The following is a 141,035-nucleotide window of genomic DNA, read 5'->3' on the forward strand; positions in this document are numbered from 1 at the left end:
CTTATACCAGGGCTAATTATGAGCAGAAGAATGAAATCAGGTATTTCCAAACTCTTCACAAAAAAAAAAAAAAAAAAAAAAAAAGAGATAAATAAGGCACTTAAATAGAAAGAGAAATAAGGCTTCAGTCTGGAGATCCTGGGAGGAAACGCAGAATCCTGACCATCTACCTGCCTCCACAGCTAAAAGGGTAAATCTAAAAGGAAACTCCAGTCTTGCTAAAATAGGGACAAAACACTTCCTAAAAGCATTAGAGCTCACACTCTTCTGCAAAATACACACACACACACACAAAAAATGCAAGTGCAGTTGCAGTATTTTTGAGATTGTTCATCATTCAGCAAAATTATATAATCATGAGGAGGAAAAACATTTGTCCGAGTTGAGTTGGGTTTTGATCTTCTCTAGAAATTCTGCCCTGGGCCATCATTTGAAAGGTGCTGGGATTTTGGGGGAGGTTTGTTTTTTTAGGTTCTTCCTGCCTTGCCATAAATTCCTTTTAACAAGTTTTCCCTCGTCATGAAGCAGGAATACCCTGAGAGCCAGGGTACCTTGTCTCACTGCTTCTGCTGCAAAGGAAGCTCCAATTAAATGAAGAGGGAAAACCCCAACGAGGGCATCAAAATGTGGAAATTATTAAGACTTACAGCTGTTAGATAAACAGTCAGTGTGTGCTGCTGATTTATTTTGCCTTTCCCAAATCAATTCCTGAATGATCATAAACATCTGCAGGCAGAGGAAGAGAAATACTGCATATTTTAGGGGTATATTTGGGGGGGGAAACACTACAAGGGAACACCCAGAGTAGGTTTTGAGCCGTATTTTTATTTTCTATGTACAGTGTGGAGCTGGAGGAGGATTGAACCCCAACCCTTCCCCTGCCTAAGTAACCTCTGTGTCCCTGTAAACACGGGATGTGCCAAGTCCACAGGATGGCACAGGGGAAGGCAAAGGTTTTCTGGCAGAGAAATCCAGATTCTCACTAGAAAATAAAAGGATTTGGGGACAACCAGCAATGTCACCTCCGAGGAAACACATTGCTGCCTTTTATTTTTAAAACTAAAAAAGAATACTTTGAACTGTCTGTAAGAAAAATCAGAGTGTGCTGGTGGTGGCACAGGGAGAAATATGTTATTTCCTTGTTCCTCAGCAGCTTAAAAATCTGTCAATTAGCAAATAACTACACAAATGGGATCCAACTTGACAGGCAGAGCTCCAGTACAGCGATGACACCGATGGGAAAAAGCAAGAACAATAATATTTACAGAAAAGTAGCGACGCCAGGTAAATATTTTCATAGGGTATAAATTGTGTACGTTTCAAGTGTTCTCTGTTACTCTCAACGTAATTATTTACATTGAGCAGGATGTAGGAAAAGGCAGCGTGCAAATAAATACAGCAATCGCTGAAAAAAGGGTAAAAACTGGAGGTTCAGACACTCAGAGGAACTTCCACTCGCCCTCGAGCAGGATTTTTGGATCCAGCAGTGTGGGCACTTCCCAGAGCTCTAAATCAGGGCTGGGGGTTGTTCTCCCAGCAAAGATCAGCCCCAGCTGCCAGCTGGGATGCAGGAATTGGGCAGAGGGCAGGGTTGAGATCACATCAGGCTTGTCTGAAATACTTCACCTGTTAAGTATTTAAATGCTAATATAACTTATTGGCACCTAAGGCAGTTTTAGGTGCTTCAGGTTTGGCTACTGCACTAAAAATGCCTCTGTACAGAGCTCAAACTCTAGTGTTCTTTTTTTCATATAACCACCTATTTTAGGTTCTGTTTGGAAGAATTCAGACTCAAAAGCAGCTTGATGAGCAGAGGGATTCCCCACTACAAGAGCTTTTCTGCCACATGGCTTTTTGGGGCAAGACAGGTGAGACTGGAAAAGTCTCACCCTGCTCTCGAGAGAAAAAGCTGCTGAGAAAAGGGGTCATTTCATCAGCTGCCTTCAGAGTCACTGAGCTCCTCCAAAAATTCAGTCCTAGGGAAGAAGGAAACTGGAATAGGTGGTGAAATATCACAGCAGAGTGCTTCCCTTGGTAACTGTTAGAGCAGCAAAACAGCATTGTCTGAGTAACTGCATCGTTGAAGCCACACTCAAACAGCAAAACAGGCTCATCTGCAGAAAATACTCCTTTCCTTTAGGTGCTTTTTGATGTTGTATCATTTTGCAAGAGCAGGAGAAAATTTGATGGAAAGGCAAGCCTTGGCAGTAAAATATTTTGATTCTCTATTTGCTGTTCAAGTAAAAAGGGGACAAAAAAGTAATTCAGCATTTATTTATTATTTTTTTACAATGCCAGGCACAGTTGGTGCTGCGTTTCTATAGGCAGTGTGTCACAAAAGCTTTGCTGCTGATGCTGTAAGGTTTTCTGAGTGCACTAATAAAAGTGTGTGCCCACACAGAGGCTCCCAAAAAACAGTGGAGCAAAGAGATTCTCTGGGAGTAGCAAAGCAAGTCAGAGTCAATCTCCTTCCACCTTATGCCTCATTAGAGGAGAGGTGGTTCTGGGCCTGAACTGGGGGTTTGTATCAGCTTTTGATTACCTGGTGTCCATTTTAAACACTTCCCCAATTACCTGGGCCACCTTCTCTCCCATCACAGCCCCACAATCAATACAGGGGCTATAAAGTCCTTTCCCAAAGTCCAGTGGAATATAAAAAGCAAGCCAGGTAATAACACCAGGCTGCCTGCAATCCTGGGCAAAGGAGACAGCTTTTTCTTCCCCTCTAACACAATGTCACCCCCTGCCCAAGCTGAGCTCTCTTTGCTTGCTTGGAATTCTGGCTCACTGATGATTATTATCTCTTCCAGCACTAAATAGGAAGACCCCAGCTTGATTCTGCAAGGATATTTATTACCCAGGGTGCCCTTTGATCCTGTTTAGTCTAATTGGGCCTGGCACACAGCTCCAGGTTGTTAATGTATCTCCCCCATAAACTGGATCTGCAGACAGATGGAAGTTCCATGATTGCCTCCTCTCACTGCCATTAGAGGAGCACTTGGCTCCTCACTTTTACTTGCAATTTAATTGCAAGGCATATGGAAACACTGAGAGCACTGAGGCCAAGGCCCTTGTACAGATTTCAGGGCTCATCCTTTCGCCTCCTCTCATTTTTAAAGACTCAGCTCCTAAAACAGCCTCTTCAACATCATTCCGGGAGATCCCTCGGCGGAGCTGCTGCCCTGGGGGAGCTGCTCTGAGCTTATGTGGAAACATCTGCATTCCCAGTCCTGCAGGGCAAGGAACAGAGGATTTCCTGGGGACAGCTGGTCCCCAGCCCAAGGAGATCACCAGCTCTGCCTTGCTAAGCCAAGCAGCTCAGACAGACCCGTGAGCTCGGGCAGTGATCTTTGCATAGCCGGGGGCACTCAGCCCTCATCAGCTCGTTGCCTGAGCATTTATCCCATAACAGCTCTCTGAAATGTCAGGGACCCACTAAAAATTGAGCTGCTTCGACTCCTGCCTGGTTTTAAATATCAAGATGCCATTAGCTGTGCCCGCTGCCCTCCGGGGAGCAAATGGAGGGAAGGACGGCAGCTCCCGGCTCGCTGTGCCTGGGGCTCATCTTCCCTCTCTCCCCAGCTGCTCATGGGGATAAAGACACTGCTCTCCAGGACCCTCCACTCCAAAAAGCAGGCAGGAACAGGCTTCAAGGTGCACTGGAGCAGGAGGGGCTGGAGGGAGGATGCTTTCTAGCCATTATATATCTCCAAATGCACTCCAGCCCCAAAACAAGCTGCACATTAACTGTGGCCGAGGCACAAACAGCTCCTGGCTGGTTTAGGTGCTCTTGATGCACTGGAAAGACCTCAAAGATGGTGTCACTAGCAGTGACCTCACAGAAAAGACCCAAAAGAGAATGAAATGGCCCCAATCTGAGGGCTCAGGGTGCAGCTCTGACAGGCAACAATTACAGGGAGCCCATTAAAATCAGCTCCACCCAGCTCACCCTTTCCTGCTCTCTCATGACCTGAGGTTTCCTTGTTTTATTTTGCTGTTCTTAAATGGAATCCACAATAAAACAAACTCCCAGAGTGGAAACCACCCAAAGGGAATGGGGGAAGGGGAGGTGGAAAGGTGACATTCATTTCCCCCCCAGCCCCAAAAGAGACACCTGACAACTTGTGTTGCTGAGTGTGTGACAGTCGTATTCAGGGGCATGATTGAATCCCTGTCAGTCAGATAGAAAAATCACATCAAAGCTACCATCAAACCTCCCTAAAAATACATAAAAAAATTAAAATTAACAGACAGTGAAAGCAAAAAACCACACAGAGCAGCCTAAAGCACCTTTGGCCTGACTGGGGGAGATCCTGCTGTGTGAGAGGGTAGAGATGGACCTTTTGGGTAGGCAGTGGGAACAGTTTCCTCTGGCTTGGAATCACTTCTGTGATCCCACAGACCTCGTGCACCTCCCACATGGCCCTGGAGAAAGCACAGTACATAATAAAAGCTTCACCTTTAGCAGGGCAAGAAAGGTGCCTGAATACCTGGGGACACTCGACACCAGAAGGTGCTTTAATCTCACTGTTTATTCGGGGCACTGAGAAGATTTTCACTTGCCACCATGTCCCCTTCTCTCAAAGGCTGAAAAATCAGCCAACTGGTGCTCTGTGTCCATGCTAGTGAACTGGGAAATTCCACCCTTTTGTGGTGAAATTCAAAAGGAAAACTGCCACTGCCTTTGGCACTAAACACTGATCCCAGCACACTGGAGCCTCAATAGCTGAGTCACCACTAATATTTCCCTACTGGGAGATTTTTGTCATCTCCTCTTGCCTTTTTTTTTTTCTTCCCCCATCCTTTTCTCTGCTTCAGAAAAAAAAAAATAAACCTCTCCCTAGTTTGTGCTCTCTCCTTGGCTTTTTTCCCCCCCTCCAATAGAATCCTACACTCCTCTGTTCCCTTTCTCAATTCCCATTCCCTGTTTCGCCGAGTCCAATTCAATTTAAACCAAATTACTTTATTGGTGCCACCGCAGGACAAGGATTGCCAGAGCCATTAGAAACCGTGTACAGCCCACATTATGTAAAAAATATTTAAGGCACAAATACTCCAGCAAATGGAATCAATACATTCCACAGAAAAGAATTACAAGGAAAGGAAGGAAAGGAGCAAAGTCAAACTCGAGTGCACTGCAAAGGCTGCTCAGAATTCAGAGCTGGTAACGTGGCAGTGCATAACCAACAGCACTCCAGGTGCAGCAGCCTTTCCCAAATCAATGATCCCTTCTCAAGGACTGTGGGCTGAGAGCTGGAGCTGTTTGCTCTGGGTCCCTTCTCCCTGTGCTGCTGCCAATAAACCCACGGGTCTCCATCACATCTTGGGTGTAGCAGGTGCTGGAGGGGGGGAAGGAGGAATTTACCTGGGAATTTTGGGCCCAAAAAGGCAATCAGTCTATGGCCATTTGCATCAGCTCTGACTCCAACTCGTTGCCTTGTGTGTGAGAGAGTTTTCTCTATTAGAAGAACAAGCAGGTTCTAATTGCACCGACTGTGCAATCCCACCCTTCCTGAACGAGCTGGGAGTTTTCCTCTCCTCAAACTCATTTTAACAACCCCCTTCTTTTTACCTTGTCACCACAGAGCCAGGCAGCAAAACCTCTGCCTGGTGCACTTCAGAGAGGCCCCCCTGAAGCAACCAGTTTGCTGTGTGAACTCTGGCACCACTCAGCAAAGGGCAAAGCTTAAAACACAGACCCCAGTGACCCAGGACAAGGTTTTAAAAGCTAAAGCACCATGACCCCTTTAAATAATAATAATTTTAAAAAAAAATTAGCAAAACATGCCTTAATAAATTTTACAAATTCACATTAAACAGCATTTAATATGGGGATAAATAAATGATGAACACCAGCAGGCACTTAGATAATAACATTGTTTTGATATTCTCAAGTAGCAAGTGATGGGATGAGAGGGGAAAAAAAATGCCTCAGGGGAGGTTTACACTGGATGTTTGGGAAAATTTTTTTGCCCAGAGGGTTGTCAAGCACTGGAAGAGGCTGAACAGGCTGCCCAGGGCAGAGGTCTGACAGATGTGGGGGTGTGGCACCTGGGGACATGGACTGCTGGTGGCCTTGGCACTGTTGGTTATGGTTGGACTCGGTATTAAAGATCTTTTCTAAGTGAAATGATGACTCTGTCCTCTGGAGTCAGTGCAAATGGGTTTTCAGGAGCTCTGGGAGGCCAGATTAGATCACACAGGGCACAGGGGCTTCTCTGGGATGGACTTTATGTGGTGAAGGTGGATTTTCAGCCTTTGGAGAAGCAGAGCAGGAGAAGCACTGGATGCTTATTTCCCAATTATCTTTCCTCTTAAGTAATGAAAGGAGTTCTTTGGTACAAAAAGGGAACAGATAGTGAAGGAAAAGCAATGAAGGAAAGCATTATTTGTCCCTCCTGCCCCAAGCCTGGATATTCCTGGCCTCTCAAGATGCTTTTATTGTCAGTAAGTTCCACTCAGATCCCACCACAACAGGGTGAGAGGGTAAAACACGCCCCAAAAAGCAAAGTTTTTCCATAAAGGTAAAGGAAAACCAATTCTGCCCTGCTCATCCGTGTGGGGAACACGCAGAGATGAAGAAGCCTCTGCTAATAATTTGCTTTCTAGAACAGAACACATCAGTGCTGCCTCCCTGGCACTGCTGCTCTGCCCTTCTGGGGCTGCCTGGGGATGGCAGAGCTTCTAAAAGCACCTTAAATTCCAAGATCATGCCAAGAACACGAGCACCTGGCAAAGCACTGAGTGCTCTTTAGGCTGTGATATTTCACCTGAGCAAGACACAACAGAGAAACACTGGTGGAGAAGTGAAAAAAAAATATTGATGATATTTGTCAAAACAAAGAACAACAAAATAACAGTGATTAATAGTAACTGTGTCAAATTCTGAGTGTGAAAGTGCACACCCAGTGTCTGGTTTAAGCAGGTAGCTAAGGATACAGCTGCTAACACGAGTGGATTAATCATCATTAATAGGGATAGTTATCTCCTCCTCTGGCTTATGTGTCCTTAATAGCACGTAAAATGCCTATAAAATAAATTTCCTATCCATTAGAACTGATTGCTTTCTTCCAAAACCTCCTGTTCCCCAGAGCTATCAGTGGGGGGGGGGACTCTGCCCATAGGATTTGAGTCCCTGTCCAGTTTGGCAAACCCTGCACTGCCTTTTACCAAGATTTGTAGTGCAGCTTCTGCCTGCACTTTTCTCTATTTGCTTTTTATTGCTTCCCCTCACCCCCAGTCTCAAGCCTCCAAATAAAAATTAATTTCGTAGCGTGCTGCAAACAAAGTGTGCCCTGGAAAGGCCTCAAATGGAATTATGGATGATGCTTTTAGTTTAAACAGCATCTTCATGGCTGCTTTTAGCAGCCTAATTTCTCAGCATCTGACTGGGAGCTGCTCTGAGAGGGAGGGAGGTCACAGGCTCAGCCAGGGTTGTCTTCATTAGGCTGAGCTTTCCCAAGAAATCCTCATCCCTCACCCTCAGAGCCAACAGTGACCTGCAGAGTCAGTCTGAGGGGAGGGCAGAGACCATCCCATCACTCCCTGAGCTGCTCCAGGGGCATCCATCAGGGAGCCAGCACTTGGATGCCACAGCCCCTCTCAGCAGCTGAGCCCAGCACAGCCCCAGCCCAGTGCACTAAAAGAAGCCAAATCCCCCATTTCCTGGAAGGAAGAGGCAGGTGAGTTCCCTGGTTGGACACACACAGTGCTGTGTCCTGCTCAGGGGGCTGGAAAAGCAGATTTTTGGCTGTAGAGACACTGAACTGGTCCCTGTAGGTGACTCTGCCCAGACTGACACAGAAATTCCAGCCCTGCCTGCTGCTTGCTTTGTCTCTGATGGGCTAAGGAGCCCTCAGCAGTTGTTCTCATGCCCATCTGACACAGAGCAAGATTAGGCTGATGAGAAAGGGATAACTGAAGTATCTGGGAGAGGAAAACAGGAGGGTTGGAGCCAGGAAAAGAGCCACCCTGGATTTGACTGTGCACACTTTAACAGAACATCAGTGAAAACAGTTCCTGGAGGGACTGGGCTTCCAGAGGTGGCTGGAACAATCCAGCTGTTATATTACTGCTAGTGTATAACAGCACTAAGATCCTTTCCCTTCCAGGATGTGCAGGCTGGGATTATTGAGGAGACCCCTGAAAGAGAAACAATCCACCCAGAATTCCTCTATTTCCCCTTTTTCCCTGCATCCCTGTCAGTGACTCGCTCTGTCTGAAACAACTTCCCGCTCTCTCAGGCTGATGTTTGCTGAGATCCACTGGCATTATCCTCTGGTTTGTGGCCCCAGGAGAGCAGGAGCTTTCATTCTCTCTCTCCCCTTCCTTCCCAGCAGCCCAGAGGGCAGGGAGCTCCCCCCTGCCCTGCAGCAGGAGGTACCCACAGTTTTTCAAGTGTGTGTCAAGAGCACTCAGATGAAAGGCCAAAGCAGCAAGTTCCCTCCTCTCCAGTGGAGAGCCAGCTGCACATCACACCATTAAACCAGGAGCTGGGAATTGTTTACTGTCTGGACAAGGAGAGCAACTGGGAGCAACAAATGCACTCTGGTGAGCCCTGTGATTAGCAGTGTGTTCATCCCTTCCTCCAGCAGCCAGACCAGAGGTGAAGGGAATAACTCCAGAGAGCGTGTTGTCACCCAGCCTGAACTCACAAACACAGAATAAACGAGCCAAGAGGTGTTTCCCCCCTTCTCACTTTGTCTGCACTAAGATTTGGAGGCACTGTGAGCCCCAGGAGCCAGGACAGGGATGGTTCTGGGACACAGGTTTTCCACAAACCCCACGCAGGATCTGTAACTTCTGCAGAGCCCCAAACCCCAAGACAAGTCTCACAGAAGGTGATTCCAAGCATCTTGTTGAAATCAGCAGGAAAAATCTTCCCTTCTGAAAGGAAAATGTAGGATAGTGTCTTCTGTCACCTGGGGGGGGTGTGAAACAACCTTTCCAGGGATTAATTTACTATGTAGTAACTAAAACAGGGGGGAAAACGCTGGTCTGGTGCATTCCTGAAGAGAAATCCCTTCTAAAAACACTCCCATCAAAGCACCCAGCACTCCTCAGTGGGGATGTGCTTCAAGGTAAAGCTCCAATCCCAGAAAACAAGGCAAAAAAACACCCTCTGATGTTACCAACTGCCTTCCATTCTACATAATCCTTCATTCAGCTGGTTCAGAACACCTGGTGCCCCACTAACTATTGAAGGTCACTTTGAAACCTAAACACTACCAATCTGCATTGTTTTTATCACCTCTTTTTCCCTCCCTGGCCCTTGAAGCTTCCAAATTGTTTAATTGGCACACCTACAGTAAGACCCATTTCCTTCAAGGCACTTGAGCACAAAATTCCTGTTGGAACCTGATAACTTTGGCCAATCTGGCCCCAAACCTTGCATTTCAGGGGAAGAAGATGGAGGAGAAGTTTCTCCCAAGGAAATTGCTGTAATAGCAAAGAACCCCAAACAGAGAAGCAGGTCTTTGGTAGCCAAACAAATAACCCAAGGCTGGGCTGCAAAATGAGGCAATTAGTGATAATGAGCCTGCATTTGTCCTTTTCACTGAAGCACACTGAAATGAGCAGCATCCTGGTGAAGGTATATTTAGCTTTTTTAGAGAAGCAGAGCAGGAAAAGCACTGGGTGGTTATTTCCCAATTATCTTTCCTCCTAAGTAATGAAAAGAGTTGTTTGGTGCAGAAAGTGAACAGATAGGGAAGGAAAAGCAGTGAAGGAAAGCCTTATTTACCCCTCCTGCCCCAAGCCTGGGTATTCCTGGTCTCTCAAGATGCTTTTATGGTCAGCAAGTTCCACTCAGATCCCACCACAACAGGGGGAGGGGGTAAAACATGCCCCAAAAAGCAAAGTTTTTCCATAGAAGTAAAGGAAAACCCATCCTGCCCTGCTCATCCATGTGGGGAACAGCCCCAGGAGGGTTTGCTCACCCACCCTGCTGAGCCAGGGACCAGCTCAAGGTCAACACAACGAGAAAAATGACAAATATTGAGCCTTCCTGCCAACTCAGTGAACTAAATGGCAACAGAGACGTTTTTACTTCTTGGATCCATAAGGTTTTGCTTCTCTTCTGGTACAAATATACACTTACCAGTGGATCTGGTAGCAATCTGGAGGGAATAAGACTTCTCAGGGATATTTTGCAACTTCCACTTAAGCTCAGTCTGTCTTTATATTCACTGTCATCTAAACTGTGAATATATTATATTTTCCCCCCCAACTTTCCAATTTTATCATCTACCATCAGTGTGTCATTTCTGCATAATATTGCCTAGATGGGAGCCTGGGATTTTTATTTATTTATTTCTTCTTCAGGAGCTTCACCTTAATGTGTTATAATACAAAACATAACAGCCATTACTGGCTTGGATAGGAAAGTTAATATTTCATTTTCTGTGTTTTATGTCCTGATGGCTTCCTACGAACATCAGAGGTAATTCTCACATATTTCACTGGGAAATGTAATGGCCTGGAAAGACATTCCCTATTTCTGCATTCAGTGAGACACAGATGGAATAAGGGACTTGCAAAAATGCAGTGGTGGCATGTCTATTTTGGACAGAATTTCAGGGATTTATGTAAAACACAATGATGTTTGTCAAGGAGACAACAGGCATTTTCTTTTCCCTTTTTGTTTGTTCCCAACACAAACGAGAGGAAAAGGAATGGGTGCATTTAGCCAGATACAATCTTTAAGTTAGTGGCGTGGAAAATTGCATTGATACTCCCTGAGTAAAATGATCAACTTTATTGAACAGCAGCAAAAGCTGAACATTTGCATGAGGCTTTTAAAAAGAAATCTTCATCTCCTCTCCCTGACAAGTAAAACAGGAAGTGGAGCAATTTTATCTGGACCTTCTCCAAGGCCTGAGAACTTAATTGGAGACCAATTTATTTTGGGGGCAGAGAAAAACATATTGATCAAGGGCTACAGAGAAATCAGAGATGTAAAAGTGGAGGCAAATTGAGCTGAACATCCTTTGAGGAAGGGAATTTGATAGTTTACAGGTCTGGAGGATGTAGTGTGGTCCTTTCAGCTCTAAACTGCCAAATTACATCTAACTCACATTGACTGGGAGACTGCAAGGAAGGTGTGAGCAATTCAAATTACTTTGATGAGCTCACTTTTTTTGTGTCAGTCTGCAGGTAATGTCTCTATAACCAGCAAAAATCAATGGGAAATGGAATTTCCAATTCATCAAGAAAAACTAAACAGAATCCAGAAAATGAGTCGAATAACACGGTCCCAGAAAGACAATATAAAAGCAGCTGAAGGATTTTTATTGCCAATATTTCTTCACTACAAGCAGAAAAAGATCTCATCCTCCCATCAGAAAATATCTGGCCTTTTTAGATAATCCACACAAGTTCCTTCTGACAGCACTGAAACCCACTGCTTGTACTTTTGCACATGAAGGACTTTTGTGCTTTTACAGCACGTTCCCTAGAAAGGTTCCTGCAGATTCCTGCCCTGCTCAGCCCTCTCCACTAATGCTGAACATCAGGATTTCAGGAGTTATTTATTCACAAATAACCCTGCCTTCCCCACCCTCTAAGCTTTTAACTGGTCTTGATTAGAATCTGAACACTGGCAGATCACCTTTACTATTGGTTTCCAGATTCCATAAGGAAATTCCTGAGTCATTCCAGAACATTTTTTCCTATGGCACAATCCTTCTCCCCACAGGGTTCTCACTCAGGTAATCCTGCCTTTGAGAAGATCACATGGCTTTGACAATGCCTGAGCCCAAAATTCCCTTTCCTTCCATGAATATCAGAGGCTCAAAGAATTATTTTTTTTCCTGTCTGTGCAAGTCCATCCACACTTCAAACCCTCTGCCTTTGGGCATGTGAAGTTTGTCAGAGTGATTTCCAGGAGCCAGGGGACCACACAGACCTCACACTGCTTGTTAGATCTCCTCTGTCTGGAACATTGTGGACAGAGATAAGTCCTCTTTATGTAGAGAAGAAAGTGAAAGTCTGTAGAAAGCCACAGGACTTTCATTAGGATTCCAAAGGAGAACTCCCAGGAAGGGCTGGCAGGCTGAGCCAAGCCCAGCTAAAGGAAGCTCAGCCAAGGGAAGGGTGACAAATAATCCAGTGGTCACAGCTTGCACCAGTCCATTAAATTGGCATTTCCCAGTTCTATTCCTCAGAGCCACAACACACTCCAGCTCCAAATCTGGTGCTTGGGTCCCTCTTCTGAGCCTGAAAGACTCTGGTCCTGTTCCCACCTCCCCTCTCACTCACACTCCAAGGTCCTCCCTTGCTCAGTGATTTCATTATTCAGAGTGGAGCTCTAGTTAATCTCCTGCACTCTTTTCTTCCCAGTTCAGATGTTGAGGTGATCCCAGGGGTGCAGGAGATGTTGATTCAAGCAGTGATCACCCTACAGCACTCAACCCCTCACACAGAGCAGTGCCCTCCACACCCCAGGGCATCCCAGCTGTTCTGCTCTGCCTGCACAGACAGAGCAAAGAAATCCTCAGGCTCAAAATCCTGCCTGGGGAACTGGGATCAATGGCAACTATTCCCCAAAAGCACACACAAGGACAAGCCAGGTGATCTCACCCTGTGTCACCTCCCCATGGCACGACCAGACAGGTACCTGAGCAGCCCCACCCCTGGGGCCCTCTGTGCAGATCAGGAACAGGCTCCTGCAGAGCACCAAATAAAGCAAAGGACTGTCACTTCCAGCACCTGAGGGGCTGAAAATCCAGCTTTTGACTCAGCAGGGAGGGAACATGGCAAGATCAAGTTTGGGCAGAACTCGCCCCAAAGATTTCAAGAGGTTCACAGGAAGGGAAGGGAGGGATGGACACACTGAGCCCCAGCTTAAAGGCAACCACCAGCTCTGCCCTAAAATGTCCAGTGACCAAATAAACCCAACAAGATTTGCAGCAGGGACAGCTTCTCCTGTGAGAGGCTGATCTGGGCAGCTGCACCTCCAACACACCTCTCCCCTTCCCTCCCCCAGCAGTGACCCCTCAGCTCCCTCCTCCCTGCAAGGCAGCTTTTTAAACACACAGAAGGCTGTGGCTAATGAAGCCACTGGTCTCACATTCATTAAGGGGGTGTTTGATCTGCCAGCCCCGGACTCTGCAGCCCTGGCACTTGCTGCCTGTGATGTCTGACATGAGAGGAAGGGATTTGGGCCCTGGAGCCAGAGAGGGTTGGGAGGTGCCGTGGAGGGAAGGACACTGCCTTGGAAAAAAATTCGAGGACAGCAATTTATGATCATAATTTAGCTTAAAGCAGCAGCAGGGAGAACTTCTCAGGCAGCTATTTTTGACACCAAGGATGTTTCTTGCCCTTCTGTGCTGCCTTTGTGCCTGTTCTGTCCTCCAAGGAGAATTTAAAGGTGAGCTGTAGAACAGGCAGAAAGGGAGGGGAAAAAGGAAAGAAGTTTGTGCTGGCCTAAAAAACTGCAATAAGCACCAGTGGTGAGCAGAGCTGAACACCTGAGCAGTGACCTGTATTCTCAGCTGGCTGAGGCACCAGGGAATGCTTTTGAGACAATATCTCAGCAGGCACTTGTTGAGCATCTGGGATTCTCCTGCACAGGGGGTGAGGCTGTGACAGCCCCAGCTGGAAGGACACAAATCCACTGTAATGCTGCCCTGCAAAACCTCTAATCCCAGCAGCCTTCCTGACCCCCCAGGGGCCAAAAATCCCAGCTAATCCACATCCCCAGATGTTTTGGACAGCGTGATGAGGTATTCCCAACATCACAAAGCAGGAAAAACCACAAATCCTCTTCATGTTCCCCCTAGTTTTCTTTTTACACCTGCCTAAAAGGAATCCCTCCGTCTGCCAGGTCCCTGCACGGCAAATCCCCTCTTCTGCCAGCCCCTTGCCTGAATTCTTGGCTTCAAACTGCTTTCAATGCACTATATTAAAAAATTGTCATCAAGGAAAAACCCTCAAACCCGAGGGCACAGCGAATTCATAACGTCAGTGACAACTTTTTATTTCTTCAGTCTCTCATCTCAGCCTGTGTTGCCCACAGGGCTGACATCGGGTCTCTGGCGTGTATATGTATTTTCATTTAATCACTGCTGAAAAACAGCGAGGCTTTTCACACCCTTTAATGAAAGCACTCGTTCTGTTGGCCAGGCACACGCTATCTCTTTATCTCCCCTTGTTTTCAAGGGCAGGGGAGTGCCCTGCCAAGGGCTGGAGCCAGAATTCCAGAGTATCCCTGAGCCAGGCAGTGCCTTCTCACCTGTGAAGGGCTACAGGTAATGCCTCCGTGCCCCAAGGGCATCACAAAAGATCAAAACCCCACAGGAAAAACGCTGCTGTTGAGGCAGAAATGCACCCATGCTCCCAAAACGTGGATGGACAGAGCAGCACCCCCTCGGTGGTGGCTGCAGGGACTCTGGCCCTGCCCACTGGCACCACAAAATGACACATTTTCAGGCAATTCTTTTCCAGGTCTGTTTGTGCCTCACCTCTCAGCACAGGACAAGAGCCCAGCACTCCCCAGAACGTCTCAGTAGCTTTCTGTAGCCTGATGCCTGTTGAATTTTGCATCAGAGTTTGACAGGAGGCATGAGCTGAATGTGCTGCAGAGTTCGAGCTCATTCCCAGCTCAGGTCTCCAGGAACACACAAGTGAGTGTTTCAATTCATCTCCTCATTCTGCCCCTCTCACCACTGTCTGGGGAGGGTCCCTGTGCTTGCAAACACTTCACACAGGAAAATCACCTTCAGTAAGAGCACACGGGTAAACACATGCCAGGGCATGTCTCCCACCACAAAGACATATATATATATATATATATAAAAATATATATACACATAGACAGTACACAGAGCCTCATTCATATCATGAACAACCAGGTTCAAAGCCTCCTGAACAAAAGGGAAAGCCCCAGGGCCTCATGGAAAGTTTGCACAGCCAGAACAACTCACTGCCTTGCTGCAGCATCCTCGAGATCCTCACCCCAGGAGACAATTCCCCTGCACAGAAGCTGGTGAAATCCAAATACCTGGCCCTGCAGGGAGCTTGCTGGGTACAAAAAAACCAAACCACCCTTAGAATACTGAAGTTCTGCTCTTTATCTTTCAGGAAGGAGTAGAAGAGAGGGATACACATCCAGGGCAGAGAAGGAAAAGTGAACCCCCTAATTATTGCAGGACCTACATTGCCTACCTGGAACTAAAACCTGGATGCACTGAGTGGATAAATATCCAGATGCTGCTGCTCTGAGGTGCTTTAAATAAACAAGGACTGTTGTACTTGATTTATATATGGAATGGAATGATGCACATGTCATAGAGAAAGTTCTGGGGCAAGGATGGGGTTTTTATCAACTCTGTAGGGAAAGGCATCAACTGAGGGGCCTTTTTACAGCCTCCTCTGCTCTGGTGGAGCTCTGGCATGTGGGAAGGGATGTAGCTTTCAGGAAACAGGATTTCACATCACACATTGATAGGAGCCAGCAATTCCTCTCTGGAAACACAAGAAAGAACCACTTAGGTAACCAGACAAGTGTATCTCACTACATTAGGTAGTTCTTCAAGGGTACAGTGAAGTTCCCTCAAGCAGGGAGGCTCCAAGCCACTGTTCAAAACCAATTCCTTCAGCTTCAACTGGCTGAAAACAAGCATGGAAGAAGAGCTTTGAAGCAGGAACAAAATGCAGGCATTGACATCACCCAGAGCCACTGCAGACCCGTGGGTCCAGCCTCCCTGGGTGCTCAGGGAAGAGAAACCCTCTCCAGGGGTGATTTACAAAACCTGTCAGGTGGAGAAAGGGCCAGAAATAAGGGATATAAAGCAAATAAGGGGTGTTGGGAACTGCCACTGGAGAGCTTAAAACTGGAAATGAATGCCCTTGAGCTGACAAGGAGGAGGCTAAATCCATAAATGCAGGCTCCCACCAGAGGATGTGCCAGCTGTGCAGCCCAGGGACTCAGGGACCAGCAGGACAGCAGTGACTGTGGCTGTGCTGGCCTGGTCAGAGCCATTCCCAGCCCTGCTGACTTCCCCAAGGAGCACAAGTCTGTCTTCCCAGCTGGCACCAGTGATTCCAAGCCAGGGAGGCTTTCCCTGCCATTCCCTCCTCTCCCATTCTGCCCAGGGCACACATCCCAGTGGCACCAGTGGATGGAGGAGCAGGAAGGTGTGGAACATGAAGATTGTCACACTGGCACAGGAGAAATAAACCCTAATTTTCCACTCCTTACACTCCAGGTCTGACTCTTTGACAGAACAGGCTGTGAAGCAAGGAATTTTTCTTCCTCCCTCCTCCATCCATTCCAAATGTCAAACAAATCGAGAGTGGCTCCAAGGGGCTCCAAAAGCAGGAGCTCCTGCAGCTCCAGAGCACTGCCTCGTGTTTCAGCAGGGACCTCAGAGCCCTGTTTGGTAAATAAACCAAGGGCAGCTGGAATAATACACCTGTCAAACAACACCGAGCTCCCAGTTCCCCTTGACAGCATCAGCTCACACGTGGTGCTGCTGCTGCTGCCTTTTACAGGGCTCTGCCAGGAGGAATCAACCCCTTAAACACATGTTGATGTAGAAACATCCTCTGCTGCTTCAGACTCCTCTGGCCACAGACCTGGGAGAGGCTTCACCTCCAAATCTTCATTTCTCACCTTGGTTTCAAGGCCAGACCTGGTTCTAGCCTCCAGCTGTGAGAGTTCCTACAGGCTGTGTTGCCCAGGACTTTGTTTTATGCCCTTCTCTTCAGTTGTGGCTTTGTCACATGTTCATCTGTCCAGCTAAAAATCTCCATGCCAGGTACCCCTGAGATTCTTTTGCTGCTTATAAAAAAAGGATTCTTTCAAGGAAAACACACAAACCTCACGTACATCAAGAAATAAAAAATATATTGGCTGAATCAATGGTCTTCGTGCTAATACACAGAGAATAATTAGAAAATGGGAATCCATCAAGGGAAAAATAATTAAAAAATGAAGGGCTCTGCAAGTAGAAGTGTATTGAAGTTTGCAGAGCTCTCGGGTGTTTTGACAGCTGTGTCACAGCAAAGCTCCTGTGGCTCCTCCAGTCACTTCACGTCAGGCACTGACACCTGAGGAAGCTGTGAAATGTTTGGTGCAGCCCCAGCTCCGAGTTGGGGGTGAGAGTGTTCTGCTTCCAGGAGATACTTTGGCTGCTTCCAGCAGCTCTTTGGTGGAGGGAATCAAAAAAGTTGCTCAACTTCTGACCATTTAACTTAATAAACTGAGGGGAGCTCAGTGTGTGTTGCAGTCAGTGCAGAGAGGAGGAATCATAAATAATGCAAACAGGCAGCTTGTGATGAGAGAAGAAGGTGCTTAAGGATGGCCCTGCTGTTCCCAGCTCCTGCACACGAGAGGGGCACAGGTCTGGCAAAGCAAATTGTGGGTGTTTAAAGATGTAAGGCACAGGCATAAGCAGCAATAACTCATGTTATTTAAAGCCCCTCTCGGAGCTCTGGCTGTTGCCTCAATGTTCTTCCCTGAGAGGTGTCATTTTGTGCAGCTCATGTTGATCTGCTTCAATCCAAGCCCTGAGATTTAATGGATTGCTCTGACAGGTGTAGAGGGATCTCCAGGTTTCCCCATTCAGAGGTGGAGAAACTGAAGTTCAGGGAAGTTCAGTGTGTGCTCAAGGTCAAAAAGTGTCTTTAAAGCAGAAATAGAGGAGATGGCACAACTCACAACATAGGGGACAAATCTTTGGTGCTATAAACTAGAATTAACAAGCAATCAGCCCCCTATTAAGGGCAAAACAAGATATTTCTGCCTATCAATTCAGCAAGGGAGAGAAAGAGTGAATTCAAGGTTTTAATTGCAGGTTTAACAGGCTGTGCTGCGTTGGACCCACTTTCCCTCTAATCCTGTTTTATCCTGTGGCCAAAGGCAGAGATGGGAACAGAGCACACACCCCCAAGTCTCCCCTGATCTTTGCTCTGAGCATTGATTTATCTGACTGTAATCGTGAGGGTAATTGCATTAAAATTATTAAGACTCAAACTAAGACTTGGACCATTGAGCATAAGCTCAGCCAAATTATTTTTACTTCTGCCCAGCTCTGTGCACCATCACCTCATTTGCTCAGGTAAATGATCAGAAGTTTAGCAGCTCTGCAGAAGGTTTTGACAACATTCCCTCTGTCTAAGGGCAGTTCTGAAGCCAACAAACAGCTCCTGGAAGCAGGACTCTTGTTACCCACCCCCCCCCAAACCATTTTACAAGTTAATTAGGTGCCAATGCCTGACACAAACGGCTGAAAAAGCCTGGAACAATCCTTCCAAGTGACACCCCGGGCTGAGCGGGAACACGAGCCAAAACACTGACCAAATGTTTCCACTTTGTGTCAGGAAACAAAAAAACAAGTGTTGACAAATAAAAAGCACGAGAGCCGGGCCGGGCGAGACGTTCCTCAATATTTCCATGTGTCTGGCTTTTCGCTTTCTAATGTTGACACGAGTGAAATAAAATAAAGAATCCCTGCTGTGCCTGGCTCTGGGAACACATCCCAGAGCCCAGGGAAGGTGCCAGCCCTGCCAGCAGGCACTCGCCTGTCACCAGCCCCCAGCAGGAACCAGGGCACACGAGGCTCTGCAGGGTCACACCCAGCTTTGGGCACCCCAAAAAGTCCTTTTCCTGGCAGCCAGGTGGGCTGGGACAGGGCAAAGGGGGTTCACCTGCCCTGCTCTGGCTGTGCCCTGGGGCAATCAGGTCCCTCTGCAGCGAGTCTGACTCTGCTGTGGCACAGCTCAGGAGCACAAGGGGCTGCTCTGCCCCTCCCCAGGGCAGCCAGACCCCTGGCCAGGGCAGCAGAGCTGCCTCCAGCACTGCCTCCCACCCTGCCTGAGCTGGGCTGGTTCCTCAAAGAATGATGGGGACACAAAAAGCAGGTCCTTTTCCCAAAACCACTCCACTCTGGGGCCACCTGATGCCCAGGAGTGGCCCCCCCAGGTCCCAGCAGCCCACCAGATCATCTCCAGCTGCTGTGGCACCACCCTGGCATGGGCTGTTTTCCCACCAGGTAACCCCGTGCTCCTTTCCCTGTTGTGTTATCCTGCAGGGTCACTGCACAAGGATCCCTGTTGTGCTCAGAGATCTCACTGGGAGTGCTCCAAACCCAGCAGAAAGGGCTCATTTGAGCACCTGACCCAGAATAACTCCTCAGAGTCACCCAAGAGAAGCTTCTCAGGAGCAACACATCCCATCCACATCCCAAAGTGGGCTCCTATAAAGCAGGAAAACCTCCCTCATCTGTTCTTTTCTCTTCCTTGATTAAGACAATAGAGGTTAAATCAGGTGCTGCCTCTCATCACAGTGGTGTAAGCAAAATTTATCTCAACCCAAAATGTTCATTTTGACATTCACTTTGGGAATCAGGTCCCCAGAAACAAGGATTTTTTTCCCCCCCCACCTTCCATTCCACACTGCAGACCTGGGGAGGGGGGAAAGGATTTAGATTACACTGTCTAGCAAAGTCTTCAAGCGAGATTGCTTTTGGCTGCAAGCACAGCAATATATTTGCAAAACCACTGCAGCACCCTGAGATGCCACCTGAGTCCAGCTCAGGGGATCAGCTGCACAACTCAGTTCCCCTCTTGCAGATACACAAGAAAACAATCATAACTGGGAGGACTGGAAGGAAAATGTTCTGGCTCTGAGTGAGTCTGGGTTGGGAGGGAATGAGGGAATGAGCAGCACCTCAGAGTTGGCCACATTTTGGGCTGAGAGAGCAGTTTGGGAAGCTTGGGGAGCTGCAGAAGATTTAAAGCACCAAGAATCAAAGTAATTGTGATCACAAAAACCAGCTCTGCGGTTTCTGGGATCTGCTTTGCCACTGGGAAGCTTTCCTTCCAAGGGCCATTCCATTATAAAGCTGCCTCCCTGTTTTATCAGGACAATGACATTCTGCAGCCTCTCCCTCCGTGCAGATGCCACAGGATCTCTCCCTGAGCACCCAAACGTGTGCAAACCCAACACCTGAACCCTCCTGTCCCCTGCTAAACGTGGCAGAAGTGAGCTAATGGTGCAGAAGTTATGGATCCAGACACTGATTATGTAAGGCTCATTTCTTTAAGAAACTAAGCTAAAAAACAGCAATAAAAAGCTGTGTCGTCTTCCACATGCTCTGAGGTTCAATCAACCCTGTGCCATAAACACCACAGAAATCTGCTTGGATCCCTTCCCCCCCCTCAAACCTTCCCCAGGTTCAGCACCAGAGCAGTCACTGCCTTTCCAGACTGTTCACATCATCTCCAAGAGGAAAACGTCTGGAGTAGTGACTGCTGGAGAAACTCTTCCACCCTGCCTCCCAAAGGGCATTATGACAGCAGGTTTTTATTCCAGAATAAAAACCACTCCAAAGTAATTAGCATCCTTCCAAAGTGGAGTAATTATTCGACAGTCAAGTCACTTATGTTCCAGAAGAGTGTGTCCAAGCAGGCAGCTATTCTGGAATGTTTCCGGCTGAACAGCTTATTCTGCAGTAGCTCTTTGTCAGCCCCAGTTGAATGACAATCATCTCATTTCCCCTCTTATGGGGAGGAAAATCAAATTAGAAGAACTAGTGGTTCTTTGGGAGGTGTTTGAACCGATTTCAACGAGCCACCAGTTTAAAGGAAATTTTTTTTTTCTTTTTTTTTTCCCCTTGCCAGTTTTATAACCACTGGCAGGAATTCAAGGAGAAAGGTCAAATTCTTTCCCTGCCCCTAAAGAAAAGGCAACAACCAGGCTCAGCCATGTTATTAGTTATCAGAGCATCCACAGGGAAGAGGATTTTTATGAACTCTCCAACCATGCCCAAAGCTTCAGGAGCTCACATTTTATTAGACACCAGAGACTCTGACATAAATCACAAGGCTGAAGGAAAAGCTGTGTTGCTCCTGCAGCTCCTGGAACTGCTTGTTCTACAATAAAAGGACGTGAAAGACAACTAATGTCTGCATATGTAACTATGGATGTGCCCTGGTGCCTGGAACAGCCACACCAGGGATGGTCACAGCCATACAAGAGGTGGGAGAGCATCTCCTTGCCCCAAAAAATCCCTCCAAACTAGTGAAAACAAAAGGGTTAACAGAGACCAGAATGGCCTGGGATGATTTACCCGTGGGCTGGCATGTACTTAAACGTCCTGATCTATCTTTGGAGCTCCTTAGCATATTTGCTCAGCTTATTTGCATACACAAATATAAACTGTACTCTCCAAAAATTGCTCAAGCAGAGTCGGGAGCAAATTAAACACTCAGGCTGAAGGGAGAGAGAGAGAGGAGGGGGGAAGGAGAGAGTGTAAGAAAATAGTAGCTCTGGCATGTTCTGGTCCCGGAGCCGACATGACTTACAGAGAAAAGACTTGCAAACATCAAGTACAGGGGGAAAACATGACAGCAAAGCCATGCCAGGCTAAGAGGGAGATGCATCAGTGGTTTATTCCTGCATATTTTCCCAGCTAATGTGGAAAGCTGCATCTGTCAGCAGTGACAGGGGTTGTATCTCGCCAGAGAGAAAGCTGGGGGAAGATCAAGGGATAAAGAAGAGACCCAGAGATTTTTGGGACTGATTTCCATGGTTTCAATCAAGCTTTGCCTGGCAGGGAGGCTGAATTCCACGTGCCAGCTTCAGAGGGCATGAGCAGGCCAGGCTGTGTGGGGAGATCCCACTGGGAAACGGGTTTTGTGTCAAAAGCCAGGTGGGAAAAGGTTGGGGACAGTGGCTGGTCCCTCCCTCAGCCAAAGCAAACTGCTCTGCAGTGCAGACAGGTGGGTTTGTGGCTCTGACACACATGGATGGACTGCCCTGACTTTTAGGGTTGCAAACACTCGTAATTTTTAGCCAGGGGGGCGTGGGAAGCAAATTGTTAAGCGGAATTCTGGTGGATAAAAGCTCAGCCCAGGCTCTGTATCAACACCCTGCACATCCAGCTCGCCCAGGAGATGGATGGGAGGCTCAGGAAAGACAAGCCTCAAAGAAAGGTCAAAAGAAATTGGCTTGGCTCAGCCCAGGTAAGGGTTTTGTGAACTGGAGATAGAGCAGATTTCTCTTATGTAAAAGGTTGTTCTGAGGAGAGAAGGGAGCAATTATCCTTCAGGCCATGGCAGGCAGGACAGGGGGAAATGGGGTGAATCTGCAGGAGAGGAAAGAGAAAAAGCTGGGTTTAAGTTTCCTGCTAGGATAAACTTATAATGCTGAGGATAAACAACAGACTGTTATTTATCATAACTCAGTGCACTGAGTCCTTGTTGGAGGTGGATTTTGGTGTGACATAGACAGTTGTAGAGAGGATAAAGGGATGGATTAGGTGACCTCCAAGTCCCACCAGCCCCGTTTTTCCATGACTATGCATCTCTTTTGCACACACAGGAGGTCTGAGAGTTTCAGGTGTTGCAAAGAATGAACCAAGAAGGAGAAACATCCCCCCCAAAACACCTGCCAACACCCCACACCAGCACTGCCCCACCACCTGCCCAGCCCAGCAGCTCTCCTTGGCACTGAGGTTACCAGAGTAAAGCAGGATTTTCTTTGAATGGCCTCTTACTCTCAGGGCAGAAATTAAGATTAATCAGGAGCAACATATCCCTCCAACCCCTGCAAGCCACCACTGGAGGCTTGAATTCATTTCTTGCCTCCTTTTTCCCCCCATGACAGGCAAGCTCTGAGCCCCCAGACAGTGCTGCCCTGCAGGAGGATCCTCCAGATGCATTTCACCACCTGAGGACTGGGGGGAATTGTGTCCCACAGGAGATGGAAGGGGAACAAACAGCAAGACAGGGAAGAAAAGAGGGGTTAGCTTGTTTTCTAGCAAAAAGTCTGTTCTGGGAGTGATGGGTTAATCTCTAGGCTGTGTCTCAAAGGGAAGGGGTAGAAGAGGCTCAGGAGGCTCTTTGTCAGTCCCTGTGCCCCTCTCAACCCCTGGCTGCCCGAGCTCCCAGCTGGAATCAGCTGGGAGAGATGAGGTGGAAGGAAGTGCAAAGGGACCCAGCCCAGCAAACAGCCCCAGGAACCAGCTCACACTGACACAGCCCTGGCATGTTCTCCCCTCCAGCCCCTGCAGGTCAGTCAGGTCTGGCTCAGAACAACCTTCAGGATGAAGCTGTGCAGAAATGTCTGAAGTTTTTGTGGCCAAGCCCTCCCAGACACTTGCTGTGAGATCAAACAGCTCCGAAACCAACTCTGGAACAGACACAGAGCCAACCTTTGCCTCTAATCAATGAGCTTTCCATTGACACAGTCCAGCCAACATACTCATGGAAGCACTGGCAATGAAAGCAGACACAACCCAGGACCTCAAATGGTGTATTTTGGCTTTTCTTTGCAATTTCCCCTCCAACAGGTTGCCCCAGGGCTGAAGTGACACCACCAGTCTCAGAGTCTCTGCAACCTCATCACCAGCAAAACCATCCTCATTTGATCCAGTGGGAACCACAAACCAAGCTTTTGTCCCAAATTTACAGCTTCTAACCATTCATGTCTGAGTGGGGATGGCTGTGACCTTCCAGGGCATTTGCAAACACATCCCAACCTGGGAAAACTTCAATTAGATTAAAAGTTGTGGTCAATGCTCAGCCTACTTGTCCCACCAGAGAAGTTTCTCCCCAACAGGGATTTTTCCAGAAGTTTTGAAGCCTGACTCTTTCCAAAGCTGCCTCTATTTTTGCCACACAAAGAAAAATTCTGGCAAAAAAAAAAAAACAAACCCACACAAAAGAAAAGAACTGATGTGCCTGGGGCAAGTTGGGCACATCCAGTGACAAAAATGGGAAGAGATGCCAGCATTTCACTGCTGCCTGCCTTTGATCTGCTGAATGGTTCTTGCAAGGCCAAGGAGCATCTCGGGCACATTTTTAAAGGGATTAGTGGGGAATCCTGGAGCTGAGGCTCCCAGTGAACAGCACAGGATGCACACAAAGGCTCCTCAAGCATTTACAGAGGAGCAGAGTGAGGAATCCTTTTTGTTCTGGGCATGTAACACTAGGAAACCTGTCAGCTTTCATTTCACTTGATAACTCGGGTAAATCTCTCTTTGTCTATTCCCCGCTTTCCTTTCTTTCTTTTATATATTTTTTTTTTCCCCCCTGAAAAACGAGCCCCAAGAATTGCCCTGTCAGACAGGAACACACACACATGGAATGAATTGTGAGCTGCTCGACCCTTCCTGGGTATTGATTCTGCTCCTCAGCCAGGAGGGGAGGCAGGAGCTGAGAAAAGGAGAGAGAAATCTGCCAAAGAAAAAATTGAACCCGGGATTTTCTCATTTTAAGCTTAAAGCCTGTCGCTTGCAGAGCTGCTGGAACAGCACAATACAAAGCTCTCCTCTCACTGAAAAGCAGCTCTCCCCCAAAATACCATTTTCTGTGAGGAACTCGCCTGCTTTCATTTATCACACTTTTTATCACGAGGAAAAATGTAAATAATTGAGACCACGAGCAAAGCCAGCATTCTAAAAAAAGAAAGCTCCAAACGTTTTTTTTTTGCTTTCTGGAAATTCTATCTCCCATCAAAAAAACCTTAAAAAAAGATGCTCATGAAATATTTTCACACACTGAAGGAGCGTTTTTATGAGGAAACATATTTCCTGGGAGAAAAAAAAAATAAAAAAAATTTGCATTTCTCAAACAGCTGCAGTAAATCCTTATCTCCCAGGGATGCTGAGAGAGGAATGCTAAGCTTTAAGCAGTTTTAGAAGCAGATCTTCAGCTGGCATAAATCACAGGGCCACCAAAACAACAACCTTTGAAGCCCAAATGCAGCTCCAGAAAGGCTCTCCTGGCTTACACCAGGTGACCTGTAACACCCTCCCCGTTATTGCAAGGGGACAAAACAAGTATTGCAAGGGACAAAAAACCCCCAAAAAACCAAATACCATTTTTAATCACTCCAGCAGAACACCTGGGTAAAGCCACATGGCTCACACATAAACCCCTGAGCATATTCCCCTCCATCACAGCCACTCCTGCCCCTTGCCAGTGATTTGGAGCAGGCAATAAAGCATTCCCAGAAATTCCCCTGCCATGGGATGGATGTTGTTTGCATTGTGAGAGCAGCACCCACCAAAGGACAGGTGTTAAAGAAAACACTTTCAAAAGAGAGCAGAAACACTGAATTTCCAACACATATATATATTCTGAAGTTATTTCCACACACAACCCATGAAGCCAGGAAAAAAAAAAAGCTCTTTAAATCTTTTTTAGCAGAGAAGTGAAACAATGAGCCTTCAATCCCTGCAAACACCAGCAGGGCAGGTAGCTCCAAATATTCTGCTTCCAATAGATGCTCAGCCTGCTGCTCTTCATCACTGCTGCCTGCACTGGTTCATGGGCTGCAGTTTTCCCTTTTTTCTGAGTAAGGACACATCTTACACCAATCTTGCTTCAAGCAGCACGACCCAGAGGTGCAAAGGGCTCCCTGGCAGCTCATTCACCCACCAAAGCCAGGGCTCCCTTTGCTGATTTTTCACAGAATGTGACTGTAAATGGCTCCAAATAAAGACAGAGTTCCTGCTTTTAGCAAAACCAGCCCAATTTCACCGGGTTCCCCCACCATTTCAGTGGGTTTTCACTCATTATTGGGGATGCTTATGGGATATGAGGTGCACTGGCAAGGTTAGAAGCCAGCAGGTGCAAAAAAAGCAGGACACTGGGATTCAGGGAAAACATTAGGAATGCTTGTTGTTACGTGGAGTGACTCAGATAATTCAGTGATCACAGGAAACACCATCCAACAATAAAATCACTGACTTATTCCCTGCCTCGCCCAGCCCTTCCCTGGGACAGCCTGGCTGTGCCTGCAGCCTCCAACACCCCCAAAAAAAGCTGCTGAGCCCCACTCTGGGACACTCTGAGTGCCCTGCAGCCATCTGACCTTCCTGCAAGGCAGAGAGGAGGAGCAGAGGGACAGGCTGCAAATGCCAAGCCAACAGATGGGCATTGCTGGATGAATTTTGAGCTGTTCCCTTTGCTGCCCTTTCCAGCAGAGCAGAGCCTCCTATGGCACAGCCTGGGCAAGCCCAGGGAGGGGTTTGGGGGTGGGTTACACAGGCTCAGAGCTTTCCCTAAATTTCTTTGTCCTTTCCTCAATGCACTGAAAGCACTAAAAAAAAAAACAACCTTAAAAAAACCAACAAAAAAACCAAACCACAACTCAAGAAACAACCTGAGAGACAAAAGTGCTGCGTCGACATTTCTGGGGCGAGCTGAGGAGGCAGAGATGGAAATGCATCCCTGTGCAGCTGCTGCCTCACTGACAGACATCACTGCTCCCTAAAACACACTCCTCTCCCTGAACAATCCACCTCATTTTCCTCTCCCTCCCCCAGTGCTCCAGGCAGAACAAAAACCAGAAGTAACAAAAAGTTTTCCTACCTTGTGCAGCTCCGAGGGCGTGGAAGGCAGAGAGGAGCAGATGGGAAAATCACCTTGCACCTACAGCTACACTGAGACCTGACTACAAAATAAAACTGCATAAACACACATAAAAAAACCCCCCAAAAACTAGCTAATAGCTCTAGCTAAGCAGACCATCCTAAAGCCAGGAGAGGGCTTGTGCTGCTCAATAAATACTTCTCCTGCAAAGGGGCCCCAGGTGATGGTGATGGTTGTGACATCATGGCTTTACCTGAAACACCTGGGTAAAAAACGGCCAAACCACGGGTTGGTTCCAATCATTCCCATCTAATTAATTCACTCTCTCCAGGCCATGCACAGCTCTGGAGAGCAGGGAGCTCTTTGGGTGATTTTTTAATGGGCAGAATAAACTTTATACTGAAGATGGGAGAAGATATTTTCCCCAAGGGAGAAAAAGTGTGAGGAGAAAAACTCACAGCTTAATTGTCCCAGTGAATGGAATCAGCTGTGTGCCCAAGTGAGGCTCAGCACTGCTCAGATTGCTTTCACCTGAACTCTCATGGAACAATCCTGCTGCCTGTGTTTCTGCCAGTTTGCTGTTTATCCTACAGAATTCCCAAACCCCTTTCCAGTTTCACTCCCTTTACGAGACAGGACAGAGCGAAATTCTGTTGGATTTGGGGCTGGGAGGAGAAGGGCTCATTTAATGATGCATTTTGTGTTGCAGAGTGGATCTCTTCCTCACTTGGAAAAGATCCCCCCCATTCCAGGCTGATTCTCAGCCATCCTCAGGGAATAACCACAATTATTATCCAAACTGCACCGTGATGCAAATGATGATCGTGCCCTTGAAGCTCCCCATCTGTTAATGCTCACTGAAATCCCTCAATCCCAACAAAAATACCTGGGAAAATATTGGCTTTGAGCAAAGATGGCTCTCCCACAGTGAGCTGTGCTGGCTCAATTCCTGAGCTACAGATGCAAAACTGGCCCCTAGACCTGAGCCTTGGATGAGCTGCAGTCCAAGCCCAGCTTTGGATCGAGCTTTGGACGGAGGGAAAGAGCTGCAAGGTCTAAATAACACTCAGTGTTGAGGGGGGTAGCAAGGGAAATGCTTTATGCTGATCACATGGAAAAGAACATCAAAGCCCGAACAATAAAGTGAATTTATTAAATTGGTCCGAAAAAGAAAGTTTATTTTAAAATCAATTCGTATTGAACCTCCATAACAAAGAAATCATAAACTCCTGGCAGAGTAATGAACTTGAACTGACCTCAGCAACTCATCCTGAGAGATTGAAGCCACCAGCTGACACAGAGAACCCCTCACCTGCTCAACCCATACCTGCTCCACTCAGAAAAGCAGAGGCTCTTAATTTAGCACAGAATCCTCCCCAGTCTAGAAGCAAAATTCCCTCTAAGTGTTAAAATTCAGACACCACTAAACCAGCCCATTCCCCATGAGGAATACACAGAACACAGTGACTGCTCTGAAGCAGTAAATGGCATAAATCTAACAGAGAAATTCTCTTGCCATGCTCTCAGTTTGTCCAGTCCATCAGCCAGCACCTGGAGAATTCTCCAGCCTGGAATTTGTGGTCTGGAATTAGAATCAAGAGATCTACCGTGGCTCCAAACTAAACCCAAAAAAATGGATCAGCACTTTCCTGCAGGTCTCCTCCCCACGCAGGTCATGCAGTGGTGAGCAGGGCATGGGTGCAAAGCCTTCAGGAGCAAAGGCTTCAGCCAGGTGCTTAAAAAAAAGGGAAAAGAGAAAAAAGAAAAGAAAGAAAAGGAAAAAAAAAAGAAAAATAAAAAAGGGGGAAAAGGAGAAAGTAGAGAAGATAGAAACGCAGTGAGTACAGAGAAGAAGGACACTTTTATCCACCTGCTTCTAAAATTACACTTCTTTCCATATGCTTCCTTTTGGAAATGAAGGAGACTTGGCTCCAGTGCCAGCTGCCCACATCCCAGATTCTTCCCAAGCCTGACCTTTCCACAGCCTTGTCCCAGTGAGCTTTCCCTTGCCCCCCAGAGGTGCAGGGCAGCACACTCGTGCCCTGAGTGAGGGGCTGGAGCGATCCCTGGAGAAGGGATCATGGATACTGAGAGGAGTCACCAAATCACAGCGAAACTCTGCAAAAAGATCCTGGAAACAAAAAAATCCACCCCCATTCCCAGCAGGAGCGCTCAGGGCATTGATAGAGCTGTCTTCTTCCTCCAGGTCTGCCAGGCTTGGCTGGCTCTGCTTCCCAAGGACTTGCTAAGGGTGGCGGGGAAAGTGGAATTTGATGAAGCAGCTTGGAATGAAGCACTTCCAGCTTCCATCCCAGACCCGCCAGCACCGATCCCCTCTCCCGGCCAAAACCCCGGGAAGTGCTTCTCCCAGGACCGGGGCCAGATGGTTGATGGCTGCACATCCCCAGGGCCTGCCTGGCTTGTGATGAACCAGTTTGAGGGGATGATTTATTCTGCTGAGCCTCAGAGGCTGGAACACCACCAGGGTGCTCGGGCAGAGGGGATTTTCTGAAGCACGGGAACATCAGACCTTGGGGATGTTTTTTGTGACAGTCAGAGGCAGAGGCCAATACCAGGGGTGATTAGTGGAGCACACCAGCCCCACATGCAAACACCTTGATTCCCTCAGGAGTCAGGCTTAACTGCTTAAAAAGACCCAACCAGCAGCACATTTTTCCCTGCTATCCCCTTCTTTATTTTTAGAGCTGTAATCAGGAGAACATTTTGTCTCCCAGCCGGATCAGCACGTCTGGAAATGAACAGGGGGCAGCTCTGCTCCTCTTTTCTTCTCTTTTTTTTTGGTTTTTTTTGCAATAAAAGCAGTGAAGAGAGTGGGAGGCAGGAGGCAAATGTGCAGCTCAGTGCTGAGATGGCCCAGCGAGGCCACGGCGCTGTTGTGAGCGTGGAAGAATGGAGAGGAGCACGAGGCAGAAGAAAAGCTTCATTTAGCAATGCATTTCATTTACATTTTTATAACAGAACTTCAAAGTTCTGATTGATCAGGAGGGCCTCGCTCAGCACAAAGAGCAGGATGATTAAAGCTGGCAGGAGCAGTGATTGTGAGGCAGCAGTGGAGCTGTTCTCCCTCCCCGATGGAGGTGTGTTTATCCTGCCAAGGTTTACACCTGCTCCTCAAATAAGAAAAGAGCTTTTTGGCTCTCTGTATTTGTGTTATAACCACGGGTACTGAGGTCTCCAAGACCAAGGGGAGAAGGTGCAGCTTCGTTTCCAGCTGTGTGTTTAACAAACGACCAAGAAATGGGTGAAGCTCAGAAGGAAAAGCTCCCATGGGTGTTAACAGGTGAACATTAACCCAAGATAAAAAGGAAAGGCCAAAGGACCAGCATTGCCCATTGGGGCTGATTTCTGCCTGCTGGAGACCTAATCCCTTATCTGAGCAGGACAAGGAAAACCCACAGAATTCCCAGCCCGGGAAAGGAGTGAAGCACTGGACACTGCTGTGGGCAGAGCACTTGATCCTGCTGTGCCTCGGAGCCCCCAGCTGTACAACAGGAGGAATAACACTCCTCGTGCACATCCTCCACCTGCCTAATCCTCAGGGCACCCCGGGCACCCCCACAGCGAGGCACGGCTGGAAATTTATGTAAAACCCCCAATATTTTACATACATATATATATATGAAGCAGCCACATTCTGAGTTTCATCCACCACCTTGGTACAGCCATCCAAATATCCATCCAGTGTTCAGAACACCCACCAGAGCCCACAGCCCCATGTCATCTGCAGTGCTCATCACCCAGAGGCACAGGCTGTGCCTCTGGCCTCTCCAGCACCCAGAGGAAGCCGTGTCACACCAAGGGCCACCTCCTCATCCTCATCAGGGACCTGGATCAAAGCTTGGATAACAGCCCTTCTTCAGACCCAGGAGTCAGATATTTCAGAGGGCTGATTTGGAAACCATCCAAATGATGTAATTAAGGGATCAAGATCAAGTTAAGCTGGACTTAAATAGCTCAGGAACAGTTTCAGATGCGTTAAAACACAAAGTGATGCTGCAGTGCAGCATCCTTGGGAGGTTCTGGCCCTGAGGTCCAGGTTCTGTCTGCTCTGGAGATTAAGACAGGGTTTAAATCCCCCAAGCCAGGCAGTTCTCTGTTGTTCTGTGTGCTCTCAAGGTCCCTACAAGTCGCTGTCATAGTGACTTCAGTGTCTACAAAGCTTTCACCTCCTTTTGCAGACCCTACAAATCCCCCAGCAGAAGTGTGGATCCCGTGTAGCAAATTAAAACCTGATAATAGTGAGCTTTGCTTTCCCTAATCCCTCTCACAGATCCTTTAGGAGGACCTCAGGCATGAAATTCTTGGCTTACACCCATCCTGGAAATTTTCAGCCTGCATCAAGGAGAGCAAGAGTTAAACCATGTAATAAAGAGAAAATGTTATGTGTGGGGAACTGCTTAGAATTAAAAATTGTCAATATTGCAATGAGCAATAATGACTGGCTTCACTGGTGTGACAGTGGAATAAAAAGCTGGGGTTAAGTCTCAGAATCTGAGGCATTCTGAATTCCTTGTCCCACCTGACAATCTTTGCTTGTTCCCAAAGCTTCTCCCTTAAACAGCAGTTGAAGAAATAGCATTTGGAGACCCAAATGACTTAGAAATTGCCCCGATTTTTTATCTTTCTGATTCCTGAACATAAGTCACCTCTTGACTGAGAGTGGATCAGATCTCAAATTATATGTGGGGTTTTTTTTCCTGATGGGGGAAACATTTGTGGTGAAAGGAGCACTGTGTGTTTTATTTACAGTGCTGTGCCTGGCTTTAAGATTGCCCAAACACAGTGATATATGCCTGCTTTGTTCTCCTCACAGCATTTTCCTGGCTCTTTAGTGGGAGGTTTATGACTTTTTTTTGGTGCAATATGAATGCAGCAGCCAATATATATATATATTTTAATAATAAATACAGTGTTTACAAGAATAAAACCTCAATTCCAGATAGAAATATGCACCTGCATATGTGTGTCAGTGCCAGAGGCTCTGAGCTCTTCCCACTGGTGATACCAGGAGTAAACTCTGACTTAAAACATTCCTCAGCTGGTCCAAACAGCTGCTCCTGGGAGCTGCACAGCCCCTTCCCTGGATGGGAGATGTTCTGCCAGACCTGTGTGAGGAGGAGGGAGGATCCTTCATCCCCAGGGCTCTGGGAAGTCAGGGCTCACATCCCTGGGAGGACCAGCTAATTTCTTTCCCGGTTTTGCTGGTGCCGGATAAAATTCCAGTTGCCAGACTGGAAAAAGGGGGGTTGAAGGTGTTGTAATGTCATCCTGCTCCTGAATTTTGGTGTTTAGCCCTCCTGGTGCTCAGGTGAACCAGAGAGTGCAGGTTTTAATACACTCATGGCTACTAAGCACAGTTATAACCCAGCTGTCAGGAGTGTGACCCACACACTGAAACCAAAACTGCAGATGGACTCTTTTGCTGCCACATCTCCTTAAAAATATATATATATATATTTGGAATAGCAAAATAAAATATATGATACTGTAGAAAATGACACCGGGGAGGCTACGGAGAAGCCGTAGCCAATGATCAGAACTAATGGATCACTATTTAATAATAACACTTAGCCCCTGAATAGGTTTGAAGCTTCAAAGAGCTGTGCAAACGGGAGCTAATTAATCCACACCAAATCCCAGCCAGGTATTACTGGATTCTCTCCCTCCTTACACGCTGCTCAGACAAGATTACAGCTCCTAATTGTCCCCACGGTCACAGAGATTGCTAAAAATGGGAAGAAGCACATCCAGGATGATGTGAAGCCCAGGAGGAGCAAAATGAGAGGTTTAAGACCCTTGGGAACATTATTTGACTAATGATTCCAGCCATTCTAAGGGCTACTACTATTATTGCCCTGATTTTCACAGGGGAAGAAAGGAGCATCAGATGATGAAGAGACCATGTAGGAATTCTGTAGAGGAGCAGGGGCAGGAAGCAGAGCTCAGGGGTCATTCCTGTGCTGGTGAGCAGCAGCGTGGCCCTGCTGAGCAGCAGAGACAGGGATGGGAAAGCAGCTGAAGTTGTTCACTGAGGTCTGGCTGGGGACAGGACGCTCCCTCCATGTGCTGGATTCCCCACCTTCCTCGACTGGAAACATCCAGCCACTCTGGGTCTGGAACAGCAGCTGTGCAGGTGACAGCAGAGCTAAATCCCTCCTCAAACACCCCGGCTCCTCCTCCCTCTGGAAAGGCCATTTGGCTAATGCCGTGTTTGCAGGTTAATCTGATCCAGAGCCACCCATTATTCCAGGTGGAGAGCTGTGAAACACCCCGGAGCAGCATCCCTGGGACCTGCTGAGACCTGTCTGGAGTCAAAAACCAGAAAGCAGGAGCACAACATCCCATCTCCAAGGGCTTGGCAGCACAGGGAGTGGCAACACCCCCCCAGCTCCTGGCATTGGGGGCTGCTCTCCCTGCAGGGCTCCAAGGCACACACCCTGGGCAGGGCAGGATCTGGGCAAGGGGCAGGAGGATACCCCAGCCTGGCCACTGGACCCCTGGGAAGGACCAGGGAGGAAGAAGCAACGTGTCTTCACCTGCTTGGTGGGCAGCATTTGGGGGCTCTGCTTTGTCCTTCAGCCACAGGGCAGTTTTTGTGTCCCTCCTGCCACTGGCACACTGGGGGCTGTCTCACCACTTTCTGCTGTTCTCACCTGTTCTGTGTTTTTGGTGGAAACTCCTGGAGGTGGGAGATGTCTCCTGAAGGGCTGTGTGTGGCTCCTTCTCCGTGCTCTGTTTGTGGTGGGCTCACATCCCTCCCTGTCTGCGGGTCCCCCCGTGGCTGTGGGGTCACCCCAAGGAGCAGGGACCAGCCAAGGGGGTTTGTTCCTGTATTCCAGCCCCAGCCAGGCTGCTGTGTCCTGCAGCTGGGACACCCAGAGCACACAAAACTGCAAATGCTTCTGTCACACAGAGGACTTTTCAACTCATCCCTTCCCTTCAAGGACCAGCCCGGATTATTCCCACCTTCAGTCAGGGAATACCAGCCTTGATAGATCTGAGCTTTTCTGAGCCATCATGGATTTCTCCAGATCTCTCACTGTGTAGTTCTGTAGATCAAAAAAACCCACTTGTCTCTCCCTTTTAGCCTGTGGTTTGTGGTTATTCAGTTGGGGGTCACAGTACAACTAACTAATCTTCAGGCTTACAGGGCATTTTGCCATCAGCAATTCAGCACAGGGGAGGGGAACAGAATTATTCCTTTCCTTTGTCACTGGTCCTCTCACTAATATCACAGCACTGAATGGGATCAATGAGAATGTGCTGCTACACTTCCTTAATGCTTTATTACAGGCACCAGGGTCCTGCTAAACAGCATAATAAAATATCAATAAATAGACTGTTTGCTGTAAAGGCTCCTTCTGCTTCTGCAGTTTCTCCACCTCAAGCATGATTTCTGCAGCTGGGGATGTTTCAGTGTAGCCAGAGGGTACTCTGGTGTGCAGGGCAAGATGGGAATGGAGAGATGGATGAATGAGTGGATGGACTGTAGCAGGCACAAGGACGTTTTCTAGGCTGGAAAGAAATGAGCACATCACCAGAGAAACACTGATGCCCACTAACATTGTTCTGCTTTCAGCTTCCTGCAAACAGCCAAACCCCAAAGTGTTCATGAAAAGCAAGATGGATTCCCCTCACTTAATACCAATGCCAGAGAAAAAGAAACATAGCAACGTTTTAGCTCCAGTTTTGGAACTAAGATTTTTGAGGACTGCGGGTATGAAGGGACATTTCATTGGGAAGGTGGTGGATACGTGTACAGAAGTAAGGAACAAAATATAGAAAGGCCCACATGAATCACTGTGATTAAGCCCGGGCAAAAATGGGGTTTGATGATTGATGAAAACCACCAGAATTTTCATTTTGGATAAAAAAAAGGCTTTGACCTTCCCCTGGAGCAGGAAATCCTTTATCCACCCCGCTCTCCCACCCGCTCTGGTTTTGATAGCATCTTTTCTTTAGAGCCTCTGCTGGGAATACCTGAGCAAAGCTGCTCTGCTGAGAGACAGCTGGGTGTGTGATGCAGCAGGGTATAACACAGACCTCCTTTTTCATTAATAACTAGTGGCCTGCCCAAGCCTTTGAGCGAGCCAGGGCTCTGTGCAGCCTGAATCTCAGCCAGCCCGTGCCTGAGAAATCTCTGCTGACCAAGGTCTGTCCTCCAGCTTCCCCCGGGGCTTTGGCAAAGCACCTGATAAAGATGTCTTCAGCGTGTCTGACATGGAGCTATTATGCTGTTTACAAGAGATCTGTCACAGACAAGTGCCTTCTGTACAGAAGCCATTTCCTCCCCGGGCAGAGCGGAGGACGCCCTAAATTAGCTCCCGAGGATGGAGTTATTCCAACCCCCCCAGACACAAACCAAGCCACGCTCCAATCTGCATGGAGCTGCATCCCATAGCGAGTTTGGCTTATGGGCTGTAAACTGTGCCTCCTTTCTGCTCCCCTTCCCTCTCTCTTTGGCTGATGGATCCTGCAGTTTGTCCAACAATTCAGCTGGAGAGAGGGCAAAATTTGGAGGGGAGGGACAGGGGATGGCGAGGCCGAGAAATACCTGCTGGGAATGCTTTGGAAGTCACCCAGAACCAGGGAATACATCATTCTGAAGAGGACTGTTAGCATGAAACAAGCAGACAGGAGCTCTGCCTTCCTGACTGAGTGGCTGCAGTGCCAGCCTGCAGGTCCATGGGAACTCTGGATGCCCAGGCTCCCGTTGAAGCCTTTCCCTGCTCCCTTCATTTCTGCCTGCTACAATGAAGGTATCCTCCAGGAACTGGGTCTTCCACGGCCTCTCTTCCCCCTGTGTGCCGTGGAGCAGAGTGAGGTGTGTACAGGAGGAGGGGGGGGCAGCACACGGTGGTGAAGGGTTCATTTCTCTAATCATAAATTCAGCCTCCCGTAAATTCAATTCCGTGATGCTGCGCCTGTGACGTCAGTAAATCACAGCCATAAAGAAGGGAAGGCAACAGCAGCACGGGAAGGGAATGCAAATGCCTCCGGGAAGCCGGGCCATCACTCACGGCGGGGGCAGGACAGGCAGCTCTGGAGGCTGCAGAGGTGCCCGTGCCAGCCCCTGCCCTCCCCCTGAATCCCACCAGCCTCCCCCAGCACCGCCTGCAGGAGCTGGGAATCACCTCCTGCCTCAGCTGGATGGCTCCAGTGAAGGGTACTTTGCATGTGCAGGGCTCATCAGCTCTGTCTCGTACATAAAAGCTGATATCCCTCTTGTTTTCCTCACCAAATTTTCCCTGGAGGAACAGCGTTTACAGCACGTTGGGCACCTGCTGTACAGGGCTGGAAAACAGGGGATTGTTCCTGTTCCAAACAGGTGAGTTCCTGCCCCCAGCAGCATCCTGACACTCCCACTGAAGGTGCCCCATATATTGTGACACACAAAATCCCCTCAGATCCCGCTAAGTGGGAAGGGACTGCAGATACTGTCGGGGTTGAGTGAGGCATTTGTGTCCCAACATCCTTGTGAGCTCCCCAAAGCCTTTGGAAGATGATGGCTTCTCTGCCTCTGTCTGCACTCTGAAAACATCCTGCTCTGTTCCCGTGGCTGAATTCGCCCTGCACAGCTCTGCCCAAACCACAAGCAGACCACAGCTGGCTCCCTCACCCAGGTGACCTTCTCCAGGGCCGGTTCCCCCTCGCCACGGGGATGGCATGTGTGGCTCTCGGCAGCACAACGTGACGCTGACCTGAGCTCCCCTCCCGGCCTGGCTGAGCTCTGCAGAGCCGGGGCCAACCCAGCAGAGCCTCGCCGACAGCCCCGGGGGAACGGGGACGAGCAGGGAGAGCCCTCTGAGCTGACAGCACTCCAGCCTCCTCCACTGCCCCCCCAGCACCCCCTCCTCGAGTCCCCGCTGCACCAGCACAGCCTGGTTGGGATGTGGCCCCCTCTGCTTCGCCCTGTTGCTCCTCTGCCCCCTCTGAGGGTGGCTTTGTGACCCCCTGAGCTGGCACAGCCCCGCCGAGGGTGAAGCTGATGCTGTGTGACATCGTCCTCCCAGCGCGTCACACTCGGCTCACACACCAGCTGAGCCTGCTCCCCGCTCCCTGTCCTGGAAGCTTCCAGCACCAGACACCTTTGTCTCCCTGCAAAAAGCTTTTCCAGTGGTGGAGGGTTTTTTTCATGCCGCTGAAACCAGCCTGTCACAGACACTGCTGCCTCCTTTCCCTCCCCAGAGCTGGGTGACTAACTCAGATGGGGTCACAGCCTGATTCCTGCTGGGATCCAACCAAACCAGGAGTGGCAATGTTAGAGGAGACTCAGGACTGCCAGGAGCAGGCAGTCCCCACTGCTTCCCCGTGCTGGAAGCTGGCTGAACCGCCCGTGGCTGTGCATGGCAGAAGCCATCAATAAGGTCTGCTAGCGAGGAAGCTGGGTAAAAGATGCTGCCCTCCCCTCCTGCTTCCGTAGAAAAACTCATTTCAGCCCTGCAGGCTTCTTTCAGCTGTCTCCAGCCCTCCTCTGTGGAGAGAAACACGGAGTCACAGCCAGGCAGGGGCCGTTTCTATTTGCAGCCATCCCGGTGCCTGCACTTCAGCCACTTGCTGATAAAATGCCCCTCACCACAGAAACAAAGAAGAGCTTCCTAAAAAAACCCCCAACAATCTACCCGCCCTCCACCTCCAAACCATGCTTCCAGTCTGATTGACAGCTTGGGAAAGTTCCTAATTATGTCCCCTGGACACTTTGGAGGCGACCCACCCCAGAGCGTGATTTGATGGCTCAGCGACTGGATGGCCTCGTTTGTACTGATTTATATTACAGAGCCAGTTCGAGCTCATCAGCCTGGCTTGACCTAGTTTTTCCTCTTGCATAGGTCAATAAAAACACAGCAAATAGAGCTAATCAGACACTGAGGATGCACAGTTAATCCGGGCTGGCCCAAACTTAACAGGAGCACTGCAAACTCTGCTGTCAGAGCAAGGAGACAATAAATCTTTCCTTAAACAGTCAAAGGGAATTGTAGAAAGAACATGCCGTTTCCAGGACAGATAATGCAGGAGGCTTTTTTTTTTCTCTCTCTCTCTCTCCCTCTCTGGTGGCTTCCCTTTTGGTTTGGCTGAATCTGGTGGATGATGCATGAATCTCCTTCCGCTGGAAGCAAGAGAGCATTGGTGCCTTCTCTGCACTGGGGTTATAACCAATCACCAAAAGGGCGTGAAGTCAGACAAAAAGCAAATGAAAAAAATGTGTGCAGCTGGCTCTGGGGTGTCCAAATAAATGCTGGGTAAATGCCAGGCTGCCTTAGTCACTGGATGCAGCGGGAGGAGGACGACCTCCTTTAAACCGTGGAGTGAGGGGAAGGAAGAGCGGCCACATCCGAGGGCTGGCTGTGCCATGGCCTCGTGCCAGGGCTGTGGGCAGGGCCCAGGCAGGGCTGGGCTGGGCTGGCACGCAGCAGGCACATGGAACACACGCTGCAGGATGTGCCTCCCAGGACACACACGTGTTGGTGTCTCCACACACAGCCCGGGACACCAGAACCACAGACACTGACTCCCATGGGACGTGTTCTGTGGAGAAACACGTCTGTGATGGGAGCAGAGCCTGGCAGGGACACACACACCCTGTCCCCCTGAGCCCCTCACCCCCAGGGACGTGATGTCTGGTCAGACATGGCCACTGTGACACGTATGACCCACACAGGGGGTGTGCAGGGACCCCTCTCTGTGCCCCTGTGGCCTTTGTGTCCCTCCCTGATCCCCCTGGGAAGTGCTCTCTGTGCAGATGTACAGTCACACTCCAGCATCCATCACAGCCCCTGTGCTGGCCCGTTCACAGCAGGAGTGCAACACCTATTCTGGGAACAGCAGGGCTGTGCTGTACAGATCACAGAGGTGCACCCAGGACAATTAACCTGCACCCAGCACACCCCTGTGCACCAACACACAGCCTAAACCTCCTTAATGCCTCTCACCAGCACCTTTTCCTCCCCAAAGCAGCCAGTTTCTACCACTGACCACAGACCATACAGGTCCAGCTGGGTGCTCCAGCCCTTTGCCCTCCTGGGGTTCCATGCCAGCCTCTGCTCTCATTCCTCTTTTCTCCTGGCTCTTCCCTCACGTGGGGGGACTTTCACGCCTCGAGTGAAGGAGCTCAGGTTTGAGCGACGACCCAGTGAGGGCACCTCAATCTCCCTGCTGATGAACCCAGCAGAGCTCAGGGTTGGCTTGGTCCAGGGCTGAGCTCAAGTGTGCATTTCCCTTGGAAAATTAATATTTGCTGTCTCCCATGGCAGACACAAGCCTTGCAAAGCAGGCAGGAGCCGGTGCCTTTTCCCAGGGAACGCTCCCTCGCAGGCAGCTGGGGGAGAGCCAACCTCCCTTGTGCAGCCACTGCTGCCATCTCCACTCAGGGACTGCGGCTCCAGCGCTGCAGGCACTTGGAAGCAGCCTCATGAGGGCAGGCAACGGGGCCAAGGTCACCCCAGCCCACGCTGGCACTCCAGGGAGAGCCGTCAGAGGCAATCCCAGGAGGATAAAAGCTGGCACCCACACGCCAGCAGTGATGAGGTCTCCACTTCTGGACAGAGCTGCGATGCTCTAACTGACCTCAAACCACCCTGGGAAAGAGCATCAGTTCCCTGCAGGCACTGAGCAGCTGAGTGCCCAGAAAGGAAACAGGGGGGAGAAACAGAGGGAATGCAGGGCTGGCGTGGGGTGGGCAGAGGCTGAAGTGGCCCATGAGGGGCTGTGGGGTCACAGAGGAGCACGGGGCAGAGCAGAGAGGGATGGAAGGGCTCCCAGGCCACTGTAAGGTGTGCAGTGCCCACCTGCACGTTCCCCTGAGTGCTGGCACGTGGGGACCAGTCTCCATTCACTGTGGGGAGAGGCTTTACCTGCCACCAGACCTGCACCACACACCTTCACCAGGGAAGGGGGGAGAAGCAGCAGGCTCCAGCTCTGCCCTGCTCTCTCAGGAGATGCTCCCGTGTTTGCAAAGAGGGTGAACCAGCAGCTGACAAAAGCTATTCCCAGGCAATTAGCCCCCAGAGGCCGGCGAGGGCTGTGCCTGCTGGGCTGTGCTGCATCCATGTTTCACTGTGCCGTTGCCAGGGCAGGGGGAAGGAGCAGGAGCTGAATGCACAGAAAGAAGCATGCCTGGGTGTGTGTAAGAGCTCCCACTGCTCTCTTTACAATGCAAGGGAATTTCCACACAGGATCCAAGGAAACTACAGCTCTGAGACCCGGCCCTTGGCTTTGGCTCTCATTGCAGCAACTGGGGAAGAGCTGGGTACTTCCAGAGGCTCCTTCTTCAGGGAGGCAGTTGTGCAATCCCAGCTGCGTGCAGGGACACAGCCTGGCTCTCCCTAAAGAGCTGTTTATTCCAAGGATTACAGCATTTCATGGTAGCTTGGTAAGGAAAGGTTTATCAGCAAGGTTATGCTCCCAAGCCAACGTCCTCGCGCTGACGCAAAAGCAAGTGGGAGATGTCCATCCAGGAGAGATACAGAGAGATATCTGGGTTTTATTTCTCCTGTTTTGTCACCTCACACCCCAGCACTGCTGCTGGAAAGCAGAGCAAGGCCGGGCACAGTGACTCCAAGGGCCAAGTGGCACCACCAGGCGATGCCAGCACCCACGAGAGACCTGCCTTCCCCTCCTGCCTCCAGGAAAAGCCCTGCTCGGTGTGGATGCTGCCAGGAACTGCAGCAAAGGATCAGCACTTGCCGAGCCGAGCCATCCTTCCCGCCTGCTGGCCCTCCCCACACCCCACTCCAGCAGCATTGTCCCCGCGTCTCCGGCGTCGGAGCATCAGCGTAATGTGATGTGACACCTTCCCCCACACTTTGTTATAAATATCGTGTTTCACTGTAACTGTGTCTGACACCCCCTTGGAGGCATTTTCTCATGCTCCCAGCCGGGGTGCGGGCACGTGCAGACCCCCCCATTCCGCCCTGGCTCTGCGGGCAGGGGCTGCCCACCCTACCCTCTCCTTGCCCAGCACCACCGGCAGCGGGGATCGGTGGCACCGGGACGGGATGGTGCAGGGTGAGCCGTCTGGAGCGATTCCCTCGCCCTCAGCCTGATCCTCCAAGAAATAAAGCTGCGGGATCGCACCTGTCTCTCCCTTCGCCCTTCCGTGGCACGGACGCCCCGGAGCAAGGGATGGGTGCTCAGAGCTCCTGCTGATGTTTGTTCGTGTGTTCCCACCGTACCCCCCCAGCTCCCCGGGGCACCCCCTTCCCAGCCACACGTGCCTGTAGTTATAGAAAATGCCACTAGATGTCTGTCAGGGTCCTGCACATCGGCTGCTGGGGACAGCCCTGGGTAACGGGGGGGACAGGGCTGGGGTGCAGGCTGTGCTGGGAGCTGTGCCCGGCTCAGTGCCAGGACTCCAGCCAGGATTTCTGATATTTTTTGGGCCTGTGGAAAAATCTCCATTTGAAACTTCATAGAACCACGGGATGGATTGGAAGGGACCTTAAAGATCATCCTGTTCCAACCTCCTGCCATGGGCAGGGACACCTTCCCCTGCACCAGGTTGCTCCAAGCCCCATCCAACCTGGCCCGGAACACTCCCAGGGATGGAGCAGCCACGACTTCACTGAGCATTTCATTCCTGCTAAAGGCACAGCCACCTCCGTGCACGCACACAAACCTATTTATTCCCTGGTTGGCACAGCAATCCCACCGGGATGGGGCAGTGGGGCAGTGCCTCTGCCCATGGAGCCACCCCCGGGGCTGGGAGCAGAGGCCAAGTCATGGATCAGCTGCTCCAAAGCCATCACTGAGGCTTCTTCCAGCCAAAGGGCAGCTGCAGCTCCACGGTTTCACCTCTTGGGTATCTCTTCGCAGCAGATGCAACGCAATTACCATCACTGCTGAAAGGCAATTACTGCTCGAGCTGCTTAAGAAATGCCAGCTATTTTTCAGAGGAAATTTGGGAAGGAAATCATCTCTTTTTCATGTTTTGGGGAATTTGAAGTTTCCACCAGCTTCTCTTTTCGCTCAAAAGAAAAGGATGGGAAACGTGCTTTCTTAAATACTGTTGATGTAAAAACATATTAAAGGATAAAAAGAGAAGAATGTATTTTTGTATGAATGTATTTTACTCATTTTACTATTTTTTTTTTGATCTACAACCAAACATTTTATTTTTTTTTTCCTATTACAGGAGTATTTATCTTGCCATGTAATATAATCTGAAAAAATACTAACCAGCTTTAGGTCCAGGTCTCTCCTGCAGAGGTCAGGATAGCACAGGAGCCTCTGCATTCAGAGATGTCCCTCCCCATGGCTGCACAGCCCAACTCCAGGCCAAAGGAACTGTGACAGTCATGGAGTGGGAAAGCAATTTCCTTCCCTTTCCTTCCCAGCTGACAGCCCAGTATGGGACTGAAGGTAAAACCCTGCTAAAATCTCCCAGAAAGGAGCTGGCTGGAGGGAAAAGGCAAAAGGCAGTTAAAAAGTAATGGAGAGGACAGAAGAGAGAGAGAGAGAGGAAGATCCTTGGCTCCCAAGATCTGGAGCTGCAAGGAGCACAAAGCACTTGGAAAGGCTCAGAAGTTGTGTGTGAAAAGCTCCCCTGGCTGATGTGTCGAGGAGCTTCCAATAGCCTTTCAAAAGCTTCCCTTCTCTCTGCTGCCTTTGTAATGGGTGGCTGTTTCTAATTATCTGTAAATGTTAAATGTTCTCTAATTCAATCAGAACAACTTGTTCACAGATGGCAAACCCTTCATCTGCTCCGCTTTCAGCAGAGTCTCTGCCTCAAGAGCCATTGATCTCTCCCTTCCTGGAGAGGCTGTGGCTGGAGGTGCAGAGAGGAAAGGAGCACTCGGGAACAATTCCAGGTCTTTCCCTTTTCCTTGACAGCTCTCCCACCATCCCCTGCTCCCCTGTAACCCAGTTCTCTCTCCTGGGCAGGCACTGCAGCCACGAGGCTGGCAGAGGCACGGCTTGGGGTCAGTCTCTCCTCTCCTCACTGCCGTGTTCCTCCTTGTCTTGCCTGCGCAGTCCTGTCCGGTGCCACCTCATCCCACCCTGCCATGGGTGCACAGTGTGGATCCCTGGATCCTGCTGCAGTTATGTCACAGGCTGGCATTTTACCCCCCCTGCATCCCAGCTCCTGTCACCACCCCGCCAGCTCATGTCACGCTCCTGCCCAGCTGATGCTGATCCCGTTGGACCCTGCGTTCTTATCTCATTGCCTGCTGGTGAATGGCACATGCCAACACTCTGTCCCTTCTCATTCCCTGCTCCCAGCACATCTGTCCCCCTCAGCCACGACGTTTTCCCCCTGCTGCTGTCCAGGCTTGGTGGTTAGGGCAGAAAACTGCTGCCCAATGCCCAGGAACAGCTGTGACAGGGATCCTAAATCAGGTGTCCCCCTTCCTGCCACTGAGGTTTGCAATGTACACTGCACAAAGCCGGGGGCACGAGGACAAAGGAGGGGGGCAGGCTGGTTTTCTCCTTAAACCAGAGGGAAACTCTCTGCTGCTGATTCCCAACGATTTATTGAAGCATCTCGTCTTCCGCCCAGACCTAGAAAAGGGTCTTGCCTTTGATCAACTGGTGACTCACCATCTGCAGCCGAGGTGATTTATGACAAATGCGAGCTATTTCTGCACATGGAAGGGGAGAAAAATAGGCCTCATCATCACCCAGGGGGTGGGAAGGATGGAAAACAAGACACCCACGGGATAAGGGTGGCTGGGCAGCTCCCCCGGCACCTCCCGGCTCCCCACGGCAAAGCCGCTGCTGCTGCTGCTGCCAGGGCTGTGTGGGGGAGACTCTGACGTCTCACACAGCTATGGCTCCACGCCAGGGGGGGAATAGAACTGCTCAGATTATCCTCTCCACGTTGCATGGTGGGTCTCCATCCGTCGGGATGAGAGAGAGGGGTGTGAGCGCAGCCCACGGGGAGGAGGGCGTTGACAGACACTGCTGAGCACAAATCCTGGCCGTGCTGCCAGGGCTCAGCCTGCTCTTTTCCATGCCCATCCTTCCCTCCCTCATGGCACAGCCACCGTCTGATCGCTTCCAGATCAGGAAACTCTTATTTCCTGGAGGAGTTTTTCTTTTGAAGGCAAAGCCTGGCACAAAAATGAAATACCTGAAGACCCCTGTCCCCTTTCTATGGCGTGCCTGAAAAGCTGAAGCATCACATCCACCAACCCCCCAGACTCCACTTGGTGACTAAAATGCCTTTAGCTAAAAGACCATCCCCTTTTAAGAGGAGGAAGGTGTCTGGTTGCTGGGGACATGAGCAGATTCACAGCTAACATCCAGCCACCCACGAGAGCCTCTGTGCAGAATCTGCTCCACGGCCTCCAACGACTGGCTAAGGAGAAGCAAAGTCATTAAAGTGTGTGCTACATTGGCTGGAAAAATCCTTGGGAAGAAGCTCCACACAGAGCCCCAGTGGGCAGAGTGCTCTGCTGCTCAGGAGCACTGATTAGGGAGAGTTTGTTAATGAAGCAGATTTTAGTGGCTAAAGGCAAGAGGGGAGAGCAGGCTGTTCATCAAATGGTGCAATGTGGGCTTGCTGCAGCTGATCTTCAGTGGCCATAAATCAGCTCAGTTCTCCCAGCTTTTATCAGCTGAGGATCTGACCCAGGGGATGTGGGAATCACTGAAGGCCACAGCAGCATCACGTCGTAAGAAAACTGCTCAGCTTTGGCCACTGCAGCTCTCAAAGCCTTTTTGCAGACATTCCAGAGCTGCTCCAGAGCCATAAAGGTTTTGCTCACTTCTCCAAACTTGCCTTTTTTTCCCTACAATCCCTGAAGGTTCAGCTGCTTCAGATGAGTGAGACCCCTCAAAGCAGAGGAGAGGGGGGTAACAGGACCCTGAATAAAAGCAGAGTCAGCCCTGCTGCTCTGATCTCGCTGGGCCATCCCCCTCTGTAAGGAAAATCAGCATTTTTTCTGCAGGATACCAGCAGAACATGACCAGTTTCCTCTGTCTGAGGCTCTGCTCCCAGCTCCATGCTGCATTTTTTGCCCTGTGTGAGAGAGATGAAAGGGTGGATCAGTGCCCTTAAAAGACCCAGCACAGTTTTCCCTTTGCACAGATGGTGTGTACAGGAGGATTGCACCCAAACAGGCTGGAAAATATGCTTCCTGTTCCCTATTTCCCTCTTCTAACTTGTCACTCCCCTCCCCACCTTCACACCTTTCCCTTTGAGCAGGAGTACTGGGTTTCCACAGCCATACAGGTAACTCCCATTTCCTGCAGCAGATTCCCAAATGTATGAGCTTCTTTCCCTCTGTGATGGGCAGGTGTTCCAAAGGCAGTGGAAAAGGAGTTCATGGGAGTTTTCCAGCCCATGGGAAGACCAGGACAAGCCCTGCCCCAAAATAACTCCCTTTGGATGCATGAGAAATGTTCCAGACTGCTTCAGGGCACCTCCCAGAGGATCCAGGCATTTAGAGCACGACTTTCCAATGGCTTTCTGGACGTGCCAGCCTTTATCCTCTGTGTTATCCACAGGGTGAGCACATCCAGGAGTCCAAACCTCCCTCCCCGTGCTCAGTCTGCTGTGGCAAGAGGAAATTAGGTTTGATGGGAGCAGGGGTGGGTGGGTTTGGAGAGACACTTCTCCTTCCCAGGGGGACATCCAAAGGGAAAGAAGCCCCCTGTGGAGGTGGAGGGTGTACAAGCCCAGCAGACAGGAGCAGAGGGACTGCAATCAGCTCTTCCACAGGCTTTCCACGTGTCCTTCAGGCACGAGTACCTCAGTTTGGCAAGCCCTTCCACATCCCTGCAGCCAGCAGCGAGAATGAGGCGTTTTCCCAGCCACCATCTGATCCTCCTCATCAATCACTGCTCAGCACTGCCCACCCATCCCTGCTCATCCCCAGGATGGAGCCCACTTAGCCAAGCCCCTTCCCATCCAGCCCTTCATCACCAGGGATCGATATCCCTTATTGACTAAGCAGGGCCCAGCCATTAACGAGTTCATTTTCCATCACTTAGATGCAGATGGATTCCCTGAGGAGCCCCAGGGTCACCAAAGTTTCATTAACAGAGGCTGTAGAAGTATTTAAATACATTTAAAAGAATCGCTTGACAAATGGAGTGAGCCCACAGTCCTACTCCTCTCAGGTTATCTTAAAAGAGAAAAGAGACCTTTGGTGCCCACGGAAGGACAAAAAGCCCTTAACAGCTTTTCCCTGCTATTATCCATCTCACATCACTTCCAAAGAGGTCCAGTTTCCCAGAATGCTCCAGATGGAGACCAGCCACTCATTTATCCCAACCCTGGCTGAGCCTGTTCCAGCCACAAAGGGTTTTTGGCCTCCAAACTGGCTGTGACATGTTTGGTGGCAAACTGGGGCACGAGATGATGAGGACTCAGCCCCAGATCTGGATAGAACAGGTATCATACACTGGTAGAATAGGTATCATGAACAGGCACTGGGAGATGTGCTGCAAAGTGAATTCTCATCCCAACTGTTTATATCAGGGCAAAAAAAAAATGTAACTGAGCTCAACCTGAATATTAAATGGGGGGAAAAAGGTGTCAGAAATACAGGCTGAACTCAGGGGTCTGTTTCTGCTGCTCAAAGTTTTCTGTCCACTTGCCACAGGTCTGTAGAAGACACATTGAATTTTTCTGCCACAAAAGCCCATGTAGGTGCTGGCTTAGCTGTTGCTCCATGAGAGAGTGGATTAGAACCCAGCAACATCACCAAATGTCCACCCAAAGAACATGGCCATGGAAAACACGCCCTGCAGACAGTTTCCACTGTGAGCTCATTTCTGCCCAGAGCAGAAAAACAAAAATGTAATGTGACATTTTTTTCTCCCCACTTGGCAAGAGATGACTCATGAAGTCACTTCACAACTCTTGGTGGGTGCCCAGGGTGGCAGGGGCTCACAGCACTTGGAGATAAGAGTCACACCACCAGGGAGGGCAACTAAACTTGGTTTCCCTAAGTCCAAAGCCTGCATGAATCCTTTCTCCTCCTGGGAAGGCTGCAAAGCACCAGAGATCTACCAATTTTTAACCAGTGTCTTTTTCTGTCACCAAAAAAACCCAAGTAAACAGGCAATAGGAATTAGTAGACAAAGCCTGGTTCTTTGGCTGGTTGAAAGTCTGGATAGACTTGCCATGGGGACAAGTGCTCATCCTCAGTGCCAGGCCAGCTGCTCTCCCAGGGAGATGGGCAAAGCTATCCCATGCCTTTGGAAAGGTCTCCTGATTTCCTGGGAGCTCAGCAGGAGGAAGGTGACCTCCTCCCCCCAGCACCTGCAGAAGAAAGCAGAAACTCTTGGCTGGAGGAGAACTCCCACAGTGAGACAGGAGGAGGGAACTGGTCCACGAGCAGAGGTTTGTCCTCTGGGAGAGAGCAGCAACATCGTTCCACCGGCCCCTCTGCAGTCATTCCAGGCTGACAGAAACATTTCCCTTGGAGCCCCTCCAAACTCACATTGCTAACTCCTCAGACTGCAGCAAAATCCCTCTGAATAGACATCAGCCAGGCCCAGTTGGCACTGACAAAACAGGCTGTGAGGGGGATTACTCTGGGCTCACACAGCATTGTTTGGAGTAAAACCCCTTCCCTTCCTGGGATGGTGGAGGAACGTGCACAGGAAACCTCCCCTGCCTGCCCAGCCTGGCAACAGCCTCCCCCTGCTCACCCACAGGACACTGAGTAATGCCCACAAGGTAAACCCAGCCTTTATTATTCCTGTCTCTATTTATCAAGGATTTATGCTGACAACCCCAAGAGTGACAAATCAGCATCCCTGGGATGTGTTGATTCCCATGGCCCCGTTGGATCCTGCCAAGGCTGATGCCCACCTGGCCTGGCAGAGAGGGGCAGAGGGTCCTGCTCGCAGGGAAACAGCTCGTTTGGGACAGCCAGGAATTAATGGCATGGCTGGAAATGAGGGATAGAGAGCATAATCTTTGCTGGATGTGCCTTAGAAACAAGTGGCACTGATTGAAAGGGGCACAGGGAGTGGGGCTACTCCGTGTTCACAGCAGTGATTGGGATCAACTCCAGGTTTGCACCAGAAATTCCCATGTCTGGGCTGGATTTGCTGCAGATTTGCTAAATTTAACACACCAGAGTTGCTCCAGAGGCACACCTTGACACGGGGAAGGGGGTCAGGCCCAACTCCATGGGTTCCATGAGAGGGGTTTTACCCTGCTAATGGCAATACACCCCTCCACCCCTATGAAGGCTGTGGGAGCACTGCTCCCCTGTCACAGCACCAAATTCACCCCCTCGTGCTGCTGACCTGACAGCCTGCAAATGAGACAGGCCCTCAAACCACTCGACTTCCCGCCCTGTGATCCTGAGATCAGGTCCCAAAACAGCTTATGCAAGAGCAGAAGCCTATTTGTCCGAGCACTGAAAGCAAAAGGCTTATTTCCACTTGTAAATTGGCAGCGTGTCCTGATCCCGACTCAAACCCGAAGCAGAGCGTGTCGGTGCATTTCCAGCACAGCAGAAATCCTCTCTGTGGCTTTTCCCTCATGGATGGCTGCACAGCAGCTCCTAACACCCTCAGTCAGAAGGCTTTTGGGTTGGGACTCCGTGTCCTGCCTTCCTGGCCACGCATGGGCACTGCCAAGGCCCCTGGGAAGGCAGGGCATGGTGCTGTTCCATAATAATGCTATTTTCTAACACAATAACTGCCCGCCCTGCACGGGCCGTGCCGGTGCTGGGGAGCACATGGCTCAGATCTTGGACCTGAGACACGAGTCTGAAGAGCAGGGAGAGAATTCCCCTTGCTGGACCTCATCAGCAATGCCCTTTGAAGTGTTTCTGCTGAGTTCATTTTCTATTTCTCCTCTGCTTTTTCTTTCTCCCCCCCTGGTGCCATGGGGTCTCTGTGGATGCTGTGCCTCGCCTCCTGTCCTCCACGGACAGGCACACACCATCCCAGCGTGTTTGTGTGCATGTGAGACAGACCTTTCAATTCCTTCTTCCATGTCAGCTCCATCTGGGAAGAAGACAGCTCCTTCTCTCAGGCGTTTCATCGGCTTTGATGCAGGAATGATTCTCTGCTGATGGGAACAGGCTGACACACACACAGACCCCACACCTTTTGTCCAGTCTGCCCCTGTGCCCACCTCTAGCCTGAGCAAGACATGGGTGCTGTTTGTAGCAGTCCTCCCCTTGCAAGAGCCCAAATTCCAGCCCAAATTTCCCCCCAGTGTGTGTTTGGCTGGATTAAAAGCCACTCAGTCCAGCCCTTGTAGGGCATCTCCAAGACGTGGGTCCTCCCAGTCCCCCAGCCTTGCCATTCCAGCCTCTTTCCACTGAAAGCCCTCGGCAGAACTCATCCTGCTTTCTGCAGGGCTGGGATTCCTAATCTCCCAGGGCTTCTTTTCTCCATGTATAATGAGGATTACGGTTTAATTCCAGCCTCACAAGGGGGTGCTGTGGGGATGGCGAGGGTTAAGGCACTGCGATAGCGCTGCAGCGAGGCTGTGACAAACCCTTCCACAGAGGGGGCCACAACACCCCCTCTGCTGTTCGCGGGCTGCTCGCAGCTCGCATCAGCTCCCATTAACTGGGAGGCAATTTTCTCACCGGTTCAGACTTAATTCCTTCTCCAGCTGCTGGCCCTATCCAGAGAACAGCAGGACAGGACTATCAGTGCTGAATTGCCTCGTAAAATAGGATGGTGCTTTGAGGTGTGAGGCAGTGTCTGCTGTCTGTACAGTGTGTATGTGTGTCTGTCTGTCTGTGCATGGAGGAGGCTGTATCAGGAGAGCTCAGAAGTGAAGCCAAGCAGACAATCAGCTCAGGAAGCCCTTTGCACCTCTGATCCCTCATTGTTGACTGCGCCGCAGACACATTATGTGTGTTTACAGATGAAAAAGCAAAAATAAAACTGATGCCGGCTTTAAAATTCTGTTCAGCACAGCCTTCTGCACTGATTCCAAATGTTTATAAACACAGGAGTTAATGTAATCAGCACTGCAGCAAATACACACCAGGTACACGGCGGAGACAGGAGTGTCAAACGCGCTCCCAGCTCGGAATGACAGGTCTCTGCTGTGGGCTCTGCATCAAACAAAGGCAGCTGAAAAACCCCACTGAGGAATGGTTTAAAGAGCAATTCCTTTCCCCCCCTTCTTCCCTCCTCCCAAGCCTCTCTGGTAATCATAACTATAAATAACTAGTATAAGATGTCCATTCCCACTGAGCCTTTCAAGTCGCAGGGAGCCACTGGGAAGGGGCCACTGCTCGGGAAGACACTGAGGGAATTCCTGGATCCCCTGAGGGGTATCCACAGGCCCAGCCCTGTTGTTCCCGTGCTCCTCCCAGAGCAGACAGGAGCTGTTTGGACGAGCCATTCTTCCCTGACTCCAGCCCAGCATCTGTTCCACCCAGAGGAAGGATGTGCATCAGGGAAGACCCCATCCAAAAGGATCTGTGTCATTGCAGAGCCCTTCCCAGCCCCGTCCCGTGTCCTCCTGCCAACAGACCAGGCTCAACCACGTCAGGCAGTGGGAAGGATTTGGGGAGGCGCTGGTGGAACGTCCTATAACAGCAGGTTGCTGAGGAGACGTTACCTCACATGGCAGCATCAGCAGAAAACCCTCGTGCTGGTGGAGCAGCCAAAATGCTGGGCGGACAAAACACTGCAAGCCCGGGGTGGGTTGTTGTTTTTTTTTTTAATTTTTTTCCAGCCAAATGTTGTTTCATGCTTTAATGGCAATTTTCAAGAACGATATTAGCGTGACAACTCATGGAAGCGGCGGCCAAGTTCCTGCACCACTTCCAGTGTCTGTGCCTAAAACAGATTTCACAGGGGTGCAGAGGAAGGGGCTTGGATCTCTGTTCTGATGGCTAGCTGCCACCTCAAATGAGTCCTGCCATCCCCAAAAATCAAGAGGGGGTAAATAGCACCATGTTAGAAACTATTTTCCTTGGAGAACATGGGATTCTTCAGACTATCTGAGGCACCAGGTGGGCTGCTTTATTCTCCCTTTGTTTCTAGTGAAATATGTTTACAGATTTATGAAAGGAATTTCTGAGCCTCAGAGTGGTTCATGTGTTCCTATACCAGCAGTGGAAAGGATGGGGAACCTTTAAAACCCCTGCCCTATTATTGCAGGCACCATGGGATATAAAATAGTTAGGGGTCCTCTTTGATGTCTCTGGCTGGGATGAGCTTTAGAAACCATCCCAGTGAGGGTTAGAACAAGGAAAGAAAAAATTGGCTAAACCAGCTGCTCTAGCAAAGCAGAAGGCAGTCCCTGCAGCCCTCAGAGGACATGCACACAGAGACCTCCCCAAATCCAAAAAATAAGTCTGATGCAATTAAATATGTTACATATTATGATCTTCCTCCCCTAGAAATAACAAAAAACTGCCAAAGCAAAGAATTCTGCTCCTGCCTTTCCTGCTCATGCAGAAGTCCCCTTGGGCTTCACGGAAATTTTGGACTCACAAAATGCTGCGGAACAGGGGCCCCATGGCACTGTGTAATAAATCTTAGAAGTTAACAGCCAGAACTGTGCCAAATGTGATGGGTTCTGCTTTGTGCAGGATCATGAAAATAATACATTCTGGCTCAATAAGTCAGGCCTGATGCACCAGGGCGAATGGTCCACTGCTGCTGCTGCTATAAATGGATTTACATTTTTGTCTCACATGTTTGAGGTCTGGGATTTGGGAGGTCAAGGCCCAAGGTTCCACCTCAAGGCCAAGGCCCAAATCTCCCCATATTCCTGAAGGGAAATCTGAATTTCACCTTGGATGTAGCACTGCAGTGTCACCTGGAATGCAGAAAGCTGAGGTGTGGCTGCCCCACACATCTCAGCAGGGGCCAGTTCAGGGACAGTGACTGTACAGTAAATGGGAGATGGGAGAGTGTAACACTGGGAATAATGCAAGATGGAACATTGATAACGTGGGGGACTCCGTGGTAACTTCGAGAGTCCTGCCCAGGGGAGCAATGTCTCATTGGAGGTATCTCTTTAATGGAGTTGGGAAAAGAAATAATGAGACTTTATGGATTAAAACTGAAATTAAACCGATAAACACTCCACAGACAGGAAAACCAACCATCCCAAGGATGCTGGGAACACTCCACAGCCTGCCTGTCCACAAGGACGGGGGGTTGCACTCCTAAGCTCAGGTCTGCAGCTTTATGGAAGAGGCAGGAGGCAGAAATCATCAGGACAAGCTCAGCAGCCTCAGCTCCACAAGCAGGATGTCCAGAGGAATCCCAGTGGCCTTGCAGCCTGTGAATCTATTAACTAAACCTCATTACTACGTAATAACTTTTGTTATTTCGGAACAAACCTTGTATCTGGCTAATCCGCTTTGTTACAGAGCTGTCCATCCTTCCCTCGAACAGGAATTAACTTCTAAAGGAATTAAAAGGAGGAGGAAGCTGCCGAAGGGGTCCTCAGGGGTATCTTTTTATAGCTGCTGGCTGCCCCCTCCTCTCCCTTTTCCACTCTGTGTGGCATCCTTCCCCACTGGTTCTGTCCTTTTCTGCCTGCCAGGCATTGATTTGTTCCCGTGTTGTTCTAATGGAGCTTGAAATCAACGTGACTTTGTTGTTGGTTGTTGTCATTGTTGTTCACATCTTTGTTTGGGGTTCAGCATCCTCGCAGAGGCCAGGGCAGCTCGGGAGCCGGCGTTAGCAGGCTAAATGCCTCCTTAGCGAGGGATCCACAAAGGCTGTGTCTGTGTCCACATAATAAAGGCTGTTACAAAGCGCAGCAAACCGCTGCCTTCCCTCCTCCAGCTCACCAGCCCTTGTGCTGGCTCTGAATCCCCTCGCTTATCAGCACACACAGAGGGTGTCCAGAACAAGCTCCTTCTTTCAGCAGGCCCCGTGAAAAACGCTGGAGCAGCTACACCCGAGGCATCGAGGAGGAAACGCCGTAGTATCTACACCCCAGGCATCGGGGAGGGCAAATTTAGATCCCCCCGCGATGGTCGTGTCTGTTCGTGGAGGGTGTTTCTGTGTGTTGGATCTGGTAGGTGGGCACCTGGCACTGACAGAGGCGCGGCCCGACGGGGACCCAGGAACAAGCCTCAAGTCCACAAAACCCGGGGTGCTGAGGCAGGAGCACCTCGGGAAACCCACAGAGAGGCGCCCCTGGGCCGCGAGATGCGCCCGGACACGGCGAACAAAGCCCAGCTGCCACCGCAGCCGCCAACATCTGCCAACAGCTGGAGGGGGCGGGAGCCGCGGGGGGCGGGGGGCGAGCCCGGCCACCCCTCCCTGCCCGGTTTTCCCGCATCCCCGCATCCCTGCAAAGGGTTAAGGCTGCGCCCTCCTTCCGCCGAGCGCTGACATCACGCGGGAGAGGCTCCGCCCGCGGGCCGTGCGTGTGTTCTCCGTGTGTGCGAGTGCGAGAGCGGCCCCGCCGAGCCCCGCCAGCCCAGCCCGGGCACCCGCGCCCCCCGCCCCGCGGCCGGCCCGGCCCCCGCGCCCCCCGCCCGGCCATGGAGCACCGCAGCGAGCCCCGCATCCCTCTGTGAGCCCCGCCGGGCCCCCCCGGCGCCCCGCGCAGGGCAAGGGCAGCGGGCGGGGGCTGCCGAAGAGCCCGGAGCCACGGGAACCGCCGCAGCCCGCGGAGGGCTCTGCCTCGCCGCTCTTTATTTGTTTTGCTTCCCTTTTTTTCTTTCTTCTTCCCTTTTTTTTTTTTTTTTTAATTTTTTTTTTAAATAGCATTTTTTTCCCCCTCCCCTCCCCTTCTCACTGTGCTGCCCCGCGGATGTGCGGAGCTCCCCCCCCGGAGCCCTCCCGCCCTCCCGCCGCCTCTTTGTCCTCCCGCACCCACCTACATTTTTTTACATTTTAATATTTTTATTTTTTTATTTTTTTTTTTGCAACCAGACCTGAGCATCACCGCGGGGCGGGGAGGGTTGGGGCGGGGGGGAGACCCCGCGGGGCTGCTGCCAAGACCGACCCCTTTGCCCATCGCTCCTAAGGAACTCTCATGGCTTCACGGCTGCAGACAAGTTGCCGTGCATCGTGGTGGACTATCGGAGTTTGCATCCTGGCGGCCGCGCTCCTACCAGGTGAGACGGTCCCCCCGGGGGGCGATGGGCTCCGCCGGGGCTCCGTGGGGACGGGGGACAGCCCCGGAGGGGGGCTGCGGGGTGCCCGTGGGGGAAAGGGGTGCGGGGAAGGGCGGCACCGGCGTTTTGGGGTGCGCGCCCGGGTCTGGAGCAGGTGTGGGAGCATCTGTGCGAGGGTGGGAGAGGGTCGGGGCCGGTGTGAGCCCCGGCTCGGCTCGGAACAACACGCCCGTTTGTTTGGGAAGCAGCTGCAGGCAGCGGGTTTGGAGCCCGGGGAGCTGAGGCCGTTTGTTTGCTTTTTTGGATGGAGCGGCGTCTAGCGAGGCGCGGCAGCCAGGCTTCCCGGGAAAGGCGGCCACGAGGCAGGGCACGGAGCGCAGATGTTTCGGGAGGAGCGATGGAGGGTTTCAGCTCTCCAGCATCCCCGAAACCCCCGCTCCCCTTCACACACACACACACACTTCCCACGGGCTCCTTTGGCGGAGGGGCTGGACCGCTCCCAGGTTTCAGAGCTTCCTTTCGCTGCTTTTGCGCTTGGCTGCCTGACGGCACCTTATTCATCACTTTGGTTCCGATCCATCCCTTTGGTTCCGATCCATCCCTTTGGTTCCGATCCATCCCTGGAAAGGAGGAGACGGGCAGGGCTGTGGATCGGCTGCTCCCCGGCTCGTTGGACCCAGCCGGGCGGTGGCAGAACAGCCCGTGTGTCCCCTCCCCGGGCTCGGTGCTGCCCTGGGCTCCAGCACAGCTCTGGGAAGCGGGAGAGTGACCCACTTTGGGAAGTGCCCTGCGGGGACTCATTTATTCTGCTCCAGTGCAGAGGGGGTTAATGCCATCCTGGAGGGCTTTCCGGAGTCGGAGCCATGGAAAAGGGATCGGCAGTCTGGGTTTACAGTTTGTGAATGAGCCCAGAGATGCAAATAGAGCCGGCGGTTGCCTTTTTGGGACTAGGCTGCTGGTGGCTGGGGCGGGAGTGCTGGCAGCGGGCACATGTGCCACCCCGGGTCGGCATCCAGCCTTCTGCAGGGGTGAGAGGCAGCCTGTGCCTGCAGCAGGAGTGGGATCTGCAGCTGGAGAGAAGTTGCAGGGAAGGCAGGGTGGAATTGCCTCCACTCCTCTGTTTGGGCTGGGGCTGTGTCTGAGAAGAGCAGCCAGGCTGGCTTGGGCTGTGACTCTGAGATGTGGCCGCAGATAGCAAGGTCTGAGCCGAAGGACGGTCCAGCAGGGGAAATGCCAGGGCCCAGAGTTTCCTGGTACTGGCAAAGATTGATGATAACACCCAGGGCACGGGAGATAACAGGGCACAGTGACTGGATGGTCCGGCTAAAATGGATGAGGACAGAGGTGAAATGGGAGGAGGGGGTGGTCCAGTAACCAGGGAGACTGTGAGAGAGAAAAGGTTAACAGGGTGATGAGAAAACGGGGCTGGGTATGGCTCTGTATTCCCAGGACAAAGGGATCTGCTGTGCATTGCAAAAAGAGGTGAGGGAAGGGACAGCCTCGGGCTCCCTGTGCTCCTTGTGCTGTCAGGCAGGTGCCTGGCTGGGCTCTGGCTCCTCACAAGATGTCTCAGAACTTTCCATGCCATTCTTCACCCGATCTTCCTTCTTTCTCATCCTTCCACCCGGCAGCCCCAGGCAGGAAACCCTCCCCACAACCCCTGGGAAAGGCACAGGAGGTGGGGTAATGCCGTGGTGACTGTGCCGGGCAAACCAAAAGGGATTTATGCTCCCCCTAGTCCCTCTAGGAATTGCTTTCACCAAGGAGACACACAGTGACCCTGACACAGCCTGGCATCTCACCTTGTCCTGCCAAGAGAGACTTTTTCCCCCCCACTCATCCCATTTTTGGCTGTTCCCAAGGCTTTGCTGCCAGCAGTGGAGCGGACTCGTCTCCTACCACTGCAGTAGCGTGGTAGTTTGTCTTGCACTGTCCCGCTGACAGCTCTGCCAGGATCAGCCAGTGGTGCATCTAGTGGTGCCTTGCCAAGCCAAGGGGACAGCCAGCTCCGCAGTGATCCAGGAGGATAATCCTTCCCAAACCCTGGCCCGGGATCACCAGTGCCCTGCAGCCTGTGTGGGCGACACTCTCGGCCGGACCAGTTTGGTGGTGGTGGTGGTGGGTGCACCACAGCTGCAGGAACATCTGAGCCCGTGTTACACATTTGTTCATTCATTTATTTTGTTGCTTTGGGTTCGTTTTGGGTGCGCCGGGGATGGATCCAGAGCTGCAGGGAAGGACCAGCACAGTGCTGTGCTCGGTGCTGCACACAGACACAGCAGACTGGCAGTCCTTGCTGGACCCCAGGTCTGGGTGCCTTTATCAGGCAGGTAATGCCTCAAATTCAAGTGCATTGTGCCAAATTCAGCTGAGGATATATATATATATATTTATATATTTATATTTATATTTTTATATTTATATATATATATATATATATATATATATATATATATATATATATATATATATATATATATATATATAAAACAAGCCATATGTAAGCTTTGAATGCAGACAAGCTTGCTTTTCAAGAAGCAAGGGAACTCAGGATCCGCTACTGTAAATGAATAGGAGCTGTGGAATTTTTGGCAAATGTGGGTTCTCAGCCTCCAAGAAGGATGAGAGGAAAGCAGAAGGCACTGCTTTCTTTCTGGGAAGCCTTTCATGTCCGTCTGATCAATGCCATTTCATTCTGTTCCCATCCACGTTCGCTGCCTCCCCCTTCACATAATGTTAGCTTTTTTTTTTTTTTCCCCTGATAAGGAAATAAAAGTTCCCTGCTGTAAAAGCTGTAAGGAGTCTCTTATAAAAATCTGCTTTACAAATTATCTTTACCGCGATCGGTTCAATCGCCCAGAACGGATTCAATTCGTGGCTCCTGCAGCCTTCGGTGCACATCTGCCCATCCAGTTGGAACCAGGTATCAACTCACGCTACATTAGGGCTTCCAGATCCTGATACCAACAGGGGCTCCTGCAAAGCCCTGGGGGAAGGGCAGGAGGGTTCCACTGCAGAGTTTCAGAACACTCGCAGTTAAATTTATGCTTTACAAGTTTTAACAGTCTGTCTGTTTAATCCCTGCCCTGAAACTCGTATGGCTCGAGGTGCAGCCACCCAGAGCAGAGGCTTCATCCTGTGCTCCGTCCTGCATCTGCACATCTGGGCCTCTGTTTCCAAGTGCTCCCCTCTGTCTGGGGACAAATTCCTGTCTGCTGTGGCTGGGCTGCCTCCTGGGCTCCCAGAGGGGCCTGTGAACACTTTGCAAAGTGCTTTGAGATGCTCTGCAGGGGAGAGCTGCAGAGGTGGCTGAAGCTTTGACACACTGTTTTTCCATCAAAAGCAGCATTGCCTGAGCTGTAGTGACCTGGAGGGCTGAGGTCAAGCTTGGCTGCAGCTGGAGGGAGGGTTCGTTTTTGGCGAGGTACAACAGCTCTCTGGAGTGCTGGGAATAGTCAAAGTGTGTCACTGCAGGATCTGGTCCATCTTGTACTTTATAGAGCTGCTTTAATATCCCACAGCAGCTTCCAAAACGCAAAAAAAAACCAAACCAAACCCAGTTGCCAGAGTCTTGTTCAGCCTTTGGTTTGAGTTCTTGGTTGTTATTTTTTGATTTCCCCCGCCTGTCTGCTCCCAAAACTCGGAAACGACAGCATGGGGCTATTTCAGGAAGGCAAAGCGTGTCTTTTGCTGGTGTTTTCTCGTTAAACCTGGCTCTCTGCAGCCCAACCGACCCGTCGAGTTTTCCCCCGCTGTGCTGAGCTCATGGGTGTGTGGGTGAGGCGACAGGCTGGGTGAGAGCCAGCTCAGCCCACGAGCAGGAGGGCGTCTGCCCCGTGGCCAGGGCCAGGGCTGGCCCTGCTTGCTGCTGTTTGCTCTCTGAACCAGCAGAGTTAATCAGGCACGAGCTGCCAGCCCAGTGCACATGGAGCCATCAGCAAAGAGTCCGCAGGGGCACCCCCACATCCAGCAGCACATCCAGAGGGTGCTGGGAAGGAGCCTGGCACTGCAGCTGGACCTGCCACAAAGCCCAGCTTAAAGGGAGGCACCGGAGGGATCCTTTGGGCACCGCTCACACCTCGGCTGAGTCACCAAGGGAACCAGAAGAGCCGGTTGTCCTGACCTGCTTCCCAAGCCTGCTCTTCCACGGGCACCTCTGGCCCTCTGCTAGTGCCCCCGAGGCTGGGGACAGCCCGGGGGGAGGGCAGTGAGTGGCCACCACCAGCCAGGGGAAGGCTCTTTGCCCTTCTGCAGTGCCCTGAGGGGTTACACAGGAGTGGTGGGGCAGCACCAGGGCAAAATGATTTTTTAATCACCAGATCCCAGAATGGTTTGGGTTGGAAGGGACCTTAAAGATCATCTCCTTCCAACCCCCCTGCCACGGGCAGGGACGCCTCCCACTAGACCAGCTTGCTCAAAGGCAAGGTTTTTTGGAAGAGCAGGAGCCAGGCTGCCTGTGGGTGCTGCAGGATGAGTTGGTCAGTCCTCATGTGGATGGCCACAGCCCTCAGGGCTGCTGAGAGAGGCTTTGCCTCTTGCAACATCTGGAGGTGTTGCTGGAGGTGGTGGTGGCTCTTGCTCAGTGCCTTTCTCAGCCCAGCCAGGCTTATCAGTGCAAAAAGCAGAAGAAACAAATGAGGGAGGGACAAAGGTACTCCAATCTCACAGCCCCCAGAGATCCTGCTTCCTCAAATACGTCAGATTAAATCAGGGCAGCCCTGATGAAGGGTGAGCTGGTGCCGCCAGCCACGGGAGCTGGGACCCAGTTTGCACTGGAGACACTCATTGTGTTAATTACCAGAGCTCAGCCATCCCAGCATGGAGAATTCCACAGCCAGGGCTCCCTAACCCACATTAGTGTGCCAGGTGAAAATTTGTTTAACTAAGGAGGGAAACCTCTTGTGATACATCCTCCTACTTTCCTCCTGGCTGCTGTTAAGCCACAGATATTCTCCTGGGTGTACAGTTTTGTTTGCTTCTCCTGGTGAAGGTTTAGTCCAGACTAGATGGATGCACATACTCACATACCCTCCCAGCCGGGTTTTCAAGGGGAACACCCTCTTCCCATAGCAGAATAAAATGCAGAAATATCACTCATAGGGGAGTCTGTGACTGAGAGCCTGTGGCAGCCAGGCAGTCACCTCCCTGTCCTTCCCCTGTGCCACCACACTGGGTTTAAAGTCCTGCATTTCCAACCCCATCTCTGTCACACGGAGAAACGGGAAGCGAAACTTGCAGGCTCAAGGGCTGCCCTTCCCAGCACTGTGTTATTTTATCTGCCCTGTGCTGTCACCTCTGTGTGTCCTGGGCTCCAAGGGCACCCCAGGGACACGTGGGGAGTTCAACACCTGCTGCCCATCCCGTGTTCCTCCCCGTCTGGGGGCTGGTGCAGCCAGTCACACACACTGGCTTCAGCAAAGCTGCGGCAGCTCTCGGCTCTGCTGCAGTCCCAAGGCAGATAAACAGCAGCTACTGGGCACGAGAGGAGGAGAGAGCTTCAGTCCCTTGCTATTCCCCAGCCTGGGAGGACAGGAGGTCCCAGACTGGGGAGGCACAGGGGAAATCTGGCTCAGTGGTCCCTGCTCCCTTCAGCGTCTCTGTGGGGTGCTGGGGGTGGGTGAGGAGGAACGGACCCAACTTGATGAACCATCTCTTCTCCATTACCCCATCATAAAGCAGTCCCTGCAGGAGGTTTATAATCCTCCTTTGACATTATTTGGAGTGATGCAAGAGAGAAGCCTTTCTAAGCACTGTCCATCCAACACTGCCTCTTTCCCTCACTCTGCTCCTGGCTCTGAGCCAGACCAGTTGGGGACTGGTGTAGGCACTGCTTTCCATCCCCACTCAGCCCACAGGTGGGCAGGGAGAAGAGCTTAAGAGAGGCAGGATCAGTGTGGCTCTCCTCCCTGGAAGTTAAAACCCAGGGATGGGGTTTTCTGTTCCCCATCCCAGCCGATTTTCCTTGCTAGCTGCGGGAAACAGCAAAGTGGCTCCATCTGCTCCCAACCATGCAGGGATGCTACAGCTGCAGAACAGGACCTGCAAATCACATCCCTGCCTCGGAGCAGCGGCAGGCACCAGATGGACCACCTGGCTAGGAGACAGCAGGTACTCCCAAGCCTGGTTAGTCAAGAGGACTCAGCCTCCATCTCTCTTCTCAGCACTTCTCTCTCTACCTGGGGAAACGCTGTCATCAGGCTGAGCCAGAGTCCATTTTTCTTTTCTCGTGGAGGATCCATTCCTCCCCTCCCCGTGCTAGAGCGAGGCATCCAGAGGCTTGTCCAGGAGTGACAGGGTGTCCATGCAGCTCCCAGCCAGTGGCCAACATCCAGCCTTTCTGCTCTGGTGATGGGAGAGAGCCCTTCCCAGCACAAAGGCCTGTCTGTGCAGGAGATGAGAGGGCTGGAATGAAGTGCTGTGTGGCCACCTGAGAGCAGAACCAGCTTTGTTCACTGTGCTGCAGTGGAGGGTCTGGAGCCACATCCCATGGACCCAGTGGGGATGCTGCATTTCAGCTGGTATCTGCCTTTTGCACTGAGGATCTGACACGTGGCAAAAGCAGGTTTCATTTCTTATCCCCTGGCAGGAGACCCTCTGGATTGAGGGAATACTGGTGGAGGAGCTTTTCACTGACCATTGGCACTGTCCCTAGGAAAGATAGCCCAAGGGGACAGTCTGGGGGCAGGGTTCTGGCTGTGGACTCAGGGTCTGATGCTGATGTGTAGAAGAGGCTGATGTGACTCAAGAGCTCAAGCAAAGGCCTGTAATTAGAGGTTGTTGTGCTGAGTGTCCTGACAAAGCCAGGGGTTACAAATGGTCTGTGATGGGCAGAAGTCATAGACCCAGGGGAGAGTTTAATCTGATGAGCAGGGTTTAATGGGAGGCACATACAGAGGGCTGGAGAGTTGAGGAGGAAGGTCAGGGTTTCTGTCTTTTCCTGATTTCTGTACAGACCAGCTTTAAACAGCGTGGTATGTTAGTCTGTGTGAGGAACTGTGGCACTCAGGGCAGGGAAGAGCAGCAAGTGAGCAATGAACCCTTGGGCTGTCCTTGAATAGCCCAAAGAAATGAGCCAGCTCAGCTCAGAATCCTGTGACAGAGGAGTTATCAGTTCTGCAGAGTCATAACCCACCCCTCACCCAAACCCACGGCCCTGAGGGAGGTTCCCCCTGCCTTGAAACATCTCCTCGTTCTCCCACTGAACTGGGGCTAGAAGTAACACCATACAAAGCTTGCAGTCAGGACACTGTTTTCACTGGAGAATTAAAGCTGCATCAAGCTATGGCTACTTTTTTCTTAGGAAGAGGTGTCAAATGGGCTTTACTATTTGACTTTTCTTGGGCAGGATAATCAGCAGACTCCTTGTAGGCAAAGCCCAGAGTCACATTCCTACCAGTGCTGATGGCCTTCCTAGCCTGGGGGTGCCAAAACTGGAGGAAATGTTAAGGACAGATAATCAAGGTCAGTTTAGGAGCTCTAAGAAGATCTTCTCTATTCTGGAGAGGTTGTATTTCCTTGCTGCTCTTGCCTGTCACCTCCCTTAGCCAAGGCCTGTGCCAGTGCTGTTTTAAGAGCTGCAGCAGAAGGCAACAGTGAGTGATTTTGGTGGTGCACAGCAGAGACAACTGCACAGGCTGTTCATCCCTGGGCCTGTTTGTGCTCTTCCCCTTGCCAGCTGCACCAGCACTGGCTGGGGACCGTGCTGGAGGGAGGGATGTCTCTGGATATGGGGGAGAACCAAGGCTGTGCCCATTTATGGCCGCGAAGGATCGGGGATGTGTTGCATAGCAGCATCCTTGCCATGCTGTGATTCCCATCAGCTGCCAGTTTCCATGGGATACAGGACCCCTCTTGGCTCTCCAGCAGTGCTGCTGGGTGCTCTCAGTCTGAGCACTGCGCCCCAGGGCCGGGCAGGATGGGAGGTTTTGCTCGGGAAGGGTGAGTTCACTCTGTGCCCCAAGGGGCTGAGGAAGGGGCAGTGTCAGCCCCCCTTCCTGCAGGGCAGAGGGCTGGGGCAGCCCCCCAGTGCCTGTGTGCTGAGCTGGGCTGGTGTGGGAGCAGGAGAGGCCAGGAGCAACGTGTGTGTGAGCTTTGTGAAGAGACTTTTACTAGTGATGGGGCTGAGCTTTGCCAAACTTATCCCATGCTCGGGTTCAGCAGGGAAGGTGGGGGAGGGCTTATTGGGATCGCCCGGCAGAGGGAGTGATTACAGCGTGCTCTGATCTTCAGAGGCAGCTTGTTTGGGGATTTGCTCGGTGCTGTGATGCCTGATGGGTGTGCTCGTGAATCCCTTTGATAGGAGCTGAATAGGATCCTTTTGGGAGGATGGCAGCAGTCCTGGCAAGGGGTGGGAGGGATGGGAGGGAGAGAGGCTTGCACAGAGCACAGCTTGTGAAAGGGGGAATGTTCTCTGTGCCTGGGAACCCAGCAGGGAATGAGGAGCAGGATTGAGTTTGGCAGGAGGAGGGATGCAGTGGTTGCAGGGGAGGGCAGTTCCCTGGCAGTTCATCTTTGGGGTCCTCCAGGAGAGCCAGGCTGAGAACTGCCACCTCAGTGCACCTCCCGTGGCAGAGCTGCCCTGCAGCCTCATCTAATTCGTGCTCAGTCAGCTGTTGGCAGCATTTCCTAGATGACCACCAAAAAAACCCACCCCACCCTGCACAGGGAAGGAATCATGAACCAACCAGAGGATGGCAAAGTATCAGAAAGGAAAACTGGCCCGGAGATCCTGCCCAAGGTGGTGGGTGGATCCCCTGCCCCAAAGGTGTCCTTGGCACATCAGGAACACACCGCTCCAGTGGCCAGAACACCTCGTGGGCTCTGCCCTGGCTCTGACTGCAGTGCCATGTCCTTCAGTTGACACCCTCCCTGCGTCCTGGTGCCCATCCCTGCTGTGCCTGGCTCCTGGCCTGGCAAACCAGCCTGCTGCTCCCGTGAGGGTGCTGCTGTGCTGAGCCACGTCGGCCCAACTCCCATGGGACGTTATCCCAGACACCAAGCGAGCAGGGACAGGGCAGGAGTCGATTTGCATTTGCTGCTGGTTCAGTCGGGAAGGAACCTTTATCCCCTGACTCCCCCAGTCCTTCTGGGAGTTTGATTTCTCAGCTCACAACAGAACGACGGTGGTAGGAATGAATTCTCTGGGGCTAATATTGCCAGCTATCACATCGTGGAAGGAAAATTCTTTCTTTCATGGCATGGCAGGAACAGACTTTCAGAAATGTACCCTGATTTTTAAATACCCTTTTCGCCTGTGGTGTAAATACTGAAATGTGTTTTTCCTCTCCCCTCTCTCTCGGAGTTTAAAAATATCGCTAGCCCGGGGAGGTGCATCTTTCAGCGAGATTTATAACGGCTGCTCTCAAGTGATGTGGAAAATGAGCCTCCCTCTGCCCCATCCAGCCTGGCACCTTCCAAGAATTTATTTCCTTTATTTGCGTGGAGCCTAGGAATACTTAGAGGCTGCGGCTCCACCCAAGCACTCTAATTATTTAAAGTTTTGTTTATGGCCAGTCTCTGGGGAGCTGAGTAGGTCCGGGCTGCTGATCCTTCCCTCCTCTGGGTAATTCAGCCCTGCATTACTGCCTTTTGATAATGATCAACAAATCACAGTTGCTGTATCTGTTGCCCACGATGGATCACCCTGGATGGAGCAGGACACGCGTGGCCTCCCGGGTGAGCACAAAGCTGTGGCTCATCGAGCCCTGCTCAGTGCCCCGTGCTGTGCCTGTGCCGAGCTGCCTCGTGGCTTGGCCAGTGATCCCACGCTCAGTTTTGGCTCTGGCAGCTGCTGGGAACCTGCTTCCATGGGGGTGGCCGAGCACTGCTGGGCAGGCAGGGGCTGGGATTGCCAAGAGATAGCGAGGAGGAGGAGGAGGAGGAGGAGGAGGAGGAGGAGGAGGGAGGCTCCTTCTTTGGCACGTTTGGGCTCTGCTGGTGGCCAATTTCCACCTCTATAACCAAACTGTGGCTGCCTCTGGTCTTACCCTGATGCTGCACCTCCTTCCCACAGCACCCCTCCGTCCCCATCTCTGCCTCCCTGCTCTGCCCAGCTGGGGGGTTCAGGCCATCTCTCCCCTTTAACCTGCTTGGCCAAAGGCAGGCTGGAGAGTTTTGGCAGTCAGGGGCTCGTTTCCCACCCCTGTGGAAAAGCTTCCCAGCCTCAGGAGAGCTCCCTGATCCCGAGGAATCTGTAGTCTCTGGGAGCCTCGTGGCTGCCAGCGCCTCTGCTCCCGTCACGCTCCGTGGTGAAGAGACAGCGAGAGAGATTTTGATTAGGTTATGACAAGCAACAGAGAGATGGAGTGAGAGCTGCAGTCTGCCTATTGTAATTCCAATTAGGAGGGGTAATGTGGCCAAAGCCTGACAGCTGTATTGATCCCAGCTTTGTATGGGGAGGACCTAGAACAGCAGTTTTCCAAGGTCCCCGGGGCCGAGCACATGAACAGCTGTGGGGCAGGGGAGGAGGAGAAGGGCCTGTTTTTAGTGGAGCACAGGAACAGGCAACTGCATCTCACCATCCAGAGTGCCAGAGCCAGCCTGCTAGTTAAGCTCTCTCTGGATTTACCTCAAAAATCTGTGCTGCAAAGTCCCCTTGAACCCCTTCAGGATTCCTTTCCACCTGCATGATGAAGCAGGTTTCTTCTTGGTGTGCACGTGGGATGAGTTTGTCAAGCCTCAGTTTCTGCCCTAGACAGAGTGTACCCAAGGAAAATAAATCAGCAGCGATCTCCCTGCCGGGGAACAAAAGCCCGGGGCTGCATGGGCAGGGGGAGGAAGGGGGAGTTTCCCTCTCACACTTGAAGGCAACTCCTCAAGGTCAGAGCTGAGGCAGGCTGGCAGGGACTGTGGGCAGGCTGTTTGTGCAGATGCTGTCTCAGCTGTACCCTTTCTGTGGCGAAGGGGAGGACTCCAATTTGCAGTTTTGCTGGTATTGATCTGAGACCTTGCACTGCCTCTAAACTCACTTTGGAAATAAAAGGCTGAAATCATTCTCTTCAAGTATATATATATATTTTTTTTTTTTGTATTCTTGACATTTCAAATGCTGCCGTGCCCGTGGAGTACCTTACAGCACCTCAGTGGAAATGGGAATATCTGCTGCCTCACACCGACTCCTACCAGGCATGAATCAGCTTTTACTTACAGGGAAAGAATGGCCTGGAGGTGATGGCAAAGGCAGGCTGAGCTCAGAAGGGCTGGCAGCAGTTCTTGGCTTTGCCACAAGCTCCCTGGAATATCCTTGGCCGGCTCCCTTCACCTCTGAGTGCCTTTCCTTGTCAGGAGCTGCTGGTGGCTGTCGGTGGCCGTCCCTCTCTGCTGTGCTCACACTGCCCCGTGTCTGCAGGGTGCCTTGCACAGCTCATCTTCCCAGCCTCACTCCACCTGAGCAGGAGACCACTTACAAAGCTCAGGGAAAGGCGACTCCCCTTTATTTTGGCATTTTCCAGAGCAACTCCCTGCCCAAGGATTTTAGAAGACAGGAAATGCTTTTGTGTAGATTGATGTACAAATATTCTGGCAGTGCAGACACTGGACCCAGTTTGTGGCTGCTCTGAGTGTGTGATGTGTGGGTTGACATCATGGAAGTGGGTGAACATGGTCCATTAATCCAAAGGTCTCTTGATTTCTCGCTCTGCTGGTTTTGCATTTGGGTCACTTCTGGTTTCCAGTCGCTGTCTGGGGGGGCTGCAGGTAGGTGAGAGGTGTGGGCTGGACATCTCTCCACAGCCCTGCTGCCCTCCCACCCCCACCCTGGCTCTTTGCTGGGCAGCACTCCAGGAAAGGCTGGGGCAGGTTCACACTGTGCCCTGTCCTGGGTGGCTCTGTGGGTGCTGAGGCAGGAAGGATGTGATGCCATGCCAGGACAGCAGTGTGAGCCTTCAGATACCTGCAATGTGTTTTGCTTTTGCCCATAATTTCCTGCATGGCTGTGGGCAAGGTTCCTGACACTTCAGCTGCCCCGTGCAGGGAACAGAAATACCCTTTGTTCCATGAACAAGCACTTCCAAAATTCTGTGGTCCTTCCATCAGAGGGGACAGGTAGCAATGCAAACCCAGGCCTGAGGAGCCATGCACGTGTGAGCCATCACATGGCACTGATTACAGTTGCCTCAGACAGCAGATGGATTTAAACAAGTGTCTTTGTGCTGTAAAAGCTTTCTAGTCTCTCTCCTGGGTAGATCACAATTTTAGCCATATGCAAGAGTCTGTGACATTCCAAGGCTGGGGGGAACTGCCCTAGGGAAGAACCACAACGAGCCATTGTGGCCAAAGGAGCTGCAGGATGCACTGAGGGAGGGAAAGGAGGTTCAGAGCCAAGCTCAGAGTAGAAGCAGCAGACTCAGCAGCTGCCTCCAGCCTGCCCACGGAGTCTGTCTGCACCCTCCTCCTCATCCCTGCAGCCCCAGTGCACCCAGCAAAGCGGGCTGGGAGCCTTTCAGACCAGGGGACTTATTGCAAAACCCTGGTCAGGACAGAGAGAGAGAGAGGGAGGGAGGGCCTGAAGTTCGATAATTGTTAATTATTGCCCAAGCTTCCCACGAGACCTTCTGGGAAGAAGACATGGCTCTCTTTTGCAAAGGTGTTTCGTGGAACATTAGTCTCTGTCCTGGCCACACTAAACCCTTTCACTCCTTTCTGCCTCCAGTGGGATTAATAAAGAGCTGCTGGAGAGCTTCTTATCTAGCAGCTGAATAATGTTTGCAACACAGGGAGGGGAGGGAGCTCTGCTCCAGGAAAGGGAGCAGAGGGAAAAAACTAGAGATGGGCTACTGGGGCAGGGGGAGGGTGTGGGCCAGGCTGGGCCGTGCTGGCGCGTGGGAAGCGGGCACGGCTGCTCCTGCACCCAACCTGTTCTGCAGAGAAAAGATGTGGGTTTCCAGGGCTTGGTGGGGCTGGGGAAGACAGGGCTGAACCCAGAACAAAAATAATGTCTGGGAACCCTGTGTGAAGGAGAGGAAGCACCGGGAAGGGGTGCTGTGGACAGCGCAGCCCCATCCACAGCGGGAGCCTCCCCTGGCACGGAGCTCCCTGGCACAGCTCCCCTCCTCTCCCCAGCAGAAGTGGCCACATCCAAGCTGGCACCAAGTGCTCTGGGAGCCCTGGGGCGAAGGGCCACACCTGAGAGGCAGGACGGGCTCTGGTGCTTCCCACGGGTGTGGGCTGGGAGCCGGTTGGGCCGGGCTGGTTCCCCGGGGCAGCATCCCTGTGAGCGTGCCAGGGCTGGGGAGAGGGAGCAGCTCGGTGCAGGGGAAGGGATTGCTGTGAGGCAGGAGGGGTTCAGCTCCCAACGTGTTCATCTCCCACCCTGGGACTGCCTGCTTTCCGTCTTCTGGCTCTGGAGCCCTGGGAAACGCTGCTTCCCAGGTGGGATGGAGCCTCGCCGGGACTCCGTGGGCAAGGAAAGCAGCTGTCTGGCCCCCGTGGGACTGGGGACAGGGCTGCAGAACTCAGCCAGGATCCACAGAGACTTGGCTGGAGCTAGGGAAGATGTGATAATGGTGGTAACAGCTCCAAAACTGGCTCTGGAGAGCAAGTGGAGCCCTGGGTTTTTCAGGAGGAAATGGGCCTGAGCAGATGAGACAGCCCGTGCTAAGGTTCCTAAAGGAAAAGCCACTTGTTATATTTTTTTTTCTTTCTTACAAGAGTACTTCTTGATGTCTTTAGCCTGTGTTTCCCCATAGAGAGTCCTTTGCCTTTGCAGGCCCAGGCAGCTCTGTAGGCTTTGAAGTGTAGCTTCACACTTGCTGTTTTCCCCAAAAAACCCAACCAGTTCTGGGGCTGAACACAACAAGCTGCATCAGGTTTGCAGCAAATCCCATGAGGAAAGACAAGGTTTATGCCTCTGAGAACACCTTCTTCTCCCTGGGTGCCTGGGACATGCCTGGCTGCTTCCCTCAAATATTCCAGAGGAGCCTTGGGCATCTCCAGGAGGGCTTGGATGTTGTTTTCCTGCTCCAGAGCCCCACACCACGGCCCCACGTGCTCAGGCCTGACAGTTAATCCCCAGGGAGATTAGTGGCCGAGTTTTATCTTCACCCACCCCGGATCTCATCCCGGTCTGCTCAAAGGAATCCGTCTGGGAAACCCAGCGAGGTTTGGAGAGCTGAGCCCTCAGCTCAGGGAGGAGAAGGTCTGTCCCCTGTGCAGTCCCCCGGTTTAGGGGTGAGGCGGGCAGGGAGATGCTCCGCATTGCTGGGAAAACGTGGCTCTTCCCACAGCCAGGGAAGCCCAGGTCATGGATGGTGGGTCCCAGAGGGTTCAGGCTCCTTGGGATGGGAGCATCCCTGTCCCTCCCTCCTGCAGGGACACCCCGAGGTGGCACCAAGCCTGGGAATGTCTCCGTGGCCGGAAGATGAGGGGGAGCAGCGTGAGGGGGTGTCCTCCTGTCCCCAGGCGTGTGGCCCCGTGTGCTCCCCTCGAAGGGGGATTTGGTTGCCAGGACCATCTGTTCTTTCGGCCCGTTGCCATGGCGACGGGGTGGCTTGAGATGGGCTGATGAGCAGCGGGGCCGGGGGGGACGCCGGGAAAAAAAATCCAGGCAGGAAAAGTCTTTTTTTTTTGCCCTGGGCGGAAATGAAGAGGAGAGGGAGGGAATCCTTCTGGCTCCTCCCCGTGCCCCCCTGCAGGGCTGTCCTGTCCTCAGGCTCCTCCTGCTCTCCCCCTATTTCCCTTCCCACCTCTCCCTGTGGTTTGGGTGTCCCATACAGGTGTGTGGCTGTGCAGGTGAGGGCTGGGAGCCTCCCTGGCATGGCAGCAGGCAGTGGGCATGCTGTCAGAGGGGGCTGTGGTGCCCCTCGAGCGGCCACACCCGGCTCTGCCTCTCCCCCAGCCCTGGTGCCATTCCCCCCGAGCACCCCCAGAATCATGGAATGGGTTGGGTTGGAAGGGACCTTAAAGATCATCTCATTACAACCCCCTGCCATAGGCAGGGACACCTCCCCTTCCACTAGACCAGGTTGCTCAGAGCTCCATCCCACCTGGATCCATGGGAGAGCCGTTGGATCCCCCCAGAGCCACGGCTGTGTCCATGTCCCACTTCCCCGCTCTCTGGCTGGGCTGGTGCCTCTCATCCTGAAGTCACCACTGTGGTGCTGAGCACAGGGACGTTCAGGACGTCTGCTGGTGGTTGTCCTCGTGTCCTCATGCTCAGCCCAGGCAGTGGGAACAGGATTTTGGGTTCTTCCTTTCGGGTCCCTCCTCTCCCGATGCCAAACTTGTGGCTGCTCGGGCAGGTGTGGGCTGGGATGTGGCACGACCTGGCTGAGCCCAGCCTGTGCAGGCAAACTGGGCACGTCCCCTCACCTTGCCCCTGTGTGCAGCCAAGAGCAGTCTGGCAGCTTGGTTTTAATGCAAAGAGTCACTTGTCAGACCAAGTTACTCCCAGTCTTCCCACTAAATAAGCCCGGAGTGGAGTGAGCCTGGTGAAAATGGTGCCCTGCTATTTGTGTGCGTATGGCTCTGCCTGCCTGAGTGTATTTCAAGTGGAAATGGCTTTTAAAAAGAAAGCAAACAAAAGAGGAAACAATAAATAAACTATCTGCTTGTTGACAGTTAGATCTGGGCTAATGTTTGACAGAGGAAAATGAAATGAACGCGAGGTGACAGATTGACAGAAAGACAGACATGTTTTTGTGCTGGTTTAGCATCCTGATAGAAACAGAAGATAATTCAGGTTGCAGAGGAGCTGGGGAGGTCACCTACCTGCCTGCTGAGGCAGATGGGTGTGCTAAACACCTGCTGTCAAGAACTCAATACCCCTAATCCCCCCGTACCTTGCAGCAGACAATGGGGAGAAGCTGGGGGGAGCTCTGTGGTTCAGAGCTTGGGCTCAGTGCTCTTGGAGATCTTTTCCAACCCTAATGATTGTGTCACTCCAAACACAGAGCTCCTTTTGGGCAGGATACTTGCTGCAGAGGCAGTCTGGGGTTTTTGATGATGAGGCTTTTTGTTTGTTTCCACTAAATCTGGGGAAGCGGGATCGATGCGGCGGCTGTGTCTGTGCACTCTGTGCTGGAGTCTCTGTGCTGGCTGCAGTCCCAGCTGGGAGATTTTCCCATCTCTGGCTTTCCCCCTTCTCTGGACACGTCTCTGGACGTGTCTGCTCCCAGGGCAGGAGGCAATAGGAGGCATTGCAGGTTGGATGGGGCCTTGAGCAACCTGGGCTAGTGGAAGGTGTCCCTGCCCATGGTAGAGGGGTTGGAACAAGTTGGTCTTTAAGGTTCCTTCCAAGCCAAGCCATTCTGTGATTGTAGGATTTGGGGCCAGGGTCAAGTCTTGAAGATAAGTCTTGTTTTCCCAGTGAGAGCTGTGGGAAATAAAATATCAGATCTGAGGCTTCACTGGCCTGTGCTGGGAGCTGAGAGGAGAAACCAGAGGCTCACGTGGCCCTTGGGAGTGCAGAGCTGGCTTCAAGTCACCTTTCTCTTCCCCTTGTATCCCAGATCCGAGTGCAGCAGGACTGAATGTCACCTGTTCCCTTGTGAGCAGCGATTTACAAGCAGCTCATCCTGCTTCTTGTTTGCAGAGCAAATGCCCTTTTCCTGTTGGCTCTGCCCTCCCTGCAGTGGGGAATCAGCATATTCTGGTCTTGAAGCTTCTCCCAGATTTATGAGCTCGCTCTTCACCTTGAGAGTAAGGCTCCCTTGCCCTGGGAAAGCTTTGAAACCCAAAACACCAATTGCTGACTTAAGCAAACACCATTGATCCTCCTGCAAATAAAAATTCTTTCTTTTTCCTTTTTAGGACACTGGTGGTTGAGGTTCTGTTGTTGTGTCCTCTCTGTATTTCTCTTTTTCTCTGCAGACCGGAGCCCCAAATGGTTCTGAGCAAAATCAATGCCATTTGAAAAGAACTCATCGATAGCTCTTATGGGTGGATATTTCCTCTTTTCCAGAGACCAAGAAAAAAAAAAAACCACAAAAACCTCCTCTCAGTTTTCCTCCTCTCCCCTTGAAAAGCAAGGTTCTTTAATTGGGTTTTAATCTGAGGAAGAGGAGAGCTGTTTGCATTGAATTGGTAATAGGGGATAATATCTTCCCCTGAGTGATGGGTTATTTGATCCTGTGCGTCAGAAACCTGAGCCCATGGCTGAGAAATTGGGTGGGGAGGGGGGATCCCAGCGCTGGCCCAGGGCCCAAACAGAAGCACAGCTGCTTTTTTATTCCCAATAATAATTAGGAATAAGATGGGGGAACAATCACCTTTTGTCCTGTTGCTCCAGGGGATCGAATGATCCAGGGGAGAAGCCTGGGGAAAAGCCTCCAAAGATGCTTTGAGTGCCAGAGGGGCTCACCCGGGGCAGTTTTGGTGTGGGGATGTTCTGACTTTGGTTCCCAGCAGTGTCCCACTGGCTGTGAGTGCACAGGGACAAGCACTGACCTCTGTGGCTCTGTGCCTCCTGCACACACTCACCATCCTTCCCTGTCCCTAAAAATCCCCGGCAGGCCCCTGCCAGGCCCAGAGTGGGCTTTGAGAAGGGTGATAAATCAGCCAAGCCACCAGTTCCCCCCCTCGGAGTGTGAGGAGCCCTGTGAGCACCAGGGAGGGGTTGTGGCGAGATCCAGCATTGACGTCAGCAGCCGATGGATTTGGGATGGAGCTGGTGCACTCATGCAGGAGCTGCTGGGGGGCATTTGGGTCTGGGAGAGCCGTGCTGGCTCCCTGAGCTCCGAGCCCAGTGAAACGTGCTCTTAAATGCCTCCCGGCTCCGAGCTGACTCAAGCACACAAGGGAAACTTGTTGATGTGGATGACACCGTTCCTTCCTGGCTGGTTCTGTTTGTTTTGTTTTTGTTTCTTGCTGCAGCTGCCTTTGGAGCAATAAATAGCTGTGGAGCTCGCTTGTGGTCTGTGCAAAGTAGTTAATATTTAATCAGAGGTCTGGAGCTGGATTTGTTCGGTTGGCAGAAAGATAAAAATTGCTTTTCCTGGGTTTAGAGCTAGGCAGAGAAGGGGGCCAGACTTTCCGAAAAAGCCCAGGGTCAGCTTTTAATTAATCAGTTTAAGATTGGAACACGCTGGTCCAGTGACAGATTTTCCAAACACCTCAGCTCCCAGCAACCCCCTCTAATAAATGCCAAAGCATCTGAAATGACTGGCACTCAGCACGGCACTGGTGGGAAATATTATTTATAGAGTAAGTCCTGCTGACACACACTAGCAAAGTGTTATCTGCATCCACTCCCTCTCCTCCTGCTCCTTCTTGGGGTTTTCCTCCAGGTCTGTTCCCATGGTTGGATTCTGCTCCCCAAGAAACAGAAGGTGAGAGGGATATCCTTCCTACCACAGGATCTGGCTTCCCTCTGGCTGTGTTTGTATTAGAGATCCAGGCCTTTGATGACTGTTCATGTAGAAACCCTGTTGCAAACTCCTGAGGGAGAGAGGCTGAGCTTTTATTCCCCCATTAGCAATTTTTTGCCACCTTTCCAGCAGGTGTCCAGTTGGACTCCACAGCCAGGCTACCTGGAAGGACACAGGTACACCAGCCTAAGGAATTGGCTGCTCCTCCTCTTCCCAGGGAGGGAGGAGTGAACCCTGTGTGCTCTCAGAGCCAGCCAGACCCCACTGCACTGTGTTAGCCAGGAGCTCAGTCCCTGTTTGAGGGATCCTGGGGCTGGAGGGATCCCCAGTCGCTCCCACTTGCAACATTTCCACGTTGTGAGGATTTGGCCATCCCTGGAGTTCTCCAGTATTTTTTTGGATTATTATCCCTCGAGACTGAGCAGTGGGATGGCCAAGGCTTGGCCAGCTGGTGTTTTCCCTGTGTAGGAGGGAGGCTGATCTGTGAGCGGGACCAAGCACCAGCACGTCAGCTCTGATTCCCGATGGTCAGAACAGCATTCCAGCTAAAACCCAGCGACTGGATGAGGTCGTGGATCCAGCTGGCCACCTCCAGGGGCTTCTCAGGGCTTGTTTCTGAGGGTGCTGGACAGTTGTGCAAAGGATGGAGACCTTGGTGCTGAGCCTGTTGGTTGAAACACTCCCTGCTCGGGCTGAGCTGCCCCGGGGGACAGATCCCTTCCTGTCACCCCGTGGGATGGGGGCGTGGGGGGTTCAGGATGGGGGTGGGAGTGTTGGAGGCTGGAATGTGAGGGGTGAAGGATGGGGGTGTGAGGGGTGAAGGATGGGGGTGTGAGGGGTGAAGGATGGGAGTGTGAGGGGTGCAGATTTGGGATGTGAGGGATGAAGGATGGGGGTGTGAGGGGTGCAGGATGGGGACGTGGGGGGTGCAGGATGAGGATGCAGGGATTGCAGGGCGGGGATGTGAGGGATGCAGGAGGAGGATGTGAGAGGTGCAGGGGATGTGAGGGATGCAGGATGAAATATGAGGATTGCAGAGTGGGGATGTGAGGGATTCAGGTCTAGGATGTGAGGGGTGCAGGATAGGGATGTGAGGGGTGCAGGATGGGGATGTGAGAGTTGCAGGATGGGGATGTGAGAGTTGCAGGATGGGGATGTGAGAGTTTGAAGGGTGGAATGTGAGGGTTGCAGGATGGAATGTGAGGGTTTGAAGGATGGAATGTGAGGGTTGCAGGATGGGGATATGAGAGTTTGAAGGATGGAATGTGAGGGTTTTCGGGATTGGGATGTGAGGGTTTGCAGGGTGGGGGTGTGAGGGTTGCAGGATGCAGTGTGAGGGTTTGCAGGATGGAATGTGAGGGTTTCTAGGATGGGGATTTGAGGGTCTGCAGGATGGGCACTCCGAGGTTTCAGGGTGGGGTTAACGCTCTGCACCAAGGCATCCTTTGTTCCGGGCGGGCTGCTGAGGTTTGGCGATGGAGCGCTAAGGAGCGAACGCCACGGAACAGATCCGTCCGCACTTCGTGCTGCTGATTTTCAGTCTCAACAGCTGTTCCGTTTGGAAGGGCTGAACGTGCACTCCGGCTTAGCGGGAGTCAATTAAAAACAAACCGGGGCAGAGCATCGGTGTCGGAGCCCAGCGACGCTCATCGGGCATAAAAGTTGCATCCTCCCAAGCCCGCGTTTTCGCTCCAATTTGCCACGGGCGGGCGGGATGGAACCGGGAGCTCTCATTAGCATGGAAATGCTGTTGGTTGTGTGGAATTCCCGGCCCCGGCGCTTTGTTCCTGCTCCCGGCGGGAGCGGGGATGAGCCGCCCCCCGCCCCGCTGACCCCCCCTTTGTGCTGGGGGCGGTGGGGAGGGGGACAGGGCTGTCCCCCCGCGGGGTGACACTGCCTGGCTGCCCGCGAGGATTAGCCAGCAGCCAGTGGACATCTGCAAGGCAGCGGGGAGGGGGCAGGGAAGCGCTGCTGCCTTTTGTTCTTGCTTTTTTTTTTTTTTTACCATCCTTGTGGGATTTTCCCTCTGCTTCCCCAAAACAACGAGCAAGGGAAGCTCTGGCTTAGCCCCCTCACCTGCAGAGGTGAGCATCCTGCTTTCAGGGATGCACAGGAGAGCATCCTGCAGTGTGAGATGGACAGGTGAGCATCCTGCTCTCTGGGATGCACAGGAGAGCATCCTGCAGTCTGGGATGCACAGGTGAGCATCCTGCTCTCTAGGATGCACAGGAGAGCATCCTGCAGTCTGGGATGCACAGGAGAGCATCCTGCAGTCTGAGATGCACAGGAGAGCATCCTGCAGTCTGAGATGCACAGGAGAGCATCCTGCAGTCTGGGATGCACAGGAGAGGAATGCTTCGAGCAGGAGGGTTTAATTATAGATAGGACTCCTCTAATGTCCCTGCTCTTATTCCTGGTCTGACCACCTTTTTATTCTTTTGGCAAAAAAACCCCTCTCATCTTCCTGCCTGTGTATTTTCCAGCAAGGCAGGGGATACAGGGTCATTCAGGGATGTAGGATGAGGTGTGTGGAATGGAAAAGACCTGATGGCCCCTGGTAGGAGCTTAATTTTCCTCCCCTTCCTATTACTGCTACATGGATGCTCCCATTGAACCTCTCTCTGCCGAGATGGGAAACATGGACAGGTCCTTGCAGCATCAGAGCATCTGTGCCTCCTCCCCTGCAACAAACCCATCTGGGTTTCCACTGCCTCTGTCTCCTGGGAGGGCAAGAGGGGGTGGGACCAAGCATCATTTTACAAAGGCTGGACTGAGCACTGGGCCAAGATGCTTCATCTTTAAGTGATGAGTCAGAAATCTGAACCACAGCCAGTGTCACTTTTCACAGAGGGGGAGTTTGCAAAGGGAGAAAAGACAGGTCCTCTGCTTAGAAATTCGGGCAAGAAGTGGTGCCAAGGCAGGAGGAGGAGTCAGGTTCAGCTGATGTTCTCCTCTTGGCTGGTGGTTTGGGCTACCCTGGTTTAAGGAGGCACTTCAGAAGTGATTTTTGAAAAGAACAGGCCCTCCTGAAATGGGGTCTCCAGCTCAGCAGCTCCTGTAGAAAAAGGTCTCCTGACAAAGTGTTCGAGCAGTTGTTGGGTAAGTCTCTGGATGAGCAGAGCCCAGGTCAGTGGCAAAGGCTTGATTGCACTGGGAATGGTTTCCTGCAGGACCATGCCTTGACACCAAATGGGAATGTGGAGCTAATCATCCAGACTCCCTCATGTCCAGGGAAATAAACAGGCACTTTCAGGCTCAGATTTATCCAGCCCAGGGTGGATTCCTTATGCACACTGCCTGAATTATTATGTGGTAGGAATTCCTCTTCCTCGACTGGGCAGTGAGTGCAGACACCCAGCCAAGGTGAAGATGTCTGCACTCTGAGCTGGGTTTTTCCATGAAGGGGGGCTGCTTGTAGTGCAGGCAGAGTTTCTACTCCTCTCACCTTTCTGCCACTGCAACTTCAGGAGCTATTTCAGTAGCCTGGAGATGCTAAACAGCCTCACAGGGGGGAAGATGGCCCTTTCTTGGAGCCTCCTTCCCCCCTTCCCTGCTTCTCTCAATCCCTCCTCGTGCCTTCCAACATTTCTTAGCAGCGTGTTTGTGTGACAGGAAGAGAAAACACAGGGATTGGAAATTAAATCTGGAGAATAAATGAGAGATTTATTAATTTATTAATATGACAGAAGTAATTACTGTCTCTCCAAGATTCATCTCCGTGCCTGGGTTCCCACACGCCAGTGGCTCGGTCCCAAGAGTCACATTACTGTGACAGCAAGGCTGGGAAGAGCTTCCTGAGGGGAGTGAAGGGCAGAACACACAGCCTGGGCAGGCAGAGGCACCCTGGGTGGGCACAGAAGGCTGAGACAGGGCAGGGATGACTCGACTGAAGCTGAACCATCGTCCCCCTTTCAGCTGCCTGTGCTCACTGCAGGTAATTCCCAGCCCAGTGCTTCCACTGCAGGTAATTCCCAGCCCAGTGCTTCCACTGCAGGTAATTCCCAGCCCAGTGCTTCCTCTGGGACAGCAGCTGTGGTGTTGCAGAGCACAGTCCAAGCCAAGTGACCTGGCTGGGAGCTGGTGTCAGCACTGCAGGAGTTACTCTCCATTCATTTAAAGGAGGGCTTGACTCTGAAAGCCCAATTCTGGCACCAGCTGCTGAGAGTCTTTGCACTGCTCTTGCACTCCTGCTCCTGTTAATGTGGCATTTAACACCAGTGTGGGCAGAATCCTGCAGTCCCACGGGATGCCAGAACGTGCTGATGAATCCCCTGGCTTCAGCTCCTGGCATTGTCAGTGAGAAAGCCATTTGTCCTCAATGTGTGCATTGAAAAATTCTCAGCTCATTTTATTCTTCCTCACCCCATTTTATTCTTCCTCACCCTCAGAGCAGGAAGGCCTGGGACTCTATTTAAAATCCATTTGAACAGTGGTTCAGAGGTTTCACAATGCCCTGGCGAGGCTTCTTAGGCTGTGAGTTCAGTCAGTGACTTCTCTGCATCCCTCAAGATCTTCTGCTCTATTTCTACCTCTTTGCAAAAAGACAAAAGACCGAGAGGAGTCTTCAAAGCTCTGTGCATGCTTGGGCCTGATCCTTCCCTGGCTGGCAGTGGCAAACAAGGACAGTGGGTTGTGGCTAAAAACTGTTGTCGTGGTGCTTCCAGCTTTGCATTCACGGTTATGAAGTGCAGAGGTTTCAAGGCAGAGGTGACCAGGAGACGTTTCTGCAATGAGACAGGGTCAGGTGAGGCTGCCCAGCTCTCCCCTTCCCACACACCTGGCTCCCTGAACGCCAGGGCTGAGTTTTGCTGCTCTCAGTTTGTCGGATTGCCCTTTCTGGCACAGAGGAGCGATGCTGTTGTGTGTGCAGAGGTGCCAGGAGGGCAGAGCAAAGGGGTGGGAGGGTGGGAGAAAAGGGAAAGGAGCAGACAGTGTGAGTCAGGTGGCTCTGTGCGTGCCTCCGAGCCTGCCACTCCACTCCCCTTCCTCCTGGGAAGGCAGAGCTGAGAGACAGAGGGGGAGCCAGGGCTGTGCTGGCTGCCCTTGACACGCAAGAGGGAAATCACAGGCTGGCAGGGACCCCAAGGAGAGCAGCTCCAGCACAGCCTGCCTCCCTCTCACACCATCCCCCAGGGGAAGGCAGGGCTGCTGCCAGCAGGCCCTGGCACCACAGCCACGCTGCCAGCTCCAGAGAGAGCCCAGGGCTTCCCCCGGTGCAGGGGGGACCCTGGCTCCCAAAAACTGCTGGAAGGGAGCTGGAGCTCTGCTGCAGAGCTGAGCTGTGCCACAGGTTGAGTTCAGCAAACAGGGGAGCCCAGCACCTCCTGCTTCCATGCCAAGACCTCCTGGCTCTGCGGGTGCTGATGCAGTGGCCTGGTGACAGGGGGGCAATTTGAAATGCCTGGCTGTGGTTGCCCGTGGGGGTCACTCACCAGGTCACCCTGCACAGCAGCCACAGAATCAAAATATCCTGAGCTGGAGATTTTGGATGTGTTGGATCATGGAGTCCAGCAGTCTCCATCCCAACAGGATGGTGTGAACTGCAGGAGCTTCTTTGAATTCGCTCCTTCCTGGGATATAAAATAGTGCAGCTGCTGGAAGGCAGCAGGATTTGAGCCCCACTTCTGCAGGTATTGGCTTTGGACCTCAGACCTGCCTTTCAGCCCAGAGAAAGTGGTTGGTACGAGCAGCAGGAGAGAAGGGACAGCTGATAATGTGCCTTGGAGGGGCAGATCCTCCCTGGCGTGGCAAGCCATGATCAGCTCCTGCCCTGAAGTGCTGCCTGTGTTCTCCTCCAGAGCTGTGGCTAAAGGTGCCTCCTGTGGGAAGAGCTCTCTCCATGTGCTCTGCACCAGGGCAGGGCTCCTGTGGGGCAGGACAGACCCCCCGGGCACCCCTGGGGGCTGTGCCATCCCAGGCACTTGGGGCAGATGACAGTGCTGTGCTTCCCACCCCAGGCAGCTCCGGCACAAATGAGGTCAGGCCGGGAAGCCTCATCCCTGCTCTCCTCCTGCTCTGCCCAGCTGCTCAGCACTGAGCTGGATCTTCAGGAAGGGCTCTCGTTTCTGGGCTGGGTTTCTCTTTTGGCTGCTTTGTTTACAGGGGGAATAAATGACACAATCAGGCGGCCTGATCTTCTGTGCTGGGAGGGAGGAGAGGATTGATGCAGATCTTCACTGCTGTTGCAATCAGCTTAGCCTGTTCCCAGGCTCAGGGGCTGTGGAGATCAGCCTTGGGAGGGAGGTTGAGACCCTGCTCTGCCAGCGGGAGGGGGGGCTTTGTGGGAGCACGACCAACCCCAGTGCCATGCTGTGGCTGAAGCCAGGCTGCTTCCCCAGTCTTCCAGCCCTTTTTTCCTCGCTGCAGTGCCATGCTTTTCAAGGCCTATCCCTGTGGAGTTCCCATTCCCTGTGCCTTTGTGCTGGCTCGCTCTGTGTCCCGTGTTTCTGGGTGACACTCCTTCCCGTGCGGCTCCTGGCGCTCTTCCTCTCCCCATATCTCACATCAGGTGTTCCTATTTGCTCAGATGTGCTATGGCTGGAGGGATGAAGCAGAGGGAACGGGAGCACTGCCTGCCTGCCTGTGCCTGCCAGCCCCTGGAGGCTGCCACAGTAGCCATGGCCGGACGTGGGATGGATAAGGGAGCGTGGGAGAAAAGAGCCTGTGCATTAAATATTCCAAGTGGGGAAAACTGGCATGGTTGCTAATGCTCTGAAGGAGGAGGCAGCCCTTTCTCAAGCCCTGGGGCAGACGGGTAGGCAATAAAGGAAAAAAAAAAACAACAAAAAAACACTAGAAATGAGATCCACCAAGCTGATGGGCCCAAGCAAGCTGAAACCTGCCTGGTGAGGCAGCTTGATCCAGAGTGGGAAGGGGCAGATTCCCTGTCAGGACTGGCTCTGCACGGTGCCTTTCTCATGGTAATAGAGCCCAAGGTTTCCAGGAAAAACTGGGCTTTCAATATCTGGAGGGGAACTCTGCCCCCAACCCATAATCATGACTCCAGGCTGCTCCAGGCTGGAGGAAGCCTGTGAACCCAGTTAGTGCCCAGTTTGAAAAGCAAGCCCAACTCAACAATTTCTCTGTGCAAGTCACAACTCACAGAGCTTATCTGAGTCCAATCTAAAGCCAGCTGGGGCTAATTTACAGTGACAGAATAAAAGCAGGCTCATTCCAGCACCACGCCAGGACCTTTCACTTGTCCTCCAACACTGAGAGCCCACCAGAATAGGAATGAGAAAGGAAACTTTTTTGGTGGGTCTGCTGTGGCAGCTGGGTTTTTCCTTTACAGGGGAATCACGCAGTCCTAAATATCACCCCACTGCCAGGCTGCACTGGCCATTCCCCTGGTCCATGTGGAATATGTGCAACTGTCCTTGACTCTCCCACCGGCTGCACCCAGCCTGCCCACCCTTGCTGAGGCTGGAGGAGGGCAGGGCAGTGGTTTTCCTGCACATTTCCCTGTTCATTAGAGCTGGGAGCCAGAGCACATTCCTCAACAAGCCAGCACAGCCAGTGCACACCTCTCCCTGTGTTCCAGGTGGCCCTGGTGTGATAGCTCCCAAACGACAGGCACTGCTTCCATGTCCCTCCTGCTTTCCCGCTGACATTTCTCACTGGAGCTGCCTTTCTGGGGCAAGTTGGAGCAGGCAGCCCAGTTTTCTGGTTGGACAGGCATTGTTTGTGCTCTGGGAGAAGCGGAGAGGTTGGGAGCTGGGCTGGGAGTTGCACAGTTGTGGCCTGGGAGAGAGCGGGGACGTGTTGCAGCTTGCTACCCCAGCGCTCCCCTTCGCCCGGCTTCCCTCTCGGGGCTTTTGAACTTTGGAAACGTCTTCCTGAGAAAAGAGGGGTGTGAAATGGTGCCAGAAGGGGGGAGGGAGGCAAAGGATGGAAAAGGGGAGCAGCAGAAGCAGGTGATTGTCTCACGGGAGTCACCGTGGTAGAGTCTGAGCACAGGGAGGCACAGGGAGGCACAGGGAGCAGCAGCCGTCCCCCAGGAGCTGCCACTCCAGGCTCTGGAATTAAACAGGGAGTAGACTCCTGTCCCTTTGCAGGACACCACCCCAGTGGCATATATCTCTGGTAGCTCCAGGAGGGTCCTCTGAGTTCCCAGGGCCCAAACACAGCTGGATCTCTGCCTTTGGGGCCAGGACCTGGGAGGATGGTGGGAACCAGCCGCCCTCTTGCTGTGTTGCCGTGGCACTGAGAGCTCCGTGCCATGACAGGCTATTGCATGGACAGCTGGACATTTGATGGACAGAGGAGCATCATGGGGCACCTTGAACATGTGGCTGAGGGCCCTGTTTTCCCTCCATCCCATGAATCAGCCATGGGACAGGGCAGTGCTCACATATGATGAGAAGGAATTGTTTCCCTCTCTTCTACTCAGCTTCTTCTCCATTTTAAATGCTTTTTTCCCCCTCCAATCCTTTATCTTTCCATCACTCTCCTCTCTCTGCCATCCTTCTGTCTTTCTCTGTGTCATCTGCATGTCTGCAAAGTGCCTCTGCCCAGACACAACAGATGCTGAAGGGCAAGACTGGAACCACTCTAGATGCAATCTCCATTTTGCTCAAGGATCATTAATTACCTTGATGATTAAATACAATTAAAGATCCATAAGACCTTTCTGATATCAGAGCCCTTAGCGAGGGCAGCTTTTAGGGACCTGCACCGACAGTAAAACAAAAGGAGGAGACAGACAAGTAAATCAGGGAATCCCAATTAAAATCCGTGCTTAGCTCATTAACCTAATTACACATTGTGTCTGGCTGGCCTCGGCTCCACTGAGGGGGAAGAGAGGCAGCGGTGGGGGCAGGCTGGGGACCCTGTGCTGATCCTACAGAGGTTGTTTATGTCAGATCTCTATTGTCTCTTTGGCTGAGAAAATGGCCTTTGTGGGGGATTTGGAGCCGGGCTGCGGAAGTCGAGCAGGGTCTGTGCCAAGCCCTGGAAGCCGTGTGTGTACATGGAATTACAGCATGTGTTTCCTCTTCCCTGAAACGTTCTTTCTGCACACACCCTGCTCTGTGTTCTGCTTGTCAGGTGGCTCCTTCAGCCCAGCTCCCCCTCATCCCTTCCCCTCGGAGAGGCACTGGAAGGAGGAGAGAGGCTGAACGGGGTGATAACGGGGTTGAGGAGGAGAGGGGGTCTCTGAGGGGGTTGGTGCTGGGCAGGGAGAACCCTTCATCACTGCTGTGGATCTGAGGCTGAAGCACACCAGAGCTCCCTGAATTTGGGCTTGCTCTGCAGGGAGCTGCCTGCTCTGGTCACCTGCCATGGCACCAGGCATCCTGGCCCTTCTCTCCCTGCCCCTTCTCCCAGCGGGCTGCACAAAGGCCTCCCCTTCTCCTGTCACGACATCTGGGTCCAAGATCCCGCTCCCAAAACCCGGCACAGAAGTTTTCCCGAGCGTTCATGGCGGATTTTGGGAAGGGGAGGGAGGTTTGGTGTCCTGGGAGTGCGTCTGTCCCGCCGAGCAGGGGAGCGGGGACATTCCCAGGCCCTGTCCGTGCCGAGCGCAGGTGACTCACGGATTTGTGGTTTTTCCAGCCCGGAGTGCGAGGGCTGGATGCTGTGGGGTGTGAGGGCTGGATGCTGTGGGGTGCAGCTGTGCTCAGAGGGCCTGGCTGCCTACGTGTCTGCCTTCAAAGGGACGGGGAGGAGGCGGCAGGTCCCGGCACGTCCGACCCAAAACCTGGCGGATTGGGAAAAGCAAGTCGGAGCTCGAAGAGGTCAGGGCGCGGCTTCCCACATGGAAACGGGAGAGCTGGAGCCCCTGAGTCCCGTGGGACCAGGCTGGGGCTCCCCTGGTACCTGCAAGAGGCAGGGAGTCAGGACAGCATGGTCCCCTCAGCAGAGCAGCATTGGGGGGTCTGTGCAGCAGAGCCACTGACGGCTCAGAGGGGACTGGATTCCCTGGATCGGCTCAAACTGCTTGGGAAGCAGGCAGGGGAAGGGCAGGGGGGAGTTAGGCACGGGCAGGGGTTTTGATAGAGGCCCAGCACGGCTTTCCAGTGGGCTGTTTGAACTCCTGATGGGGAGCCCTGCCTGGGGAGCCCTGCCATGGCTTCAGGTGATGCACACAGTGTGGCCCAGCTGGCAGGGACACGGCCATCCCTGCATGGGGAAGAGCTGCTGTTGACTCCCATCTTAGTCTCCTGGGAAAGATCTGTGCCTTCCCTTCCCTCTGCCCATGTCTAAACACACCCAAACACCATTTTCTCTCACTCTGTGGGCATGTGAGGAAGATGACAGTGATATGAGGGGACCACAAACTGTGGGGAACTGCTGGGAGTTGGGTAGGGCTGGGTAGGATGGGGACAGGCAGAGACCAGGGATCTGCATCTCTGCAATGCCAGGAATGGGAAAACAACAGCTTCAAACCCTGCTGGAGCTGTGGTTCCTTGGATTTTGCAGGGCGTGTTGTGATCCAGGTGGGAGGTTTGCAGTTCACTGCTCTGGGATCACAGGCACTGCCCCAACCCAGACATGGAGCTCTGAGGTGCAGGAAAGTTATCTCCATTGCCATAAAACTGTGGGCCAGCTCTGCAGAAGAATTTAATCTAGCAGAGGATCAGCAGGCAGCCTCGGTGAGACATCCCAGCCCCTCTGGGACAGCAGGGCTTGCTTTACACACTGCCCACTCTTTGGCTGCTGCTCTGCTTACAGGTGATTAAAATGGCTTAACCCTGCAGCCCAAACAGCTGCCTGCAGATAATTTGTCTTTATGCCCAAGGGACCCTTACCTCACTGTCTGCTCCAGAGAACCCCTTCTCTGCAAGGCATGTTTGGAGGATACAAAGATTTCATTACACAGTGAGGGAGTGAAGGCAGGAACTCAAATACCTTTTTTCTAAAATCAGGGCGATGGAAAGAAAGAAGGCAGGGGAGAAGATGAAAAGCAGATCCCAGGGATGTGAGAGAGCAGAGGGTTTGTAGATTCTGCAACAAGAGGATTTCGAGTCTATTTCTGTGTTATGCCAAGTGTATCTGGAGTATTCCCAGAGCAAACAATGCAATTACTTTGGATTCACACTATGCCACTGAGTTGTCAGGCCTGAGGTTCCAACTCCCAGAGGATGCTGTGCAGACTTGCACAGAAGTTGTTATGCTTTCCCAAGGGATATGGAAGCTCTGAGAGGAAAGGCCAGATTCACTTTTCTGAGGACAGCTGTAAACTTCCTCTTCCTCTTGGGCTTCCTGTTGCTTCCCTGCCTGAGTCCTTCACTGGAGGACATCCCCAGCAGAAAATCCAGTCCTTTTCTCAGTGCTTGTTGAGCTTGTGAAGCCCTCAGGGTTGGGAGCACCTTGGGGAGCACACTGGGTGTCCTCTCAGCCTGCCCTGCACCCTGCAAAGAGCCTGTTATTTTGCATTTCAGGGGTGTTACTTCTTCCTGATGGGATCTCTCCTGAGGAAGGTGTGTCTCTCCCCTCAATGAAGGCTCTTCATTTCCCTTTGGGGCACATCATTCTCATCCTCTGGGCTCTGTTCCCTCCAGCTCATTGCCCCTGTGTTTGGCTGGGTCAGGGCACAGGGTGGCTTCAGCTGCAGAGCTCATCACCTCTGTGTTCTTGGACTGCTCTGATCTCCACACCATTGATCTGTTTAGAGTTCCCTGTGACTGCCGTGGGTCTGGTGCTGTGACAGCATCAGAAACACGAGATTCTCAAGTCTGGTGCCTTCTCAGAATTAGGAAGAAACTTTTGGTTTGTTTAACTGCCTCCTCTCAGAGTTTCTCTCAGAGTTTCTCCAGACAAGCCTCTGTTGCCAGACACAGTCCATGAGACCTCTACCCTTAAGATCGAGCCTTTGAACTCTCTTAACTCCTGCACTAATAGGAGTTAATGGCATTTATCTACAAGCTTATCTTTCTTTTCCCCTGCCTGCTTGTCACTCCCCACAGTGAAATATCTGGGTACCTTACCACCAGTAAGGGTTTGTGGCATCCAGGTGACATTAACCCTTTTTCCATGATGGGAAAATTACTGTTCAAACAAGTTAAGAAGCTCCTTTTAATCTCTTTTTCCTTGGTTTCTCTTTTAATTTATTTTCCATGCCTTTAATACCCATGTGGTTATTTCTGGAAGTCTTTCTCCGCTATGATCCTGGTCATATTTTTTACCAAGTTGGAAATTGGACTCTTTGTCCTCTTTTCTCTTCCTGTTAGCTATTTATATCCTTCCATCCATCTTCCTAGGTAGTCAAGCATCCAGCTGTGTTATATCTGTCACCTTGGTACCCGAGCAACAAGTAAAGATGTTTCTGGACAGCTGTGAGTTCAAGCAGTGGCTGCTCTTGGGGTGACACCAGAGCTGCTGTGCAGCTTGTGAGCAACTCAGGCCCAGCTGCCAAGTCCAGAGGTGGTGAAGCACCAAGGGGAGCCATGGCCAGGCTTATCCCATCCTCCTGTGGAGCACCAGGACTGTGAGGGAGGTGTTTTTTATCTCCCAGGGATTCATTCTGCACAGTTCCTCCTTTGCTCCTCACGTGGGAGGGTCCACAGCTGGGACACAGTGTGGTAGGTCAAGAAAGTCCATGGTTTGGGTTGGAATGGGCATAAAAGACCATTTAGGGACACCTTCCACTAGACCAGGTTGCTCCAAGCCCTGTCCAACCTGACCTTGAACATCTCCAGGGATGGAGAGTACACAAGCTGTCTGGGAAAAGCCCATCCCATCTCCCGGATTCTGCCTCCTGTGTGGTGTCTCCAGAGCCATTTCCCCCATCCATGGGCACTCCAGGGCTGCCTCTGTGGGAGCTGGGATGTTGGGGAGCATCCATCCTTGCCCCAGCCCTGGGGGGAGGCAGCAGGGAGGTGGGGGGCTCTGCTGAGGAGGGTGGGGAGCTGGGGCAGCTGCGTGTGCAGCAGCCAAGCCCTTGGCCTCCTGCCTGCACAGCCAGGGGCTGAGACATCTTGCCCAGTTGTTTCCAGCTTTTCCAAGGTAAAAATTGCAGACCTGAAGGACCCTTTCATTTCTTTGCTTTTCCTGCCACCAGGGGAGCTGGCTGACATTTTTGGGGTGAAGTGTGTCTTAAAAAATGTACAGTGTTCTGCTGGAACTGTGTCCATACTGTCATGTCTGCTAAAAAATGTAATAGTCTGGCTTGTGTTCTCTCTCCCTCTTTATTCCCCCCAGTCTGAAAAGAACAGAAGTTCTCTTAACCAGCCTCCCATGTAGCTGTTAGTGAGTGGAAAGGCACAAACAGCAGAAGGAGGAGGAGGAGGAGGTGGGCACACCAGGCAGGTGGAGGGTGGGAGCAAATCCGTCTGTCGGGAAGGAGGAAGAGACAGGGAGTGGAGGGAGAGGTGCTGGGGTCCCACACAGCTTGGGGGGGTGGCCCAAACCCCCAGAGAACTCCTAACCAGGGTGGGGTGAGACCCAGAAGAGAATGAATCCAGATGGACCAGAGCCCAGAGTGGGCTGTGGAGGATGAAGGTGGGCACATTCACAGGGATCTCTCTCCTTGGGTGCTGGAAAGGTCGGCTGTGGGGATGACTAAACGCAGGATGGGCTTGCAAGTGGGGATGTTGGGTGTTTCAGAGGGAGTTTCCCTTCTGCTTTCAGACTGTCATTTGAAAAATTTCCACAGAAGTGAGATTTCAAAAGGAGAACCTTGGCCTGGCTCAATCCAAAGTGTCCTGTTGCATGACAGGCAAAGCATTCCGTTCTGGCTGCAGCTCTGGTCAGTGTTTTAACCATAAAAATGAGGGTCCAAAAGGAAAAACCATCTCAACCTTATCAAAAGGCTTTCTGGTTTTTTTTCTCTCATTGAATTTTGCCAAAATCAGCACGTTCCAGTGGGTAGTTTTGGCTTGGACTAAATGGCACTTTCCATCAGAAAAAATATGCTGTGCCGGAAATTTTTCCCCTAGCTCCAGCTATTTTTCATCACATGCTTTCCATTTTTGTGGCAGCTGTGTCAGTCCTCAGTTTGAGCTGGGACAAAGCCCACAGCAGTCCCCAGAGAGCAGTTGACCTCCTGCTCTTTGAAGACTGGGATGATTCACTGGAGCTCTCCCCAGTGGCACAGGAAAATCCATCTGCCCTGCTGAGCATCCACATCCTTTGGAACGTGGCTTATTGCTCCCCAAGAGGGAAACAGTGGGCCTGGTGCTGATGTAGTGTAACAGAAGTCAATGAAATAACTATGAAAGTCAATGAAATGTGTCACTTGAGGCCAGCTGGGCTGTTTAACCCTCAGATTCTCCAGCGCGAGGCTGGAAAATGGGGTGGTGGCTCTTGGCTGGCTCCATCCTGTTGGCTGTTAACAGATCTTCAAGGGGAACTGTTGGGCTCTGGCTTGTCTCTCAACAATCAAGACTTGGGGAGCAGGAGGTTTGGAGCAGATCTGTGAGGGAAGGGATTCAGGCCTTGGAGCTGCCTGCATCTCCTGTCAGAGCCATCCCAGCCTCCCTGCTCAGGCACCCCCAGATTTGGGATAAAAGTGAAAGTGCTGGGAGAGGCCCCCAAACCCAGCCTAAAGAGCAGCACCCCAGTGCAGGTGGCTGTGTTTGAAGGACACCCTTGTCCCTGGGCAGGAGAGGTGGGGTGAGTCACTCAGCACAGGGTGTCTGTCGTTCCACCCCCGGAGTGACGTTTTGTCATCGAGTTTCCCTGGGTGTTTTATCCCAACCCAGCTCCTCCCTGGGGCTACCTGGAAGCACAAAGCTCACCTTGTTTGAGAAGGAGGTAATAAGGCATGGAGAGAAACCCTTAGTTTCTCTTCCTGGAAGTTGATCTGTGCCCCTCATGGCACTGAGGATGTACAACTCTTGACTCTTCACCACCAGTTCCCCCTGTTTGAGCCCCAAAAGGAGCAGTGCTCCCACTGAGAGGTGTCCAGACTGAAATGTGATGTACTCCCCGTTTTTTGTGAACTAAAGCAGGACAAATCAGCTTTTTTTTTCCTGCAGAAGTCTCTTTGAACTCCTGCTCCTCAAGACTTGCCCTCACCTTTCTGGGCAGGTAGGAGTGGGTATAACTGTGTTGGTCTCCTGGGAAAGCAAAGCATCCCAGAGCTGTGGCCAGGCAGGGTGAGGCAGGGAGCATGACCCTGGGTGGGAGGTCTGGGCTCTGACCCTCACTGCCTTCCCCCCCTTCAGATGCTCGTGCACAGGCTGCCTTTAATGGGTGGTCTTGTCACTTGTTTACAGTCCTGGGTCTTCCAGGCTCAGCAGGCCCCTCTGAGCCCCAGCTGTGCAGCCCTTTAGAAGCTCAGCAGTCATTCCCCAGGCAGCCTGGATGGAGGCTGTGACCTTAAGAGAGATGGGAGCTGCATCTCCACCCAGCATGGGGGTCTCTCTGCCAGCCCCCCTCTGCTCAGCTCCCTGTCTCCTGGGAGGTCTGGAGTCAGCAGAGCCTGGTAATCACAGAACCACAGAATGGTTTGGGTTGGAAGGACCTTAAAGATCATCTCATCCCACCCCCTGCCATGGGCAGGGACACCTTCCACCAGCCCAGGTTGCTCCAAGCCCCGTCCAACCTGGCCTTGGACACTTCCAGGGATGGGGCAGCCACAGCTTGTCAAGGAAACCTGTGCCAGGGCCTCCCCACCCTCACAGGCAAGGATTTCTTCCTGAAATCTAACCTAAACCTACTCTTTTTCAGCATGTGGAATATTCTCAGAAACGTGGAGCTGGCTTTGCTTGGAGTGTGAACGGGACCCTCACCCTCAGTCTAAATATCTCTCCTAATTTCTGGCACGTTCCTAATACAAAATGTCAGAGATTTGCTTGCACCCAGTTTGCATATTGTTGAGAAAAAAACACAAGCCACATTTTGGGACCCTTCAGCCTGGCTGTTGACTGGGTAATGTTTAGGTTTGCTTCCAGGCTCTGTTGATAAAATGGGTTTTCCACTTCACCTCCCTGGGTTTCCTCAGCCATGAAAATGAGGGTGACTTTGCTATTTGCATGAGTGGTGGGTGGGGCTGTGGGGCCTTCCCAGAAATGCCTCCATCCCTGCTTCCTTAGGTGAGAATTGCCACCACAATATGCAGATGCCCCCATCTAACCAAGCCACCCAGGGGAGATTGCCGGTGCTTGCCTGGGTGGCCTTGGGCACATCCCTTTGTCATTCAGCACCTCTTGATTTCCCCATCCCTGAAAGCAGGGGTAATAATGCTTTCCTGCCTCTCAGGGTGTTGGAGGATTAATTAGTTGCTGTTTGAAAAGCCTTTTGAATTTGCAAAGCTTTCCATAAATATGCAGAGCTGTTGGTACAGATGGGGCCCAGGTAGGACTGAAGCCGTGTCTAACTCTGCACCCTGGAGATCATAAATCCAGGGAGAGGTGAAATTTCTGGAATTAGTTCCTTGCACAGGGACTTGGTGATAAGAAAGCTGAGCAGCAGCAAGGCTGGAAATCAGGCAGGGCACTGAATTTTGGTGTGTTTGTACTCACTGTTCTTTACAGGCAGGAATCCTTAAACAGCCCAGAGAAAGTTGGGAGGTCTGAGTCTCTTCCACTTGCCTGCAGAGATATCTCTAGGGCAAGATAAAACACATTAAGAGAGAAATCCCAGGCAGTCAGCCAGCCAGGGGTGTGTGTCCACTGCATCTGTTGGTGCCATGTTTGCCTTGGTGTTGTTTGCAAAGATTGCTCCTCAGTTGTCAGCCACCAGAACACACATCCCGTTTTTCTGGTTACAAAAAAACTCCTCCGTTTCTATCTTTGAGCAAATTACAGAAGAACAGAGCGTGGCATTCCCCCTTTTGATAGGGGAAAACAGTTCCTTTTTTTGGAGGATAGGGACAGGGAAATACCAGCAATGTGTTACATCCTGCGAGATAATGGGAGGAAAGACAAAAGGGAAGCAAAACCACAGAGGAGAGAAAGCTGTGACTGTTAACATGCATTTAAACTGTAGGAAAGTAGGAGTTTTGATCCTCCTCATGAAAATTACAGGCCTGGCCAACACCAGCATGGTTTGGCAGGGGGGTGTTTTTTCACCATGGTTTGGACAGGAGGCCAGAGTTTGTGTCCCTTGGTAATTTCCCATGGCCTGGCATCTCCCCCTCTGATACCAGAGGCTGGGTTTGGGTCGGGACAGAGGGAACTGGGTGGTGGGGGCAGTGGGCTGAGGGCTGGCTGTTAACCCTGGCTGAAGTCACGCCTGAGTCAGCAGAGTTTCGGCTTTGTCGCGTTCCCACTGTGGAGGCGAGTGAGTCATCCCTGATCCAGCCCGGAGAGCTCCCTGATTTCCTGCTCCAGCTCCGAGCCCTCAGCCCAGGGAGGGAAGCAAGGATCTGCTGTTCTCTTTTTCTGTGCCATCGAGCTTATTTTTGTTTTTATGGAGTCTCTTCAGTCTCAAGTTCCTTCGTTTCGGAAATGAGGCTCTGAATGGGTTACTATCTTGATCCCTCTTCACAACTCCTCATTAAATCCCTCCTCCTTAGCACCTGGAGGGCTCTAATAGGGAGGATATTTAGCACTGGACCAAAACCCCCTGAACACCATCCAAGGCTACAAGGAAGCCCAAGAAAGAGGCAATGCAGAGAAAACACTCCTGTACATGTGGGGACTCAGCCCATCAAGATAAGGTCTCAGGACAGTCTCAGCTTAATTAGCTTCCTTCTGCTCAATGCTCAGCTTCTTTCCCCTCCTCCACACTTGATTTTCCAGCTGTACTGTTCTTTTCTTCCCCACCCAACCACCAAATAAGCATTGGCTCTGCATGTGGTCCCCTTTTTCAGTCTTCTCTCTTGCTTACAGGTCACAGTTGGCAAGCAAAAGCCATCTTGGTTTTCTCCTTGCTGGCAGGCAGCTGGCTCTGGAGAGAAGGGTCTTGAATTTTTTGTTCTTTGCCCTTGCCTGACCAGCTGCCCACCTTCCCCAGTGCAGGATTATGATCCTGGACATATCCATTGGTGCATCTGCAGAGAGGAAATGGTGGCTGGGGATGAGAGGAGGCAAGTGAGAGGCCTGGGATGCGGTGGTGATGTTGGAGAGGCACAAGAGGGGTGGGAAAATTTGTAAGGCTAAAACGGAAGGAGGGCAAGTCAAAGGAACAAACATTACAGACACCAGGTGGAGAGGCAGTTCTGTCCCTGCTTATGGAGACAGGTAGAGGGGCAGAAGGAGATGTGACTTAGCTGCGAGAAGTTGCACAAGGCCACGGGAGAAAGGAGATGAGAGCTGTGAACCCGGGCACTGGACGGGGCTGGGTAAGAGAGCACACGGTGGGAAAAGAGCTGAGGAAGGAGCTGGAGTAAAGTCCAGTCCAAAAGGCCTCGGGGGAGAGGCAGCGTGGAGGGGAGAGTGCTGAGCAGTGGTGCACATCAGGTGGAGGCACAGGGCAGCCTGCTGAGCTGCTCAGGTGTGTGGGAACTGGCAGCTCCCTCTCCTGGGATTAGCTGACGTGCTGGTGGGGCGGGACGGGATCTGGCTGCTCCGCAGGGACCGGGAGCCTTTGTGCTTTGTTGCTGAGCATGGGCTTTCAGAGTTTTATTGCAGGAAGGCCTTTCCCAGTGCTGTGTCAGCTCTTTCTGCTCTGCCAGCCTGCCTGCTTTTGCCATGGGGCATGGGTCCCCTCCCCTTGACTCGGGGGGTGAAGCAGAGCAGCTGTGTGAGAGCCAGGGCAGGTACTGCAGAGAGGGAGAGCCGGGAGCAAAGGCACGCGGTTGTTCCCATCCCACTCATCTGCTTTGCAGCCCTTTTCCTGGAGAACTAAAAGGCTGGCTGCAGCTGAGGCTGTTTGCAAGGTTGAAGCACAGGCAGCAAGAACTTCTGGTCTAGTCTGGTGTTCCTCTCTGATTTTTGCTGTCTCTTCGATCCGTGGCCCATCACTGGCCTCTGCTTTTCTTTCCTCTGTTTCTGTGAGAAACACCTGGGACAAACAAGGCCTTGGTCTTGCTTAGAAAGAATCCCAGTGTGTGAATCCCAGCGGTGGCTCAATGAATAGGCTTCCCAAACCATAACAGAGAACAAGTGGAGCATCAATGGATCCGGCCCTTTGGGAAGGAGCTTTGGTTCAAGGGGATCCCGAGGCTGCTTTGTGCTCTATTTGTCCGAGGAGGGAACACTGCCCAGGCAGGAGAAGGCAGCCCTGCTTTATCCCAGAGGCATCTCCACTGCCCTGACCCAGTGAAGGGCTGGCTGGAGGCCTCACTCAGTGCAAGTCACTGACTGGTGCTGGGATCACACGTCCCTGCCGTGTGCTGGCTCTGGGGATGCACGGGGGACCCAGAGGAAAGGGCCCTGTGTGTTTCCCATTTGCAAGCCAAAACCAAGCCCATTTTTTTTCTTGTTTGAGAGGGACTTGGGCGAGAGCCAGCTGTTGTGTGCTCTGCCATTTCCCAGTCAGATCCCATACAGCTCCCAGCTGGGGGAAGGGGTGCTTGGGTGGTGCTGTTGCTCTTGGGGTGCCCCCACCCCATCCCGGTGTTATCTCAGCCCTTTCATGTGCAGCCATGTCAGCTGGAGCCCTAATCTTGCCACATCTCTTTTTTCTCTCATCCCTCCCTTCCAAGGCCCCCTTCCCCCTGTGTTGGAAACTCAGAATCTTCTAATCCCTGTGGTGCTCAAGCTCCACGTTGAAGTGGGGCAGGACTGAGTCAGTGGATGACAGAGAGACCTCCAGTGAAAGCCTGGATGCCACGGGAAGTTCATGGTGGTGACTCACTGGAGCCCACTGACTCACTGGAGCCCACTCCTTCCCTGCAATGGGCTTCAAGCCACTGGGTGAGCAGGGCGAGGCAGGCACTGTGCTCTTGGAAGAGCAGCACAGTACTGATTTAAATGCCTGGCAATCAATACAAAGTCTCCCTGGCAAGAAGAAAAGGTACCTAACCCCAACACCTTGGCCGAGCGCCACCTCACACCTTTGCTTCTTGCCACCTGAAATTCCCCTGCTGGGATTTTAGGAGCTTCTTTCCCGTTTCCCACCCTGCCTGTAACGCACCTGTGGCGTTCCTTGGGGCTGCTGGAGGCAGCTTGTGTGGCGTTTCAGACCTTGTTTTCCACTTAAAAATAGGGGAAGCCTTGAAAGGTGAGCTCAGAAATAGGAGGAGAGACATTTCTCAGTGCCAGCGAGTGGGAAGTTTTGAGCTCCTGTTCCATCCCCTTTTTCCCCTCCTAGAAAATTCTTGAACATCTGTTTGTGGTGCCTGTGAGGCGTATGGGGCCTCATATGGGGACATCATTGGACATGGTAGAGGTGCTGTCTCAAACTCAGGTGCTTTTTGTAGGATCTCTGTAGGTTGAAGTGATGCATGGATTTGTCCTTCTGTAAGATCTGGCTGCTGCAACCCTTCAGTTTGGTTCTGAGTGATGCAAAGGCTATCAGGAGTGATTCCTCTGACATTTGCATCAGTCATGATATTGCCACACCAGAGGGTGGCTCATCACACTTCTGCCAAGGGCTGTTTCAGTGCCCTGGGGGGGAGATGAGTATCAGGGAACAGGAGGGAGAGAAGTTGGTGAGAGGCTCAGCAGAGGCAAGGTTGTGCAAAGCAGCCTGGAGTTCACAGGGTTGTTAACAAAGAGGCATTGAATGGAGGCTCAGTGTTGTGTCAGAGCTCACAAGTGCCTGGAGATCGTTTCCAGAGCTTTCTATATGGGGGAGCAAGAACCAGATTTGCAGGTGTGGGAGCCTCGACGTAACAGCACCTCCCGGGAGAGGTGCTGGGAGAAAGGGTTTTCAGGGTCAAGAACCACCACCTGCCACTTTGTCTGCTCCCTCCCCACTGCCCCTCACACCCAGGGAGTCCAGACCTTCCTTCCAGCCCACTGCCTGTGCCTCAGGGCACCCCCAGCTCTGCACGGTGCCCCCAAGGCCTTGCACGACCTGGTAAAATATCTGGGTTTGGGATCGTGGGGAAAGGCATCAACACAAACCACTTCAGAGGCCAAGGTGGAGGAGTAGGATCTCAGAGGTCTCCACTAATGAGGCCTTGGCACCAACATGTCTTTGGCACACAAGCTGGGCCTTTTTGGTCCTCGACAAAAAAATAACACCACGAAAACTAATGAATAAAAACGCAACCCAGGCAAGCTGCAACCCATCCAGCTAATCCTTCCTCGTGTGCTGGCTGCCCCTGGGAGGTGTCAGCACGGATTGGTGGGCACTGGGAGATCTGGCACAGGACGTGCCAACAGCAGGATGCATCCCAAGCCTTTTCTCTGCTGCACCAACCACACAGATCGCTCAGCAGGGAAGAACCCGGCCCTGCACACACACACACACACACACACATCCAGTTTAATATGTTCAAACCTCTCCAGAGGCTGATTAGTGATTTTATTTTCTCCTCCTCTCCCAGCCCAGCGTGCTCATTGCCATCAATTATCTGTGCATTTGCCCTGATGAATTATTGAGTGTGTAACGGGGCGGGGGAAGAGCCACCATCCCAGCAAACAAGTGCTCCCCAAGAGCGTGGCAGCACTTTGGGTTTGCCCTCTGCCTTCTGCTTGAGGGTGGGGGAGCATGGGAAGCTGAACATTAAGAGTTCATCCTGTCTTGCAAAAGAGCCATGAGTCGTTCAGCCACCTGGAAAGGAAACACGATTTCCTTGCAGTGTTTGGGGTTTTTTCAGGGTATTGTTTTTTTGTTTGGTTTGTTTTGTTATTTCTTCTGCTGGGTGTTATTTTCTTTTTCCCCTTTCTCCCCTGAAGCCTCGAGAAAGTTTGGAATGTGTTTTTGTTGAAGCTGGTACGTGTAGGGGCCTGAATCCCAGCTCTGGCAGCATTTGGTTGTTGGCAAGCAGTGCTCACTGAACTGGCACCAGCCTTTTCCCTGGCCAGAAGTCTGGCTCTTTACACTTGGGGAGAGGGTTCTACTGGACCATTCTGGGATCTGGTTCAGGATCAGCTCCAAAATTCACTTCCTCTCCAGTTTATGCCCAAGTCCAGTCTGTGTGGATGCATGGATCCCATGGCAGGGAGAGGGTGGAAGAGGGAGGATAGAACAGGGAATTGTCACTACCACTCAAGGTCAAGAAAAATCACTTGATTTTTAAAAGGGTCAGTTCGTTAATTTGCAGGGAAATCACAGCATAAAGGAAGGGCATGGTAGTGATTGAAGTGAGGGTGTGGATTGATCTTTCTTGTGCTATATATCACATTCCCTGCTAGGTTGATTGACTATAACCTTATTTAAGGGGCACAGCTTAGGTGCAGTTAGATGTCCCACGAGGGAGAGACAGGCTGTCTGCCCTTCTCCAAGGAGAAGCTGGTGGCTTTCCATCCTCTCCTCTCTGGAGTTCTGCTCATCTCTTGCTCTTCTGGCCCCTCCAGGAGACGCTGGGCCACTGCTTCCTGGGCCTCTTTATTGGGATGTGGAAATCCCGGTTCAAAGGGATGCCCTGGGGCCTGTGGGGGGTCAGGGAGCTTGTGTGGGAGCAGAGCCAGCTGTGCCATCGCCCCAGCCCCGGGCAGGCTCTGCCTGGGGGCACGAGCCCTTCATGAAAGGGGTGCTGATGAACCTGCTCTCCCCCAGCCCTGGGAGAAGGAGGGAGAGCTGAGCACACCTCCAGCCAGGCAGTGCTGAGGAGGGTGGGGGGCTGTTCCCAGGGCCCTGGCTACGTGCTGGAATCGCTCCCCAGCAAGCTCCCACATGCTCTGGGAGGCTCTGAAGGGTTCAGAGCCAGACTTTGCTTGGCAGAGCTGTTCCTCACCTCCGCGGGTGTGGGCAACGCTGCAAGAGGCTCGCTCACCTCTGGGGTGCTGGGAGCAGCATATGCTGCAGGGCACGTTGGAGACGTGTCCCCCCTCCCCATCCACCCATTCTTCCCTCAAATCCCAGCATGACATCATCTAACCCCAGCCCCTCAAATCCCAGCATGACATCATCTAACCCCAGCCCGTGCCCTCATTTCATCAGGAAGGACACTGTGGGCACAGACCAGACCGGTGTCAGAGAAGTCCTTCGCTGTGTCCTACTGCTGGGACATCCTCCAGTGGAGAAACATGATCCAGATATGACTTTCTCAGAGCAGGAACATCCCTTCCCTCTGGTTTCTGGAGGGAAAACGGTGGCAAAAAGTGTCCCTGGCTACGCTGGGAGGGGAGAGGTGCACCCTGCCAGCTGGGCTGAGCCTCAGAGGACTGGTGCATGCAGGCACATGAGGGCACCACCGCTTTGCTGTGGCTGTGAAGCAGCTCTGGAAAACATTCCTCAGCACCCAGCTGCAGTGCTGGGGTGTGGGGCAAACCAGGGCTTGGCTCAGGGAAGGGGGCAAGTCCACACAGAGCTCCGGAGGCCGAGTTTCGGTCGGAACTGCTGATGGCTGTGGTCAGCTGGTGGCGTCTCCTGGCCGGGCTGGGATGTCGAGGCTTGTCCTCGGGGTCACAGGAAGGAGAAGGGGAGAGGGAAGAGGCGTAGATGAGATGTGGGGATTGGGATAAGCCTGAGAGCAGCAGGCGTGGAGTGAGGGGGCAGCGTGGAGCCTGCGTGTTTGTGGGTGAGAAGACTTTTGTCTGCCTGCACTGTGTGTGTGTGGAGGTGCGGGAGGGGGAGTCCTGCTCACGTCCTCTGGAGGAGTCCCAGGTCCCCCTGCCAGGGGTCTGTGGGGGCTGACACTGAGCAGCTCCTTCTGGCCTGGCACAGGGAGCCCATTCATCCCCTGCAGGAGCAGGGTAGGGTGACATTTCACTTAGAAGATGCTGTCGTGTTTCTCTTACTGGGCATTTTTCTTTCCCCAGCTTCTCTCTCTTTTATTACCCCTTCAAGTTGCTCACTCTTTGTACATCTTTCTCTCTTTATTATCCCTTTCTTTCCTTTACTCTCAGGCTCCCAGAATACATCCAATTACAGATTCTACCAGAAGCAGGGAGCAAAACCTGCTTTTCTTGTTCTTACCACCTTGCTTCTCTGTTTTATTTATCATATAAATACTGGCTGTATAATTAGCAGAGTATTATCTCTAAATATACAGATTGGGAAAAGACACAGTAGCAGCAGAGATGAATTTCAGGGTCAGTCTGGTGGGAGACATTTTTCTCCACCTGTCAGGGGAGGAATCAAGAGACAGAAGAACTGTCATGAACTCCAGCCACCACTTTTCCCAGGCACCTTTCATCTTTACTGCACAGAACCAAGATGGAAGGTTCCTAAATTCTGCCACTTAGGGGTGAAAAAAAGGCCACAGAAATGATCTAGATGGTGCAGGTGGATGGTGCAAGGTGTACAGGCAGTGCTGTAAAGTGATTCTTGTATGGGAATTGCTGCTGCCCTGAAATGAGGGCTGAGTCTTTGCCGCTCCTTTAATTCCTGATGCAGTTCCAGTGGGATTAAATGGATGTGTGAATGTGTGTTAGCATATGTTAGGATGTGCTATGCTGATAAATATCAGCCCTTTAACATGCCTCCAGACACACATGCCCTGCATATTTACCATAACTGATCTGGTGTCACCCAGAGTTGAAGACAAAAGGAAGGAAAGCATTATTGATCCAAACTTCTGGTGATCATGAGCCCTAGTTTGACTGATTGTGGTGAGGAGTGAACACCAGTTGTGGGGAAGAAGGTGTTCATGAACACCTGAATGAAAGGAATGAAGCTGCAGGTGGGTGCAAAATGTACTGAGAGCCTGCAGCCATAGACCATCCTCGTGTCAGCCATGCCAAGAAGCAGCAAAGGGGACAAATAAAGGATTTCACGAGCCTGATGTGCCATGACCTTGTTTTCCTCTGCCTGGGACGTGCACACACACTCATGTTTCCATTTCCTCGCAGGGCTGCAGGCTCAGACCGTGCTGGTCAATGACACCGTGTCGGGGTTCATCGGCACAGACGTGGTCCTGCACTGCAGCTTCACCAACCCCCTCCCCAATGTGAAGATCACGCAGGTGACGTGGCAGAAGGCCACCAACGGCACCAAGCAGAATGTGGCCATCTACAACCCTGCCATGGGGGTGTCCATCCTGTCCCCCTACAAGGAGAGGGTGACCTTCCGGAACCCTTCCTTCAAGGATGGCACCATCCAGCTCTCCCGGCTGGAGCTGGAGGATGAGGGGGTTTACATCTGTGAGTTTGCAACGTTCCCCACCGGCAACCGGGAAGGGCAGCTGAACCTCACTGTGCTGGGTAAGACTCTGGGGGGTGAACTGTTGCCCCCAGTTCAGCAGATCTGGAGGAACCTGAGACCTGTGTCCCGGGAGCTCAGGGCAGAGGTGAATCTTTGGGTGTAAATTTTGCCTGGGATGATCTTTCAAGTTGACTGGGAAGAGGTGGAGAGCAGGGAGCCCAGGGTAGGTGGTTCACTGAGCTGTCACACCTCCTCTTCTTCCCAGGCCTCAGGTTCCCTTTTCCCCCCACCTACACTCTCAAGGCAGGTGCATTAACAGTGGCCAGTTCCCTGTGGGAGTTTTAATGAGCTTGTAACTGTCCAGTGAACAGAGAGGAAAGACAAGAGAGAGATCCTAAGCACAAGCAGAGCTTGTCCGTGGAGCTTAGGGTTGGGAAGGAACAGACACAGCCAAGATCTCCATGATTTGTTTGCTCTCCAGTTTCAGTTTCTCTCTAACATAGGGCTGAAAACCTCTGGCAGGAAAGGATTGACTTCCCACTGTGTATCTGTGCATCCAGGCCACCTCCACCATTCTCTCTCCAGAGGTGCTGCAGCTGGATGGTGCAAGGTGTACAAGCACTGCTGTAAAGCAACTCTTATAGGAGAATAATTGCTGGCAATTATCCTGGGCTCGCCCCAAGGTCCGTCACAGTGGTGCTAGATGTCTCTTGGGATGCAGCAGACAGGGTAGCACTGGTTTGCTGACCGTCTCTTTATTGATAAATTGTAATTGTACCCTTTTCTTTCTGCCCTCCCTCGCAGCCAAGCCCACGAACTGGATGGAGGGCACCAAGAGGCCGCTCATTGCGAAGTCTGGCAGGACAGAGAAGATCCTGGTGGCCACCTGCACCTCCTCCAACGGGAAGCCCCCCAGCACTGTCACCTGGGACACCAAGCTGAAGGGGGAGGCGGAATTCCAGGAGATCAGGAACAGCAACGGCACCTTCACGGTGATCAGCCGGTACCGGCTGGTGCCGAGCCGGGAGGCCCATCGGCAGCAGCTCATGTGCGTGGTCAACTACCAGCTGGACAGGTTCACTGACAGCATCACCCTCAACGTGCAGTGTGAGTGGGCCTGGGCAGGGCCTGGAGCAGGGCAGGGGGCAGGGCTGGGGGCAGGGAGCAGTGCCCAGTCCCTGCGGTGGGTGTGGGATAAAGTCTGGGATGAAGTCTGGCAGAAGAGAATTTTCCGAAGGGAGGATGTTGATGTGGTGGAGGCTGCTCTCTTTTTTTTTGAGAGTGAAAACTGAAGTGATCCCTTGGAATAATCATATGTTTTCTCCTTTTCACACCTTCCCTCTCTGCCTCTGCCATGTCCCTTTTGCTCCCCTCCCTCACATTTCTTGTCCTGTCATCTTTGCCTCCTTGCAATCTCTCTCCTTCTCCCACCCCTGCCCCCTCATCTCTTCCTGTTTCATTTTCTCCTCCTTGCTTTTCCACAACTCTTTCCTTTCCTTTTCCCTCTCTCCTCTCCTTTTCCCTACTGCTTTTCTCTCTCTCCCACCCCCCTCTGCAGACGAGCCAGAAGTCACCATCGAGGGCTTCGATGGCAACTGGTTCCTCAACCGCAAGGATGTGAAGCTGATATGCAAATCTGATGCCAACCCCCCAGCTCACACCTACGAATGGAAGCTGTAAGTGCCTCCAGTGCCTCTGCTCTCAGCAGCACATGTCACCTTCCACCAGGGCCAGGGAGCCTCTGCAGACACCTCACTCACCCTCTGGTCAATTAGGGCCCAGTCCCATTAGTGTCAGCGGTGTCACTCCAAGGCAGAACCTGTGCCTGTGATGAAACTTGCTGCCAGCAGCACTGCAGCCTCAATATCCAGCAAAACTTCCTGTTCTCACCTCACTGGAATAATATTCTGCCCTGGTGACGTGAAGCAGCTGAGATGTGACAAGGTGATTAATTTGCCCAGCACCACCAAGTGCTTCGGTAGCAGAGCTGGAAAATAACCCAGGATTTCCCCGCCTTAAAGGGGCACAAATGGCACAAAATTTGTCTGTGTGTGAACAACCTTTCCCTGGAATCAGCTCCAGGAGATCCCCACGTGACTGACATTAAACAGAACCAATTCCTCATCCTCCAGGGTTTCAGCTTTTGGCTGAAAACACTAAAGAGACATGAAAAGTGAGTGAGGGGTGTCTGGGGAGCCAGATGGGAATTGATACAACCTGATGTGATTCTCTCTGCTGCTCTCTCTCTTCTATAAGCACTCATGTAACTTTAAAAGAGAAAGATCAAATGGATCCTTTCTTCTTTTCAGCTGGCATTTGTCATCAGGAAAGAGGCTCTCAACATGGCTTTGCAAGGAGCATATTCTCTCTCATTTCACTTCCCAGATCAAACTGTTCAAAGGGAAAGTCTGAAGAGGATTGTTTTTCTTGCCTTTCTTCTAGTCCTCATCCCCAGCTCCCTCCATCTGTTGGTTCTGCCAGGCTGCCTTAAACTCCGAGGGGCTCTCTGGGCTCCTCACAACATTTCCAGGAAAGCCTCAGAGGCCAAGATGCACCCACGGCAGAAAAGATGCCACTTGAGGCTATTTCTGTGCTCAGATGTTCCTCTTCCCCTTCCCGGAGGTCAGGAAGCAATTACTGCTGCTGCTGTTTTGCTCCTGCCTGGAATGTAAAACCCAGCAGTGCTTTCCTCCCCTGCCATTTGGATGGTGATGAGCAACAGTCAGGGGAGCTGTTGGAGGAGGAGATGGCCTTATTTAGCATCCCACCCCACAAGATGTGCCCTTGTCTTTGTAGATCTGTGGGGACCAAGGTTAAGGTGTTCTGTTCTTCCATCAGTTTTGGGATCACTGGATTGGTGTAGCTGGGAAAGACTCAAATGTTTGCTGTACCTGGGTGCCTATGTGTGTGTGTAGACATGCAAAAGAAGTGCATGTGCATTTAGGCACTTCTTTACAATCCTAATTATGCCCCCATTATTCCCTTTTGTTTCTTACAAATTGCTGACAATACGTGCACATTTGGGTTGGGAGGAGGGGAAGGAATTACTTGAGTAATTTTTAATTGCCTAAGAGAAGTAATTACTTTACTTTGCTTCAGTAATTAAGAATAACCAGGCCATGTGTGTCTTTTCCTAACACACAGGGGCTTTTTTATTTTTTTCTTATCTGCCTTTGTTCATTTATTCTAGTTTTGCATTATTCCAGCTTCACACTTGCTGTTCTGACGTGGGCAGGTCAGAGATGGCAGGGCTTTAAATCAACACTGTTCTTTTAGAGCCTGAGTTGCAATTAACACTGGCTGATCAGCTGCCCAGGAGTGTTACATGGGCAGGAAATTGGAGCAGAGCAGGGTCAGGTTGTGTCCTTTTCCTGGCTACATCAGTGGGTACCTTCCAGACAGCACCACCAGCTCCTGGACCTGCCCAAAAGCAGACCCAGCGTGTCAGTGCCACTGGGTGTCATCTCTGGGGCCAACCACGCTCTTTGTCCCCCCCCAGGCCAAACGGGACTCTGCCAGGGAGTGTGGAAATCCAGAACAACACCATCTACTTCAAAGGGCCCGTGTCCTACAGCGTGGCCGGCACCTACGTCTGCGAGGCCACCAACGCCATCGGCACGCGGTCGGGCCTGGTGGAGGTCAATGTCACAGGTAGGACAGCACCTGGTGTGCTCTGAAACACAGGGACAGGGAGCTGGGGAGGGGGAGCCACATCTCCCCAGTCACCAGCATCTCCTTTCAAGGGTGGGGATGCAGAGGGGGCAGCGGGTTCTTTGCTCTGTTCTGGTTTTGCGCTGGTTTGCCTTGGATTTTCTTTTCTCCTCTCCTCGTGTTGTCTTCTCCTTTCTTGCACCGAGATGTATTCAGTTTGTTTCCCCCTTGCCTTCTGCTTCGGATTCAGAGAGATCACTGGGTGTGTTAAAAGCACAGACTCGTCAGGGAGATGTTTACTGGGAGGTAGAAGAAGGGGTAGGATGAGGATATGGACTGCAAGGCGTGAGATGGATGAGTCATTTGTGCAGGATGATGTTTGGTGTTTCTGGTGTTAGGTAACTCATGGTTTTTCATTTGAGCTCCTTCCAATGCCCTGTTGGTCTGTGCACTTGCTCACCTGCCTGATTTCTGAGAGGCTGTGGGCACTGGAGTGGCTTTGTCTGGGCTCCAGAGAGGAATAACATCCCAGGGTGCAGGCAGTGGGACAGTGGTGCTGTGTGATGTCGTATGAGACAGAAGGAGTTTGATGACTTGCAAATCAGTGTAGCCACAGGAGTGAGGAAAAGACGCGTGGAGAGGTTTAGGCAGTGTCAGGGAGAGAAAGTGATGTCAAGAAATAGTTGAAAAAAAAGCAATACCATATGGCAATAGCCTCATTTCAGAGAGTCAAAGGGGCATTGCGAGGCACCACCAAAGGGGAAAAGTGGCTGTTGGTGCTTTGAGAGCAGGAAAGGGAAGTTTGTCCCGTTCCTTTGGGGTAAAAGGAGTGATTTGGTTTGTCAGTGGGTTAATGACAGGCAGTGGGTCTCAGGAGAGCTGGAAGTACCTCACTGCAGTGAGGTCTGGGCTGCAAACACCCCAGGGCAGCCCAGGTGCCTGTGAGCTGGAGGGGGCACTGGGGGCTTCCCAGGGAAACACAGGACAGGTTCCTGGGGTTGTTAGTCCTTCCTGCTGCCCACCCCGAGGCAGTCAGAGCCCTGCTGTTCTGCCAGCAGGCACCCCTGGGAGCCACCCCAGTGCCTGGGGAGTTGTTTAACCTGAGTGTGATGGAGTGGGGTTCTCAGGGGGGCTGAGCCCCAGCCCCCTTCACCCGCTTTCTATGGTGGTAAATGCTGAGCAACCATAAATATGAGCCCAGGGCAGCTAAAATGAGCAATAACTCTGTGTTTGGCACCCTCACCACCTCAGTTCCCCTCTCTGTAACATGGGTAAAACCAGGCTAATCTTCCTCTATCCAAGTGCTTGGAGGTCAATGGATGGGATGTGCTAATTAGATGCTAATTACCCGGTATTTATTTATGATCATTATCACTGTAGCAGGCCTTTAATTCACACCTCCTGTCCTGGATCCTTGCCTGCTGAGTCGTTCCTGGTACATGCTTTTCTCTGGGGGCTGTTTCCACAGCTAAAGGCAGTGGAATAACAAAGCTCTTGGTGCCCAACCCTCCCAGCTACCTGAAGCCAGGGGAAGGTCATGGCCAAAATCAGCTGCTGGCCATGCCATGGGAGTTGCCACCAAAGGCACAGCATTCCTGGGACAGTGCAGGCAGTGCCTGGTACAAACTGAGCTGACTCCCTTCGGCAACAGAAATCCATCCCACGCAGCGACTCGAACACTGGGGCACGTTTGGAACAGTGAGCAGAGGGCAAAAGCCTCCAAACTCAGCCCCCAGTCACAGAGGAGGAGGTGGAATAGTTCAGAAGACTTTGAGACTAACAGGCTCTCTGCACCACGTCTCACTTTCCATTCCTGCCCAGCCTGTACGTCCATTCCTCGCTGTCATTCTGTCTGTCCAGCCACCCCGTGTCACCTGTGGTGTCAGGACACGTGTTCCCAAACACCACACACAGCCTTCTCTTGACATTTCCTGCTGCCACCAGGCAGTTTGGGATGTGTCTCAGCACCACAGCAGCACTGCAGCCCAGGTGGGCTGCACCAACTCACCAGCACAGGCACGAGGGCTCCTCTGGGCACGAGGGGCTGTGGGTTCCCCCTCTGGCTTTTGGAAGTGTCTCCCTTCCTGGTGGTTTTTCAGAGGACTGGTGGAGCATTGTTCTCACGCTCCATCAGCACAGAGCTGGCAAAGGAAGCGGGGACTGGCAGGATTTTGGGGTTTGGGTTGGTGTCTGCCTGCCTGTAATCTCAGTTTGTCCCCAAAGCTCCGAATTGTGGGGTTGAGGTTAAATGAGAGGGAATGAAGGGCACACCCATGGCTGCCCTGGCAGGAGGGATTAGCAGCCAACCCAGTAGGCCAGGCCTCCACCACATAAAAAAAAAAAAAGAAAGCCTTTAATAATTCATGGGATCTGAATATGTTTATCCAGCTCTCCCTGAGGACCGATTAGGCCAGTGCTGGGGAGGGCTCAGCCCTCCTCGCTCAGCTATTACAGGTACATTTGTTTGGGTCTTGCAGGCAATTTAGGGATTGTCAGTGGACCACGAAACCTCTTTCAAGAGCTGCATGCAATAAATGGAGTTCAATCTAGTGAGCAGCCAGCCTTGGGAGAAAAAAAAACAACACAGAAGGCTGATGCAGAGAAAACCCTGCAGCAGCTTTTCCCCCTTCTGCCTCCCTGTCTCCCCCCTCCTGCCACCCAAAATCCTTCCTCCAGGCCCCAGAGAGGAGGAGGGCAGGGCTGGTTCTGGCCCCTGATGGGGAAAGAGACTTGTTCAGAGGGAGAAGGCTGAATGCTTCTATGAGAGTTATAGCGCATTAAAGAGATTGATAAGTGGAAATTTAATATTTTATTCCAGCAATCTGTTCCTGTAATAGCTTCCCCTGCCTTGCAGGACCTTTGTCAGGCGTAGCCAAGCCATGTAGTGTGACATGTAACTATTTATTGCAGGCGGGTGGGTGACATAATGAAAGGCTGTGGTTGGAGACTGCCCGTGTGTGGGGTGTGGGGGTCCTGCACAGGGGGCTGGTCGGGGCCAAACACACCTCTGTGACCCTAATTTGTGTCTTGGCCATGGACACACACAGCTGTGTGACCTCTGTGTGCATCCTGGCCACGGACACACACGTGTGTGACCCCAATGGAATCCTGGCCATGGACATACACAGCTGTGACCCCCATTTGTATCCTGATCATGGACATACACACCTGTGTGACCCCATTTGTATCCTGATCATGGACATACACACCTGTGTGACCCCATTTGCATCCTAATCATGGACATACACACCTGTGTGACCCTGATCCTCATCCTGGCTGTGGAAATGGGCTTCCCAGAGCTGCCTGCACAGGGGTGCCCTGATGTGTGTGTGCAGGATTGGACACCAGTGCATTTGCATGTGTGTGCGTCCATGTATTTAGGAACATGTGTTTTTCTGTGTGCAGCAGAGCATGTCCATCCCCTGTGCATGTTTGTACATACATATTTGTGTGTGTGTGTGTGTGTGCAGGGGATGTTCACCTACTTCTGTGCTGGCTTCAGCACAAGGAGAGAGATGTTAAACCATCCCTTCTCCTCATGGACCTTCAGAGGAGAGCTGGGGGAGCAGGGAGAGGCTGTGCCAGCCCTGGCCTTGGATGTGCTACAGGCTGGGGGGAAGGAAAGGCTGGCAGGGGCTGATCACACTCCCCCTGTTTGCTTGGCTTGCAGCAGGGAGTTATTTACACACCAGCAGTGATCTCGTCCCAGCAAGGTCACTGCAAACAGCCCCTGGGCTGGCTGGAACCCTCTGCCATGCAGCAGCAGCAGGGCTTTGCTGAGGCTCAGAGCACACAGGGGAAGCCCTTTCTGGGAAGTCCTAAATCCCAAGCCTGAAGCAGGTGCTCCCAAAGCCACACCACCGGCCAGGCAGCTTTAAGTGGGAGGATGTATGGCCTGGGGGGGCTGCAGAGGAACAAGCCTGGGGGGTGTCTGTCTGATTACAAGCCTGGGGGGTGTCTGTCTGATGCTAATCTTCCGGAGTGTCTGCTGCTGCATCCTGTCTGGTGGCATCTGTGCCAGCGGGAGCAGGGCTTGATTGACAAGTGATAGGTGACCTGACAGAGAGATTAGAACCTAAGACACGTTTGGCATCTGGCCTGGAAGCTGTCACACTCTGAAATGCCAGTGGCAGCTGCTGAACTTCTGGATTAGTTGCCAGTGGTTTTTCCACCCCCCGACCACCTCCTCTCCCTCCATCTGCATGAGGAACCCCTGGAAGGGAGAGGAAAGGCAGGAGCCCTTGGAGCTGGTGGTGGGCATGCAGAGGTGCAAAGGGGAAGGCAAAAGGGCAGCAGTGCTACAGGGCTTCTCAAATTCCAGGCTGAGGCAGGTCCAGAGGTATCTCCTTATCTTCACTCGTGTACACAGCACGGGGGCAAAGTCCTGGGATAATCTGGCGTGGACTCTTCCGGGCAGGGGAAGTTTGCCATCAGCAATCTGCCTCTTAAAAACAACACCCACATAGTCATTGTAGTGTTTGCTGAGGCCAGCTGGGAACCGGGAAGCCCCATGAATCCATTGGAATTCAGGTTCCTGCTCCGTTGCAGCGGGGGTTTGGTTTTGCAAGGTAGAAGGAAATCCAGAGCCTTCCTCTGGAAGAGCTTCGTGCAAGGAGCAGCTTGGGCTGACACATGTCCAGAAGGTGATTTCTCATGGAGTTTGACATTTTCCTCAGTGCCCATGACTGCAGGGAGAACTTTGGCTGGTGCTGGGTTTTTCCTTGGTCTTTATGATTGAAGGCAAAAGGATGGAAATGTGCCTTCAAGGAGAAACATGTCCACAGGAAGTAGAATCTTTTAAAATATCCAAGCAGTGTGATGAGCAGGAGGGCTTTTGAAAGCTGGTTTCCCGTGGATCTGCATATCACAGAAGAATTACTTGGTGTCTAAAAATATACTTTTTCTGATCTGGGCCCATCCTGCCCTTTGGGAGCAGCCTCTTGTCCCTTCTGGGTTCTCTGATGTCTAATGAGGTTTAGCTCCCACCTCTACCAAGGATCCCTCTCCAGCTCTCACCAAGAGCTTTATGAGAGGGCTAATTTTGGTTCATTCTCCTTCTGTCAGATAGCACTGAAATGGGCCAGCAGGTTCAAAAGGCATTAGATGTGGGATTGATGGGCAGGTGGGATGATTTGCATGCGCCTCATTTTTGTTGGAAGCCGGCCACGAGAAGAGAGACGTGATTTTTAAAAAGTCTTTATTTTCGAGGCCACTCTGGCGCTGGGGAGGGTTTGTCCCTGCAGTGGCTGCTCTGCTGTGCCCGGGGGTGCTGCAGGGGGAGGGCAGGAGGTGCCTGGAGCCGGGGATGGAGGGATCAAAGAGAACCTGTGGGCTCGGCCGGGTGCCAGAGCGGAGCCCAGCGTGACCCCCCGGCGTTCCCAGCTGCTGTCCCAGAGGTCCAGCTCCTGGCACGGGGACAGGAAGCTGGGCTGAATGCAACAGCTGGCAGAGCTGGGCACGAGCAGATAGTGTTGCTGCTTTAATTCCTATTCATACAGCACTCCCTCTTTTTATGAGGGCTGGGGGGGTGGTGGGAGGCGGGGGGGGAGGCTTTTTATGCTGGCATTAAAGCCTGGCTTGTTCCCCCTCCCTCTGCTCTGCTGTCTCCTGTTTCTCCAGGCCGCTTTTCACAGTGGCTTTAATTCTCTCCAGGCTCTTCCTAATGGATTTTTCACATGGGGGCCCCCAATCACGCTCAGGCATCGCACCAGTTTCCAGAAATTTCACGCCCCCCTTGGACACAAAAAGAGGGTTCCTTTTCCCACACTTGCCCCCTCTCTCTGCCCAGGCTGCAGCGCTGCTCTCTTTGCACCCCAGACACGAAACCGAGTGGGCAGAGGGGTGAGTGAGTCCCCCTCTGTGGGTGCTGGAGCAGTGACTGCATGTGGAGAGGTGCCCACTGTGAGCCAGACCTGTCCCAGTCACTGATTAACCCGGGAGCTGGATGGGGGCACCGTGGCAGGGACCCAGGCACAGCTGACACGCTGCTCCCCGCTCACCACCTGCCTTGGCACCAAGGCACCTTGTTGCAAGGCAGAGGCATAGCCCTGCCTGGGGAATGCTGCTCCCTTCCCAGGGAATACTCCTCCCTTCCTGGCTCATCTTGCCCTTGCTGCTCCTGCAGCCAGAGCTCATGGTGAGGGTCGCCGGCAGTGCCCACCCTGCTGCGGAGCCAGCGCCGGTCTGTGCCGCCATCCAGTGGCAGTGCCAGGCTCTGGAGTGGCCAGGACCCCTCCTCCCTGGACCACTGGCCCCTCGGTTCTGCCTGTCCCCCCACCCCGGGGTCACCCACCTTCCCCATGGCACCCCCGGAGCCCCCCGTGTGTCCGGTCCGGAGGGATGCGCTGGGAGCAAACCGTGCCTGAGGAAGGGATGATTTCGGCTGCTGGCTTGTGATCTTCCCCGTCCTTCCTCTCCCTTCTCTTCCCACAGTTCGGGTTTGTTTTCTCTGGCATGGGAACTGGGCCACTGCGAGGAGGATGGGGATGGGACGGGAGCAGAAAATAGTTCCTTCCCCGAGCGACGTGTGAAAGCCAACACGGCGGCTCGTGCTCCTGCTCGTGTCCACGGCGTTGGCAGTGCCAGGGGGGTGGCACGTGGGCGGGTGCTGTCTCAGGGGTGGGCAGCACAAAGGGCAGGAAAAATAAATATCTGTAAGAAAAGGTAGAAAAACATCCCTCTCTCCCCCTTTTCGCTTCGCGCGTCCAACCTGGACTGCTAATGAGGCTTTTGAGGGAAAAGTGGGCCAAGCTCCTTCAGGAATCGGGCACAGACTGCCCCTCTCAGATCTGTGTTCCAGAGCAGGGAGGCAGAGGGACACTACACACCATGTCTGGGTCTTCTCAGGGTGGATTTTGGGGCCCGTGGTCCCACGCACAACATCAACCTTGCTGCAGGGAACAGCAGGGCGGGAAGAGGCTTCGGGTCGGAGCTGTGGGAAAATAAAGCAGAGAGCCCCTGGGGACTGAGCTGCTTGCTGGTCTTTCCCTGCTCCCACTCAGCCTCCAGGTGGTCCCTGCTTTGTGCACAGTTTTGGGAATCGGGCACCACGGGCTTGCAGAGGCTGTGAGGGCAAGGAGCAGCCCTGGGAAGTGGCTTGGGCAGGGGGAGAAGGAACAGTGTGGTTGAGGCCGAGCCCTCAGCAGCCAAGACCATGAGGGGTTGGACGTGACTTTTCCTGCTGTCCCTGCAGAGAGGTTTTGCATTAACCAGCTGGCTGTGACAAGCCTTCTGTTGATGCAACATGTGGTTTTGGCTTTCCAGAACCCAGCCCCAGCTCCCTGTGCTGAAAGACATGCCCTTGCTGCTGCTCCAAAGGCTGTCTTTGGGAAAATGCTGGCTCCTGCCTGCACAGCATCTTGCTCCTCATTGTGGCTGCAGCAGGGACCCCTCCATCTGCCTGTCCCCAGCCCACTCTGCCCAGTGGGCTGCTCTCTGTGTGGGTTCAGCCTCATGAAGCTTTGCTCGAGGCAAGGCAGCACTGCAGGGACCAAGATGCTGTTGTCGGGTTGGCGTCTCAAGAAAGGCAGGAATAAATCAGCTTTCAGGCACAAAAAAAAAGCCCCATTTATGGATCAGGCCAGCAATTGCTCAAACTCAGTGCCCTTGTCCAAAATCTGCAGCTGTTTCAGGAACTGCCTCTGTTGGGGGGAAGCTCTTTTCTCCCCTCTTGCTCAGCTGCTGGGCTAAGCTGTGCTGCAGAACCCCACTCCCTGCCAGCAGGGACGTGAAGAGGGGTTGGAGGCAGACACTGCCTCATATCCCTTTGGAATCTGCTCCTTTGAGCCCCTCCTTCCCCATCTCCCCATCCTGGCTGCTCTCTGGGAGGGCACATGGGGATTGCTGCTCGCCCTGCCCCTCTCCTTGGCTGCTGGAGTAAAAAGTGAGGGCCAGGAGGCTCTGGAGCAGCACCAAAGGTTTGCAGCTCAGAGCAGGGCTGGCAGACAGGCCTTGGGGTGGGAAGAGCAGTGGGAGAGGTCTGAGCCTGGTGTGCGAGGGCAAGGCTGCCACGGGGCATTAACCAGGCGCCTGCTGTCTAAATTCAGAGGCAGGTGAAGGACTGAACAACCATGTGGTGCTTAATGCCTCGTGGACACGGGTGTTCAACAGGCACTGTGTGAAAGCTCAGTTTGGCCAGGGGCTGTAACTGTGCCCAGGGAGCTTCAGGAAGTTGATTCAAGTCCTGGATCAAACTTTATCTGTGCCAAAGTGTAGGTGTTGAACTGCATGAAAGGGAAGAGAGCTGCTTTCTCATCTCTTTTTCTCTTTCTCTTTTGAGTTATTTATTTTTTTTTTAAATGGGTCAGGGTAACTGTAGGAACAAGATTAGCATGAGTAGTGGCACTGGGCTGGCCACGGAAGACAAAGAAGCAGTGGGAGGTCTGTGTCCCTGTGCTGCAGAGAACAGTCACCAGGGTCAGCACACGGGGTCAGGAGCCAGCAGGACTCTGAGCAGCCACACAGCACTTGTGGGTGTGTGGGTGGGAGATCACAAGGTGCTGGTGCCTCCTGCTCTGGACTAAACTGGTTGTGGTCCGGGCTGGGATGCCAGGAGGGGGATGCCAAGCTGGCGGGTCCAGCGTGGCACCTCCAGGAGCAGTTGTGGCATCTCGCTGCCCGCCGCTGGACGGGGATGTGGGTGTAGCTCCCCACCAGGAGCACTCTGGGGCTGCCAGTGCGCTCTGGGCAACCGGAACTGGAAAAATGTCACCCGGTAAAGCGGAAAAGCGTCCGGACTCAAGACACTGGGCTGGTGGGATCTGAGCACGGCCGGAGAGACCAGGTGGGGTGGGGAGGGACAGACACACCGCTTCCAGCCCCCGGGGCTCCTGCATGAGGCTTGGCCAGCTTGGCACGGCACGCTGCGCTCCCCTCGCTAAGGCAGAGCTGACCCCCATGAGGACACCCCTATTCCCTTTTCCCTAGTTTTTCCCTTCCCTGTTCCTTACCCTCATCTTCCCACCCCCTCACCCCCCCCTCCCCTCCCCAAACTGGCAATGAAAGCATGGAGGGAGGGGCGCGTTTCCGCATGGTTTGACACTGTTCCCCCTTCCATCTGTCTTTTCCTACCCAGAATTCCCCTACACCCCGTCTCCAATCGATGATCACAAATCCATGGTGCAGCCGAACATCCCCACACCGGTGATTGGGGGCATAGTGGGCGGCGTCTCGCTGGTCCTGCTGGTGGCCGTGGTGCTCTTTGTGGTACTCCGGCGCCGGCGTCACACCTTCAAGGGTGACTACAGCACAAAGAAGCACGTGTACGGCAACGGCTACAGCAAGGCCGGCATCCCGCAGCACCACCCCCCCATGGCCCAGAACCTGCAGTACCCCGACGACTCGGACGACGAGAAGAAGCCGGGCCCGTTGGGCGGCAGCACCTACGAGGACGAGGACGAGGAGGCGGGCGGCGAGCGCAAGCTGGGCGGCCCCAAGGTGTACGAGGAGGACGCCAAGAGGCCTTACTTCACCGTAGACGAGGGGGAGGCCCACCCTGAGCCCTACGACGAAAGGACACTCGGCTTCCAGTACGACCCCGAGCAGCTCGACATGGCCGAGAACATGGTGTCGCAGAACGACGGGTCTTTTATTTCCAAAAAGGAGTGGTACGTGTAGCCTGGCACGGCACTGCTACACCAACACACACACCACACACACCACAACACACACACACACACACACGAGTGATGCCCTCCTGCTCCCCTGCACCCCTCGGAGCTTGCACACCCGCGCTCCCCCCTGCACACGAACACACACACGCTCGCCCCCCCGGCCAGCCCCAGCACAGACTTTTGGACACTTCCAGCACTGGCAAGGAAGGGCTGGGGCAGGGAGAGGAGGGGCAGCTTTGCTTACAGATCGGTTTTTTTTTTTTGGGGGGGGGGGGAAGGCATTAAAGGGAGGCGGGAGGTCGGGTAATTATTTTCTCTCTCTCTCTCGGTTTTTCGGTTTTTTGTTTTTTCGTTTTTGTTTTTGTTTTTTTTTTCTGCTTTTTAATCTCTCGACAACTTTTCGTCCCCTTCTGTGGTGTTTGTATTGGTCGGTGGCTTAGGTGTTACTCTTTGCTTTAACGACTGTTGCCCAGCCTGTATATTACACTCTGTTTTGTGTCTTCATGTCTCAGAGTGCCCTTCGGCCCCACTCCCCTCCCCGAGGGTTCCTCCTCCCGCTCCCACACCCCTGAAACACTGGAATTTGTTTGTATGTTGTCTTGTTTGTTTGTTTTTAACCTTGGGAGGCGGGGGCTGTCCGTAGGACAGAGGCCAGGAAACTTTATGGCAATGGAAACATAGGTGCCATTTTATCAGGTGAATGGATTTGGTTTTTCCCCCTAATCACTTGGGTTTTTTTCTTCAGTGGGGTCTGGGTGACATTGCCATTGCCTGCTGCACACCTGGAGAGATCCACACCCAGTTTTTAATGACTCAATAAAAGGAAAATGAGGAGAAAGGGGGGAAAAAAAAGCCCTAGACCAAACCCCAGGTGCATGGGCTGATAGCAGAGCAGGGAAACAAAACTGCCATTTTCCCTCCACAATTTATTATTTCCTGGCTTTTCATTTTCTGTCTTTGTCTGAGTGTTCTTTTAAAAGAAAGGAGAGGAGTATTTATTGCTGACATTTTTCCCCCTGTGATGGCTCAGAGAAATGCTGGCTCTTTTTGTTCTTGTTGCTGTTGTTGTTGTCAGTACCAGCCACAGAGCAGTTCACTGGGGGCACAAGTCGGGCACACACCGACTGGGGAAGGGACCAACCGAGAACACTTTGCTTCCACACACTCACTGCCTTCAGCTCTGCACACCCTGGCAGGGCAGGATCAGCCCCTGGCTTTGGTTATACCACTAAGACTTAATTGTCATGTGTTTACACTTTTTTTTATTATTATTATTCTGGTCAGAGCATGGGGGTGCTTCTTCTTTCTCTCTCCCTCTCTCCCCCTCTCTCTCTCTCTCTCTCTCTCTCCTAGCAACAACCTCAGCCTTGGCTGTACCACATAGTTGGCATTGATTGCCACTTCTTCAATATCACATCCCTCTTCTAAGCACAGGCTTGGTAGACAGGGTAGGAGTGATTGAGCCTGGGGTATTGATCTCGTCCTCCTTCCCTTGAGCCACTGTGTTGTGATGGGGAGGTTTGGATTGCTGCTATCTCTGCTCTGTGGATAAATGGGATTCCAGACTTCAGGGCCCTCTGTCTCACACCGACCGTCTCCAAAATTAGATTCACTGGGTTGGGGCTTATTTTTCTTCTTGTGGGTTAATTTTATTTTTTTTTTTTTAATTTGATGTTTAAATAAATCTTTTGTTTGAAAAGAAATCCCCAGTTTTCTGAGCTGTATTATCATGCACATCTAAAAATAGCAGGACTAATTCTCCTCCTGCCTTACCCGCTGGGTTTTGTTCCATAGCATCCAGTGGTTTATCCTGCTACAAAAGGGAGGGTGGAGAGGCAGACCCACACAGATGAGTCAAGGTCAGATCTCTGATCCAGGCAGCTTCCAGTGCTCCCCTTCACCATGTGGTGCTTGGTCCAGGCCACATGAAGCTCAGCCTGAGCCATCCACAGTTTGTCCCTTGCCCTGATTGCGTTAGTGGGGAAGGGGAGTGGGAAATCCAATTGTTGGGCTGCAATCTTCCTGCTGTTCCTGCCAGCCCCTCAGGCTTCCTGGCTTCTGGCAGAACAGCCACATGCCACAGGAAGGCTGCTTTATGTCCTCTGGAAGGCAGGGCAGACAGAGATTCCCTTGAGGTCTCTCAGGCTGAAGCTTAAAAAAATGAGGCTGAAACCTTCCTGGGTCTGTCCACTGCCCCCAGGAGCACCCTGCTAGCAAGAAACCCCCCAATAAAGGACATAAAATCTCTTAATATATCTCTGATGACTAGTAGGGGCTGGTGGTTAGGAGTGGGAATGGCTTCCCTCCAGTGCCTTGGGATAGCAGCATGTACAGGGCTTTAATTCCCCCAAGGAATCTGTAATCGGGAGCAGGGCAGGGCAGCACAGCTGAGGGTTGTACCCCAGCCACAGCTCACCCCAGAGCAACACGGGGTGTGCTGCAGAGCCTGGAATTCCCAGCAAAGTCCTTCTCTCAAGTGAATAATCCTTTAGGTCTGAATTTCACAACCAGGCTCTGAACAGGATTGTGACAGTGTCCCCAGCACCAAACTCTGGGTGGTCCATCACCAGAGTGCAGTCAGTGGCACAGACCCTCCTCTGCAGGTTTCCCCCAGCACAGACACCCTCTGTGAGGGGATGGGTTTGGAAGAAAACAACCTTTTATGAAATCTGCAGAGTCCAGCAGCGATTCTTCATGTTCTTCGTTAGTCACAGGCAGGGGCCACTGCTCTGAGCTGGCAAATTCCCATTGCACTGACCCCCCCAGGGAAGCTGTGCCCTAAAGAGCAAAGGCACAAAGCCTGGCAGACAGAGCAGAAGGGCCTGGGAGAGAACAGGACAGTGGGGATGTTCCCAAGTTAAGGTCTGGCTTTCAGGAGTCATGAACAGGGAGTCCTGAGCAATCTGCTTTGGGGAGTTATTCCTTTGCATTTGGAGGTGTCATTTTTTGAGATGGTTTATTTGCTGCCTATTCACACACTGTCCACATGGTTCACTGAATGGGGCTCCAAAAACCCGGGGAAAGGAAAGGAGACAGTGGAGCAATGTGGGATTTCCAAGCTCGTTCCCTTCCTGCTGCAGCACATTTTTTTCCTCCCCAGTAGTGCACCAGCACAAATGTAGGACTTAGCTCAGCCACTTACCTCATCACAGTGGTTCAGAAAAGGGATCAAATGATTGTTTTTCATCCAGAACCTGAACAAGCCTGGAGTGGAAGATCCTTAGGCAGCGTTGCCTGGCCCAGCAGTGAGGTGCCCTGCAAGTTCAGGGTTCAGGAGTGCATTCCTCTCATCCTTGGGCCCTCCAGCATTGCTCCCTTGGTGCAGTTATCCCTGCAGCCATGGAGAAATGCCACCTCTGTGCTGTGATTTGCTTCCTGCTGTCCCCTGCAAGGTCAGCTAAATGGCCAAGAGGCTCTTGGGGTGGCAATTAGCCAAGTGATTAGCCATTAATCCATAAAAAAAGGCAGAAGGAAAAAGAAGTGTGGGGGTGGAAAATCAGATTGCTGTTCCATCTGAGATCTGTTTTGGTGCTGTAATAGCATCACTGTCTTCTCTGGGTTAAATTGCTCTGAGGGAGCCCTTGAAGGTAATTAGATCAGGTTTTCCAGGAAGAAGGTGGTACCTGTCTCTACCTGAGTGCGAGGGGGAGCTCAGGAGAGCTGCCAGATTGAACAACACGTGCTTCCAGGGGGGTTCTGCAGGGCAGGGAAGGTGCTGGAGACCCTGCAGTGCTCACCTTGCAGGCACAACCTGCCTGCTGGCCCCGGGGGTCTCCTGGGCTGTGAGGGGGTCAGAGGGGCAGTCTGTTCTTTCCTCACTTGTCCCTTTGTGCCCCAGTTTCTGGCAGTGGGCAGATTGTGTCAGGCTGGAGTTTCACAGCTCCCAGGCTGGGGGACCCCTCTGGGACCCTCAGGCTGCCTCAGGTGAAAAATCCCCAGCTTCTCCACCCCCCTTTCATCAGAGGTGCTAAGGAGGCATAAAAGGTCCCCACAGGACCTGGGAAAAGAGCAAGTTGAAGCTTCCAGTTGGGAGAGGGAAGCTGTCCCTGTGCTCTCAGTGCCCAGCCTGTGCTGGCTGCCTCTCCTCCCCGGTGCTAGGGAGCTGCTGCTCTCCAGGAACTGTCCCATTTCACACCAGTCCTGAACTGGTGTGTCCCATTAGTGGTACCTGGGCTGGCTGTTGTGCCTGGGAAATGCCTTCCCCCTGCCCTGGGCTGGGTGTCAGTGCCTCGGAGCCGTGGCCGGCTGCCCCATCCATTGGAAGGGATCGTTTTTGGGATCCCCGTGCTGGGCTCTTGCCAGTGAAGAGACATATCAGCATGGTGCTTTTTCCCTTCCCAAGCCCTGATCCTGGCTGGCAGCCTGGGGCAAAGCCTGTGGCACCTCAGGACCGAGCTGGGGGTGTGTGGAAGCTGAGCAGGCTGAGGGGGAGCTCAGGCTGAGCCCTGAGGGTCCCGTGACCCAAAACACAGGTGAATTTGGGCTGATCCCCCAGTTCCTTCCCTGTGTGTTTTCAGGGAGCTGTACAAGCAAACCCATCTGTGTCACAACCCAAAATGAGCCTGTGGTTTATGTACAAAGACACCCCAGCTGTTTTCCTGCTGGGGCTTATCTCTAGGATTATTCATTGCAATTCACCCTGGTGATGTTATTTTCCCTTATTTAATTACCAGGTTTTTTTTCCCCTGTTAAGTTATTTTCATTCAACCAGGGGGAAAAAAAAATAAATTAAAAAAAGAAACAACCTGAGGATTTCTTCATGAAATAAATCAACAAACTGAAGTGGTTACACCAAATTGATTGCAAAGACATAAGGGACAAAGGGAGCCATTTTCCTGATGTTGAGTCAAAAAGAAACAACAACTGTTCTGCAGAAATCACAGAGGGTTAGAGAGAGAGAGAGAGATTCCAAAGATTGATCTTCAAGCAATTAGAGAAGGGAATGTGATTAGAACAGGGGCTGCTGCTCTGCTTTGCTGTTTTCCTTTCCCATGCACGAGCACACACACACATGCACACGGATTTTTGGGAGTTTTGGGCACCAATCCTTCGGTGGAGGGGAAACCCCCCCTGCCCAGCTCCCTGAGGGAGTCAGATGTGTCATTCCTGCAGGCTCAGAGGTTTCCCACTGTGGAAAGGAGGGTATCCCAGGCCCAGTTTGTTCTGGGAAGGGAAGCAGTGAGACGGGTTGGAGCCTTTTGCCAGCAGGTTAAAATCCACTTTCCCATTTTTCCGGGTTCACAACCTCTGCTGTCGTAGCACTGAAGTTTTGGGTCTGCCCAGGCTGTGGGCAGTGGACCCTGATGGGGAGAGGGTGCACTGATGCCTGTTCTTTATTCCCCCCCTTGCCACCCGCTGGTACCTGCTGAGATGTGCCAGCAGCTGCAGCTGCACCCTGCGAGAGGCAGGGCACGGGTGGGAAGCTCTCAGGTCCCACCACGGCCCCACCATCACTCCCAAAACTCACCAACCTCTCCCCAGGGGCCACGGGGGTGGGGGCACCGAGGGCAGAGGGGGGTGAAGGGGGGATTCAGCCCACCAGCAAGGGAAGGAAACCCAAGCCTTAGAGAGGAGGGTGAGTTTGGGTCTCAAAACTTCGTGTTTTGGACCAGTGTGACTTTCCATATGCAGTTTACCTGGGGGTGAATGTAAGGAGCATATGGGGGCAGATCCTCCACTGGCAGAAGCTGGTACTGGTGGAGGGTCTCATGCTGAGGATCTGGATTTTCTTTTCTTTTGCCTTTCTTTTTTTTAAAAAAAAAAAAACAACCATGATTCCTTAGCTCCAGTGATTTTATCTCTCTTTTTCTTCATCCTCTTGCTGTAATTATCATTGTGGAATAAAGACTGCAGACAGACAAACAATCCCAACCCCACTCTTTTTTTTTTTTTTTTTTGTAATCTGTGTTGTAAGTGCTTTTGTAAAAAATAAAAATAAAAAATAATAATAATGTAATGGACTTTTATGATTTTCGTTTGTTTGTTTGTTGTATTTTTTTTTTTTGGTCCAGTTTTCCATCCTTTGTAATTTGTTCATTTGGAGTCCTGGAGGGATAGGGGGGGGGGACATTTTCATGGTTATAATTTGTGTGGGTGGGGTGTTGCATCACCCTTCCTTTTACTTGTATAAAAACCAATAGTGGCTCAGCTGTGGAAAAAAAAAATGTACTTTTTTATAAATAAAGAATTTTAAAAGAAAAAAAAAAAAAAAGAGACGTTCTCCTCGTTTTTGGTGCATCTGGGACTGCGTCGTTGTGCACCCCGTGGCTGGGAGCTGGAAGGAGAGTCACAGCTGCAAATATCCCAGGATATGCAGTATTTTGGAATTTGGGAGTTGCTTGCAGGTGAAGGCTGAAGGCTCAGGGTTAAGAGACCTCCCAAACAGCACTGGGCTGGAGGAGGTGGGCAGGGAATGGCTTTGCCACTGACATATTGTGTGGAATTCCTGGGCAGCAGATTCCAGACAGACAAAAAGAGGTGGGAGCCTTGTTGGTGTAAACAGTGAAATCCCTTGGCTGGTGCCAAAAGTTTACCTGAGCTAAAAAAAAAAAAAAAAAAAGCTAGAAAAACAAAGAGAAGGAAAAAAATCCATGAAAGGTGTTAAAGATGAGGGTGCTGCCTGTAGCTGAGGAAGTTCTGAAGTCGCTGTTGGCTGTGGCAGATGGGACAGGCTGTTGGAAAAGTGTCAATACACACTTGCTTTCCTTATATTTTCTCCAGGCACGTGGAATTTGCTGTGGTCAGGGCAGGATACAGGGCTAGGCCAGCCTTTGCTCTGACACAGGAGGGTGTTCCTATAGTGCAACACTTGCCTGCCATGGAAAGGGGCATCAAACCCCTCTAAAATGGGGCATCAAACCACTCTAAAATGGGGCATCAAACCCTTCTAAGTATTTAGGGGTGCTGAGGGTCTGCTGGGAGGGGAGATCAGGCATCTCTGTGTCTCCATCACTCATCTCTGCACGGGCAAGAACAGTTTGCCTTTCTCCTTTCCTCCCCAGCTTCCTGGCTGTGAAGAGATGCTACAAAGGCAGCCTTGTTCCCAAAGATCAAGGCCAGGCTTTTGCAAGGGAGGGAGAGACAAGGAGAGCAGGAGATCAGAGGGATCAGTGCGTGCTGTCCCTGCTCTGATACCAACACACGCTTCTCCATGGCTCTGGAAAGGGATTTTTGCACCCAACTTCAGCACGTGGGTGATGTGCTGGAGATCTGAACCAGATCTGATCCATCACAGAGGGAAAGGGAGAAAGGCACCGACCTGAATTTGAACTTGAGCTGGTCTCCATGAGCTGGATGGAGAGGGAAGTGTTCAGGATCAGGCTGGGAAGGAGTGGGTTGGTGCAGATTGTCGGCAGGAGTGGAGGCTGTGCCAGAGCAGCAGGAGGCTGATTCCAGGCTGGTGATCAGTGCCCCGTGTGCTGCCTGGCAGGAGGGTGGTGATCGATGCCCTGTGTGCTGCTGCCTGGCAGGAGGCTCCTCCAAACCCTGTGCTGCTGTTGGAGCCAGTTCTCAGTCCTGCTGCTGAGAAAGGAGTGTGTTGGGCACCTCCCTTTGGAAGGGGTGAAAGAGAGCCTTGGGAATGCTTTCCTCAGGTGCAGTGGGAGGGAAAGGCAGAGACACTCCTGTTGTGAGGCTTCAACCTGTCCAAGGGAGATGTGACTGCTGTTTGGGCTGTATCCTTCTGTCCACATGTTTTACCCCTCTCATTTTCCCATCTGCCAGCTCACCTTAGCCAGGCAAAATGTTGGAAGTGCAGCTTTGCTTCGGCTCAGCCTTTCAGGGTGACCACAGCAGCGATGCTGAGGGGCACCATCCCACAGAGCCAGATCCCAGCAGCTGGCTCAGCCACTCCAGCCAAGTTTGGGGGGGGAGAGAAACAAAAGGAGCACTGGGGAGCCGGGTCTGAGATGGGAAGAAGGATAAGAGGGGCTGTCTTTGCCCGTGGTCCTGCTGGGGTGAGCCCTTGGGAAATGCTGTGCTGATTTCCCAGGCCGTGTCTTAGAGTTGAGCGATGATGGATAAAACCCATTGCACGGGGCCTCTCCTCAGCAGCTCAGGTTGCAGAGGGCTGAACACAGCGGGAACAGAGTCCCATGCAGTGCCCCCAAGTATTGTGTTTCTCTGGAACAAACCAGAAACACGTTGGGGTGGGGGGAATGCCAGCAGTGCATGCAGCCCATGGAGAAATGGCAGCGTGGCTCGGATCCCTTCTCCAAGCCACATCTCTGCAGGCGAGCACTGCTGGCCCCAAAAGTGACTTCAGAGCCCTGAGGATCAGCTGAGAGTCAGGAGAGGAGCTGGAACAGAGCAGGAGGAGATGAACCAGGGGGCTGTGTTTGCTGTGTGCCCCGTGCTGAGCGTGGTCCAGCAGCAGAGGGTCCAGAGCAGAGTGAACACGGTGGGATTTCCCTCCCTGGAGCAGAGTTCAGGGCTGGAATGTCCATGGTGGAGGTACAGAGCCAGGTCCCCATCTGGTGCAAGCACATCCAACTTTTCTGACTACAATGGAGTTATTATTTCTGCCCATTCAGATGAATGTGGCCTGAGGAGGATTTGTGGGGAGTGAGAGTGAGATAAAGCCCAGTGTAATCAGGGGATTTCCAGGTAACTTGCCCAATATCCTTGGGCACAGACACCTGGGATTAGTGCCTTGCATGACAGCCAGACCAGATGGATGTCCCAGGGATCCACATGCGTGGCAGACTCAGAACTGGAAGTGCCAGAGCCAAAAGGCTCCAGCAGACAGAGGAAAAGTCAGTTTAATTGGGAGATGTTAAACCAGGCTGGCTGTGAGGGGGTGGGGGCTCAGGGGCACTGGAAACAGGTCAGTTCAGAAATATATGACCTTCAATCCCAAATTCCTTGTGAGGTGAGAGGCAAGCCCTGCTCGAGTTCAAGTCAGAGCACACAAGGTCACACACCCCATTAAATCTCCTCCAGCTACCACTGGATAAATTGGACTGAGAAAAACTTACAGTGCTGGTGAATTACTTGCAGCAAAATATGTTTGATTAGGGTTTGGTTTTTTTTTTTTCTTTTTCTCGTGGTTTCAAATTATTTGCAATCTTGGGTTTGATTTGTATGAACATATTTGTTAGAGGAAATTGCTTTATGCAAATGTATTCCAGCTGGGGGACCTGTGACACCGAGAAGTGCTGTTGAGCCTCAGATGCCCTCAGTGGTGGGGGCTGGTTCACTCCTCCTCCTCCTCCTCCTCCTCCAAACAAGGCATTTCACAGCCTCCCCAGACGTGTCTGGATGCAGGCTGGCTCTCAGATAGTGTTTGCAGAACAAGGATCAGCCTGTAAAAAAAAAAAAAAAAAAGAAAAATTAAAAATGGATGTGTGTTGCACTGCTGAAATTTTACATACTAGCGAGCAGCAGTCCGGGAGTCAGGCACGGCCGTGCTTACATTTTCACCTGAAATGTAGGTTAAAAATGTTGTATCACCCTCCAGGGGCTGAATTATTGAAAGGCAGTGATTTATGGATACCTGCCATCGGAGCTGCTCACTCACCCTCAGCAGCTGAGGTGAGCCTGGCCTCCTCTGACTAAGCCCGGCTCAAGGTGAGTTAGGGACGCTCCCTCCCCTGCAGATTTCACAACTGCTGGCCCAAACCCAGGTCCTGGCAGGAAACAGGCAGGGGTTTTTTTTTGTCTGAAGGGTTTGGAGTTTGGGGAAGAAAATGCAAAGAGGCACTAAATGCTCTTCCTGCAGGAAACACCGTGCTGGGGTTTGCCAGGGAGCTCCGGGGGTGAACAGGGATCAGATCTTTAGGGATCAGAGGGATCCCTTTGAGGAGCTGTGAGAGAAGGGGGTTTCTCCTCTTCATCAGTCCCTTTCCTACGCTCACACCTTCACTTGGGGCTTTGCAAAGCCAAGCCTTCCCTCCCTGCCCATGAGCCACCTCACAGAGAGAGGCTGCAGGAATGTTTCCATCTCTCCCTTATCCCTCTGTTCCTCCCAGACTCCTGCCAGCAGCCTGTTTACCTCTCAGTTTGGAAAACAAAACTGCCAGCTCCACACCTGTCAGGTTGAACTGATTGCCTGTGGCTTGGAGGAAGGGAGGGATGGAGGGGGGGACCCCCTCCATGTGGCTTTGCTCTCATTCCCCACCTCCCACCCTCATCCCACTGCCCTGCTGGAGCTCCCAGCCCTTCCAGTGGCCACCTTACAATATTAATGGACTAATGGCAGCTCTGTCCAGCCAAGGGGCTGATCCCAGCACGGAACACTCATCCCAAGGCCCAATAATTCCCCCAGTGTGCAGAAGAGGGGCACCCTGTGCAGCTGCTGCCAGCTGTTGGGCTGAATGCTGCAGCTGTCTGGAGTGATGAATGGATGCCAGAGTGGGAATGCCAAGCCCGAATGGCTCAAGTAAACACTCCAGGAATGATGGCATGGGGGGGCTTTGTAACAATTAAATAGAAATTAGTTATTTAAATGGTCACTTCCCGGGGTTTTCGTTGCCGTCCGATTAACTTAACTTTTAATTTGCATAAGCAATAAATGTTTAATTATGTTATTAATATATTTGAGTTGAGGAGCTTATGGGGTTTTATAATTGGCATTTAACTAGATAGTTCCAGCATATTAACTGATGTTTTATGGCTCCACGTGAGGTTTCCCAATTATAGCTGACCTAAAATTTTGCTTGGAGGACCTGCCTTGAAAGTGTTACCTGAGCAACAGAACAGGGGGAGATGAGGAGGAGGATGTGTGGAGCCTGGCCCTGACTGGGGGGATGTGCACAGGCAGCTCTGCACCCTCCACAGAGCCTTTGGGACCCCTCTCCCCTCCCCAGGATGCTCTTCCCTCAAGTCCCACCATCCTCCCTGTGTCAGAGAGGGGTCACCTCCCCTCTGAGCCAACAGGCCTGACACCCAGCAGGGGATTAGGGTGGGGAGAGAGAGATTTAGAGCTGGGAAAGGCTTGTCCTGGCTTCCAGTGTGACCTTGGGACTGATCAGCTCTGGCAGCCTCTGGGACTCTGTTCAACTCCCTCTTGACAACCCCTGAGACCTGTCAGTCAGCCATTCTAAATCTATTTTCTATCCCATCTCTACACTTATTTGATGAGATGACTGGTTTAGTAGGCAAAAAATGACATTGTGTTTGACTGACAAGACCCATTTCCCCTGAACCTTGCAGACTGGCATTGATTATGTTCCCTCCTTTTAATTCTTTATTAACTGGAGCCTGTGTTTGCTTTCTCTTAGCTGCCAGGAAATCACCCTGTAGGATTCAAGTCTTTCCCTGTGTCCTCTTCCATTCTGCTAAAATTTAACCTTCTAGAACTGAACTATTTTAACAAATAGTAAAAACCAACAGCTCTGAGTTAGGAGTCTTGTCATCTAAGTCTTTCAACCTCTCTGTTTGCTCACAGTAAGTGGAGTATCCAAGGAGATGGTGTCCAGCAAGCTCCTCACTCTTGTCATCCTCAAACACGAGGAAATTGTTTTGTCATCTCAGAAGCCACAAACAAATGTGTGTTGGTCTCCAGAGAGGGATCATGAATAGTTATTCAAACCTTCTGCCTTTTCTGAGTCATTACAGGCCTCTTGACCATACCCATCTGCTGAAGTGCCTCTGGAGCACTGCAGGGATTCTGTTTATTCCTGTTGTGTTCCCCAGGGTGAGCCTGGCTTTTGTATCAATAGCCTGTGTCCTTCACAGCTTCTGTGTCCTACTGACTGATGGCTCTCTTTCCAGCTTTTCCATTTGATCCATACTGGAGCTGGGGGAAGCTCCCTGTGTGAGGCTGACAAACACCCTGCTGGGTGAGGTTACATGGCTAAATACTGGGGGTTACAGCCTTTAGGAAGCTAGGAGGGAAGGTGTCTTAGAAGTCTTTCAGTGGCATGAAGGGGAGGGAGAAATCAGGAAAAGGGTCAGGAATGTGAAGTTTGAGTTGCCTTTGCATCGTGTCCCTGTCCTGGAGATCAGGGGCAGCCAGGGATTTTCTGCACCTCCTCAGCCAGGGCAGGCACAGGGACAGTCCTGGCTTGGGAGAAGCAGATGTGACCCTCAGCACTGCCCCTCAGGAAGGGGTGTGTGAGGGACAGCAGCACCAGAGTCCAAGTCAGAGCCACAGGAGCATCCAACAGCTTCCTTCTCACACATCTGGCAGCTCCCTCCCTTTTCCAGGAGGCTGAAGTCATCCTTTTGGCCGGCCTGCAGCAGGTCTCAGGGGGGTTTGGGAAGCTGTGGGAGAGGAGAGAAGGGAAGGGGGGTGTGTAGAGACACAGAGCCCTCCCTGCTCTCCCAGGGGAGAGAGGAGAACTGCAGCCCTGCCCACCTTTCCCTTTGCACAACCATCGAGGCACTTTGGGGGGACAGAGGGGCAGAGCAATTCCTCCTCACCCTGCCGGGCACACCCCTGTTCCTGGGCATGGATGCAAACAGGAGAGGAGCTCATCCTTTGGAGACAGCCAGGACACGCTGCCCAGTGCTGGGAGCACCCCAAAGGCAGCAGGAGACAAACACAACCCAGGGCACAGCCCAGGCAGAGTGAGATGTTCCCAGGAGAGCTGCTGGAGATTGTTGAGCAAATTAACTCTATTAACGCAAATGATGAGAGTCTGAGCTGTCTGAGTTCCTGTACCTTCTATCTGACAGAATTCATCTGGTGGCTGCTTGTAATAGCATGACCTTAATGGACTCATCAAGGGAGCAAGGCTGTATCTCTGGCTAAACATGGATTTGGGACCACACTGTGCTCTGGGCAGCTCCAGCAGGCTGCTGAGATCAAGAGAAACACACTCTGGTGTAACAGGGTTTGGGATCTGGCCCCTTCATCCCTCCAGGAGAGGCAATTTCAAGTGTCATCACCTCCTCGAAACTGTACAGCAGAAGAAATAAATTACTAAAGGGATTTGATTGTTCATTACTCTGCCGAGCTGCAAGGAAATGAAGCAGAACTAAAATTAAGGGCTGGGAGGCTGAGGAAATGTCAGATAACACTTCCCTTCTTCTCCAGGACTCATCTTCTCCCCCAAAACCAGGCTGGGGCATTGTCCATCCTGCTGCACTGAGCTGCAGGTTGCAGGAAGGCAGGGGGTGTCTGTGGGGTTGGCCAAGTGGGATGGAGAGAGGCCAGGTGAGGTTTGGGCTGGGTTTGGACAGGTGGGTTAGAGGCAACGAGGTCATATTTGCCCCCTCTTTTGCTAGAGTGGCACAGAGAAGAAAAACCAGCCCAGTGAGAGGTGTCTTTAGTGGAGGTCCTCTGCAGGAGCCTCCTCTCTGCTGGACCCCGTGGGGTTAACACCCAGCTCCCACTGCTGCATCCCAACCCCAGCCTGGGCAGTGGCCACTGGAAGCACAGCAAGGGGAGGTCACCAGGGGCTAAAGCCACATTCCAGACATGCCTTTGCAGCCAGTAGCTACTTAAGCAGATGCTGTTTCACCAAGGATGGCTGTGGCTGCTGCTTCCTGCAGGAGGGGAGAGGGGGGAGGCTGGTCCCTGCCCCTGGTGAATGGCAAAGCAATTGCCTTTGCTGGAATGTCTGTGAAATCTCCACTAATATCAAGCACATCCCTGTGTCCACTTCAAAGCAGGCACCCCAGAGAGGGCTGGACCCGCACACCACACTGCCAGGCTCTCCCAAAACCTCATCAGAGACAGGCCAGTGGTTTGCACAGTCCCTGAGTGCCAGCTGGCACTGGAAAAATTACAGAGGAAAGCAGAGTGGTCAGGCATCTTCAGGGGATGTGGTGACTGGAACCAGGACAGTGGGATACCCACGCTGGGAATGACCCAGGGGATACCCAGCTCTGGTTTTCAGAGGAGAGGGATTAGAGAGGGGACATATCAGGTCACTCACAGAGGGGCTCAGCAGCTGTGAGGGATTCCCACTCCTGGGAGGGGACAAAGGACAAGGCAGAGAGGTCAGAGGCATTTGTTTGTTGAACCACCCTTGGGGACACTGGCTTTTGGCCCCATCAAACACCCAATGTAAGCAGGACCCTCCCAGCACCCCTTTGCTGCAGGGAGATGCAGCAGCCCCTGTGGGAGGTGAGCCCCCCATCTGGGGGGGCCCTGTGGCCCCAGCCTGTGCTGAGGGGGGGATTTCCAGGGAAAGGAGGCAGTGCCAGGGTCGAAGCCATGCCTTGGCACTCACCTGTGTGGTGGCTGATTGTGTAAGTGAGACTTACATCAACAAACACCCTGACAGGGAGAAGCTGTGACAGGCTCTAAAAATTCCATCTGACTTGTATCAGGGCACAGAGGCAGAAGAGAAGCTCTGCCTTCGTTTTGGTGTTTAACCTTTAGCTGGCTGTGTTGCAAAATGTGGAATATGTCAAGATTGTTTTAAGTCAGTATGTTCCCTGGTGTAAAATCTTCGTATACTTTCAAGCCTAATCACCAAGAAAGGAGACGTAATCAGTGGAACAGGCAGCAGCCAGCATGCCTTAGTCAAGGACATCTGGGAACTAACAAGTTTTAAGGATATAGCAAATGAAGATGTTGTTGTGTGTCAGTAGAACAGAGGGCAGTGAGCATCCCTTACTCAAGGACCTCGTGGAACTTTCAGGGAAGGAAGTATTAAATCAAGATGTTGATGTATGTCTGTGTATACATTGCCAACTTGGCAAAAGACTCAAGGCCCGTGTGTCCTACAGCTGAACTATGCTCATTATAACACTAAAAAATATTAATCTATCTTTTATATAATTATAATACTAAAAAAGACCCTGCCCAGGTTAAGATCATGAGTAGAAGTTAGGTGGGGTTATGGAATTTGTGTGGAAATGACTAACTAATCCTAACAGAGGGGCTGTACCTGTTACTAACTCTGAATTCCTGTGTGTAAATAGCAGCATGAAAAGTCCAGTGGGTGTGCTGGGTTTGTGGGACACCACCAAGCACCCAGGCTTGGGCAACTCTGAAATAAATAATCTCCAGGCCAGGACCACAGGGTGTGAATATTTTAAACCCAGGAAATGCTGCTGCTGAAGGGGCAGGAGGGCACTTCAGCCTCACACACTGAAGGTCCCGTGCCCCTGGCACAGCTTCTCCAGCAGTGTCCTTCCCTTCTTAATCCCTTTTATCCTCTGGATGCTTCACTGTCCCTGGAAGGGATTCACTTGATATACCCAGCGAAGGGAACTGCCACCAGAGAATCCTCTGCTCCCTCAGTCTTCAGATCCCTTTAAAATCCCCAGGGCCTTGCTGTTCATCCTCCCCTTTGGCCTATCAGTTCCACCAGCTCTGGCTCTGGCTCTCCTGGGAGCAGCATTCCATTAACCCTTTGCAAAGGCAGGGAATCACGAGGCTGGGGAACCAGCTTGTGCCCGGGGGTGGGGGTGTGTTCCACTGGAGCCTGTCTCAAATTAACCAATCCTGCTCTTGTCTTTAAAACCAAACCGGGGATCTATTTGTTCTGCCAAGCTTTTCAGCTCCGTTTAATTTAGCTCTCCGTGAACTTGTCTCAGGCTCCCTGGAATGTGTCAGGTGGGGTGTATTATAAATATGCATCCTCTGAGCTCATTGTCTTGCTCAGCAGGAAGAAAAGAGTCCGGCAAGTGCTGACTCCTTGCAGTGGGTCAGGGTGACAATCCAGGGCAGGGACAGGCTTTCTTTGGGCTGGCATTGCTCTGGCACGGGGTGTTTTACACGTGCAGGCAGGGGAGCACCAAGGCAGCACTAACTCCAGCAGGGCTGGCTGCTGGAGGGGCTTCAGAGCTGCCAGCAGAGGAGAGAAGGATCCCAATCCCTTCCCGTGGATTTGCAACGTGTCTGTGAGCAAGGCAGCACGGGCTGAGTGCCTGGGCCAGCCGGCCACGGAATGGGTGGGGATTTGCTCTGTGTGGGGAGGTGATAAATGGAAAGGGAACCCTGCTTTGGAACTGGTTATGGATGCGGGCAGGTCTTGGAGCAAAACGTTTATCAGAGGTGTTGTGTGTTGCTGTGCTGGTTTTCTGCAAAGCAATGAGGGATCAGGTTGAATTTAGGAGGGGGCAAAGACAGGAGGAGAGTGTGCAGCTCTCTTTGAGCAAATTGGCTTCACTCAGAAGTATTGGCTTCGCTGCAGTAAAACAGCCCAGAGACTGACCCAGCTTCCAGATTTACCTGGGGGGGACAGGTTGGGGCATCAGCAATCAGATGGGGCTCAGGCTCTCCTTGGGGCAGCTGAATTCATGGCAGACAGTCCGAACAGAAGAAAGCCAATCCCAGTGTGAGACCCAGTCCCCTCACCCAAATGAAGCCTTCCTGCCTGCCCAGACTCCTTCCCACAGACCTGCTCAGGCTGGATGGCACTGTGCACACGCTGCAGGGAGGGCAGAATTAGCTGTCTGATCCCAGATTTACAGCCAAAGTCAATCCCAGGCAGGCACAGACCCTTGCTGGGGATGTAACATATCCCTCCCTCAAGCCTTGATCCCAAAAACAGCCAGGCTGCTTCACGATGCAAATGTCCCAACCACACAAGCAGCTCCGAGGGAAGAGACCTCACTTCCAAAAGTGTGACAGACACAGTCTCTCCTTTCACAAATTCCTCCACATCCCTCCCTCCTTACCAAGAGCAAGTGACTCATTTCCTCTGCTCTGCCATACCCTTGTCTGGATGCTTTCCAGTTGATCCATCTCTGCCTCACTGTAAGTTGCCTTTGGGAGCATCTCTCTTGCTCTCCTGTAAGTTGGTTCTCCCGAGCCTTTGTTGTCCCTCAGTTTTTATTGACTGCTGCTCTGGGCAGCTGCACTGTGTCTCCCCTGGGCTCTGCTCCCGTGGATGCCTCTGTCCCTTTGTCTCTCTGCTGTGCAACGCTCCCCTGGCTCTTGGCAGTGAATCAGAGCCCTCACAGACAGAGCCATCAGTCCCGAGGCTGTTTGGACAAGGGGTTTGTCAGAGCCAGTGCCATTAAACTCTGCTCAGTTGTGTGCTGTGGCTGTGCCTGATGCATCCCGTCGGGATACACATCCATGCCCATCCATTCCTCGCTTCTTTGGGAACAACTGGCAGCACTGGAATGCTGGGTGTGATTTAACTGAGCTCTGGGAGTGGTGAATTACAGTATCAGCACCTCACAAAATGCTTTAATTGATCCAGTTGGTACAAAGACCTTCATCTGTTAGCAGTTACTTTTGGAAAGCCAGACACACGCACCATCAGGTGACTGGCAAGGATGCTTTGCAGAGAGATAACCACTTTTCCTCCTTTCCTGTGTCTGCCTCCATCTCCAGAAGAGCCGTGGGAGAACAAAGTAACGAACAAAACAGCTCTGAAAGAGACTGGGGGTGGGACGCCCTTCTTTTCTCCTTAATTGTAATACTGTGAATTAATTCAGTTTTGCAGCAGGAACGAGGAGTTTCCCAGCAGCCCTTAGACATCCAGATAAGGCTGAGCTGTTTGTTCAGCCCCTTTGGGTTCTCTCTGGTACCTGCCTCACTGCCAACTGCTTCACACCAACTTTTTTTTTTGGAGAGTTTTAAATTATTCAAGCGTGACACAGAGCACGGGGGTTTGCATTCTTAATTGGCAAAGCCTTTTCCCACTCCTGTCTGGAGGCCCCTGAGCTGTCCTGCCAATTTATTCTGATCCTGATTCACAAGCCTTGCAAACATCTTCCCAGGGCTGCCCCAAAGCCCTGTCAGTGTAACCGAATCCTCAGCTGCCAGTTCTGATCATCTCCTGGGGCTTTTCCTGGTGTTCTCCTGTTTGACTCATAACACCCCTTCTTGCAGCCACCCTGCCCTCCAAAAAAGCTCTGTTGGTGCCCTCCAAACCATCAGACACAGCTCTTCCCCAGGAAGGGGAGATTGAGGGATATAGATGAAAAATGGTTTTAAAAAGGGGGAAAAAAATGGAGAGGGAAGAGCAAGCAGAAAGGAAGGTTTCTCTCTACTACTCATTTTCTTCTTCTATCCTCTGCACTTTCTTGCTCCCTCAGGACCTTCTTCTCTCATTTATCTTCCTTGTCTCCTGGTGTTTCCTGTTATTGTCAGCAATTATCCCTGGCACCTCTCACAGCTTCCAGCCTGGACTCCTGCAAAGCCACGACCAACCCTTTCAGGGTGGGTGGCTCGGGCTGTCCTGCACACATGAGGGGCAGGGTTTGCTGTCCCGGGGCTGTGTCAGGGTTTGGGACTTGCCCCTGCAGTGTCACCCAGCCCTGGCTGAGGCAGCTGGGTGGGCACTGACACCAGGATCTTCATACCCCAGTCCTGAGAGCCTGGCAAGAAGGAGGGACCCTGACAGACCCCAAATTTCTCCTTGTCCTCCTTCATTCTTTCACTCTCCTCATCCCCTTACTGTCTTTACCCAGTGCTCTGTGTTTACCTCTGCCTCTTCTTCAAAACGATGGCTGTATTTTCCCCTCTCTAAATTCCCTTTGCCCCTTCCTGCTGTTACACAGGTCCCTGTCCAAGTTCCCGGAGATTCATTTTATTTATTTATTTCCCTCTTTCTCCTTCCACCCCCTTCCCCCGCGCACATACACACACATTTACAGCGGCGGCAGGAGGCTGATGTTCTCTGCTCCATCCCGAGAGCCATTAGGGACCAGTTCATCTCGGGAATGCCCCAGCCAAAGGGACTGGGAGATTCTTTACGGGGGCTTGGATTGCAACATGTCAGCCCTGTGCCTGAGCAGGGCTGTGAGAGAGCTGTCTCAAGGCAGAAATATTATTTTCGAGATAACGTGGCTTTTGGAGGAGGGCAGAGGAAGAAAAGTGGCTGCCACTGCTGAGGATTTCGGGGAGCAGAGAGTTCTGGTGACTGCAGCATCACACACGCGGCTCCGAGCTCTTAATTAAGGACCAGCGTGGGATGCTGCCCCGTGGGTGCTCTGGGGTGCCATGGTTTGGCAAGAGAAAGCCGGGTTTGCCCGGGAAAGGGTGGGGAATCGGTGTCCAAACAATTGCCAGGGTAAATCGCTCCCCGGCAGCGCTGTCCCAGCGTGGTGCCGGCAGCCCGAGCGGTTTGTACCGACACAGCCAACGCGGCAGGGCTCTGATCTGCAGGCTGGTATTGACCGGAGGGGGAGTGTTCCCTGCGAGATGTTTACACACCTCACTCCACTCCTGGATGGCAGCTGCAAATCTGAGGGGTGAGGGAGGCTGGCGGCCAGGTGAGACCTGGGAATAGGCTGCTGGCAAAGCTCCAGCGCCGGGATTTCAGGATGTGAGTGCGGAATCCACGGGTGGGAGGTGGGAGGAAGAGGCAGATGCTCACCCTGAAAAGCCCTGTGTACGTTGTCCCACGTGGTTTGGGAGCGTGTGCAGATGTTTTATGACCACACTTAGCTTGGTTTTATTCCTTTGCACGTGTAAAGTGGGTATAATTTAGTGGCCTCAGGGCCAGGTGGTTTAGGGGAGATCCTGGCTGCCACTATGGTACCCAGAGCCATAATTATCACAAATAAGGGCCATATAATCCAGCAGCTGGTCTCTAAGAGCAGCCAGTACCCAGGGCATTAAGATAAGCACAAAAATTAAATGTGGTAGACAAGTTTTGCGAAGCACCTTGTTCCCTCATCCCTGTCTTGCTCCCCTCCCCTGAATTTCTTTTCCTCCTCCTCCTCCTCCTTCTTCCTCCATTCCAATTATCTCCTCCTTTCATCACTGCCAGAGTTGTAAGTACAAAGTACCAATTAGCTAGTTTTCAAGTTTAATTAGGTTGGAAGGTAGAGCAAATTAAATCCTTTTATCGTGGGTTTCAAAGCACTTTCCCATCAGGCCCATGGGATGGGTTGCCTTTGAATGAGGTCCATGTTGGTCACCCAGGAGCTGGCCCAGGTCACAGAGCTCTCCAGCCATGGGGCAAGCAGGAGATGAAATGCAAGATGAGATATGTTTCCCCTTTACCCCTAAATCCTGCACTCAGGACATCTTTTTAGGAAAGCTTTAGGGGTGCACATGCCTCTGCTCCACCTCAATGAAATTCAGCCTTGCTCCTTAGCTCTCCTAAGGTCTACTTGAACAAGGCTCTCCTTCATTCCAGGCAGTGCCAGGAATTCAGTGAATACACTTTGACAAAGCCCAGCAGAAGGCTTTCAAAAATAGTTAAGCAATATCAAGTAGCAGGTCCACTTGAGTGCTTGGAAGCACCTTTGTTCCCTAAACCCTTCTTTTTTCTAGGGCTGAACAAAGGCTGAATAAGAGATCCAGGAATAACCACCTGGTTTAAGGGGAAATTGCAGAGTGGATTAAGGAAGGGGTTAACTCTTGGGGACACAGTGGGCTGCATTGTAGCCCCAACTTCTGTTCCTCCTGAGCTCCCAGGGCTGTGTTTCATCACGACCTGTCTCCCTCCATGGGGCGAGCTGGCACCTTTGCTCCTGGAATCCCTGCCTGTGCTGGTCCTTGTGCTGCCCTACTGATGCTCTGCCCCTCTCCCCTGTGCTGCCCTGTGTGTTGCAGACAAGCCACTACCTCAGAGTGCCCCGGGAGGCATCGTTGGCATCGTGGGAGGCGTGGTGGCAGCTGCTCTCATCCTCGGCGTGGCCGTCACCGTCATCGTCGTCTACCGGCGGCAGCAGAAGAACCGCACGGACACGGACCACGACCTGTGAGTGACCCCAGACACCCACAGAGCCACAGCTCACGGGTGGTGTGGGTGCTGTGGGGTGGGAGAGAGCACCTCTGGCCCTCCCACTACCTGCACACAAGTTAAAATTGGCAGCGAGCCGATTTTTTCGTGGCGTCTCTGCCGGGTCTGCCACCCCCTGGAGCACTCCTCTGATTCTCTTCCCTTCACTGGGGCTCCCTCGTGCTTTCCATCCTTCTCCCTCCTGTTTTTTGAGTTCTTACCATGAGCTTTAAGTGGAAACTGAAGCACAGTGATGTTCACCCAGGTGCTGTAGCATATTTTAGACCATGGTGCAGCAGCTCAGTGCCTCTCTCACCTCCATGGGTAGAAGAGGATCCTGTTCTTTCTTTCTCAGTGAAATGGCTTCAGGCTCTTGAATTGGGCTGGATGACATTCTGTCATCAGAGATGTCACCCTGAGCACCTCTGAATGTATCCCAGAGGGTCTGGAAAGGATTCACATCCACTCAGCATTCTGGTTTTGCATGGAGGGTGGCATGAACTCTGGCAATAGTAGAGAGAGAGGACATCACGGAGGCTCCTCTTTGACAGGTACTTGCTTTGCTCTGCCCTGCACCACACAGCTCAGATCCCAGGCAGGGAATTGTGTGGTGTGGAGGTCAGTTTATGCAGCATGAACCTCTTCAGAAACATTTAGCCTGGGCTCTTCTGAAAAGCTCTGTCTTGTCACCAGCTCTTCACCAGAGCACCCCCTCCCTCCCTTCCCACTCTTCCCACCACCTCCCTCCTCTCCTACCTCACAGGGGAGGCACGGAAAGCCCAAGGCCCAGAGGTTGCTTTTATCTTCCACAACCCCCCAGCTCATTGTTGTTACACCTTGGGCACATTTTGTGCTCCATTTAATCCCATTTGAGGGAGGGCACCGGAGGAGAGCGGCAGAAGGGAGGGAAGAGAAGTGGGGAGAGCAGGAGCAGAGAGAGAAAAGGCACACAAACAAAAAAAAAAAACAGCACCACGAGGTGAAATTGCATCAACAGCACGGGCCCTGTGATGGAGATGCTTTCTGACAATCCACTTCCCACAATGGCCCTCCACCAGGCTCGGGGAAGAGCCACTTTACCAGAGAATAGAAACACAACAGTGCCCTGCTCTGCTGAGGTGCTGCCTCTATTGTGGAAGCTGATCCAAAAGGTAATAGAATTTCTTTTCTATACAGCCACAAAGTCAATGTTTTACAGAGCCTCAGGGAGCTCTTTCACCCTCCCCTTCACCCATAAGCTCTGGTCCCACGCTGGAATCCACTGGGCTGCCAAGAGAAGTCGCCCATCTCCATCAGATCTGGTGGAGAGGAGGGAGGGGGGACCCGGCTAATTAGTGGATCAGAGTTTTAATAAGTTTTGTAAAAGGATTAGACACATCTGTGCATGTGAACAGAATGTGCAGAGACAGTCTCTAGGCTGGGATTACCGTGGCTGCCAATCCCTTTGCTCTGGGGCAAGAGCTGATCCCCTGACTGGGGGTCAGGGATGAATGTCCCTGCGTGGCACAGCCTGTCTGGGAGGAGGATCCAAAGTCCTGCTGGGAAGCCTGTGGCAGGGGCTGCCATTCCAGGTAAGCTGCCAGACTGGGGTTGGCATAACCTTGCTTGCATTTCCCAGTACCTCACGGCCATAAAAACAAACCACCTCCCGTGGGATGATTTTTGAGCCATTCCAAAGCTGGGTATCCCAGCTGCACCCTCGGGATCTGCAATCCGACATGGAGATTTGCTTGGAACAGGAACAGAATGCTAGCAGGGAGTTTATTTCTATTAACAATTCTAATTGGGGTGAGGAAAAGGGCACGGGGGAGTTCCTGAGAGTAATCTATATGATTATATTGGCAGTTTGGTGACAAACACAATCAAAGCCTCGGTGCAGGGCACATCAAAGCAGCAGATCCCTCTCCCTTGCTCTCTAATCATCAGACACTTCTTTCCCTGCAGAATTGACTTGCCTCCATCCCACAAACCTGCCCCTCCACCAAAGAGGAAACAGGAGATGAAAAGCCACCTGACTCCAGAAGATATCCAGGTATGCCTCCCCAGCCTTCCTCTGGCAAGGAAAACTGATCCCAGGCAGTGTCCACAGTACCTAAATGTTGGAAAATGGGGTTTCCAGGAGCAAAGAAGTCCATGGCCTGAGTTTGAGGAGGGGCAGAGAGTAAGAACTTTTCAAGACCAGGTTGGACAGGGCTGTGAACAACCTGGTCTAGTGGAAGGTGTCCCTGCCCATGGCTGGGGATTGGAAATAAATTATCTTTAAGGTTTTCCAGCCCAAACCATTCTGTGAGTCTCTGATTCTGTGATTCTCTGATGCTGTGACTCGTCCCCCCAGAACTCCCAGAGTTTGGCACTCGTTGAAAACTGTAATTTGGATTCTGCCCGGTCCCTTTTGTGGCTGTTGAGTTCCAAAGGAGTTGGTGTTCAGGTGGGCTCTTGGGTGTGAGGACTTTTGAGCATCTCCCCCCACTTTGAACAGCACAAGTGTTAGTGAGGGGTGTGAGAATGAGACAAAGAGAAAAGGAGGCAAATAACATGGTGGGAGCAAGGGAGGAGGTGAGATGCTCTGCCCTTCATGGTGTCCCCTGAACAGACATTGCCTCAAACTGTGACAGGAGGACAGACCTTGCCCTTCTCATCTCTCTTCTCTCTCTTCTATTACAGGTTGTTCACTTGGACAACATGAAACACGAGGAGGAGATCCAGAAGCTCCCCTTGCAGACTCCATACTATGACATGGCAGCCCCTGAGCCCTCTCCCTACACTGACAAACTGGTAAGGACCCTGCCAGACAGGGTGCTGATGGTGCTGCCTGGCCTCACCCTCACCCCCAGCCTCTCTGCCTTGCACACTGCATCTCTCACCCTAAAAATTAAAAGACCCCCCCAAGAGCAGCTTCTCAGCCCAGGATTATCCTGTGCTGGAGGAAGGCAACCTCCACACTGATCTCAGCCCACCTCTGAGACCCACCTCTGCCCCTTTCCCCAGGTCCTAGAGCTGTGCCTTTATGGCTCATTCCTCAGTAGAACACCCCTGTTAACTCCAAATCCTTTACCCACATATGGCACCTACGCCTACAAGCCCACCCTGGCCACTCTTCACCTCCTGCAAGGAGCCCCTGTTAGAGTTTGCAGCTGAAGGAAGCAGCAGGGAGAGCTTCACAAAGCAATTATCTGCAGGGCAGAGCGTGCCAGTGTCTGACTCTCGCTTGACAACAAGTTCTTTAAACCCCTTTTTTTTTTTTGTGTGTGTGTGTGTGTGTATTTGTTCAGCCTCAGAAGGGGAGATGCTAATGTGAGGCAGCAGCAGCAGTGAGATTAAGGGTCAGGAAGAGATATTAGCAGCCATGTGGGAAAGGCAGGCTTGCAAGGAGGGAGGCTGAAGGAGGAAATGTCAGATGCAAAGGCAAGTAAGATGAGAGTCCTTTTTGGATGAGAAAACAGAAAACCACTGGGCCTCAGACAATATCCTCTCCCTCCCTCACCCCGTGGCATGGGGCTGCTCCCCCCTTGATCCATGGGAGACAAGGCATCCCCATGTAAATGCTGCAGGTCTCTCCCAAATTCTTCCTCCACAAGGGATGGTTCAGAGCCCTGCACACCCAGCCTGGTGCTCCAGCAGCGTGAGCCCATTTGTTTGAGAAGGCTGTGCAAATACCAGCCCACACCGGAGTAATATTTTATGAACATAACTCATTATAACCCAGTTCATCCTGCTATGACCCTTTAATGGGTGTTCCTGTGCAGATAATGGAAGGACAGGGCCCAGTGACCTTTAGCTGGCAGAAGTCTGCAGCGAGACAGATGCCGAGGGCGTTGGAAATCAGAAGGCAGAGCTCTGTGCTGGGCTGTGTGCATGTGATCCCAGTTCCCTCATCCCAGCTGAGCATGGCCCATGGCCCCAAAGGAAAAACTTCCCCTTGGAGCCCTCCCTCAGTCCTGGGTCTTTCTAATCCTTGCTGAGTTTTAAATGAAACACAGGGTGCTAAAGCAAGGCAGCTGCTGGGAGAGCATCTGAGGGCTGGATTTCAGGCAGGCAGGAGGATGGAGGAGCTCATTTTGGGAAATAATGAGCAGTCAGTTAATTAAGTGGCAGAGTTAGTGATGTGAGATGGGGCCTGATGGGTAGCTGCTCTGTAACCATGGGAACAGAGTTTGCTGCTCTCAATCCTGGCCTGAGAAGATGCATTTCCACGTCCCAAGCCTGGCACTCTCTGCTCCCCACCAGTGGATTCAGCCAGGAGGTGACAGAGTGTGGAGCTCTCGTTTCATCTGGTCCACGAAGGGCTCGCTTTGCAGTGCTGATGTGGGGTCTGGGGGACTCAAACACTGCTGCCACAGCTCTGCCTGCTCTTGGCAGGGGTCTGGCACAGCTGTGGGTTGGCCCATCCCCTGGTCAGCCCCTGTAACCAGTGTCACACTCCCCCATCACGTACCTGCTCCGTGCCCTGGCTCTGCGCCCCAGGAGGGGCGAGCTGGGGCTTGCTCCCATTCCTTGCTAAATCACCGTGTCCTTCAGGCAGGCAGCAGGCTATTCAAGTTTGGGACTGGCAGGGGGGAGAAGGGTGTTGCTTTGCAGCCAAGGAGTGCTGATTTTGCTGGATTTCTCCCAGGCAGCACAGGCAGGACGTGCTGCCACAGCCAGGCCGGGTGTGCACCGCGTCGCCCAGCCACGCTTTGCAGAGGAGCCAGCTCCTGCCCTCCTCCCTGATGGGAAAAAAGTGGCCTGCATCACTTTTTTCCACCCCTAAAGCATTGCAGAGACCTCCTACTCGTGTCACACTGGGGTTCTGAGGGGTGTCTGGGATAGCACTGGTGTGGAAACCCCCAGGGGACAGCAGCAGGGAGAGTGGTGGTTACCAAAACCAGCACTCCCAGCTCAGTCCCAGCAACCCTGTTCCATGGGATGGAGCCAGACCTGCCTGATCCTTCACCTGGGAGGTGGCTCATTTGGAGGATGAGGAGGGAAGCACATCCCTTCAGCTTCACCTGGTCTCTACCAACCTCACTGTGCTACAACCCCGCTCCCACCGTGTTCAGACACAGCTACTCCGGAGTATCTGTGGTTCTGGGATCCTTTAGAGGGGAAGGCACAGCAGAAAGGCAGGATATTCTTGTTCTGCTTGTACTTCATCTGCAGATTTGACTTGGGAGGGGAGTGAAGAAGATGAGAGTTGAAGGGAACGGATTCTGCAGGAAAATGGGGCGGGTGCATTCAGCTTTAAATGAATTGTGCAAAACCTCGTAATTTGGGATAAACTAGATTTATCACAAGGCAGCATGAAAGCCACTGCCTGGGGATGACAATTTCACAGCGCTAGAATGGGAGGCAGAAAATGATTAGAGATGGCAAAGAGCGAGGGAGGGGGAAATGGGAGAGGTGCCAGAGACAAAATAAAGGAGGCAGGTGGAGGAGGAACCTCCAAAGAGGGTGTGCAGGGATGTGTGTGTGGACATGTGCTGGCAGGGGACCAGGGGGAGGGAGAGGCTGGGGCATGTCTGCAGGGCCAGGATACCTGCAGAAGGGAGCAGGGGGGAGCCCTGTGTCAGAACTGTGAAGGAATATGTACATTTAGGAGTTGCAGACTGCGGGAAAACTGAAGTGGAGCTGACAGCAGCAAAATGCCCGAGGACAGTGCAGTGGACAACTGAGAAGAGGGTGTAGGGATGGAGGGGTTGCCTGCAATGTTTGTCTCTGAGCTCTTGTGGGGTGACAGAGTTGGTTTATGGGAGGTATCAAGGCAGGAGTGAAGGGAGGGAAGGCTGAGTGTGCCTCAGGTGTGTGGGTGACAGCGGGTGTGCTCCGGGTGCGTGTGAGCAGCAACATGAGGAGGGAGCTGGGGCTACCAGTGCATGGAGGAGCAGAGCCATGATTAGTGTAGGTGTCAGCAGGCCCCATTTGCACAGGTGGAGGGGAAAGTTTCATTGCTGCAGACAGCAGAATAATTCCTCTCAGTTTGCAGGGCAATTACCAGGGTGCCGATGCCGATGATTTACACACAGCGCTTGTGTGAGGCAGTGCCAGACCTTGTATACAAGTCACATTATTGATATTGTAATAAATTCTGCTCCAAACGAGCAGCAGGGAGAAGGAGGAAGCCCAGCAATGGGAGAAACTCCGTGGAGAAAACACCTCCTGTGGGAAGGAAGCACTGCTTTGGAGAGGAGTGAGGCAAAGTAGGCAGGAAAAGGTAAAACTTAGTCTGCCTTTCTCTGAGACTGAGATTCAAAGTTCAGGGGGAAGGGGTTTGCAGGGCCTGGGTTTAGGTTTGAGGCTGGAGTTGGCATTACTAATTTTCCTAAATGCCCATAGTCTGGGTCCAGACACAAAGCAGAGAGGTCACAGGATGCACAGCTCTTGTGCCAACAACTTGCCACTGCCATCTGCTCACCAAGGGCAGGACAGAGGTGACCTCGAGCCTCCTGCTCCCCCAGCATCCAGCTTGGGAAGCGTGGAAATGCTGCTGCAGCCCTGTTCCCCATTCCCCTCATGGGGAATCAGGGAGCCAAGCCCTGGCACAGCAGGCAGAGACAGTCACTCACTGAATAACCCCTTCCAGCAACAGGCACTCAACCAGCTCATTACAGGGCTATAAACTTCTGAAAATGGCTCTGCCACAGCTGGTAGGTGGCTGAGGACACTTCCAAACAAAGAGGAGAGAAACACTTTCAAATTAAACACCTTTTGCATAATTACCATGTGATGCAGCCATTTTGGAAAGGGGAGAGAGAAATTGGAAAGCTGTTCCATTTGGAAGAGAAAACGCTCTCCTCTCAGAGAGGCTTAGCAGATGCCTGGCTAATGCTGGCACAGAAAACAGCTCTAAAAGTGAGTATTAAAGAAATTCCACAGGGCAAGTAGCCAGAGTCCCCCTCACACCTTGGCTATTGGCACCAAGGCTCCTCCTGGTGATCCTCATTCCCCACTGAGCCCTGAGCTTTCCGAGCCATCCTGCCTTCCAGGGCTCTCCCATTATTATTGTTTGCAAAGCATGAAAGATGGCTGGGTAGGAATGATCAGACAAATTGGATAATATTCCATTCATGCAGCTCTTGCTGATAAGCCTGCTTAGGAAAGGAATACCCATAAATATTTCCATGCCAAAAAAGGATGCTTTTAGCCTCTATTAGTCGTTATTACAATGACAAAATCATGCTGCATAGTTAATCTGCAGTAGCAAGCTGTGCAGTCAAACCTTGTGTTCAATGTGGCACTTAAGGCCCCTACAGTCCCCACACTGGGGCAAAACAACACTGTTGGCCAAGCAGTGCCATTTCCTTATGGCAGTGCCCCTGGAGCTGTGGCTTTGAGGTCATTCCCTCCAGGTATCTCCTTCCCAAGGCCCAGAATTCAAGGTTTTCAGTCCTGCCCCCCCAGCCCTGCATGTGCTGCAGTGAACCCCAAACCCCTGGGCTAAAACAGACAGCACAGGTACCTGAGAAGGCTTGAACTCACTGAACCATCCCCCAGCTAAGGAAGATGCTGATCCTAGAGGGGTTGGATGGGAGAGCAGAGCAGTGAGAAAAGGGGAGTGCTGCCAAGCCGGGCTTAGTCACTCAGCTCTGTGGTGAATCTGGGGAGCAGTGCCTTTGGGACTTCTGCTTTGACTTGAGATTTTACCTTACTGATTTATTCATTACCTCCCTACCTCCCTCTTTTTTAACTCTTTTTTTCTTCCCCCCCCTCCTCACCCTTCTCTTCTTTCTCCCCCACCCTCCACATCTCCCCTCTCGCTCACTCGTCCGCACGGACCCTCCGTCCCGTCCTCACTCCCCACTCCGACCCCGACTCCTCCCTCCTGTGTCCCCCACCGCCTTGCTGCTCTCTTCTCTCCAGAACTCTGGCAACAAGGACTGTGATGTCCAGTATGCAGAGCTGGACACGTCCGCTCTGGCCTCGTCACCCAGCCCTCGGACCTCCATCCATGCTGGCGGAGACCTAGTCGAGTATGCAACCATCCAGCCCAACTTACGCTAGCGCATGTCACTCTAGGCCCTTTCCCCTCAGATTCTGGCCTCAAGGTACACAACTGCACTCTGCCTTCCTCACTGCACCCCTCAAAGCCATCGCTCTTCCCTCCCTGCATCTCCTCCCCCCCTCTGGAGTGGTCCCCACCGTGCCCAGTCTGTCCCCTCCTCTCTCGCTCCCGCCTCCCGCGCGCTGCCTGCTCTCCGTGCTACCCTGAGTTTTGGGGGTGCTGCCAGGAATGCCTTGCCTTGCCTCTGTGCATGCTCTTTCCAGTGTTTTCCTTTGCTTTCTACAGTGGGAGAGGGGGGAAAGTGTTGATTCCTTCGTTTCAGGCCAGGGTTTGCCCCCATTGCTGCATCAGCGTGGCTGGAGGCACAGGGAGAGATGAGGTGGGCACAGCTCCTGGTCTGGGATTCAGTTCAGGGAATTTTTGCAGCAGCAGTACCAGGATTCTAGTACCTAGTTCTGCAGGAGTCAAAAATCCTCCTAGAAATGTTAAGAGGTGTTTTCCAAGCGCAAGAAGGAGGGGGGGGGGGGGGAAAGAAAAAAGGACTGATTGAAAGGAAAATTAAAAAAGGAGAGTTTTGTGTGCATGGAAGTAACTATAGATAAGATGGAACATATGTGCATGTGTGAAAGAACAAGGTGGGAGAGGATGTGAGAGAATATGGGAACACGTAAAGGTTCCTGCATCCGAAAGACTCAGTGAATAAGAGACAGTCAGAGAGGGGCTGTGGATGTGCCAGTGACAGAGCTGCTGTGGTGTGAGGGTGGTGCAAGGCAGCGTGTTTGGATGTTTGGGACAGAGGGGGAAAGGTTATTTTCTTTGGTGCTCTCCTTCTCAAAATCAGAGGCCGGACCTGACTTTGCTCTCCTGTTTTTTGCACGAGTGTCACCGAGCTCAGGTCCTGTGGCAGGGAGGGATTAGGACTCAGTCTGAATTTAAACCTACAAATGGTTGTTCTGGTCCATCTCTGGCTGCCAGTGACCCTTTGAGTGATGTTTTTTTAGTGGAAAGAGGCATCTTCAGCTCTTCTTACATTCCCTTGCCCTAAACCCACACCTATTAAAGCCCCCAGGTCTCTGTCTGAAAGGGAGACATCTCTCCTTTCCCAGCCCATGGGAAATTTCTGGATGGTTCCAAGAGTTGTTGGCCAAGGAAATGACATTGGTACCCCCTTCCTTGGCTACAACTCTTCCTCACTCCTGTGTATTCCCAAAGCTGTGGTGATTCCAGCTTCTGTCTCACTTCTTCCCTTTTATTTTGCTGCTTTTTCAAGGGCAGGAAGGGGCTGTGGGTTTAAAGGGGCTACAGGGGGTACCCAGTGAAGAGGTGCAGGGTGAGGAGAAAGGAAGACAGCAAATGGAGGGCTGAGGTGCTGAGGTGCTTTGCAGCTGCCTGAATCCCTCCCAGGTCGCCCCAGGTGGGTAAGAGGAGGCTCACAGAGAAGCAGCAGCCTGAGGATGGAGAGGGATGGCTCAGAGGAGATAAAGTGCAGGGGAATTGGATCCTTGGGAAGGAGGGAAGTAGCTCCATGCAGGAAGATAAGCAGGGGGAAAATGGCATTTTCAAGAAGTCCCCCTGGCCAGCCCTGTTGCTCAGTGTCTCCCTGAGGACTGGGAACCCCCGGGCTGGCAGGTGGGTGAAGGTGCAGCACAAACCCCCAGGTGGAAGGTGTGCAGTGGGACAGTTCAGTCTGCCTTTTATCCCTGTGGTCCCTGGTTTTCCCGTGTTGGAAGCAGCCCTGTAGTCCCCTTGCTGTAGCAAAAGCCTTCCTAGGTAAGTGTCTGCAGCAGCCCTGGCCCGGACCAGAACCATAACCTCTCTCTTGTGGTGTCTCACCCACTCCTGCTCCCAGAATGAGGATCAAGGTCTTCGTAGACGTAACGAGCGAGAGTGGACAGTAAGTTTGGGATGGGTTTGGTTTTCCTTTTCTCCATTTGGGTCGTGGGGTCTGTCTGTCACCTGGGGCTGAGCAGCTCCCAGGCACCTGCCAGCCTCCTCTGGATGAGAGGATGAGAATCCCACCCTCCCTCATGCCTTCAGCTCCAGTTCCCAGCAGATCCTTGGGCTGTGCTGGAGGAGCTGCTCCCTCCGCTCCAAACAAGGCAAGAGCTCCTTAATCCATCTTGGGAGGTCTCGCCTTGTCCTCCCCGGGGTGGGGAATTTTATTGTCAGCAAAAGGACAGTAATCCTCCAAATCCAAATTTGGAAATCCTCCCAGTCTCTCTGAAGTAAAAATAAAGCCAGTCATATGGTGCTTTGAAGGTGTAATCTCGCCGCCACGAAATCTCCCCGCTAAGACACACCACAGATCAGGGCAATTTCATTTTTCTTGATGCTTTTTTAATTATTTCCTCCCCCCTTCACCTCCCCACACTCCGGTTCTCAGCTTTGCTTGGGAATTTCTTGTCCCTGTTGCAGCAAGAATATCTGAAAACCAAAAGATTCGCGCCAAGAACCCAAAAAATCGGTGACCGGGGTGAAAATTCCCCTTTCCAAATTGCAGGGGAAATAAAGCAAAGAGCTAAGGTGGCTCCTTATTAGTTTCCCCAATTTAAACAGCAGCTCTGCCTTGATTCCAGAAGGATAGAGAGGAGGATTTGGGAGAGAAACAGCAAGGAGGGCAATGTTTCAGGTTGTTGCTGGTGTAAGCTGCTGTAGGAACACGGACCAGGTAGGTG

General features: G+C 52.1%; 2 protein-coding genes across 2 annotated transcripts in view; both read left to right on the plus strand.

The window, feature by feature from the left end:
* The first annotated feature begins 52,646 nt into the window (after positions 1-52,646).
* Positions 52,647-115,601, plus strand: NECTIN1 (nectin cell adhesion molecule 1). The gene is made up of 6 exons (XM_064634550.1): positions 52,647-53,318; positions 96,298-96,648; positions 97,394-97,696; positions 98,148-98,265; positions 100,089-100,240; positions 109,314-115,601. The coding sequence occupies exons 1-6, from the start codon at positions 53,237-53,239 to the stop codon at positions 109,853-109,855; spliced, it is 1,548 nt and encodes a 515-aa protein (XP_064490620.1). The 5' UTR covers positions 52,647-53,236; the 3' UTR covers positions 109,856-115,601.
* Positions 115,602-128,692: 13,091 nt separating this feature from the next.
* Positions 128,693-141,035, plus strand: part of LOC135401946 (uncharacterized) — a 20,157-nt gene continuing 7,814 nt past the window's right edge. Inside the window, exons 1-5 of the mRNA XM_064634551.1 lie at positions 128,693-128,901; positions 130,214-130,361; positions 132,327-132,414; positions 133,047-133,157; positions 140,210-140,254. Of these exons, the coding sequence (XP_064490621.1) occupies positions 128,880-128,901; positions 130,214-130,361; positions 132,327-132,414; positions 133,047-133,157; positions 140,210-140,254 (414 nt within the window). The 5' untranslated portion in view covers positions 128,693-128,879. The remainder of the gene's footprint in view (positions 128,902-130,213; positions 130,362-132,326; positions 132,415-133,046; positions 133,158-140,209; positions 140,255-141,035) is intronic.

The sequence above is a fragment of the Pseudopipra pipra genome, chromosome 23 (assembly GCF_036250125.1).
Source record: "Pseudopipra pipra isolate bDixPip1 chromosome 23, bDixPip1.hap1, whole genome shotgun sequence".
Taxonomy (NCBI): Eukaryota; Metazoa; Chordata; class Aves; order Passeriformes; family Pipridae; genus Pseudopipra; species Pseudopipra pipra.

Bases quoted from the DNA above. Each gene is read 5' to 3' on its own strand.
- NECTIN1 (XM_064634550.1), top strand. From the start codon at position 53,237: ATGGCTTCACGGCTGCAGACAAGTTGCCGTGCATCGTGGTGGACTATC. The intron at 53,319-96,297 runs GTGAGACGGTCC...ATTTCCTCGCAG, and splicing joins GGCGGCCGCGCTCCTACCAG to GGCTGCAGGCTCAGACCGTG. The intron at 96,649-97,393 runs GTAAGACTCTGG...CCTCCCTCGCAG, and splicing joins GCTGAACCTCACTGTGCTGG to CCAAGCCCACGAACTGGATG.